At 44.2% G+C, this 144,179-nt stretch overlaps 4 protein-coding genes across 8 annotated transcripts in view; 2 read left to right on the top strand and 2 right to left on the bottom strand.

Moving 5' to 3' along the window:
• LOC139385527 (plectin-like) overlaps nucleotides 1-21,592 on the top strand; it is a 225,260-nt gene extending 203,668 nt beyond the window's left edge. The window contains exons 42-73 of the mRNA XM_071130654.1: nucleotides 1-13; nucleotides 275-382; nucleotides 502-720; nucleotides 1,295-1,498; nucleotides 2,020-2,245; nucleotides 2,639-2,865; nucleotides 3,087-3,209; nucleotides 3,311-3,412; nucleotides 3,946-4,047; nucleotides 4,241-4,405; nucleotides 4,662-4,817; nucleotides 4,964-5,161; nucleotides 5,505-5,633; nucleotides 10,814-10,984; nucleotides 11,284-11,439; nucleotides 11,639-11,845; nucleotides 12,062-12,181; nucleotides 12,338-12,507; nucleotides 12,809-12,968; nucleotides 13,124-13,318; nucleotides 13,612-13,737; nucleotides 14,420-14,563; nucleotides 15,050-15,238; nucleotides 15,624-15,738; nucleotides 16,316-16,485; nucleotides 16,629-16,791; nucleotides 17,068-17,222; nucleotides 17,359-17,433; nucleotides 17,599-17,716; nucleotides 18,007-18,161; nucleotides 18,549-18,669; nucleotides 20,889-21,592. The exon at nucleotides 1-13 is cut by the window's left edge and continues 107 nt beyond it. Of these exons, the coding sequence (XP_070986755.1) occupies nucleotides 1-13; nucleotides 275-382; nucleotides 502-720; nucleotides 1,295-1,498; nucleotides 2,020-2,245; nucleotides 2,639-2,865; nucleotides 3,087-3,209; nucleotides 3,311-3,412; nucleotides 3,946-4,047; nucleotides 4,241-4,405; nucleotides 4,662-4,817; nucleotides 4,964-5,161; nucleotides 5,505-5,633; nucleotides 10,814-10,984; nucleotides 11,284-11,439; nucleotides 11,639-11,845; nucleotides 12,062-12,181; nucleotides 12,338-12,507; nucleotides 12,809-12,968; nucleotides 13,124-13,318; nucleotides 13,612-13,737; nucleotides 14,420-14,563; nucleotides 15,050-15,238; nucleotides 15,624-15,738; nucleotides 16,316-16,485; nucleotides 16,629-16,791; nucleotides 17,068-17,222; nucleotides 17,359-17,433; nucleotides 17,599-17,716; nucleotides 18,007-18,161; nucleotides 18,549-18,669; nucleotides 20,889-20,914 (4,708 nt within the window). The 3' untranslated portion in view covers nucleotides 20,915-21,592. The remainder of the gene's footprint in view (nucleotides 14-274; nucleotides 383-501; nucleotides 721-1,294; nucleotides 1,499-2,019; nucleotides 2,246-2,638; nucleotides 2,866-3,086; nucleotides 3,210-3,310; nucleotides 3,413-3,945; nucleotides 4,048-4,240; nucleotides 4,406-4,661; nucleotides 4,818-4,963; nucleotides 5,162-5,504; nucleotides 5,634-10,813; nucleotides 10,985-11,283; nucleotides 11,440-11,638; nucleotides 11,846-12,061; nucleotides 12,182-12,337; nucleotides 12,508-12,808; nucleotides 12,969-13,123; nucleotides 13,319-13,611; nucleotides 13,738-14,419; nucleotides 14,564-15,049; nucleotides 15,239-15,623; nucleotides 15,739-16,315; nucleotides 16,486-16,628; nucleotides 16,792-17,067; nucleotides 17,223-17,358; nucleotides 17,434-17,598; nucleotides 17,717-18,006; nucleotides 18,162-18,548; nucleotides 18,670-20,888) is intronic.
• Nucleotides 6,006-9,141, bottom strand: LOC139394606 (nuclear factor 7, brain-like). Its single transcript, XM_071142707.1, has 6 exons — nucleotides 8,622-9,141; nucleotides 7,538-7,633; nucleotides 7,217-7,447; nucleotides 7,089-7,111; nucleotides 6,886-7,013; nucleotides 6,006-6,778 (listed from the first exon to the last, which is right to left on the bottom strand). The coding sequence occupies exons 1-6, from the start codon at nucleotides 9,012-9,014 to the stop codon at nucleotides 6,255-6,257; spliced, it is 1,395 nt and encodes a 464-aa protein (XP_070998808.1). The 5' UTR covers nucleotides 9,015-9,141; the 3' UTR covers nucleotides 6,006-6,254.
• Nucleotides 21,593-29,262: 7,670 nt separating the features above from the next.
• Nucleotides 29,263-36,441, top strand: LOC139394615 (riboflavin transporter 2). Of its 4 annotated transcripts, none has more exons than XM_071142741.1 (5): nucleotides 32,048-32,200; nucleotides 33,420-34,504; nucleotides 34,815-34,938; nucleotides 35,150-35,216; nucleotides 35,318-35,473. In XM_071142741.1, exons 2-4 carry the CDS (start codon nucleotides 33,465-33,467, stop codon nucleotides 35,177-35,179), a joined length of 1,194 nt encoding a protein of 397 aa, XP_070998842.1. In that variant the 5' UTR covers nucleotides 32,048-32,200; nucleotides 33,420-33,464; the 3' UTR covers nucleotides 35,180-35,216; nucleotides 35,318-35,473. The 4 variants fall into 4 exon arrangements, with proteins under 4 accessions (XP_070998835.1, XP_070998819.1, XP_070998842.1 ...); XM_071142726.1 differs by lacking the exon at nucleotides 35,150-35,216 and adding an exon at nucleotides 32,446-32,499 and having other exon boundaries at nucleotides 32,067-32,200; nucleotides 35,318-36,441; XM_071142734.1 differs by lacking the exons at nucleotides 32,048-32,200; nucleotides 35,150-35,216 and adding an exon at nucleotides 29,263-29,433 and having other exon boundaries at nucleotides 35,318-36,441.
• A 10,558-nt stretch (nucleotides 36,442-46,999) lies between these two features.
• Nucleotides 47,000-123,489, bottom strand: LOC139394588 (nuclear factor of activated T-cells, cytoplasmic 1-like). Of its 2 annotated transcripts, none has more exons than XM_071142701.1 (10): nucleotides 122,861-123,489; nucleotides 118,087-119,203; nucleotides 114,438-114,594; nucleotides 103,942-104,144; nucleotides 99,302-99,474; nucleotides 97,627-97,767; nucleotides 88,229-88,284; nucleotides 85,703-85,835; nucleotides 70,577-71,236; nucleotides 47,000-48,635 (listed from the first exon to the last, which is right to left on the bottom strand). In XM_071142701.1, exons 1-10 carry the CDS (start codon nucleotides 122,991-122,993, stop codon nucleotides 48,580-48,582), a joined length of 2,829 nt encoding a protein of 942 aa, XP_070998802.1. In that variant the 5' UTR covers nucleotides 122,994-123,489; the 3' UTR covers nucleotides 47,000-48,579. The 2 variants fall into 2 exon arrangements, with proteins under 2 accessions (XP_070998802.1, XP_070998797.1); XM_071142696.1 differs by lacking the exon at nucleotides 122,861-123,489 and adding an exon at nucleotides 120,844-121,117.
• Nucleotides 123,490-144,179: the final 20,690 nt, after the last annotated feature.

Below are 144,179 nucleotides of genomic sequence, written 5' to 3'. Positions count from 1 at the left end.
CTATGAACAGAAGGTGAAGAGACCCATTGGAACTACATTTTAAAAGCTACTTTGTCCCTTAGGGCCACCCTATACAAGCCTGTTCAGCCACCTCTACGTATGCCATGTTTTGTTTCACAACCAGCTATGTAGATTTGTGTAGAGGTCTGATGATGTGTGAAGTTAGAAAATATTTATTGGTTTGCAAAGGCTTGTGTGTTTGCACAGTATTTTACATTACCTTCATTTTAGATTGTAAAATGTGCCCTGCTTTTGTGTTGTTGTGTGCATGAAGATCCTTGCGGTGGAGATTCTGCAACACAAGTTCAACATTGAGAAGATGGTGAAGATCGCTGAAATCTTGCAGACATACGGCGATGAAGGGGAAATAAGGGATCTGCAGGTACATACTGTACCATCTTACCCGTGATATCATCTGAATAGAAAACGTTCAAACAAATGAGACAAATGAGACAAGCTACTAGCATACAGGTTAAAGCTGTTGTCATCCGATCTCCCCAGACCCCGTTGGATGCCTTACAGGAACAATGCAACACCACATCAGCCACCAACTCCCATGTGGTCCTGCAGCTGGAGCATGCCCAATCCCTCTTGGTTCAGTTCACTGAGGGCTTTGCTGAGGTGTCACCATGGCTACAGGAAACCCAAGCGCTCATTGGCCAGCTCTCCCTGAGCACCATTAGCTACAAGGCATTCCGAGAACAACAGGACCTCTTACAGGTACTGTACCAGAGACCTGCCTTTGAGTGGAGTGACAATTCTTTTTTTGTCATCTTTTTTTCTCCCCGTTCAACAATGGTGCCCTTTTAGACTTCATAGCTCCCCCTCCGTTTTCTGCTCGAATGTGCTGTTCTACTGTTCTTCCCTTGTAGATTGTTTGGCTCCGTTCATTAGTGTACTTTAATCTACTTCCTGAAAGGATAACATTGAACATTCCCACAGGTACATAAAGACATCTCTATTCTCCTAGGTAGTTAATGGAAAGTGAGACAAGGTGACCCGTTTTACCTTTCCTCTTCAACAGTTCTCAGGGATAGAATTGAGACTCCTCGTTTTTCAAACATTTAAGTGCACTCTACAATGCCTTTACCATGCCCAAAAAGTTATCTGGGTCATATTCATTAGGTACCAAACGGAAGAAAACGTGGAGGAATTACCTGAATTTGTCCAATAAGAAACTGTCCTTTTAGTTTTCAGTTTTAAAACTTTTTACTACTGTGTGCCCTAATGAATACAACCCAGATCTATGTGTCTCTGGATCTATTTATATGACGCCTAACTGTTTCTCACCTAGGGCCTAAGGGAGTCCATAGCAGAGCATAGACCTCTGATAGCACGGCTGTGCTCGCTGGGGAAGCGTCTGTCAGAGCTTAGTCCCGCCCAGGGGGAGGAGTTCTGTCATAGCGCCACAGAGGCTGAGGAGCAGCACAGGGCCATCAGGGACAGGGTCAGAGAGGCTGCCAATCTGCTGGAAGAGTCCCTGCCAAGATACACACAGGTGACAGTTATACACGCACTGCTGCATGAACACATGCGCACGCAAGCATGCACAAAGACTGTCTTTCGGACTCTCTGTGGTCACTAAAGATCCCATGACACTTATCTTAAGAGTAGGGGTGTTAACCCTGGTGTCCTGGCTAAATTCACAATCTGGCCCTCATACCATCATGGCCACCTAATCATCCCCAGCTTACAATTGGCTCATTCATCCCCCCTCCTCTCCCCTGTAACTATTTCCCAGGTTGTTGCTGTAAGTGAGAATGTGTTCTCAGTCAAGTTACCTGGTAAAATAAAAAAGACACACGTGCAACACAAACACACACACACACCCGAAGCACACGCACCCACACACACACTCATGCAGAGACACACATGAAGACACACACATGGTACATTTATATTTAAATACAGAACACACAGCAGTGTTGCCAGAACACATACTGTGAGAATAGACTATACACATGTAAACGTTTGACCATCACACACACACAGTAACACAATGGTGTCTTGTCTCTGTAGTTGAATGAGAGGATGACGCTGATTAGAGAGAGTCTGGATCGTCTGCTTGGCCATATGCAGTCCCCAGTCTCTCTGCAGGGCCAGACCCCTCGCATCCAGGAGCAGCTACAGGACAACAAGCACACCCTGGCTGAGCTCTCCAAGCTGGAGCTGGGGCTGGGGAGTGTCCGGACCCAGGCTGACGAGCTCCTAGCCAACACGCTGGCAGCTGGGGACGCCTCCATCGGTACAGGTACACCCATGTCAGTTTTTTTGCGTTAAACGGTTGGGAGTGTAAAGGGTGTGTAACTTTCTTTTGTGTGAGTTGTTTCCATCAATAGGGAGCTTTTCTTGTTTAGCAGCAGACATCTGGAGAGGGGGAATACATAGCAGGTGTTTTGCTTGCTTGCCTGTGTGTCATGAATTTATCTTGAAACACCTTTGACAGAGATGCTGCATAGGTTACCTACAATGGGTTCCATTTTTTTTGGAGTGTGTAGAGAACGTCATTTGAGAGAAAAGGCAGAGATGTCACTGTGACTTGCAATGTTTGTTATATGTGGTTGACATGTGTATGCCATGTGTGCTAAACGACTAAAACACAATGTATTATATTGACTGTGTTCTGTTTTCTCCCTAGCGATCCAGGAGCAGGTGTCCAGCCTGACCCAGCTGTGGGAGGAGGCTCAGACGCAGGCTCAGGAGAGAGATGGCTGGCTGCTCAATCTGCTGGACCTGGCTCTCAAGTTCTGGAGCGATGTTAGTGACGTGGCGGCCGGCCTGAACGATGCCCAACAGGCTGTCCTGGACCTGAACGCCAGTAGGACAGACTCAGAGACCATCCGCCAGAGCCTGGAGACCATGCAGGTAACTGCGGCCGGTGGAGCTGTTGGTTTGATCTTAAGATTTCCAGTGAATGTGTTTTTTTTCATCTTCTGTCATGTGTTTGTTTCGTCCTCTGCCAGGTACTAAGACGATCCAAGATGATGTATTTCAACTAATGTACTTTATGCTGCCTGCTTCTATTTATCTCCCTTCTTACCAATTGCATTGTGGGGCCTCTCACCCCTGACGATATCGCCTTACAGACACTCAGGAAGGACATTGACAGTCTACAGGGGGAGCTGGACACGCTTGGCATTCTGGGAATGGACCTGATGTCAGCATGTGGGGATACAGACAAACCTGATGTCACCAAGAGCCTAGATGAGGTGAGGAGTGAGAGGCCGTAACATTCATTTTAACATTCATTTTCCGCCAGACAATCATTTTCCAATGTGTTTTCGAAACAACTTCGTCACTGACTCCATAGCTCTACTGCACATGGAACAACCTGAGTAAACTCTGGAGTGAGTGTCACAAAACGCTGGAGGAATCTTTACAGATGGCTCTACACTACCAGGACACCATACAGGTGCGTGTGTACGGTGTGTGTGCGTGCATGTGTAGTGCGTGCGTGCATTCGTGGATGCGTTTGTGCGCGTCTGTGTGTGGGAGCCGGTCACTAACATATCCGTATTGTCACATAGCTTTGCTTGGCTGCCGCTTCTCCTCTTAACTCCCCCCAGTGCGGTGGAAATCAGCCAACAAAGACCTCCACTAGTCTTTTATGTCCATTGCAATGGCAGAAACCAGACTCTAGCTCCCTGTAATGTTGGTGATGAGTGACTGACAGACTGTGCACTTCCCTGCCAGTGGGAAACAAATGGTGTTGATGGTATTAACTGTGAGAGACACCCGTCTATACCCGAAGTCTGGGAAGCCAGCCTCAGTGTCACCACTTATACAAGTCTGCAGGATCGCATGTTTCATTGTTAAATATGGAAGTTATTTCACCACTTCAAAATACATAGCAACTATTCATAGTCTCCTGTGACACAAACTTGTGCACATATGAATGAATGATGTTTTTAATCATATAAAAACAATCTGTTCCTTATTCCACAGGGGCTTTTCGAGTGGCTCAAGTCAGCAGAGCTGAGATCCACAGAGGAGTTCTTGGTAGGAACTGACCTGGAGTCAGTCAAAGAGCAACTGTGTGATCTCAAGGTCAGTCTACTCTACGCAATCAGAACATACTGAAGAGCTTCCACTCTTTTCTAAACTCAAACCAATCGTTTATCATGGGAGCGAGAAGCAAGACATTCCATAATTGTCACTTTAAGCCTTTGAGTCTTTGACAGGTCTTTCCACGTTGCCAGCTCTGTAAAGTATATGAAACCAGGTGCCCCTTTCTCCTCAGGAGTTTAAACGGGAGCTGTACCAGAAGAAGATCGAGGTAGAGAGCCTGAACCACCGCTTCGTGTGCAGGCTGTCTCCAGGCTCTGAGCGTCCCGGATCCGTCTCTCCCCTGTGTGACTTCAGACAGCGCTGGGACAGCCTGGAGGCAGAGACCGTCAGCAGACAGGTCAGACTCCACTCAATCACTCATCAATATGTGGGATCCAATTGGCTGGGACTGGTTTCCCAGACACAGATTAACCCGAGTCCTGGATTAAGAAGCACTTTCCATGGAGAAATTCCATTGAGGATGTTTTTTTTGGTCTCGGATAAGGCTTAGCCTGTGTTCAGGAAACCGACGCCTGTTCAGTGTTTTTTTAAGGGTTATGTTATTGAAGAGGTCGGACAATGCGTTAATGTGTTTTTACTACTTGTGGTTGCAGCATCAGTTGGAGTGTGCTCTGCTGGGTCTGGGTCAGTTCCAGAACACTCTGGACGAGCTGCACACCTGGCTCTCCCACACAGCCGACCTCCTCCAGGGCAGCCGCCCAATCAGCATCGACCTGCAGGCATGCGAGATAGAGCTGGCCAAACACAAGGTTCGTGACTTAAATGAATCAACACAGTTTATTGGGATCAATGCCATTTTAATGCTTCTGACACCTATGGGTGTGTGTGTGTTTGAGGAAGGATGATACTAATTGGATATATTGGATATGCATGTACTATGTTCTCCCCACTCTAGGTGCTGCGTAATGACGTCATGTCCCACGTGCGTACGGTGGAGTCTTTGAACCAGGCGGGGCGGGGCCTGTTGGAGGTGGGGACTGGGGACAGCCCTCATGGTCTGCACCTGCGGCTGGAGCAGCTGAATGAACGCTGGGAGTTTGTCCGCTGTGAGACAGAGCGCAGACAGCTACAGCTGGAGAACAACCTCAGTCAGGTGGGGAGAGATTGGGAATGGGGGAATAGACCAAGAGGCAAGTTAAAGTTTATTTTTTCATGGTCCCTCCATCTCTCTTTCTCATTCACTATCTCAAAGAGATGCCAAACTTATTAGAAGTCTTAGGTCTAGCTACTTAGTAGGTTTTTGCCCAACATTGCGATATCGTTAGTCCACAGTACTGAATGATCATCTGCTCTGTGGTGCCCTCTAGGGGCCAGTGTCTGAATCTGACTTAGTCAAATAAGAAATATTGCAGTCGTAACCGATTAGCAATTGATTGTTAAATGATTATAAATGTGGTTTTCAGAAATGTATTTATCTTTATTTTTTTCTACCCTAGGTCCAAGATGTTACCATGGAGATCCAGGACCTTCTTCAGTGGTTGGAGAACACAGACCTGAGACTGTCCTCCAGTAAGACAGTGTGGGGGATGCCTGACTCTGCCAGCGAGAGGCTCAACGCACATCTGGTAAGGCCAACCCAACACCTCACACCAACTGTACCCCACCGCAGTAACCTATCTAGTAACTGCCCGCTGAAACTGTCCCGTGCCTTGATGAAAAAATGATATCCAAGTTCAGAGATTCATAATAATATAGGGTGAGAACACTTTCCCCATCCAACTGTATCTCATTAAAACCCAATGTGTATTGTAATTGTATGATTTTTACAAGGTTTTGCCTCAGCTCAGAGGAACCTAATCTTTGAGTATGCACATTTACAGTGTGGCATCGAGCAACAGTGATATCTATATACCTGGATAACCCCATCTAGTAGATCTCTTTAATTCAAACTTTTTCTTTGAATCTGTAAATTCAAGGGTGAATTGAAAGGTGCAATGGAAAATTACATATATTATTTATTTGTGTTACTGACATGACATTTTTTTTATATACTGTATCAACTGCTTGAAACACTTGTTCATTACTTCTGAGATGGCAGTGTGTCTTATATCAAAGGCGAGTTTTACTGTTAATTACATGGAGTTTGAGTCATCAACTATCTTCACAACCCTCCAGCTAGTCAGTACATGAAGTCATTACATCATTTCCTATGTTAGTACATTTTGTCCTCACTTGACCCTGGCAATTTAGCTACTTTTTGCCTTTCCTAAAAGGCGTAGTGGGCAAATCCCACTTCCACTGTTAAAGTATGGGAACATCTTTTCAGTGAATTTGTCTTTGAAGGTGCACAGGGTCGTGTTCTTGGTGAGGTCAAAGAATTTCACCTCCCCTCTGTTACAGTCCAGTTGTACTCGGATCACTCGTGGGCTCCCATCTACCTTGATCTGGACGTACGATTTTATACCTGCTTTGTATTTCCCACAGATGTATTTGATGATCCACAACCCACTCCGAGGCTCCATTTTGACCTGAGTCTTGCGTGGAATGGACTCTTTGGCTACTCCTAAGATCCAGTTATCATTATCTCCGACGTCCACGTCCCAGTAATGGGTGCCTTTACTGTACCCTTCAGAACCCAACACTCCTACGTTAAGAAACCTTTCGGGATTGTCTGGGAGACTCTGCCTCTCGTCACAGTATGTCATTGTGGTGAGGTCATCAGAGAGGGTGAACTTAGTGGACATCGTGTTCGGATCCATGATCACAGGAGCTATAGGGATGTGTGCAGAGATGTTGTATATTAATATTGAACTATATTGGTGGGGGAGACAGTAGAGAAACAATTTTTTTTTGGGGGGGGGGGGGGGATGCACTCACTGTAGTCAACAAACTCAAGCATCTTCTCCCAAACTTTGAACTTGAGAGATCCTACATGTTTGGCCATGTCAATCAGTGCTCCTGATACTACCTCAGTATCTGCAGTATCTGGGAATGTGCAGTCGGCTCTATGGTAAAAAAGGGATGGCGTCAGTGAAATGGAAAAAAATATAGATATTTAGATATATTTTTTATTGATTTACCTGTTAAGTATGGCCTTGTAGTTCTATAAAAAAAAGAATGAGGACAAACGTCACTTTTGTTATTAGGTAACTGTGAGAGAAATAGTTTCACAGCAATGGGATTTGAAACATTTTGACAGACCCCTTACCTTGAGGAATGTGATATTGTCCACTTCCATTTCCTTATCGATAGCTACAATTGTCTCTGAAAGGATTGTGATCTCTCTGGCCAATGTCTCGGCTCTTTCTCGCATCACTTCAGATTTCTTCTGTTCTTCCTCTCGCAGGGTAGCTATCCTGGCCGTCTCTTCCTCTTCTAGGAACTGCTGGAGTTTCTTAAACTCCCTCCTTATCTGCTCCTCTGCACGTTGGGCCTGGCCCTACAGTAGAAAACATTCGGCTGACTTTTCAACACTGCTCAAGTGCTCACTCCAATTCGCATGTTGCTTAAATTGTATTGCGATAGCTACCTTGATGTGCTCCTCCCAGCTTTGATGGCCCATTTTGGCTGCATTTCTGTTTGCTAGTTTGTTCTTCAAAGTGGAAACCACAGCCTGAATTTCACTCTAGATTGGAAGTGATAATTGGAACACATCTTTTTTTTAGTTACACAACTCTGTCACACTGTAAAAAAACAAGAACGTGTTGATTGAGCTTCAGAACATCTCGGCAACCAGCTGCAGTACCGGTTTTAGTTTGCTCAACATTTAGGCATATTAGCTCAACCAACAAATGTAACAAGAAATCGTATTGCAGCTGGTTGGTTGCCTGTGTTGAATGATCTGAAGCCCTCTAACCTCCTGCTGGGCTCTCCCCTGATATATTAAAAAAATATATATATATTTTTAAAGGGTTTTGTACTTTATTCAGACAGATGCAGAATAAGGGATAGTGGGATAAATAGTTGGAAAGGTGGTGTTAAGGACTGAACCCCTCGGGGAACAGTATATGTACATAGAACCAGGAGGTTACCCCCTGGGCCAGTAACTGAAAGGTCGCTGGTTCGAATACCCAAGCCGTACTACTATTTCATCGCACCTATCTGGTGTATAATTTAAACGGAACAAATATATGAACACAACATGCAACAATTTCAACAATTTTACTGAGTTACAGTTCATATAAGGAAATCGGTTAATGGAAGTCAATTAATTAGGCCCTAATCTATGGATTTCCTCCAGCCGGGGAGGGCATAGGCCCATCCACTTGGGAGCCAGGCACCTACTCTGAGACGCTTTTTCAATACGGGTCCAGGACAAGACCCGATTGGGAAATCGTTTTGCAAAAGAGAGTAGATTGTGGTTTCCTCTCTGGTGATGTGCTCTCTTCGTCAACTTCCAAGATGAAAGTGTGTTTGTGCAATGTCTTTTGTCATTGCCTTCCACAGGCAAACATGAATTTGTAATTTTACCAAACAAGCCTTTTCAAATTGAACTCAAAGTCCACTGAACTCACAAAATAACGCTGATTAAGACCTTTATTCCGTCACTGAGGGAGATACATTGACAGGTAAATGAAAGCAAAGTAAACAGAAAGTTTACAAAATGGTCTCACCTTCAAATCCGGCACAGCCTCCTCAATGGGATAACAGGTATGACCTTTATGTTTTTTTGATGTGTAGCAGACAACACAGATGGGCTGTTTATCATCGAAACAGAAGATTTTAATTTTCTCTCCATGCAGCCGGCAGGTATCAGATCTGATCTTTTCACCCCCCTTCTGTAAGGAATCACAGAGACTCTTTAAGGCGAGGCTTAAACCCTGCTCCTCAGATGAACACTCTGCCCTGCATGCAGGACACAGCGGATTCTCCATATCCTTCCAGTATTTCTGCAGACACTCCTCACAGAAGCTGTGGCTGCATTTCAGGACCACAGGGTTCCTGAAGATGTCACAGCACACGGGACAAGAGAGGTGCTCCTCCAAGAGAGACAAACTGGCAGCCATTCTTTTTCACACACAGGGATCGTCTGTGCTATTCCTTCCTCGTCGATGTGAGCTGTGGCTGGATCAAAGGGCATGTTAATATGATTGAAATGGACTCCTCCCACGAGTTACCAAGAAACATAACTGAAACCAAACTCACTCTGCCTCCGTGCAGAAACTCAGTCTTGGAAAATAACGTCAACTCTTTATGATTATAGCAATATGGCAAACAATTAGCAAAGGCAAAATATTGTACAAACTATTAGACATAAAACAAAAACAAAAAAACAACATTTGGTGAGGACTTTTGCCTATGTGAGCACACCTCTTTACCACTAGATGTCAGTAAGTTCCAGACATGGTGAAGACATGGAAATGATGAAGGTATTCCTTAAAACGGTGTAAACATAAAGCCATGGTCACCGTTGAGACTGTTGTAGTACAGTATGTAACATTTTACCTTTAAAATCTGGTGGAGAAAAGTCACCGTGAATCCCAGTCAGAGTAAACCTGTCCCAAGGTATGCTTTCATCTTATTAGCAAGCAACTCTAAGAGCTTCAACTAAATGTTATTGTCTGCCATCTCTATCTCTCTCTCTCTCTCTCTCTCTCTCTCTCTCTCTCTCTCTCTCTCTCTCTCTCTCTCTCTCTCTCTCTCTCTCTCTCTCTCTTTAAGATGGAGCGGCAGGCAGGCAATGCGATGGACACAGGCTTAGTGATGAATTACTTATCTCACACTGTCCGATGTTCTTCCTCCCAGGCAGCCAGGAAGCTAGGAGCCTTATTAGGGCTGAGGATGGCTGTCAATCCCCCTAGGTTCTAATGAGCTTAGGCAGTTTGACATAGTGTTCTCTCTTACTATTCTCCCTGGGACTAGTCTCAGTGACAGATGCCTTCTGGAGTGCATCAAGACCACTCCACCAGTCTCACACCACTCTCAGGGTGTTACGGAGCTGACAGTACAGAGTGTCAGTGTGGTTTGCACTTCCCCAAGGGTCCTTGGGACAGGAGAGGGTGCTAGAGCCCAGTGCCTGTACCAAAATATGATCTTCCTCTTGAGCTGACAGCACAGTGTCAGTGTGCTGGGCCTAGTGTTGTAGTCAAGTCGCTAAACTGGACTTTAGTACTACAACACTGGCACTCCCCAGAGGGTCCTGAGAGAGGACCGGGTGCTAATGCTCAGTGCCTGTCCCAAAATACCCTCATCCTCTTTGTTCAATGTCACAATGCCACTGTGCTGTAGAGCTCCTCCCTGCTGCACAGACTCTGGGGAGACGGAAGGTCTTGATGGCGATGGCTCCGAGAGCATATTCAATATTGTTATCAATAGAGTAGAACGGTGTCACATTTATTGCAGCCTCATATCAACCGATTTGCAAAAAGATGACAATTAGTCAATAGGCTATTTCTCTCCTGTGTTACACAGTTATGGTGGACGGTAAACTAGTGAGTAGATGACCGTTTGACTGCATACATAAAGAATCATATTTTGTACATTTAAAAAAAAATATATATATATATATATATATATATATCAGTTTGAAAGGAAAGTTGGAGACGTACTGTATATGAGTGGACCTAGTGGATGCTGAGCAGAGTTCAATCCCCCATTGCAAGGGGATGTGGTCCAAAGTCCGCTGCGTCAACCACAAGGCCTACGCCAAACTCTAACATGTGTTAGAGTCTCTTTTAGTGTCTCTTTGCAACGCCCCTCTCAGGGGTTGGGTTAAATGCGGAAGACACATTACAGTTGAAGGCCTTCAGTTGTACCACTGACTAGGTATCCCCCTTTCCCTTTCCCTCTCTGTACCCCCCCCCAGGAACTGTGTAATGAGATGGACTCCAAACTCCATGCCTACACAGATGTGAGGAACGCCATCCGCAGGATGTTGGAGAGCAGCAACGTGACACGGGGCTCCAGCACAGAACACAGCCTCTGTATCCTGGAGCAGAAGTGGACTACCGTCTACGGGAAAGTACAGGACCGCAAGGTGAGAGTGAGACTTCTCTTGCTCCCGGATCTACGTGCTTTAGCCAACTCCTCTGGCCATTGTTAACATCACATACAGGCATCACATACAGGCAGCAATGTTTTAGCTACAGAAAATGAAAAGGAGCCTTTCTTACTGGATAAGTTCAGGTAGTCCCTCCCTTTTTCAGTCAGTTTACTTCCAACCCAGATCTGGGACCAGGCTAAGTGACACCGACTAGGGGCCTAAGAACAGGATGATTAACTACAGTATGTTTGTGAACGACCTGAGTAAAAGTGTGGTATCTGTTCTGTTCGTAGGCTAAGCTAACCGAAGGGTTGAGCCTGGCGAAGGAGTTCCACTGTAATGTCCAGGAGCTGCTGACCAGGATGGCCAAGTGTGAGGAGGCCATAGGAGTCCTGCCTGTCCCCAGCTTTGTCCTGGACACAGTCTGTGGCCAGCTTCAAGACCACCGGGTGGGTTTGTGTGTGTGTGTCTGTGCCTGCACGTGAGTTTGTATTTGTGCATATTAGCATGCATTTGTGTGTCTATGTGTGTGAGAGTAAAGTGTATGTTTGTGCATATGGGTGTGCATGTGCGAATTATGTCTGCGTGTATGTCTGCGTGTATATGATAAATCATAGTGTACCCCCACCCCCACCACCACCCCCTCAGACTCTGGTGAGTGAGGTGAACTGCTACGGTGAGAAGAAGACAGTGGTGGAGAGTGCAGGCTCCAGGCTGACCGAGTTGAGCAGGAAGGAGGACTGTGACGTGGTTCACAACCTGATCATGACCGTACACGACCGCTACAGGAAACTTCACCAGCGAGCCACAGAGAGGGGCCGAACACTAGAGGACGTCAAGAAGAATGCAAAACAGGTAGAGATACAGAACCATCAGATATTCTCTGAAATATAGTTTTTTTTTGTCATTATTAACTATTCTGTATTTTCCACCCCACATAGTCATTTTTTTCCAACATCCTCTATCTAGTAACTCATAATAACCCTCCAAACAGCTAATGCCTCAGTTTCAATAGTCCAATTTAGATGGGCTCTCATGATAACAAGCGGGTGTAAACCTCTAATATTTCAGTTCAGTGAATCTTGGCGCCTCCTAGTGGACTGGATGACTGAGGTGGAGCAGACGCTGGACACACATAAAGAGATTGCTGTGGACCACGAGGAAATTAAACTGCAGCTCACCGAACAGAAGGTAGGCCTAAAGAAATTATAGAAATAATTATAGCTCTTGTGAATATTTTTCTAGCTTGGAATGTATAATTTATATCCATAGTTTTTACTTTTTAAATTACATATTTCACTGAACTATCCCTTTCATTCCTGTATTTTTCTGTATGTGTGCTCCTAGGACTTCCAGAAGCTTCTGCGCTCGAAGCGACCCATGTACGAGGCCACTCTAAAGAGTGGGCGGGGCCTTCATGAGAGGTCTCAGAGCGCCCAGGACAGACAGCACCTGGAGAACCTGCTCTCTGAGCTCCGGGACTCATGGGATACCATCAGTGGCAAATCCATGGAAAGGTGAGGGACACAATGCACTGATGAGGGAAATAGCATTTCCACACATCTAAAATGATTTCAAACACTGGTCCCAATTCGCTCCCTACCTCTAACCCTAGGCCTTTGATATCTGTAGACCTGAAGTGATAGGATAGGTTCAATCCAAATAGTTTTTTGCTTCCACATTACAGATTTGCAAACATTGAAGGGATCTGCAAACATCAAAGCCAAGGGTAGGGATAGAGAGTGGATTGTGATCGGAATCAGTTTGGGCAACATGACAACTTTGACAGAGTATATAATCCAATTACATTTTCCTCAGGCAACACAAACTGGAGGAAGCACTGCTGTTTTCAGGCAGATTCACAGACGCCCTTCAAGCCTTGAATGACTGGTTATACAGAGCAGAGCCACAGCTGGCTGAAGACGTACCTGTCGGTGGGGAAAAAGACATGGTCAACAATCTGATCGACAAGCACAAGGTCATTTTTTATAGATTCTGTGTATGTGATCCGATAAGATATTGAGGCTTTCCTATGGACACCATAAAAATGCCTTTCTTTGAGGCTTCACCTGTAAACTGTGTGACAGCAGACAGCGGACAGCTGACACTCTCTTGGACTCTCTTGTTTCTCAGGTGTTCCAGAAGGAGTTGGGGAAGCGAGCCGGGTGCATTAGGACCCTGAAGCGCTCGGTGAGGGACCTGACCAGGAGCAGCACTGCTGATGCCCATTGGTTGCAGGAACAGATGGACGAATTGGAGGCACGCTGGGAGGACGTGTGTAAACTGTCCGTATCCAAGCAGGCCAGGCTGGAGGCAGCCCTTCAACAGGTAACTCACCATACTGTCTTATTCACATTTTATGATAACACTGACTTATCTTGTTATGTAATTGTCTCGTGTGGACAGGGTATATCAAAGTTCACATCTCGGATGAGCCCCCAAAAATCGTCCGAGACAATTTCCCACCTCTTGGACAATAAAGCTTATCCTTCCTAAACACTTTACTTAAAGCTTTGCAGGTATAATGATTTATGACTTGTTATAAACGTGCTTGAGGCTTTATGTCTTTCTCTGAAGGATGGTTTGTCTCAATTGTCCTTTCATATGTGTGTCTCTGTCAGGCTGAGAAGTTTGACAGGTTGGTCCACTCCTTCCTGGAGCATCTGGCGGAGGCAGAGAGGGTGCTGAGGTACGGGGTCATCCCTGAGGAGGAGGAAGCTCTGCTGGCCTTCCGCAAACAGCATGAGGTAGGTAGACATGTAGGCCTAATATGACTGTAGCCTCCATTATTAAGGTGTATACATAGCATAATAACAATTAACATCAGGGCTTGTAGAGATTGCAAGATACAAGTTATAAAAGCCTGATACTTTATCTAGCTTTTTATATGAATAATTATAGTAATAATAAAAATAATAATAGGTCATGGAAATGTCAAAGCATTTTTCAAGAACCCAAAGTTGCTTTAAAATTGTAGACATGAAAAACTAGAAACTGAAATCAAAACAAAACAATGCCAAACTAAAGAAAGGGACAAAAACATGGAATAAAGAGTAGGGTCTGGGCTCAAGGAAGGGAAAAGGTGTGATGTGTCGGTGCATGACTGAGCGAGCAGGTGTTGTGTGTGTGTGTGTGTGTGAGTATGTGGAAAATAGCGGGTGCTTGAGAAGAGTGTGTGAGGATAGTGGGGTTAAGGGTAAGCCATGCTGAAGCAGTAGGGCTAGACTGAAAGATGGTGATGGACTAAGATGGCTGGAGGAAGGTGGTTTCAGTTTTGTGTTTACCTTTACAGTTTTACTGACTTTCAAGATACCAAGCTTTCAAGCTTTCAAGATACCAAGCATTTTGTATTTACTCATAGTATATTTTGATGGCATTACCCAGTAGACAGGGGGTGTAATGAGCTCTGTGTTTATGCCCTGTGTCTAGGAGTCAATCACTTCCCTGCGCTCCCAGGAGATGGAGCTAGAGAGCATCCGGTGTCTGAATGAGGAAATCCTGTCCTCCTGTCACCCAGATTCCATCATCACACTCAAGTCCTGGATCAGTGTCACCAAGACCCGCTACGAAGAGGTGCGTCCATTCTTACCTACTTGGGACTTTACGTAGGACAAAAATATAATAACTATGACTTGAGCGTTGTAGCCTTATTTCTCGGAGGTATTTAAATTAGCCTTTGCGGAGTCGCCAGAAAACACTAACATCCGGTTTTCAGGGATACAGTATTTTACAGCCAAACATTCTGCTTCCCCTAAAGACTGAAGTGGGAACTCTGCTCAGGCATCTTTCTACGCCTGCTACACTAGGTTATATTTACATTTACCCCCCCCCCCCCCCCCCCCCCCCCCCAAAAAAAACATGAATGTTTGATCCATTTTGAAGAAAAATTATGTTTTTGTTGCTGCTTTGGCAGCCTGTCAGTCAATCTGCAGTCAGTCTGCAGTTAGTCATTTTCTGTTAGGTGGTCTCGCTGATTCCCTGTAGACAACACAGAATCCAGGTGAGACTTTTTGCTGGTGTTCCCCCCCCCCCCCCTCTCTCTCTCTCTCTCTGATTCAGGTGCAGACTTGGGCCCAGCAGCAGGGCCAGAGGATCCAGGCCAGCCTGTCTGCTCTGGAGGCTGAGCGGGAGAAGCTACAGCGCCTACTGGACTGGATCTCATCTGCCGAGGAGGCCCTCAACCTCAGAGACCAGGAGCCACCGGCTGAGAGCATAGAACACAACCAGGAACTCATCGCCCAACACATGGTATTGTGCATAAACACACAGTCTCAAACCATATTAACACACAGTCTTAACAAACCATGCAGAGCACAGAACTAACAAACACAGCTAAACAGTTCCAATTCACACAGTATACAATTACCAAATAAATGTACATTTGACATTTTTGTCATTTAGCAGACACTCTTATCCAGGGCGACATACAGTTAGTTTGTGCATTCATCTTAAGAGCTAGGTGGGACAACCACATATATTTACCACAATAAAGTAGCTATCAGCGAAGTCAGAGCTATTAAGGGGGGAAAAAGTCAAGTGCGAGTATTAGTTCACAAAATACTACTTAATTTTTTTTACAGACTAAATTTTTTTTTTGTTAAGACTGTTAATAACTCACCATTCCTACCTCCAGGTATTCATGGAGGAGCTGAACCGAAAACTACCAGAGGTTGAACATGCCACAAAATCCTGCAAAGAGAAGCTGATCCCCAAACAGCAGGCTTCACCGTGCCGCAAGGCACTGACAAGTAAGTGAAAGGTTAGGGTTAGCAACCACTTGGCTTCGGGACTTTGTATTTTATTGAATAACTGTTTTACTTACAGCTCTAATCTGAGCCATATTAAAATGTTGACGTGCACGTTTTTCTGAGGGATTATGTGAAATATGGACTAATTTTACATTAAAGGCCCAATGCAGTCAAACACGTAATTGTCCTGTGTTTTATATATATTTCCACGCTATGAAGTTGGAATAACACTGTGAAATTGTGAAAATTATGATAATGCCCTTCTCGTGTAAGAGTTTTGGCCTGCCTATTGACAGCACCAGGCAGTAAATTACTGAAAAGACTAAAGAGAGTTCCAAACCTCTCGGTCAATAACTGCTTGTTTTCAGTCCCCCTCCCCCCAATCAGACCACTCCCAGACAGTCCTTGATAAATTGTTGCTTGAGAAATTGTTCTTTGCTATTTTTGTATATTTTTTTTACCCAGAAATGATTTTATATTGAGATAAAAATATATATATGTATGTTAATGTAAAATGTTCCTTGAAGTTTGTATCTACTAAGCTAATTGAGGTATCCATCTTCTGTGTTTGCTCCAGAGAGGAGGAGCACTCTGAAACTCCAGCCTACAGTAATCCCTCTCCCCCTGGAGAACCTGGACCCTCAGACCCCTCAGCTGTGTCAGCTGGTCAGCCACTGGCAGAAACTCTGGCTCCTGGCTCTGGCCAGACAGGGCCGCCTAGAGCAGCACGAGCAGGGACTCCAAGAGGTGACTGGCACAACATACTGCCACCGATGTGTTAGCTCTAGTTCGTTAGTTTCCCTTTCAATAGCTTCAAAACCGGACATAAATTACTCGTTGTACAGTGTTAATGTCATTTGTCGCTAATATTATTGATTCTCAACAAACAGATGGAGGAATTTGCGAATTTCGACTTCAACGTCTGGCGAAAGCGCTATATGCAGTGGATCAGCCACCTCAAGTCTCGGATCCTAGATGTGTTCCGAAACATCGACAGGGACCAGGACGGACGAATCAGCAAGAAGGAGTTAATCGACAACGTCCTGGCATCCAGTAAGCCCTGCCCCCATCCCCACTCCCAGCCTCTCAGCATCTGTCCCTCAAGCCCTACGTTCATTTACTCAACGCCCATTCATTATTGATTTGATTCATGTATAAAACTGCCAATTGGCACTACTGTCCTGGAGAGAACGATGGCCTTACTAAATCAGCATAAAACTTTGATCAGTCTGTTATTAAAATGTTATTGAAATTTCAACTTCTATCACTGATTGAAAGTCTAAAACTTAAACAAATCCACATGAACAAATCCACATATGACCTTTTTAGAATTCCCCACCAACTCCCTGGAGATGAATGCAGTGGCCAATATCTTTGACATGAATGGGGACGGCTTCATTGACTACTATGAGTTTGTGAGTGCCCTCCATCCCAGCCGGGATCCCTACAGGAGGACGCTAGATGCAGATCAGATCAACGAGGAGGTGAAATGTCTCTCAGAGTTGTTTTCATGCCCATGATCTTCAATGGTGTAACAGAATACAGTTCAACGTATCACACCTAACCACAGTTGGGTTTGATGAAAGTTGTCTGACTGACTGACTCCCGTATCTCCCTCAGGTGGGTCGACAGGTGTCTCAGTGCAACTGTCCCAAGAGGTTCCAGGTGGAGCAGATCAGTGCCAACCGCTACAGGGTGAGGGACCTTTAACCTTTGACCTATTGATTGTATGTAGGTCATTGGAACAAGGAACATGTGTTTAACTGAACCCAGTGAAAATGTTGGTTATAGGGTTGTTAATGCCTTGATGAATGCCAGACTATTCAAACCAGTTATGTTTTTTGTTGGTCTCTGCTGTAGTTTGGGGATTCCCAACAGTTGCGGATGGTGCGTATCCTGCGCAGTACCCTGATGGTACGGGTGGGAGGAGGCTGGACAGCACTTGATGAATTCCTGGTCAAAAACGACCCTTGTAGAGGTTAGTGGAGACTTAAAGTGCAGTAGGACCATATAATTCTCAAAAATAAGGTTTTAACTTATCTTGGATGTTGGCATTTCATCCAAACCGTTTTGAAGTTTGTTAGCTGGTTATTTAGCAACGTCCAGAAAGCATGGGGACAGAGGCCGTGGGGACCTAAGAAAAACTCTGTAGAGCTCTTTCCCCATGCTTTTAATACAATCAATTTCCACTAGCATTGCATCCACTACATCCTCCAAAAATGAAGCCAGATTCATAATGACCATTGACATCTGTTACTTATGTCACAGTGAAAGGTCGGACGAACCTAAAGATAAAGGAGAAGTACTTGTTCGACAACTCTCGGAGAGGAGGCTCATCTAAAACCCTGACGGTCAGCAGGTCCAACTCCAGCCTGAGTCTCTACAGCAGTGCCTCGGCTCCTAGCAGCCCCCTAACACGCAAGGTAAGATCTCCTCCATCGTAGTGTACTACCAGACCCAGAAACAGTCACATCACTAACTGTGTATAAGCCTACAAACCAACAAGGTAAGCTCGCCGCTGTAACTTTGTACTAGCCCTAAACCAACACACTCTGTTGGGGCATCAGGTAGCCTAGTGGTTAGAGCGTTGGGCCAGTAACTGAAAGGTTGCTAGCTTGAATCCCTGAGCTGACGAGGTAAGAATCTTAACTGACTTGCCTAGTTAAATAAAGGTCAAATAAATAGATAAAAACAACACACTCTCCTTTGTAGTAGTATGGTAGTTCTCAAAGCAATAAGGTAAGCTCACCTATTCATGTCATTGAGATGGCTAGTATCATGGTTAACTCATCTCTAAGCCCATGTTCCAGGCCTTACTGCGGAGGAGTCTCTCAGGTGACCGCTGCATCCGGCCCAGGAGCTCCATAGCTGCTCTGGGGTCAGATCTACAGTTCTCCACTGCGGGGGATGACGATTCTCTTTCACCATCAGGTGTGTACAGTAAATAAACCCTCTGTGAATGGAAATGGACTTGCAATTATAGTGAAGTTCAAATGAGTTCAACATGATAGCTCCTCAACTGACATGATGGGGATTCAAATCTGGATCCCTACAAATCAGCTGGGCTAGACAGCTAGACAATCTGGACCCTCTCTTTCTAAAATGATCTGCCAAAATTGTTGCAACCCCTATTACTACCCTATTCAACCTCTCTTTTATACCTTCTGAGATCCCCAAAGATTGGAAAGCTGCCGCGGTTATCCAGCTCTTCAAAGGGGGAGACACTCTAAACTGTTGTAGACCTATATCCATCCTGCCCTGCCTTTCTAAAATCTTCGAAAGCCATACCTTCTCCACCGTACCTTCTCCACTATGCAATCTGGTCTCCGAGCTGGTCATGGGTGCATCTTAGCCACCCAGCTAGACAATCTGGACCCTCTCTTTCTAAAATGATCTGCCAAAATTGTTGCAACCCCTATTACTACCCTATTCAACCTCTCTTTTATACCTTCTGAGATCCCCAAAGATTGGAAAGCTGCCGCGGTTATCCAGCTCTTCAAAGGGGGAGACACTCTAAACTGTTATAGACCTATATCCATCCTGCCCTGCCTTTCTAAAATCTTCGAAAGCCATACCTTCTCCACCGTACCTTCTCCACTATGCAATCTGGTCTCCGAGCTGGTCATGGGTGCATCTTAGCCACGCTCAAGGTTCTAAACAATATCATAACCGCCATCGATAAAAGTCAGTACTGTGCAGCCGTCTTCATCGACCTGGCCAAGGCTTTCGATTCTGCCAATCACCGCATTCTTATCGGCAGACTCAATAGCCTTGGCTTCTCAAATGACTGCCTCGCCTGTTTCACCAACTACTTCTCAGATGGAGTTCAGTATGTCAAATTGGAGGGCCTGTTGTCCGGACCTCTGGCAGTCTCTATGGTGGTGCCACAGGGTTCAATTCTTGAGCCGACTCTTTTCTCTGAATATATATCAATGATGTTGTTCTTGCTGCTGGTGATTCTCTGAATACTTCTGGCCCTTCTTTGGACACTGTGTTAACAACCCTCCAGATGAGCATCATGCCATACAACTCTCCTTCCGTGGCCTCCAACTGCTTTTAAATGACAGTAAAACTAAGTGCATGGTCATCAACCTGGACGGTTCTGACCTAGAATATGTGGACATCTACAAATACCTAGGTGTCTGGTTAGACTGTAAACGTTCCTTCCAGACTCACATTAAGCATCTCCAATCCAAAATTAAATCTCAAATCGGCTTCCCATTTCGCAACAAAGCCTCCTTCACTCAAGCCGCCAAACATACCCTCATAAAACTGACTATCCTACCTATCCTTGACTTCGGCGATGTAATTTACAAAATAGCCCCCAACACTCTACTCAGCAAACTGGCTGTAGTCTATCACAGTGCCATCCGTTTTATCACCAAAGCCCCATATACTAACCACCACTACGACCTGTATGCTCTCGTTGGCTGGCCCTCACTACATATCCGTCACCAAACCCACTGGCTCCAGGTCATCTTTAAGTCTTTGCTAGGTAAAGCCCCACCTTATCTCAGCTCACTGGTCACTGATCACCATAGCAACACCCACCCATGCGCTCCAGCAGGTATATTGCACTGGTCATCCCCAAAGCCAACACTTCCTTTGGCCGCCTTTCCTTCCGGTTCTCTACTGCCAATGACTGGAACAAATTGCAAAAATCTCTGACGGTGGAGTCTTTTATCTCCCTCTCTAACTTTAAGCATCAGCTGTCAGAGCAGCTTACCGATCACTGTACCTGTACACAGCCAATCTGTAAATAGCACACCCCCTCATCCCCATATTATTACTTACCCTCTTGCTCTTTTGCACCCCAGTATCTCTACTTGCACATCATCATCTGCACATCTATCACTCCAGTATTAATGATACATTGTAATTATTTTTGCCTCTAGGGCCTATTTATTGCCTACCTCCCTACTCTTCTACATTTGCACACACTGTACATAGATTTTTCTATTTTTATTTTCTTATGAGTTATTGATTTTTGAGTTTGTTTATGTGTAACTCTGTGTTGTTGTTGATGTCGCACTGCTTTGCTTTATCTTGGCCAGGTCACAGTTGTAAATGAGAACTTGTTCTCAACTGACCTACCTGGTTAAATAAAGGTGAAATAAAGAAATACAAATTATGACTTTTGTATTTTTCAGAGGAAGCTGAAAGACTGCCCACATGATGAGGAAGGTATGTCCACAACGCGCATCATGTGAACGCTACAGTGAAGAGCTCCACTACCGCCTTGGGGTCCAGAGAGAGAGAGAGAGCGAGAGACCAACAAGACAAGGCCTCAGTCACAAACTCCACAATCTTCAGAAAGTGATACAAAAGGGCCAGATGCACTATTGGACACTGTGTTTGCAGGCTCTCTGGAGAGCCTCTGATTGGTCAGCTAGGGATCTGGACATGACCTCTGACCTAAACCTGGACATAACCCACTACTCTCCTCTCTGAGTCGTTATATTGATATAGTCATCATTTCGATCATCTGAACATCTTCGATACTGGCTTTCCGAATATGACAGTATCCAAGGATAAAGATATTGGAACAGTCTGCATGGATACGAATCGCATGACGGCTATTGACAAAGCTTACAATCTACAACATTTGTTTTACCCCTGCACCCTTATAATGATGTCAGGGCAAGCTGCGATCAAGCAACGGTGTGGCCTGAAGCTAAGTCTCAAAACTCTGCAAGAACAAACGTGTGTATTAGCAGCAACTGGATCATCGTTTTCTAAGCTATATGAAGTCAGGGTTTCATCAGCGACCGTCATAATTAGTTCCCTTATGTTACTATGTGTACTGCATTTCTCCTTTGAAGTAAGTGGGTCTGTAAAATGCGCTCAAATGCAAGTACGTACAAGTACAAGACACAGACCGTCCAAAGGATGATGCCAAAGCCTACAGAGCCAATGGTTCCATCATCTTTCACCGTTGTAATTCTTTTCCCATGACATAATAGGAAACACTAGCCTGGTCCCAGATCTGCTTGTACTGTTTCGCCAACAGCGTCCATAGGAGTTTGCAAGCCAGCACAAACAGATCTGGGACCAGGCTAAGGAAACACTGCTGGCGGGGCCACATTGCTGTTTCATGTTACAACTTCAACCTGAACAGACGCTACACTGTCAGTGTAAAGGTTTCTTTTTTAACGTCCTGTAAGTATTGTTTTAAATGCTACATTTTAAGGTCAAAACGTGTATGAAGATGGGCATGGGTCATTGTTTTGTTGAGATTATTTTCTCAGGTTTGGTTTTGCCTTTTGATGTTTAAGGGTTGAATGTTTACGTGGAACATTACTGTGAGATTGTAGATGTACTTTTTATGTCACCGCTGAGAAGCCACTGGAGGTTTTATATGGCGGGACATTTGAAGGGCAAGTTGTGTTCTTCACACATTACCTTCTCCCCATGGAATGCACTTTTTCTTTGGTTTGGTTCTGTATGTGTGTGTCACTTTTTTTGTGATTTAATTGACTTAGTTTCAGTGTTTAGGACTAGAGAAATAGACGGGAGTTTATTTGATTTCTGATGAACAACTGTAGGGTTTCACAGGGTGTGGCCCTCCCAAAATACAAAAGTGTAGTTCTCAATGAGTTCTTGGTTTTCTTTCCTCCATTCGGTCTTAATTCTGACTATTTTAGGCAAAGCAACACATTAATTTATGTCTCTTTCCTCCTTTTGAGCCTAGGCATAAAAGCAAAATGTCCCACCTATAGCAAACGTTCCCCACGTGTGTCTCAAACAATTACACATCTGCATACAACAACTGTCAGACAGAGGATTGATGCCGCTCACCATGACGGTGCTACAATTCATATCAATATTATAAACCCAAAGAAAACTGTATATCATGTGACCCGCTTGTGAAAGTCTACACCCTCAGCTCTACCTCAGACAGATGAGGTGTGAGGCTTGAGGCTGACGATGTTCTAAAATGGACAACGTACAAATATTTTGTCTATAGGTGGCATCTGGACTTGTCCCTGCTTAATCTTGTATTGTGCTTGCCTTCTCTATGGTTTACTGTATATCTGGTAAATTGTACCACTGTAAGCAAGTGTGTGTGTGTTACCACTGTTAGCAAGTGTGTGTGTGGGCATGTGTTAAGTATGGGTTTGAGACTGGTCCAAGAAAGGTACAATCTTACATGACAAAAGCAGTGGATTGTGTACACTAAGGTTTGGGCTTATGCAGTTATGATTAAGAAAAACAAAAAACAAAATGTCGAACTCCTTTGTTTCCGATTCATTCCATTGTCATTTTACGCTTCAATGTGAGAATGTTGGGCAATACAGAATCTCAATGTACTGTAAAACACAATATCCAGATTTCTCTACTGCTATGCACCCCTATCTTTCTGTACTGTACATGTCAATTTCTATACCCAGCGCTTGTTCTGGTATCTAATTTAGGAACACTGTAGAAGAATGAAACTAATAATGTTTAAAGTCCATTGTAAAATAAACCATTTGTAATGAAATTAAGATAATGTTTCATATTTTATTGCACACTTACTTTTTAGCGTTGATTTCCTATAATGTATTTCTGACCATGAGACATCATCACTGCTACATTTAAACACATGGGGTTCAAAACCTCATTTTGAATTGAAATGTGCCCATGTTCTCATATTTAAATGTTACAGAGAATTGACATTGACATAAGTGTATGCATAGTGTACTCTATGTTAGTACTCTGTGAAATAATTTAGAGACAGGAAAACATCCTGATGGCACCGGCTAGCATGAACCGGGTACTGAAGGATGCTGGGTCACGATGCACACATAAAATCGAGGAAGAAGCTATCCTTAGTCTCAAATGATCATGTCTTTTGTTCCTGTACCTAATACGAGTGTAGAAAGAGCAACATCTAACATAATACCCAGGTGGTCGTCTTACTCTGTAACCTTTGTTTTTGGCTTTCTCCAAACTCAGACCCTTCATGTCCAACGTCCTATTAATGCATGTCAGGCAAAACGCACGAATATGTATTGTGCAAAATGGAGCCACAAGACCCGGCAGAAAGAGAGAAGGGGAAGAAAACGATCAATTGTGTTTCCACACACACACAGCCAGCACCAACTCAGGTCATGAGAGTGACCTGCTTGACCAGCTTGGCCTGAAGTGAAACCACCATGGTGCCCTGTGGCTGGACTTGTGTTCTGTGGCTGGACTTGTGTCCAGCTCGCGAGTGCCCACCAGGCCTGGGTTCAAATAGTAGTTGTTTTCTCTCAAACACTTTAATCTAGGGCTCTATTCAATCTGTAAAGCTGAAGCGTTCCAGTGAACATGTTCTCTCCAAGATGGCATAGCAGTTCAGACGTCTTTTGTCCTCGTCTTGTCGTGTCCCGTATATATATATATATTTACAACTTTTTTCACATACATTTTTTAAATTTTCCATCAACTCATCTTCAAAACACTCTCACCAATTTATATTTATAAAAAAAGTATTATTTACCTCAAATCTGTAATCCTCCAAGAAGCTAGCCAGAAACTAGCCAGAAGCTAATCCAGAAGCTAGTTCAGAAGCTAGTTAGCTTCTTTACTGGCAAATCGTTAGTATTCAGCTAACCACGGTTTGTGGTCATCAGCTATCCTTTAGCTCGAAAATCTTTCGCCAGTTTTGTACGGCGCAGCGCAGCGCGGCTCGGAACGGAACATACCGGACCAATTTTTCTCTCCATGTCCCTGGATTTCAACCGCTAACTCAGGACATTCATACCTGGATCTCACAGCTAGCTAGCTGCTATCCGTGTTACTATCGGCTTTCGTCGATTCCGGAGCAAACATCAATTATTCCGGAGCTAGCCAGCTCCGTCAATCACTCCTGAGTTCCATCAATCACTCCTGGGCTGCAGTCACCTATCCGGACCCGTTTTACTGCCTACGCGGAGCCCCACCGGGACTTCACAACTGGACTGCCGACGTTATCTACCCGAAGGAGTTATCCGGCTGGCTCCTCCGTCGCGACGTTACCTGAACGCCCATCTGCGGCCTGCTAACCGTTAGCTGTCTTATCGGCTACTATCTGAATAGACAATCGGACAATTTATTTATTTATTTTTATTATTATTATTATTATGTTTTCTTCTTGGGCCTCTATAACTATATCTATTGTTTTTATTTTTGTTGTTTGGATTAATCCCCTCTACCACACGGAACCCCACTAATCTACTGACCGAACGCAAGAGGTGGCTAATAACAGACCTCCATCCTATGCTAGCTTGCTACCGATGGCCTGGCTAGCTGTCTAAATCGCCGTGACCCCCAACCAACCTCTCCACTCACCGGACCCTTTTGATCACTCGACTAAGCATGCCTCTCCTTAATGTCAATATGCCTTGTCCATTGCTGTTCTGGTTAGTGTTTATTGGCTTATTTCACTGTAGAGCCTCTAGTCCTGTTCACTATACCTTATCCAACCTATTAGTTCCACCACCCACACATGCAATGACATCTCCTGGTTTCAATGATGTTTCTAGAGACAATATCTCTCTCTTCATCACTCAATACCTAGGTTTACCTAGTATTCACATCCTACCATACCTTTGTCTGTACATTATACCTTGATGCTATTTTATAGCCCCCAGAAACCTCCTTTTACTCTCTGTTCCAGACGTTCTAGACGACCAATTCTTATTGCTTTTAGCCGCACCCTTATTCTACTCCTCCTATGTTCCTCTGGCGATGTAGAGGTGAATCCAGGCCCTGCAGTGCTTAGCTCCACTCCTATTCCCCAGGCGCTCTCTTTTGACGACTTCTGTAACCGTAATAGCCTTGGTTTCATGCATGTTAACATTAGAAGCCTCCTCCATAAGTTTGTTCTATTCACTGCTTTAGCACACTCTGCCAACCCAGATGTTCTAGCTGTGTCTGAATCCTGGCTTAGGAAGACCACCAAAAATTCAGAAATTTTAATTCCAAACTACAACATTTTCAGACAAGATAGAACTGCCAAAGGGAGCGGTGTTGCGATCTACTGCAAAGATAGCCTGCAGAGTTCTGTCCTACTATCCAGGTCTGTACCCAAACAATTTGAACTTCTACTTTTAAAAATCCACCTCTCTAAAAACAAGTCTCTCACCGTTGCCGCCTGCTATAGACCACCCTCTGCCCCCAGCTGTGCTCTGGACACCATATGTGAACTGATTGCCCCCCATCTATCTTCAGAGCTCGTGCTGCTAGGCGACCTAAACTGGAACATGCTTAACACCCCAGCCATCCTACAATCTAAACTTGATGCCCTCAATCTCACACAAATTATCAATGAACCTACCAGGTACCTCCCCAAAGCCTTAAACACGGGCACCCTCATAGATATCATCCTAACCAACTTGCCCTCTAAATACACCTCTGCTGTCTTCAACCAAGATCTCAGCGATCACTGCCTCATTGCCTGCATCCATAATGGGTCAGCGGTCAAACGACCTCCACTCATCACTGTAAAACGCTCCCTGAAACACTTCAGCGAGCAGGCCTTTCTAATCGACCTGGCCGGGGTATCCTGGAAGGATATTGATCTCATCCTGTCAGTAGAGGATGCCTGGATTTTTTTTTAAATGCCTTCCTAACCATCTTAAATAAACATGCCCCATTCAAGAAATTTAGAACCAGGAACAGATATAGCCCTTGGTTCTCCCCAGACCTGACTGCCCTTAACCAACACAAAAACATCCTATGGCGTTCTGCATTAGCATCGAACAGCCCCCGTGATATGCAGCTGTTCAGGGAAGCTAGAAACCATTATACACAGGCAGTTAGAAAAGCCAAGGCTAGCTTTTTCAAGCAGAAGTTTGCTTCCTGCAACACTAACTCAAAAAGGTTCTGGGACACTGTAAAGTCCATGGAGAATAAGAACACCTCCTCCCAGCTGCCCACTGCACTGAAGATAGGAAACACTGTCACCACTGATAAATCCACCATAATTGAGAATTTCAATAAGCATTTTTCTACGGCTGGCCATGCTTTCCACCTGGCTACTCCTACCCCGGTCAACAGCACTGCACCCCCCACAGCAACTCGCCCAAGCCTTCCCCATTTCTCCTTCTCCCATATCCGTTCAGCTGATGTTCTGAAAGAGCTGCAAAATCTGGACCCCTACAAATCAGCCGGGCTAGACAATCTGGACCCTTTCTTTCTAAAATTATCTGCCGAAATTGTTGCCACCCCTATTACTAGCCTGTTCAACCTCTCTTTCGTGTCGTCTGAGATTCCCAAAGATTGGAAAGCAGCTGCGGTCATCCCCCTCTTCAAAGGGGGGGACATTGTACGCTCTCGTTGGCTGGCCCTCGCTTCATACTCGTCGGCAAACCCACTGGCTCCATGTCATCTACAAGACCCTGCTAGGTAAAGTCCCCCCTTATCTCAGCTCGCTGGTCACCATAGCATCTCCCACCTGTAGCACACACTCCAGCAGGTATCTCTCTAGTCACCCCCAAAACCAATGATTTCTTTGGCCGCCTCGCCTTCCAGTTCTCTGCTGCCAATGACTGGAACGAACTACAAAAATCTCTGAAACTGGAAACACTTATCTCCCTCACTAGCTTTAAGCACCAACTGTCAGAGCAGCTCACAGATTACTGCACCTGTACATAGCCCACCTATAATTTAGCCCAAACAACTACCTCTTTCCCTACTGTATTTTTATTTATTTATTTATTTTGCTCCTTTGCACCCCATTATTTTTATTTCTACTTTGCACATTCTTCCATTGCAAATCTACCATTCCAGTGTTTTACTTGCTATATTGTATTTACTTTGCCACCATGGCCTTTTTTTTGCCTTTACCTCCCTTCTCACCTCATTTGCTCACATCGTATATAGACTTGTTTATACTGTATTATTGACTGTATGTTTGTTTTACTCCATGTGTAACTCTGTGTCGTTGTATCTGTCGAACTGCTTTGCTTTATCTTGGCCAGGTCGCAATTGTAAATGAGAACTTGTTCTCAACTTGCCATCTGGTTAAATAAAGGTGAAATAAATAAATAAATAAAAAAACGTTGAGAGCGATGAGAGCAAATTCCTCCAGGCCAATCATGGGCTCCTTCGTCTGCACAGTCGAGTGTGAGTTTTTTTGTCCTACTTGGCAGACTCAACACTCTCACTGTGCTGGTAATGAAGTAAAGAACAGTCTGAACAATGCCTTGCAGCTTGGATCCCTTCCCAAAGACAGGAAAGAGCTAACTTAATGAGAGACCAGTGAACTGTGTTACTGAGGATGGTTCACGATTCACAGCCAAACACTGCCTGACATCCACATCCCATGGCTATAGGGCACATGAATCTGACAAAACCAGCCTGGATTGAAAATTGTAAATCTGAGCAAATAGTAACAAAGGCATTTTGTAACTCTAGAACTTTATCAGACAAGAAGTATAAGCCCTGCGGGTTGCGGGAGGTTAAGGCAAGTCAGTTAATAACAAATTCTTATTTTCAATGATGGCCTAGGTTAACTGCCTGTTCAGGGGCAGAACGACAGATTTGTACCTTATCAGCTCAGGGATTTGAACTTGCAACCTTCTGGTTACTAGTCCAACACTCTAACCACTAGGCTACCCTGCCACCCAGGTATGTAGGATGAATGGGGAGGGCTCAGAGAACAAACGTGGTTGTTAGTTTATTTGTCACTTTTTTTGTTTTGGGGAATTCACAGCACATGCTAAAAACTAATAAAATAAAATAGTAAAATAATAAACAGTATGTTTTCATAACATCAGCAGAGAACAAGTAAAAGTATACGCCCTGCAATAAAAACTAGTGAAATATAAATGTGACAAAGAATGTTGACAACAAATGTGCAGAGGTAACGGATGTGTGCAGGATTCTTTTTACATTTTTTCTACAATGTTGATTTTGGGGTCAGTAACTCCCAACACCAAAAATGTGATAAGTTTGGTAGTGTGGGTGTTAACCCTCTTTCAAAGATTGTTACAAATGTTTTCTCCTTGGTGGCAGGTTCAGATGATAGATACTCAGTAAAATGCATCTGCATGCTCGAGCATGCTCAAGATTTAATGAAGAAGCCTCAAATCAGGGTGAAAATCATTTTAGGAAATGTTCAGGAGAATAATTATCTGGCCTTAATTGAGTAGAGGAGGGGGGTTGAGATAGAAGGTGGAGGGGTGCTCGTTCTCTGCACTCAAATCAACTCCCATCTAATCAAGCTCCAGGCCAACCAGGCCCATTAATTTGACAGCATAACAAAAGCTACCCTGCAGCCCCCCTCCTTCTGAAGTCAAACATCACAAGCCGCTGTCTGAAGCCGTTGTATGGTTGGCTAAGCTGTGCTACACACCCAGCCTTCCAACCATTAGGGAGGGCATAACCCTGCTACTCCACCCTACCTCACTTCCACAGCCACCCAACTCCTCTACCCCTCTCCAGCCTCTGTAGCCCAGGACATTGGCTCCCAAAGTGCAGCGAAGCCCTCCAGTGTCACGTGACATTCTGATACAGTAGTTATACACACACAGCACCATCCCACTGTTATTTTAACAGACAGACACATCAGCAACCTGCACAAGGTCGCTCCAGACCATAGTGTATCAGCACGGCTACCTCACACACACACACACACATACTCTGTCAGAGAACCATCACATCGCGCTGTGGGACTCAAACACCGGCAGCCAACATCCATCAACTGCATCCAACTCTGTCTGACTGAGAAGAAGCTTACAGAGTCAGGTAGGCGCTTCCTGTTAGGTGTTTCGGTCAGGTTTGGAAATGTGTAGGTCAAGAACTACTATATCATGTTTTGAAAATAGTTGCGTTAGGTGTTGACTCCCATCATGCTACATTGCCATCTGAGGTTGAGGGATCACTGGTATAGGTGTATAATGGGGGCGGTATATTTCCTGGTTGCTTATTGAGCTATAAAATCCTCACTTTTACTGTACTGTCTTTCTCTAGATTTGATTTGACCCATGACAATTACTTTTCAGGTGTGCATTACTATCATTTATCAAGTTCCCACGGTAATTGGGATGGACTAACAGAAGCATATTTGACTGTGTTTGGAGGAGAAATGACGTAACATTTCGGATTGAGAGCTGCAACAAGTTAATCAGGTCTCTTCAAAGATAATTGAGGACCTTTCTATGTTTTTTATTTTACCACGCTGCACTGTATGTATTTGCAGGTGTCCCAAACTAACCCCATTTTACCTAAGACGACCTACCTCATAGGATTTAAATGCCAATTCACATGAATTAAGTTGTATACCCCCTATTCTAGCAATTAGTGGTACAGTGCAGTACATCCAATATGAAGTTTGGTGTTCTTTGGTTTTCCTTCTTCTAGCGAGTAGCCTGTGTGAAACCAACTTGACTGCACTTATTTCCATGTCTTATTTTTACAGTCAACAACATACGGAAACTTTACCAAGGGTTGCACAAGGAAGGAAAAGACGAATGGTCTCTTTGTCACCGTGATTATGGCTGGGGATTGGCTACAGCTATACAATACCAAACGAATTGAAATGGGTGAAATACAGTATGGATGATGTTATCGCTTTTCCTTGGAATTACATGGGGTAGTTGAAATACAATTGCCATTGCATTGCATGGTCATGTAAAATGTAGATGAATGTACTTTCTCATCCCGTCTTCATATCACTTTGTCCTTCTCTTGTATAACTGTCTGGGCTACTTCCAATGTGAGGTGAAGGAAGAAAAACGAAATCAGATGTTTTTAGCACCATCTACTGGTCTACTGGCGATGTGCCGTATGTTCAATAGCGTTTTAGTAGCACCATATGTTGATTTCTACTGAAGATTTATTGTGAATGGTTAAACAAAAAATGACTTAGTTTAATTACTTGTTTCACAGAGCAAGAGTTTGCTACACTGATGTGTGATTTTTATAAACGTTTGTATTTTGCCAAAAGTGCACTTCACGGCCATTTCTTCAGAAACACATGTTCACTGTAGGCTGCACCCATCTGGTTTTTGGCACACAAAAAAAACACAAAAAAACAAGTTGTAAGAGATTGAGGAAATAGCTGCTGTTTCTGTTCGGGGACAATGGAAGAACAATTAGGTAATAATCCTTTTTTTCCTCATTAGACTGGTTCATATGCTCCAGCTAGATAATGCAGTGTTGGATCCAATTTCCACAGCCCGACATTCATCTGAATCAGGAGACAATCGTTAAACCAGAGCAAACGAAAGCAAATGTTAGCTGACTGAATCCCACTGTGAGAAAAGGTTTGTGGCATGATGTACTCCAAACAAAGACTTGCCGACAACGTTCCAGGTAAACAGATGCCAGCTCAATTGGAAATCACCTTTAAATGTCAATCTCGCTGTAATACGGTTTCAGATTGAACCCCAGACAAAATCATGTTGTGTCAAATGAACAATTTGAAAAAGATCAACAGCACAATATGATTGTGACAACATTATATAGGCACCATACTAGAGGGAGGAACATAGAGATAAACACAATGGATCAATCTCTATGGGGCGGACACGTTTAATGACTCTCCAAGGACTCGAGGCTGTTGGAGAGAACATGGGACAGGAAGAAGATTGAGCAAACGAGTCAATCCTGCCTTTTCGTGTGTTTTGGGTGTGTTGTATTACAGTAAGGTCATCGACATTACAGATACACAAAGTGGTCAAAGTAGCATTTCCTTTGAATAGGTTACTCAGGGGACAAAGTAACAACCTGTTTCATCATCACCCCTTTAGGTCACTGCAACATTCTCCTAAAACCAATCTGGAGTAGTCAGAGCTGCCCTCCAACAATCAATTATAAATACACAGCTTCTTATGACTAGTGTGTAGTAGTGTACCAGGCAGCTGCCTCTCTCGCTCTCTCGCCCTCTCTCTCTCTCTCTCTCTCGCTCTCTCGCCCTCTCTCTCTCTCTCGCTCTCTCTCTCTCTCTCTCTCTCTCTCTCTCTCTCTCGCCCTCTCTCTCTCTCTCGCTCTCTCGCCCTCTCTCTCTCTCTCTCTCTCTCTCTCTCTTTCTCTCTCTCTTTCTCTCACACTACAGCCAACATTTTCTGTTCAGTGGGGGCAGAGCCAAGGTCATATTTTCTAGGGGTGGAGGCGAGGGGGAGGGTACAGTAATTGACTCCCCCTCCCCGCTGCTACTGCAGCTTGCTCTAGTGCTCTTGGGGCCGCAGGGAGGCAGAGCGACAGGGCACATGGATAAATCATTTTCGAAAGAGGCTCCTTTCAAACCCGGGGGATTAGAGTGTCATAGAGATGAGGAGCCTGCGCACTGCCTGTTTTGTCAGTTGAATGGGAGACACAGAAGTCACGTGAGTGTGTGTGTGTGCGTGTATGTGAGAGTGTGTGTAAGAGAGATAAAGACGGGGGGAGGGAATATGAACTGAATGGGCACACATGCTGGCTGATGTAATAAAAATAATGCTCTGATCACAACGGAGTGAGAAGTTACCCAAGAGAGAAGGAGATATAATAGGCAGTCCCACTCCATCACAAGGTAAGATCATGATTGGAAAGTAATTCCACAAGCCTCTGTAAGTCCATCTGCTCCACACTGAAGCTGAGCCAGTTTGTTAATTAGGCAACATGGGTTGTGGAAATAGTCTAACCAGTGGTATTATTGCTTTGACTATTTCCTCATCACTCACTTCCCATATTGCCTAATTATCAAAATGTCTCAGCTACAGGGTGGAACAGATGGACTTAAAAGAGGCTTGTGGAATGATGATCTCTTCCGTGTAGGATGGATTCAAGCTGAAGAAGAACCAGGACGAGAGGAACTAGGGTTGAGTTCCCGTGAGCATACAGTAGTTCTGTAAAACTCTAAGTTTATGTGTGTGTGTGTGTATCGGTATGTATGTAAATAAAAACAGTGTTTCTCTCCATACACTGAGTGAGGTGACTCATCAACTATTCAGTTACAGACATTGAATTACAGGGAACTATGAATCCACAGTAGTCACAGTAACACCCTCTTACCATGGTGTACTTCCACAGAAAAGGATGAGGTGTAGGTTCAGCCTGTCTGTATGGGCTGTTCTGAGACCAGTGGGTTTGTGTGTGAAAGGTCAGGTACTCTGTGCCAGACTCAACATTCAGGGGGGACGGGGGAGGGAAGGCTGCTGAGTCTGAGTCTTATGGTCACATACTGTATAGCAGACAGGCTGGCTTTTGTAACCAATGACAACGTGTGTGACCCCACCAACATTTACATGTAGGTTAACCTTAACCAAGGAAACGATGGAAATGTGTTCATATAATGTTGTCATTGCGCTGATGTTGCAGAGCTGAGAATAGGGATTTTAGCAGCACATTGATTTAGTTCTGTGTTCTGGTACAAGGAATAGTGTGCTGGTAATTATGCCTTTCAACACCCCAACAAATATCACTTCATGTTGTTCACTAGTTTGCTCCAAATGGGGGAGGGTTGGAGGGTAATAAAGGAAATAAAGATCAAGTATGTATACATGTATATATTTATATGTGTATGTTTGTGTATGTATATATATATATATATTTGCACCCAAAAAAATATGGGATTGGAAGTGATGCAGACAATTACATTGATGAAAGCTACAATCTATCTGCAATATTAAAGCTGATCTACAACCTAAAAATTAAAAAAAACGAAATAAAATAATATATCAGTACATGATCAGTATTATGGCAATGTATGTTGTTGCTTTTTAATAATGTGCATTGTTCGTGTGTTTCAGGTCCTTTATGCAAGTTGTTTACTGGCTGTGCCCCTGCCCTTCACCATGACTCTCCTAACCCACGTGCTGGCATGCCTTTTTGGCATGGGCTCCTGGGTGGCCATCAACGGGATGTGGGTGGAGCTGCCCCTCATCGTGCCAGAAATCCCAGAGGGTTGGTACCTGCCCTCTTACCTCACTGTGCTCATCCAGATGGCCAATGCGGGGCCCCTTTTCGTCACCCTCATGCACCGCTTCCGCCCGGGCAAGCTGGACGAGCGACCCGTCATCTACTCCATAGTGGGCCTGGGCGTGGTCGCCACCTTCCTCCTGGCCTTCTTCTGGAAGCACACGGTGCCCTTAGCGGGCGCTACGCATAGTGTCCCCCTTCTAGTGCTCTGTTTCCTAATCTCTGTGGTGGACTGCACCTCCTCGGTCACCTTCCTGCCCTTCATGATGCGCCTCGGTCCCCAGTACCTCACTACGTACTTTGTAGGGGAGGGCGTTAGTGGCTTGGTGCCTGCCGTAGTGGCTCTGGTGCAGGGGGTGGGTGTGGTTCACTGTCGGAATGCTACAGTGGCTAGCCTAGCCAATGGGACCTTAGGGGTTAACGCCACTGTAGGGGCCAGTGGAGAGCTCCAGGCTGAATACCAGCCCGCTAACTTCTCGGCCCAGGTCTTCTTCCTCTTCCTCAGTGCCATGATGGTGGTGTGTCTGGCCGCCTTCCTCCTGCTCAACCACCACCCGGCCGTGGCCAGGGAGAGGAAGTGTGAGCTATACTTCAACGGAGGCCTGGCAGAGGAGAAGAGCGACCAAGCCCTGTCCCTGTCTCACAGACCTCAAGAGGAGAAGGCCATGATCAGTTCTCCGGATAGCCAGCGGAGAGCCCGGCGGAGCTCCTTCGGGACTGGCTTCTACAGTGGGCCGGAGCTGGCGTTCATCTTTGTGGTTCTGGCTTGGGTCAATGCCCTGACCAATGCAGTGCTGCCCTCAGTGCAGTCTTACTCCTGTCTGCCCTACGGGAACCAGGCCTACCATCTGGCGGCCACCATGGCAGCCGTGACCAACCCCGTGGCCTGCTTCATTGCCATGTTCCTGCCCTTAAGGTAAGCCCGACATTGGATTAGCATAACTGACTGATGAATAATTTGCTGAACACAGAATCTCAGATCTATGCAGTCACCAGTGAAGGCTGTTGAAGGTAGACATGGGGAGGATTCATTGTAATGGCTGGAATAGAATGACTGTCAGTCACTGAATCAAGTTGATTTCTATAAGAAAATACAGAATAAACAGCATTAAATAACATTGCACTGTCTCATCCTGAAACATGCAATACTTCAGCGGATAATTTACACAATCCAAACGCCTTGAATTTTCCAACTGACCGTGTAGCTCTTCCTTGTTCTTTTTTAGGTCGTTGGTGCTGATTGGGCTTCTGACAATAGTTGGGACAGGGTTTGGTACTTACATCATGGCCATGGCTGCACTGAGCCCCTGTCCTCTACTGGTTCACAGCGTCTCAGGCACCGCACTCATAGTAAGGCTCTTTCTGTTATTACATCATGGAATAGAGAAAATACATGTGTTACGTTGTAAGATTGCTGATATGATCTGAACACAACATTTGATTTCATTGGGCCATTGAAAATGACGTGTTTCTGAGTGAAAATGGGATGTTTGAGGTCAAACAAAGGCTTCCTAAAGGACAGTAAACATTCAAACTCATGTCCATGTTGTTCAATATGCAGTTACAACGGCCAGGTCGCAGTTGTAAATGAGAACTTGTTCTCAACTGGCCTATCTGGTTAAATAAAGGTGAATTTTTTTTATTTTTAAATGATGATCCTATAATGTACTGTGAATATTAACACAATTCTAATATTTTGTTTGTAATGTCTATCTACTCTCTGTTGTAGGTCATAGCCTGGATGTTGTTTGTCCTGACCCTCTCCTATGTGAAGGTGATCATTGGGGTGATCCTTCGGGATGAGGGTCACAGCGCCCTCGTCTGGTGTGGAGCGGTAGTGCAGCTTGGCTCCATGCTGGGTGCCCTGTCCATGTTTCCCTTGGTCAGTGTCTATGGACTCTTCAAATCAGGGGACCCTTGTAACACCAAGTGCACAAAGTAGGGATCAAGACGCGGCTTACTGTTGAAACTCAATGTAGAAAACAAAAATGGTTGACACTGGAAATATATCTTTCATCATGTGAGTTTGCCTCTTTAAACTGATTTTGAGGTATCTCGTCTGTTGTGTAAGCAATGAAATATCTCCCTATGGTTGCGGAAGGATCTCTTTGAAGCACATCCTCAGATTAGGAACTAAATGGTACCAAATCGTTTGTGTTTATTTACTGTTGAATTAAGTTTCAAAACGTTTTTCCTCAGATGTAGGGCCTTAATTTGATCACCCTGCAATGCAGGAACTTAAAAGGTTTAAAACGTTTAAAAGGCTTCTGAAGTTTGCAATTTCCACTTTGACATTTCAGACTTAATTTTCCCTTATGAAAAAAATATCATCCCCTACAAAAATGCCCATTAATTATAATCCAAATAATAATTCAAATTGCCTGTTGTTGCAGGATTATTTTCCTGCTGTAGCAAACTGGCTCAAATTAAGATGCAAAATCTATGCAGTGTGCCCTAATGAATACGACTCAGTTTGCCTATATTGAGGTAAACACCGTGGGAGGCCAGTGTATTGATGTCTCAGACTATACTTTTATTGTTACAAAGACCACAAAGATGATCAAATTGTATTGCTAAGCTTTTTACAAATCTTTAAAGAAGATGAATGCCTTTTTTTGCTTGAAGGGTAATTAAGTATAGTGATATAATAGTGATGATTGGAATATGTTACTGGGACAAAACAGTGTCTTAATTTTTGAGTTTCTAGTACTGCAAATGTCAACCAAAAGATAATTTATGTTTATTCTTTACCAACGTTTGTGTTACATTATTTGTATACAACCTTACTGCAGTTATAATGTAATGTACTGTAATTATGTATGGCTCATGTCAATTAAAATGTATACTTATGTACATGTTTTGTATTTCTGTACTAATTGCTGACCTCATTATCAACTTTCTGTGGTTTATTTATCACCAGCATGGATATAAAGCATTACTGTAATCCTAATCATACTTACAGTTGAAGTCGGAAAGTTTACATACACCTTAGCCAAAAACATTTAAACTCAGTTTTCACAAATCCTGACATCTAATCCTAGTAAAAATTCCCTGTCTTAGGTCAGTTAGGATCTTTATTAGTTAGGAACTTTATTTTAAGAATGTGAAATGACAGAATAATAGTAGAGAGAATGATTTATTTCATCTTTTATTTCTTTCATCACATTCCCAGTGGGTCAGAAGTTTACAATAACTCAATTAGTATTTGGTAGCATTGCCTTTAAATTGTTTAACTTGGGTCAAACGTTTTGGGTAGCCTTCCACAAGCTTCCCACAATAAGTTGGGAGAATTTTGGCCCATTCCTCCTGACAGAGCTGGTGTAACGGACACAGGTTTGTAGGCCTTCTTGCTCGCACACGCTTTTTCAGTTCTGCCCACAAATTTTCTATAGGATTGAGGTCAGGACTTTGTGATGGCCAATCCAATACCTGGACTTTGTTGTCCTTAAGCCATTTTGCCACAACTTTGGAAGGATGCTTGGGGTCATTGTCCACTTGGAAGACCCATTTGCGACCAAGCTTTGACGTCTTGACTGATGTCTTGAGATGTTGCTTTAATATTTCCACATCATTTTCCTACCTCATGATGCCATCTATTTTGTGAAGTGCACCAGTCCCTCCTGCAGCAAAGCACCCCCACAACATGATGCTGTCACCCCCTTGCTTCACGGTTGGGATGGTGTTCTTCGACTTGCAAGCCTCCCCCTTTTTCCTCCAAGCATAACGATGGTCATTATGGCCAAACAGTTCTATTTTTGTTTCATCAGACCAGAGGACATTTCTCCAAAAAGTACAATCGTTGTCCCCATGTGCAGTTGCAAACCGTAGTCTGGCTTTTTGATGGCGGTTTTGGAGCAGTGACTTCTTCCTTGCTGAGTGGCCTTTCAGGTTATGTTGATATAGGACTCGTTTAACTCTGGATATAGATACTTTTGTACCTGTTTCCTCCAGCATCTTCACAAGGTCCTTTGCTGTTGTTCTGGTATTGATTTGCACTTTTCCAATCAAATTACGTTAATCTCTAGGAGACAGAACACGTCTCCCTCCTGAGCGGTATGACAGTTGCGTGGTCCCATGGTGTTTATACTTGAGTACTATTATTTGTACAGATGAACATGGTACCTTCAGGCGTTTGGAAATTGCTCCCAAGGATGAAACAGACTTGTGGAGGTCCACAATTTTTTTTCTGAGGTCTTGGCTGATTTCTTTTGATTTTCCCATGATGTCAAGCAAAGAGGGACTGAGTTTGAAGGTAGGCCTTGAAATACATCCACAGGTACACCTCCAATTGACTCAAATGATGTCAATTAGCCTATCAGAAGCTTCTAAAGCCAAGATATCCTTTTCTGGAATTTTCCAAGCTGTTTAAAGGCACAGTCAACTTAGTGTATATAAACTTCTGACCAACTGGAATTGTGATACAGTGAATTATAAGTGAAATAATTTGTTTGTAAACAATTGTTGGAAAAATGACTTGTGTCATGCACAAAGTAGATGTCCTGTGGTTGAAAAACGAGTGGTTGAAAAGTGGTTGAAAAACGAGTTTTAATGACTCCAACCTAAGTGTATATGTAAACGTCCGACTTCAACTGTAGATACTTTGACCAGTAGATGTCAGGCTAAGGTAATGGTAACACAAACTGAGAGTGAGATGCGAGACCTGAACAGAGCAGGGGTCCACATCCTGGAATACAGCTCAGACCTATGGATATCACATACGTCTTCAATCTGCCAGCAAGATCTAATGGGAAAATATTTAGCTATGAATACAACTTTAAAAAAAATAAGTTGTCCCAACCGACTTGCCAAAACTATCGTTTGTTAACAAGAAATTTGTGGAGTTTTAATGACTCCAACCTAAGTGTATGAAAACTTCTGACTTCAACTGTACCATGAAAATAGCCCTTTCATAATAAGCCATATTCAAGATAATTGTATTAATAGCACTATATCACATTGATAATGATGAAGGATAATTGTCTATAAATTGTGATCCTAATTTCCTGAAATATATATATATTTCCGGAGACCATACTTCTGTTATTTTTTACATTACTCATTTTCGATTTGCCCTTCCTTCTGCTTTTTGAATGCATCTTGAAATTGCTCAACGTACCGTAGGAGTTGTGCATGTCTCTTGGGTATTGCCCCATGCCGCTAGAGTCACGTCTCGATCATTTTCCAAATCCCACCCACTCACAGTAACTTAGTGAGAGTGAGAGCGGGTGCAGGTGTGTGCTTTTTTTTCTCTACAGGCCCTAAAGATAGAGAGCACTGAGGAACCAAGTCATTGCCTGATTCAGACCCCAGCGGCCCCCAAGGATCCCCAATGGACATCTGGGTTCATCATCTCCTGTTGTCTCCTACCATACATATGCTCTTATGTCTCTTTGTGGCTTTAGTGGTTTAAGTGTGCAGGGGCCCATCAATAGCAGAGGTTAGATAACTTTAGGTGCTAAGTAATATATGAAGTGATTCATTTTATTTATCCACTATTTGTCGAGAGAGAGCTCTGGCAAATTAGGATGCTTTTTCTGTGAACGCTATTGCTTCTGTAAATGCCATTGCTTCTAGGAATGCTATTCCTTCTGTGAATGTGCAAACTGTAATGCAGGTGGACTGCCTGACCTACGTGAAGGTGGGTGCTTTGGTGAAACAGTCATTGGAGTAGCAGTGGCCATCTCTCTCGTCATTGGAGTAGCAGTGGCCATCTCTCTTGTCATTGGAGTAGCAGTGGCCATCTCTCTCGTCACTGGAGTAGCAGTGGCCATCTCTCTCGTCACTGGAGTAGCAGTGGCCATCTCTCTCGTCATTGGAGTAGCAGTGGCCATCTCTCTCGTCATTGGAGTAGCAGTGGCCATCTCTCTCGTCATTGGAGTAGCAGTGACCATCTCTCTCGTCATTGGAGTAGCAGTGGCCATCTCTCTCGTCATTGGAGTAGCAGTGGCCATCTCTCTCTCGCTCTCTCTCGCTCTCTCTCTCGCTCTCTCTCTCTCTCCTATTGTCTCGAACCAATTCTCTCATACAGTCGCCCGCTCTTGACCCAAATCTCACACTGTCCGTTTCCCTCTATTGGCTCCCTTTGATTATTGCGTACAGCATACATTGTGATCCTAATTTCAATTGAAAACATATGAGGGGAAATCCTAGCTCCCACTGCTCTTTAATGGGCCGACGTGGGATAGGAGAATGCTGAGAATGATTGAATTTTGTGTTAAGGCCAGGGACAATCAGGTCTCGCCTGGTGTTATGCAATCGACCATACTCCCCTCCTTACGCCACGTCTGGTAAAAGCCTGAGAGGGAGGACTGGAAAGCCCGATGTCTGGACGAGACCAAAAAGGGATTTCTCTAAATGATTCAAGACAATATTAAAGGAATGCTGAGCGATCAGAGGAGCCAAATGAGATTTGATTCACCTCCAGACTCTGGAGGCGACTGACTTTTAATATTGCTAAATTCTTCTTCTTTTTTTTAACACTGTGATTCTTGACATACTATATTTCCTGACGGAGGGAAACATATGGTTCTTATGGGAATCCTGCTATGCACAATTATTTATATGATTATGTCATGTCTGTTTTCGTTCTACTCTTTCCACCTACCTTGGCTGCATTTGAAAGTCTTATGCGCAAAGGTCGGCTTACTCCCAGGCATTAAAATTACCACTTTGTCCAAACTCATCAAAAACACTTTGAGTGCAACTTCATAGTATCATTTTGGGCCTTTTGTGGAAGGCTAGAGACGTTGTTTTCCATTTAGCCCATTACACAGTTGTCTTGACCTTGGCTACTCTTTTTGTGCAACAATGTACAAGGTCATCAAAAGTTAAAAGCAACACTTGAGGTAGGCACCTAGCAAAAAAAAGCAAGGCTTTTATGATAAAACATTCATATGGGCTATATTAAATAACAATCTTTGGAGATGACAGGGTTGCCTCGCGGTTAAGTGCAGTATGGGTTTACAAAGTAGATGGCTACATCTAATGTCATCTTTCTCCCACCCCTTATCAACCAATTGTAGCTGATAGACACTCTAACCTACGTACGTCAGGAGTGTACTATCAGAGTGTACTAAACTTAGCAACAAAAAACAAAAGTCCTCTCCCTGTCATCTGCGTTTATTTTCAGCAAACTTAACATGTGTAAATATTTGTATGAACATAACAAGATTCAACAACTGAGACATAAGCTGAACAAGTTCCACAGACATGTGACTAACAGAAATTGAATAATGTGTCCCTGAACAAAGCAGGGTCAAAATCAAAAGCACCAGACTTACCAGTTCTTGCTGTGAGATGTTACCCCACTCTTCCACCAAGGACCTGCAAGTTCCCGGACATTTCTGGGGGGAATGGCCCTAACCCTCACCCTCCGATCCAACAGGTCCCAGATGTGCTCAATGGGATTGAGATCCGGGCTCTTTGCTGACCATGGCAGAACACTGATATTCTTGTCTTGCAGGAAATCACGCACAGAGCAGCATGGCTGGTGGCATTGTCATGTCAGGACGAGCCTGCAGGAAGGGTACCACATGAGGGAGGAGGATGTCATCCCTGTAACGCACAGCGTTGAGATTGCCTGCAATGACAACAAGCTCAGTCCGATGATGTTGTGACACACCGCAGCAGATGGCGGACCCTCCACCTCCAAATCGATCCCGCTCCAGAGTACAGGCCTCAGTGTAACGTTCATTCCTTCGACGATAAACGCAAATCCGACCATCACCCCTGGTGAGAGAAAGATGCAACTTGTCAGTGAAGAGCACTTTTTGCCAGTCCTGTCTAGTCTAGCGACGGTGGGTTTGTAGGCGACGTTGTTTCTGATGATGACTGGTGAGGACCTGCCTTACTACAACAGGCCTACAAGCCTGTCCAGCCACTCTCAGCCTATTGCGGACAGTCTGATGGAGGGATTGTGCGTTCCTGGTGTAACTCAGGCAGTTGTTTTTTCATTATTTATTATCATTTTTACCCCCTTTTTTCTCCCCAATTTCGTAGTATCCAATTGGTAGTAGTGACAGTCTTGTCTCATCGCTGCAACCACGCAACCACACACACACACACACCATTCACACGCGTGCACAAACAGACACACACACACAACCACACACACACACACCATTCACACGCGTGCACAAACAGACACACACCCATACACACACACACACACACACACACACACACACACACACACACATCATTCACACGCGTGCACAAACAGACACACACACACACACACAACCACAGACACACACCATTCACATGCGTGCACAAACAGACAGACACACACACACACACACACACACACATACACCCACCCCCCCCACACACACACTCACACGCAACCACACACACACACACCATTCACACGCGTGCACAAACAGACACACACACACAACCACACACACACACCATTCACACACACACACACACACATACACACACACACACACACACACGCACACACACACACACACACACCATTCACATGCATGCACAAACAGACACACACACACACACAACCACACACACACGTGCACAAACAGACACACACACACACACACACACAACCACACACACACACCATTCACACGCGTGCACAAACAGACACACACACACACACACACTCACACGCAACCACACACACACACACCATTCACACGCATGCACAAACAGACACACACACACAACCACACACACACACACCATTCACACGCGTGCACAAAATAGACACACACCCACACACACACATACAACCACACACACACACCATTCACACGCGTGCACAAACAGACAGACACACACACACACACACACACACACACACATACACCCACCCCCCCACACACACACTCACACGCAACCACACACACACACACACCATTCACACGCGTGCACAAACAGACACACACACACAACCACACACACACACCATTCACATGCGTGCACAAACAGACACACACCCACACACACACATACAACCACACACACACACCATTCACACGCGTGCACAAACAGACAGACACACACACACACACACACACACACATACACCCACCCCCCCCCCACACACACACACACACACAACCACACACACACACACCATTCACACGCATGCACAAACAGACACACACACAACCACACACACCATTCACGCGCGTGCACAAACAGACACACACACACACACGCGCGCACACACACACACACACACACACACACACATACACACACACACACACACACACACACACACACAGACACACAGTCCCATCACAGAGAGTGCAGGGGCTTCTGTTAACATAATACTCAGCTGTTTAGAGAAATTCGGACTGTTTTCTGTGCTACAATACACACAGTAGGGACTATGAAACAGAATGTCTGAGCTGCGGACAGAGGAGGAATTACCTCGGTGTTTACTGGCTCTCTAAAACGCGGAGGCACTTCCTTGTGAGTCCTCTGCGAGTCGTCTGCTGAAGGCCAAGAAGCAGGGCATTCAAAACCGATTTGAGATGGATCACAAAATGTCTCATGTGAGGGGAATTACTGGATCCCAAATGGTATCAGGTGAGGAAAACCCTGTTGGACCACAGAATGGGAGGACAAGTGAACAGTTATTGATGGCAAAGGTTAGTAGTGATGGAAGACACTATTTTCTTAAGTTACCTAATTGTTTTGCTCTTTGTGATACATTTTTGTGAAGGTAAGACTAGGGGCTCTATTCAATCTGTATCGCGAAAGTTCAGCGCTACAGGGTGATTGACATTTAAAGGCAAGTTCCCGCGTTTGCCGAGACTCCATAAACAATGCATACGTGGGCTCAATCAGAAATGACCTTTACATTTCTATCGTTTCAGCGATACATATTGAATAGAGCCGAGCCGTTCACTACGCATTTTATTTCCATGTCTAACAGGCGTCTTGAGCTAATCTGGCTATGTTGATTCTCTATATGCTGAATAAGGCTGCGGCCGAAATGTGTCCGTGAAGAGCAATTTGGATTAATTAAAGATTGTTTTCTGGTGTGCTGTCCATCTCATTTACTGTATTCTGACAGTGACCCAGACTAAAACCTCCTATTGAGAAATCCTATAGTCTCCTCTCTGTCAGGAAGCCAATCCACCAGGGGTGTGCCAGCAGGTCACCCTGAGGTCATGCCGGGCATCCATTAGAGTGCTTATTTAGTGGATTACTCCTTTAAGAGGAGTGATCGGCCTGCTAAGGCAAAGAATCATTACCCTTCTTCCCCGCCCCCACCCTGCTAACAATCAATATAGAGGGATCATTAAAATGAATAGCTGGACATTCCCCTTTCCTCCGGATCCTCAATGTGAGATCAGTGTCAGGGGGAAACGAAGATTGAGCTTAGAGAAGGCGTCTAAAAGCCTCCAGTGATTGACATGAAGTCCTCTCAATCCGAGAGCCCATAGCTGAGAGAGAGAGAGAGAGAGAGAGAGAGAGAGAGAAAGAGAGAGAGAGAGAGAGAGAGAGAGAGAGAGAGAGAGAGAGAGAGAGAGAGAGAGAGAGAGAGAGAGAGAGAGACAGAGAGGGAGAGAGGGAGAGAGAGAGTCTTAAGCACCCACCTGAACTCTGACTAGCCCCATTAAGAGCAGCCCACGTGTCTGCTGCTACTGTAAGGTCAACACAACTACATAGTGTATACAGAACTGCACGGTAGACAAGCTAATGTGCAAATGGCAGGGTCGATGGCGGTACAGTGTGTGTGAGTGTTTCAGCGTTTTTATCCACATGAATTTAGAGCATCACAAATGAATCAGGAGGGGATATCAGAATGACATTTATTGTATCGATTGACACACTGAAACCTTATGATAATATCAATAAATGAACTCTTTTTGAGTGATTTTCGATTCAAGTCTCCTCAAGCACAACAGTATGTCCGCGTCAGAATTGTATAAACCCTTGCATGACATTTCAGGCATCGCAAAAGAGAGAAATAGTGAGTCAAGTTGAATGATTGCAGATGAAGAAAAGACATACACACGTTTTTTTTTTCCAGTCCATCTGGCTCTGTCTGTTTAAGTGTCTCTTAAAGTCTCTTTTAAAAATGGATTCGTCTTTGCGACCGTACTGATGTGACCATGTCAGTTGGTCATTTGTTGGGCCTGTCACGTGTCCAGAGGGCCCATGTGGAGAGAGAGTGCACCTGTGGATACCCCCTCCACCCAGACACACACACACACACACACACACACACACACACACACACACACACACACACACACACACACACACACACACACACACACACACACACACACACACACACACACACACAGGCAGTCCCTATCTACCCTCAGCCCCTCCTTCCCCACTCCTATAAGGGGCAATATAATCATTCATCCTCTTCATGGGCAGTAGATGCTGATCAGAGACCAGCATTAATATCGCCACTATCCTGCTAAATTTGCATAGCGACATACCCTTATGTCTCTAACTGTGATCATGCAACAAATATCCATGCAGTTGTCCCCTTTAACCAAAATAGAAAAACATCAAAAACATCTCTATTGCTTAGAATGACAGAATATCAAAGTCCAACTGTATGCATGGTCAAGCAATCATCTCTTAAAGCATCTCTTAAAGTCGCCCTCATGGTTCTCTCAACATGCCCTTCATAACAGAGGTAAGTTATATCCCGGATTTACGATCTGCAGATGGCTGGGCTGGAGGAAAGGAGAGGAGAAGAGAGGGCAAGAGCCGAACCACCGTTCCTAGCTATGCATTCACTTTATGAAAGCCGAAATCAAGGGCTAGGTGAGGAATACAATAAGAGAGGAAGCAGAGCTGTAAAGAACCTGTAAATCTACCCTCTGGAACTTCTAGGCAGTGCCCTGTGAAGGGTGCACGAGCGCCCCAGGAACCAAATGGCACGAGCTAGAATCATGACGATTTTATTTTTTCACTGACAAAGGAAGCACACGGAATCAAGCCACGTAAAGGTGCGGTGAAATCTGTTGATTATCTCACGCTGTCTAAGGCCACTTCATCAATAAATGCCTCACAACGTGAACACGATAGGACCATTGCTATTAGTTTGTCAGTTCGATTCTTCTTCTAAATCAACTATATGGGTCCTCTAATAAAATGATAGCGATTGCAATGATTTCTCAACTGTGTCAAAGGGGAGCTGGCTCCGGCAGAGGAAGATCTAGGTGAGAGCGGGCGCCAGGAAAAAGAGGCGTGACTGCGTCTGGAAATAGAGGGGCTATTTTGGGACTGCCGTGGGTGTACAGGGGAGCACCGCCCAGACCTGCCCGCCTGACTTCTGTCACTATGACAATGGGCCATTCCAAACTTCGCTGCTGGATGGAAAAAGTCTGGAGGACTGGCAGGTGGTACACAGGAGCGTGGTACAGCTCCCTTGGTGAGAAACACCATGCCACTCCCATAACCACCCACTCCACACACGCAATACCGTACCGGAGGCTATACACGTCCTTGCAAAGACACACACCTGAAGGAAGTGCATGTTTGATCGAGTACCGCAGCTCGCCAGGCTCGTTAGGTCAGTCTGAATTAGGGTAAAGGCTTGAATCTCGGGTCGAAGGCTTGAGTTGCATAAGAAGAAGAATGATGTCGAACAACGCCTGCCATTCGCAGTTCATTTATGTAACTACCTTTTTGCATCTCCAACCCCCACCCCACCCCACCCCAAAAAACGGCCTATGTAAAAATGCAAAAATATTGTCCATAGATTTGAATTGTATTTCACCATTTTGTTAATACATAGGCCATACATCTATACTACTGTATTGTGCCTTGTGAGAGACCTTGAAAAGAGAGAGAGAGAGAGATAAATCACCAGAGTTTAAATGTCTGCATAAAGCCATGGTAAGATAATTGAATATAGCCCATACACGTCAAGGTCCTGCTGTGTCCATGTCAAGCTTTATTAGGCATATGGGGACAGGTTGGAACCATCCAAGGTTTACATTGGTCAAAAACAGTATAACACAAAGCTGTTGAGTTATAGAGAAAGTCTGAAACTAAAGCTTAGCCATATGGAGCATGGGCGGATAAGGGAGAGAACGAGTTCAATGTGCTTAGAAAGATGCAATTGGTAAGTTATTGATTCTGTGTCGCTGTATGGGAAATATTGTTTCAACGTTGAGGGTGAATTAGATATGTAAAAATTTTATGTCATTCCAGACAGTCGGAGGGATAAAACACCATATATGATTTCTGGTAATGATTTGTGCCAAAAGGGAAAGGATTTTTTTTATAGCACACACATACATTCAGGGACAATGCCATCTGGTAAAGACTGCAATATAAAACAGCTAGAGTATCACTGCATGTGTGTGTGTGTGTGTGTGTGTGTGTGTGTGTGTGTAAAATACTCAACCTAAAAATCGAACTAAAATCCCAATAACAGCAATGCACATGTCAGTATGGTCAACATTATGTCATTTATTAATTCATTAGTTTTTTTTATAGAACACATTGAGTGTACATAAAACACCATTTCAATTTCCATAAATATTTCATTTTAAAGAGGAAATATGTTTCACCTTTGTGCCTGGATAGAAAACGAGTAAGAGTTACAATCATGTTGTAGCAGAGAGACAATGGAGAATAAGGCACGACACGTCAATCTGTTACATAGAGCCATGCTATCCTACAGTCCACATTTATTCATGAAGCTAGTTAACGGTGTCGTGAAGCGAAATCATATATATCATTAGGATTCTCTGCATGCTGAAGAAAGACATTGTACTCGACGACGTAGAAAAAGATTGCAGACCTGTCAACCTTTATAAGAAGAGACCCCGTGGCTCAGTAAGGGATGTCTGTCCTATCACACTAAGTATAGGAATCTAGATCCTATAACATTTGGTCATGATGGAAGAGAAACCCGTTACTGCTACTATGGCAAAGTGCATTACATACTGATTGAAGCCTACTGAGCCACTGTCTCTAATAGCAAAGAAAAAGCTTGAACAATCATTTCCAAGGCAAAAATCCTTTGATATGAAGAAATCAATTATTCCCAAGCTGAAGCCTCCGTCCTTCTCTAGCTTTATTATACAGGCAAGGGACATATTTTGTCTTAGATAGTCCTTATCATCATATGGTATGTACATGCAAACCCCAGTCGTTCTCCTGCAAAGTGTACAGTAGGCTCTTTCCTGATTGTCTAAGCATTTGTGCATATTTTAGAAAGAAGGGAAGAGGGAGGCCAGAGCAGAAAGGAAAGAAGAGGCACGAGGTGTCAAGACAGATGCTAGCAACGAGGTGATACACATTGGATCATCAGAAAGAGGAAGGCACTGAAAAACAAAAATGACGAGCTAAGGCATAAGTACATTTCAAATACATGTTTATACAAAGAATATCATACACAACATTCAGTATAAATGGACAAGGACATAATAAAAAAAAACCTGATACACAAATCTAACCTATACACACGTCCCTACATATTTTTCAGCCATTTTTTGTTTCCCTGTAAACGAATGATTGACGTGATCGAAGTGACACTCTGCATTCTAGTTAGTGAGTGATGTTGTAAGGCACCGCTTGGGTTGCTGTGGTTTGCCAGGACGCTCTGACCAACATATGATACACCCATTGGCTTGTCCGCATATTAACACATAAACACACATAAAGAAGAGGCAATCAGTAAAGAAACGAGTATTCAGTCTTACTGAGCTGTTTGGTCCATGGAAGAGCAAGAGTTGTCATTTAAGGCAAGTGTAGTAATTGTCACAGTCCCTCCCATTATATCTAAGGCCGTCTCACTTTATATTATAACATTCGTTCATATGGAGCTTTGCAGTTTCCTGTTAATGACCACCAGTCGGCCAATCGTTCTGCAGCGTCATGAGGGGCAAGCGAATCAGGCATCTGGGAAATGTAGCAATGAGGAAGTGGTAATGTGAAAGCTCTCTGTTAAGGGGTTCCTCATGTGGATATAGGAGCTTTGGTTTGGGGTCCTTTTGCCTCTGTCCCGTTTTGTATCTGCAGAGTTTATGTACTGAGATGCACTGAGATGCTGGACAGGTCGTTTCGGATGATCTCATTGACTGTGGAGATAAAAGGAGAGATATTGTTACTCGAAAACCCCCCAAAACATACCTCTCATTATATCATCATCGTCACAATAGTCATCTTCATCATCTTCATCAACATCATCATCATCACCATTTTCTGTGGCTGTACCACATGATATTTGGTGGTTAAAAGTTTGTCACTGTGATTTCTGCGGGTTCATGTAAGAGTAATATCTCCACTTTCTCAACAGCAGCACAACTGCAAGGTGAAAAATATATAACTCATTCTAAATCTCTTTTGACACAGCAATAAATATACTTTTCTTAAGAGTTTTCAGTGAATCACCACTCTGGGATTTAGATACAATTACACACTCACACACACCCTTATTCTCTTTTTTGTCTTTCCCGTTCTAGATCCTGTGCCCGCGTGTTTCCCACAGTTGGGCAGACAGAGAGCAGTCCCCTCTCTTTATCTGCTGTGTGTTTTGGCACATTGGGGGGAAGTGACTGACCAGGGCCCTAGGACTGGTAGCAAACAAGAGGCTCCTCAGGGCACCCCAATGTAAAGCAGATACAGAGAGAGAGAGAGTGTGAGAGAGAGAGAGAGAGAGAGAGAGAGAGAGAGAGAGAGAGAGAGAGAGAGAGAGAGAGAGAGAGAGAGAGGAGGGCCACTCAGTCTGGAACTCAGTGAGGTCACTATCCACATCACTGGAGGCGGGAAAGGAAGTCAACCACCTCCTCATATCCACTCTGCACTCACAGACCTGGGCAGACTGGGCCTACTTTATCAGCTCCTAGCCCACTGGATAAACAGGCATACAGTGGAGACAGCCTACCCACACAGATAACGCAACCCCCCAAACACACAGACACAGACATCCCCACCCTACACACAGGGAGAGAGGAGGGGGCGGGGGCTTATCTAATGAGGGCACCCTTTCATTTATGGTGGCACTGGAAGTGTGTACATGATTAAATACTGTATTTTCCTGGTGTTTCTATGAATATGAATGTTTATGGATATGAGTTGTGATAAACGAGTTCAGTGTGTGAATTATGATTGACTTAAACAGCTCGGTACAGGTAAAAAAATCAAGAATAATTCTGAATAGAATGCTCGGACGTATGCACGCATGCGCACATGCACAGAGTTGGGGCTCACCTCCCTTTCATGAGGAACTCCTACTGGAAAAAGTCAACCTAAGCCAACACCGCAGGCTGTTTTTACCGGTGATTCCGCTCCGGGCTAAACAGGCTTTTACACGTTGAGGTTATTTTTAGTTACGCCTCCGTGGGACAGAAAAGAAGAAAAAAAACGGCAAACAAGCATGTTACAATTAAATGATCAAACTTTAATGCCAGTCTTCAATTTCATCGTCGTGTGAGAAACAATAAAATAGCTTGGGGCAGAGAAGTGTTGTCGAGGGAGGGAAAATCCAACACCTCAGCAGAGTATGCCACAAATGTACCTTTTCTCTGAGAGAAAAGCAGTTGCTTCCTCTCTTCTTGTCAGTCAGGGTAAAAACACTGCCATCTCAACACCCACGCATTAACCACAGTGTTGTTTTTCTATTCTTTATCAACTAATATTTTCCATTTTCGAAGCGCAGGATTTTCCATGGTGATAAAAAAAAAAAATCTCATTTGTACAGGGACTACCTTTGACTGATGGCCTCCTATCGGAGCCCTGTTGACGTTCAGCAAGCGACCGAAACAGGATGTGGCTAACTGTTACACCACACAACTATCACAAACAGTTATTTATAACTAGCTAATGCCGTCAGTTATCTGTGTCTCAAGGAGAAAATAATCATTCTTAGGTAGGCCTCAAAACAATTGACTGACCAGGGACAAATGAGTTTGTATTCGTGTTTGGTGTTTTACTGTGCTTAGAGATCCCCATAAGATGTTATGTAAAACTTCATTGCATTATTCATTTATGAAGTCTGTCTCAAATGATGTGCACGTGTTACTAGGTAGGGACTGTCCTAAGTTGTAGGCTAGTATCAAGGTTAAGGCTTCAAGTCCTGGATCATGTTCATGGAAATGGTTTCAAACAAAAAAATCGACGTTTCTCATTGGACGAGTAAAGGTAGTCCCTCCCTATTTCAGGCAGTTTTCTTCCATTTGGTACCTGATGGACATGACAAAGTACTGTACCCTAGCCCACCCTGCCTAGTCCTTAAGGAGAAACACATTCTTCTGAGGTGAAGAAAGAAGGGAAAAGGGGTCAGAGGTCGGCCTAGGTCCTCTCACTGCATTCGTCTTCCGTGACGCAACACTAACCCAGATGAGAGTGCTTCACTCACTTCACTCCCCCCATCCACCTCACTCTCTCCCATGTGAAGGAGACAAGCACAAAAACCCAGTAAAATGTTGCTATAAATCAAGGCAGCCTTATGGTTTAGTGCAAGTCTGCAATGTCTCCTCATAGACTGAGTAAGATCCTACCAAATATGCCCAACTGACAAAACAAGACCAACGATCATACTTCATGCACATGATAATATGAATCTTCGTTAGATAGGCAGTCAGTATCAAATGTAGTTATATTATATAAAGTCCTATTCATTTAGGTTACGATAATATTAATGCAATATTATTGCAACCACTACAGACGTTAATGTGTGACTCTCCTTGGATCAAAACTCTACTATTGTCATGTAAATCCAACCTGTTTGACCAGCTTCTCAACAGCATTGGAAACTTTTTAGGTTCCTGTTTCTGATGCATGGAAAGCTATAAGTGGGAGAAGTCCTTTGTTGAATCAACAGAAACAGTGGAAAATTCAACTGAACATATTCCACTCATGCAAAACAACACAATCCGCGCCAGAGAAATAATAGCATCATACTTTATTAGCTCAAGTGCCTCTAATCACATCCAACCCACAGCCATAGCTGTCAGCCTGTTTGACAGCTCATTTTGGAAGGTGTGAGAGTGCCAGAGGGTGAATCTCAATTGGGATCCTTGGTTTCTCACCTCCTCTCTCCTCGCCTCCTTAAGAGGGGAGGATCATTTTATTTTCTCCTACAATCTGTGCGGTTACAGGCACACAATAATATGATGATTGTGCATGGTCAGGGGAATATAATAGTTTGTTTAAAACGTTTACACATTTTGCAAGAACAACGATTTCCCTAATAACCCTGTTGACATGGACACATCTGAATTTCGGCTACCCGATGGGACACAGTGTAGAGAATCAGCAATCAAAATGAACCTTTATACCGCAGAGAAGCCTTTTTGATTCAAATGTTGATCAAATACACGGGTTGGAACGCCAATGAAGCTGTTTCCATGTCCCGATCATTTCGAAAGATTACTCAGAAGACCAGGTGTTTTATAATCGCCGTATGCTTACTTCGATGTTGACCGTACGCCGCTTATAAGCAAAGTGTTTACACGACTATTACCATAATCGCCCTACTGCCATAATCGATTTTAGAATCAAATTATTACTGTGCATGTAAATGTACTCAGTGTTTGGAGAAGGAGAGGAGGTAGTATGGAAATATAGTGTGTCAATGAAGCAGCCATTGCTCCTACCCACCTCTATAATTATCCTGCTGCAGTACTTCCTATGTGTTTGTGCGGTGGGGAGTACACGTCGAACCATGTTTCTACGGACGGACGGACAACAGATGGATGTATCTCTGGGACTGGCTTGGGTTGGGCTCTCTAATCTCTCTGCTACAATACATCAGGGAAGAAGCAGCTTTCCCTTCGGGGTGTGGCCCTACTGAACAAGTGTATAGAGAGAGCTCTCCAAGGTACTCTCTCTGTCGGCATAAACAGTCATTAAAAAGACTTCCCTCATCTCAGGGAGGAGCTACCAGGCACCTCTGAAAGGGCCCAAAGTGCACAGCAGAGGGACTGCAATGCCATGTAATTAAATTTCAAGCTTTGAATAAACCATGTTTGTCAGTTGTTCATGAAATTAGAACACAGAACCAAGTGAACCGTGAGGTTTGGATTACAGGCTGCTGTTAGGTTAAGCTACTGTAACGTGCCTGAAATGGACGCCAAGGCAGTAGGCACCCAAAAGGTTAAGGAGCTTGTCAACGTTCAATTCTGATAAAGACTGATCCGAGACCAACAGCAAAGTCCATCAGAGCAGCAGTGGAGCAATTTGGCCCTGTTTTGATTGAGTTATTCAGGCAGAAGCATTAAGACTTCATTTGGGCGAGGAGAACGCGCCACCCGAGCTCCCCCAGCCGAACCTGACCCGCGCGGGGGATTGAGTTAGCCGAGGTTAGCGGATAGCGTTGGCGTCGGGGTTCGATAACATCCAGGCTTCCTCTGAGAACAGAGGATAGCCATGTGGTTAGAGGAGACAGAGAGGAGAGCCTCCCGGGCCGCAAAAACACTCGGTGGTCCCTGCAAGCGTAACCCGATTCCCCCTTTACCCAATCAACGACTGGCAAGGACCTGGCAGCAGCGCTGACTTCACTTCACCTTCTTCCTGTTCAACTTTCTAAGCATACCCTTTGAACTCTGAGTTGTAAGCTCTGTAAGAGAGGCATCCTGCTTGGGAGTTTCTATTCTCTCTGGCTGCTCATGAAGAAAGGCATAGCTCACTTCCTGAAACACTTTCACAGGGTGGATAGTCTAAATCAACTCCAGTTGTGTTAGGGTTAGAGGCCTTGGTGCCGTACGTAGGGGTACTCTTCATATGCTTACACTTCCCCGGGCCCTCTCGTGACCCATCGTGCCTTGTGAGAAAGACAAGCACAGCTTCCACCTATTGTATTCTGGCTCCCTACTGCATATGAAGAAGCTGCTCTGAATCATAATGGTCATTCATATAAACATGCTGAATATAAACATGGACACACACTCACATGCAGGCCCACAAGACAGCGTCCGTGAATGCACGCACACAGGCAAGCAGAGATGCAGACAGACGCAAACAGGCACGCACAGAGGAGCACGCAGGCAGACACACACATTCAAACAATGCCATGAAAATTCATATAATTTAGGAGCTATAACGTAATGCAACAAAACTATGCATTACCCATCTCTATTTCAAAATACTGTAATAGGCAGAAGAGGGGCGCACAGCCATTAGGATATCCACCAAAATAAATGCTAAACCTCGTTTGAACTGAACGTGTATGTGAAATTGATTTGGTGAGGAAGCTGAACTGGAGTTTGAAGCTGCAAAAGAGCGACAATTGAATTTCCTGCTACATATTACTTTTGTTTCCCCACAAATATCAAATCTGCTCTCGGGTTTCAGCAGAAACGCTTCATTGACAATTTGCAGCCTCCCACGCATGTCTGCAACAGCTAGAGGGAGAGGCTGGATGCACGTCACTCACTCCTCTTCTCATAAGGATCTGTCAGAACCAGTGTTGTGAAGGGGGGGGGAGTGAAAGGGTCAGAGCATGCAGACAGGCACACACATACGCACGCACGCACGGGGTACACACACACAGAGCCTATGCATGCACGCAGACACACACAGACAGACAGACACGTGCACTCCTATAGATAAACGCAGTTGGACACAGAGAAATGACACTAAGCTAATTCGTCTCAGACTAGCAGGTAGACAACAGAGACTGATACCCTGGGAAGCCCTGTGGGTGTAATGATGTGATTATATGTGCAGATGTGGATATATCATCCCCACAACTCTGTGCATGTGTGAAGCCTGCCTTTCCCCATGTGGAAGCACTCAGCCTCACAACTGACCGGAGGAGACGAAAGAAAAAGTTAAAGTGTGTGGAAGAGAGAGCCGAGAGAGGCGCGGGGGGGTAGCTGGAGTCGACTCTGAGGGTCTCTGCTCGAGTTTTACAACCCTTCCGGCAGCAGCTGGGCAGCTGCGCAGACGTCGCTGTGTGCCCTGGGCCTCGGCCAATCCGCTTCCTTCACTGCCAAGGTGCAGACCAATGGTAAGGGGGGAGGAGAGGAGAGAACGGGGGGGGGGGGGGTGTAATGGTTAACAGAGGCTGAGGCCACGCTGGCGGATAGAGGGAGAGCGGGAGTCCTTGGATCTCCAAGAATACTTTCCTCTGATGGCTGCTACTGCTTGCTGGACCTCTGAGTATTGCTCCACGGAGAACAGCTTTGAAAAATGGCAAAGCCATTTGTTTCTTAATACCATGTGGAGCGGTGGAGAGCAGGGAGTGGGGAGATAACGTGAGATAAAGTGAAGTGCTGCTCTCATCTCATCTCTACCTGTGTCTTCCTACGTGAGTCTCTGATGTGCTCCTCGTCTCAGACAGCTTGCTTCCTTGGTCTCCGAAGTCAGATGAAGCCCGCTCGTTGCCAGGCTAAACGAGTGGACCCCTAGAGAGCTAGCGAGCACCTTCTCTGTGCTTAGCCTAGACGGAAAACACCAGGCAGTAGCCAGAGGGCTGCAACTGCCGCATCACAGACCGAAACAGGCTGAAAAAACAATAGCCAGCAACCCCAAAATTGGACAGCCAATCTAAACACAACAGATTTTTCACTGAAAACAACCCGACACTGATTTGCTTGTTTTGGCAAGGCACTTTCTCTTTGATCTTCTATGGTGTGTCGCTACTGCTGCCTCCCCTCCCTATCTTACTTCTCTGTGAGATGCCGCCACCACCCGTTCCTCTCCTCCTCTCACTTCCTCTAAGGCCCTGGGGGCGGTGGGTGTGTTCGGTGGGGCCCGTCTCCGGGGACAAGGCTGGGGAGGTGTTTACATGGTTAGGGCCGCTCTCCTGTGAGCTCATCATTGATGGACTGAAATAAGTCACTTGATTATCTTCGCTGTGTCCTCTCCCAGTTTCGCTGCTACTAACAGTACAAAGTAAAGATTTCCTGATATATTTGGTAATAAAATTAAACAGGGGTTCGTCCCGTTCTGCATGCTATAGCAATGCGATATGTGTTTCTTTATGTTTAAAGCCACAACGACTAAAAGTATCCGAGTGAGAAAGTGAGTGAAACACATGTCTGCATGGTGGAGATATGAAAGGAGACAGATTTAAAAACGTTCAGCATGCCTCATTTGACTAAAATGTTCATGCTAAAATAACGATGGCCGTCGGATATGGCCAGTCTGATTGATAGTGAATTGGAAAGGCATGAGGCAACAGAGGCTAATGCACATGGATAGAGATCTCACTTCTTGAATATGGCGGAAAAGCATGGCCATATTGAAGCGATCATACTGTGCTAGATTACAACCATCTGAGTGAGGATTTGGCCGTACACCTGCATATAATGGGATTTATGACATCAGCATTTGCATTCTGCCTCTTTAAATCACCTGTTCCCTGTCAGTTGTAATGTGGGATTTCAGAATCCACGTTTTATCTAGAAAACCATATTCCCTGCATCCAAAAAGGCTTACCTTAAGTGCACGTTTTATTAGCCCCGATCTATCATAGACATAAGGCTTAGAGAGGTACCTCATCGTTTGAGTGTGCGTGTGTGTGTGTGGAGAGTCTGGCGCTTGGCCTTGGACTGGACCATTGCTCGTTCCATCCCGGTGAAGAGGTATGAGCTACTGTTCTTCGCCATCTCTTTCATGCATTATGAAAGGGAGCCCTTGAACTTGACAACATTCTCCTGGAGCACCCGTCCCAATGCCAGCAGGGATATTGTCTCAATCTGCCTTGGATATACTGTGAAGACCTTGCCATGAGGAACTTCCAGGAGTCACGGCACATCACAGCGCAGCACTAAAACTCAGGATGGACACTAAATCCACAAAAGGCTCAAGCAGTGCAGAGAAACGTCTCTGGTCTCCAACACTCCCGCTGAGATCTCGCAGCTGACCTACAGGGCCAGACTTATATTTACTGTAAGTCTCAGATCTGATTTACTCTCATTCCACTGACCTGGAATCTGCTCTGAGTCTGCACAGTTTGAAATCTTCTCCCACCTGCTCTGATTGGTAGACTGAGAGGTAAAAGGGTCAACTCGTGGACTTCCTTACTTGGGCTAGGGTTAAAGTGAAGGGTTGGCTTGGCAAGTCCTCTCCTCATGCCAACCTCTTTTAATTTACCTGTGCAGACAGACAACCTTTCTACATCTGGAGGTCCTGATCCATCCAGCCATCCTAGATAACATAACATCTATATGGATCCCAGGATATCTGTTCCAACTTCTTCCTACACACATCACAGCAACCATGCGCCCACATGCAAACTAACACACACAGACAGACACACACACACACACACGAACGCACGCACGCACGCACACACACACACATAAACAAAAACCTATCTGAGCCGTCACTGGTAAATCCTAGCTAAATCCTCACCTGATTATGGCCATACAATTTCATCACCTGTAGATTTAATGCTTGACATCGCTCGGGGAGTTCGGCCACATGAACGTCTTAGCAGAGAGGGAGTCCTGCTCTTTTTTCCTAAATACAGTCAATCTTGCTGACTCAATTAAAACATATGTGACATCTCCGCTCTCTTGGAGCATTTAACAACTGACCTTATCTGACGCGAGAAGCGTGCGAGCAGGTTTGACATGAGCGATTTATAATACCTAACAGAGAGAATCTCAATTTACCCATCTAAAGAAAGATAAACTAACCTTTTAAAGAGTGCAGCTTTGCCATCTCATATCACCTCCAAGTTTTAAACTGGACTCCCCAGACTAGCTCTTAGACACTGAATGCTCACCGCTTCTGAAGGATCCTTAAAAGCAAACTCATTCAACCTCAGCGTGGTCATTCTCTGCCCTACAGGTGCTCAGTGGGAAAATGAGTAAAAGAGAGAGAAATACACTCCTCCACTCTGAGCCGTGTTTTTATTTCTTAGACTTCTAAGTTAATAAGCAAGTATGTTCTGTCTACGTGTGAAGTACAGGGGCACCGGGAGAAACTGCCAGGGAATCTAACCGGAGATTGCGTGCTTCTTGCTTCACTTTCACATTTTCCCCTCTCACTCTCAGTATGTCTGTTCGCCTCTTCTTCCCAACTAAGTTTTCTCTGGTCGACAAGCTTCTTGTGAGTCTGCCCTGTGTGTGTTTCTGACTGAATATCCCTGGATCTAAATAGGTGTTGAGGGTGCCTGCACCCCCCCCCCCCCACCCCTTCTCATTGCAGCTTCTGCCCTATTGCTTTCTATCTCTCTCAAAATATATATATATAAATATACTTGTATGCCATTTAGTAGACGCTTTTATCCAAAGCAACTGGGTGAAAACTGGTTGAATCAATGTTGTTTACACGTCATTTCAACCCAAGAAATCAATGTGACGACGCTAAATCAACATGGAAAACTGATTGGATTTGTAAAAAGTCAACAAGTAAGGCTATTTAGTCCTTTTTTCACCCATCTTTTAACCTAAATCCAATGACATGGTGACATTTATTGTTGATTTTACGTTGGATTCTATGTTAGTTCACAACTCAACCAAATGTAAATAAAAACTAGATGTTGAACTGAGGTCTGTGCCCAGTGTGTTACAGTCATGCGTGCGTACAGTACATTACTCTCTCTCTCTCTCTGTCTCGCTGTCTCTCTCTCTCTCTGTCCCTATCTCTCTCTGTCTCTCCCTCTCTCTACCTGTCTCTCTCTCTCTCTGTCCCTCTCTCTCTCTCTCTCTCTCTCTCTGTCTCGCTGTCTCTCTCTCTCTCTGTCCCTATCTCTCTCTGTCTCTCTCTCTCTCTACCTGTCTCTCTCTCTCTCTGTCTCTCTCTCTCTCTCTCTCTCTCTCTCTCTCTCTCTCTACCTGTCTCTCTCTCTGTCTCGCTCTCTCTGTCTCTCTCTCTGTCTCTTTCTATGTCTACGATTCTCATTCCACAAGGAGAATATATGCTCCAAAGTAGAAAATATCTCCCGTGATCCTGATGCTAAAACTTGACATGATTACAGAAAGAAATACAGAAGAAATCGATAAATAACTGCACGATTATAAATGTGTATACGAGAAAACTTTCCTCTCTGTTGAAACATCTGTGCAGAGGATGATTTGTGTAACGGCCGGCACCATTGAAACCGGGGGTGATGTGCTGTTAGTATATAGGCCAGTGTCAGAAGCTCCTGGGGGACTATTCGTTCTTCCCCACTCTCTCTCTCTCCTCTCTGTCCCCATCTCTATCTCCACATCTCTCTCTCCCCATCTCTCTCTCTCTCTCCCCATCTCTCCCTCTCTCTCCACATCTCTTTCCCCATCTCTCTCTCTCTCTCTCTCTCTCCACATCGCTCTCTCCCCATATCTCTCTCTCTCTCTCTCTCCACATCTCTCTCTCTCTCTCCACATCTCTCTCTCTCTCTCCACATCTCTCTCTCTCTCTCCACATATCTCTCTCTCTCTCTCTCTCCACATATCTCTCTCTCTCTCCACATATCTCTCTCTCTCTCTCTCTCTCTCTCTCTCTCTCTCTCTCTCTCTCTCTCTCTCTCTCTCTCTCTCTCTCAATTCAATTAAATTCAATTTATGGGCATGACATAACAATGTACATATTGCCAAAGCTTATTTTCGATATTTACAATATAAAAAAAATATATACAAAATGAGAATCAAAATTGTCAACGGGACAACAGTAACAACAATAACCAAGTGTCAAAATAACCATACATTCAACAATAAGCATGCAGTAGAGGACATGTGCAGGTTGATTGGTCTGTCAGACACTGTCCCTCAACTTATGGCAGGCAGCAATGTAGTTCGCTGCCAACCCACAGCTCTCTGCGTCCTCCCCCAACAGGACGGGTAGCCTATCCTCATCAGAGAGGTCTTTGAAACCTTGAATAAGGGCTTCAAATTTGGGAAAATGACACTCTCTAATTGTTTTATATTTTTGACATTTTGTCAGGAAATGCAACTCCGTCTCAGGTTCTGCTGTTGTGCAGTGGTTGCACAGCCTTTCCTCTACAGGGAGCCAGGTTTTCCTGTGTCTACCCTTCTCAATGGCAAGGCTGTGCTCACTGAGCCTGTACTTTGTCAAGGTTTTTCTTTTGCTTTGTGCTTGTGTTTGTGTTTCCCAATAAGCAATAAAGTTTTGTTTTGACTGTGTTGTAATTTGGTTTATCCTGATTGATTGGGTGTTCTGGTCCTGAGGTTTCCGTGTGTTAGTAGAACAGGTTTGTGAACTCAGCCCCAGGACCAGCTGGAGGAGGGGACTCTTTTCTTCGCTCAGCTCTTGGTATTGCAGGGCTTGGTAATGATATGAACTTAATTGCTATTTTTTTTGTTTTTATTATTAGTGGATTTTGGCCTAATTCTGCCGTGCATGCATTGTTTGTAGTTTTCCTCTGGACATGTAGGAGAATCTTACAGATCTCTGCATGCAGGGTTTCAATTGGGTGTTTGTCCCATTTGATGAAATCTTGTTTTGCAAGTGGACCCCACACCTCGCTGCCATAAAGTGCAATTGGTTCAATGAAATATTCAATTAGATTTAGCCAAATTTGAATAGGTATTTCAATTTGAATTGGTTTTTTAATGGCATAGAATGCCCTGCGTGCTTTCTCTCTCAGCTCAATCACTGCCTCATTAAGGTGTCCAGTTGAGCTTATTTTTAAACCTAAGTAATTGTAGTGTGTACAGTACTCTATATATGTTGTACCAATTGAGAACTTTGGTCTAATTCCCTGAGATCTGGATCTTCTCTGGAAAATCATTATTTTAGTCTTGGGCCCAGGTCTGGCAGTACTGCTCTAGCAGGTCTCTCTCTCTCCCCATCTACATCTCTCTCTCTCTCTCTCCCCCTCTACATCTCTCTCTCTCTCTCGCTCTCTCTCTCTCCCCATCTACATATCTCTCTCCCTCTCTCTCTCTCTCTCTCTCTATACATCTCTCTATCTCTCTCCCCACATCTCTCTCTCTCTCTCCATCTACATCACTCTCTCGCTCTCTCCATCTACATCTCTCTCTCTCCACATCTCTCTCTCTCCCCATCTCTCTCTCTCTCTCTCTCTCCATATCTCTCTCTCCCCCATCTACATGTCTCTCTCTCTCCCCACGTCTCTCTCTCTCCCCATCTACATATCTCTCTCTCTCTCTCTCCCCATATACATCTCTCTCTCTCTCCATCTACATCCTACTCTCTCTCTCTCTCCCCATCTAGATCTCTCTCTCTCTCTCTCTCCCCATATACATCTCTCTCTCTCTCTCTACATCTCTCTCTCTCTCCCCATCTACATATCTCTCTCTCTCTCTCCCCCATATACATCTCTCTCTCTCCCCATCTACATCTCTCTCTCTCTATCTCTCTACATCTCTCTCTCTCCCCATCTACATCTCTCTGTCTCTCTCTCTCTCCCCATATACAGTGGGGCAGAAAAAGTATTTAGTCAGCCACCAATTGTGCAAGTTCTGCCACTTAAAAAGATGAGAGAGGCCTGTAATTTTCATCATAGGACATAGGACAAAAAAAATCCAGAAAATCACGTTGTAGGATTTTTAATGAATTTATTTGCAAATTACAGGCCTCTCTCATCTTTTTAAGTGGGAGAACTTGCCCAATTGGTGGCTGACTAAATCATTTTTTGCCCCACTCTACATCTCTCTCTCTCTCTCCCCATCTACATCTCTCTCTCTCTACATCTCTCTCTCTCTCTCTCTCTCCCTCTCTCTCCCCATCTACATCTCTCTCTCTCTCTCTCCCCATATACATCTCTCTCTCTCTCCCCATCTACATCTCTCTCTCTCTTCCCATCTACATCTCTCTCTCTCTTTTTCTCTCTCCCCATATACATCTCTCTCTCTCCCCATCTACATCTCTCTCTCTCTTTTTATCTCTCTACATCTCTCTCTCTCTCCCATCTACATCTCTCTCTTTCTCCCCATCTACATCTCTCTCTCTTTTTCTCTCTCCCCATCTACATCTCTCTCTCTCCCCATCTACATCTCTCTCTCTCCCCATCTACATCTCTCTCTCTCTTTTTATCTCTCTACATCTCTCTCTCTCTCCCATCTACATCTCTCTCTCTCTCCCCATCTACATCTCTCTCTCTCTTTTTATCTCTCTACATCTCTCTCTCTCTCCCCATCTACATCTCTCTCTCTCTTTCTCCCCATCTACATCTCTCTATCTCTCTCTCCCCATCTACATCTCTCTCTCTCTTTTTATCTCTCTACATCTCTCTCTCTCTCCCATCTACATCTCTCTCTCTCTCCCCATCTACATCTCTCTCTCTTTCTCCCCATCTACATTTCTCTCTCTATCTCTCCCCATCTACATCTCTCTCTCTCCCCACGTCTCTCTCTCTCTCTCTACATCTCTCTCTCTCTCCCCACGTCTCTCTCTCTCTCCCCATTTACATCTCCCACCTCTCTCTCTCTCCCCATCTCTCTCGCTCTCTCTCTCTCTCTCCCCATCTACATCTCTCTCTCTCCCCACGTCTCCTCTCTCTCCCCATTTACATCTCTCTCTCTCTCCCCATCTCTCTCTCTCTCTCTCTCCCCATATACATCTCTCTCTCCCCATCTACATCTCTCTCTCTACATCTCACTCTCTCTCTCTCCCCACGTCTCTCTCTCTCCCCATCTACATCTCTCTCTCCCTATCTACATCTCTCTGTCTCTACATCTCTCTCTCTCTCCCCACGTCTCTCTCTCTCCCCATCTACATCTCTCTCTCCCTATCTACATCTCTCTGTCTCTACATCTCTCTCTCTCTCCCCACGTCTCTCTCTCTCTCCCCATTTACATCTCTCTCTCTCTCTCTCTCTCGCTCCATCTACATCTCTCTCTCTCTCTCCCCATCTCTCTCTCTCTCTATATATATATATATATATATATATATCTCCCCCCATATACATCTCTCTCTCTCTCCCATCTACATCTCTCTCTCTCTACATCTCTCTCTCTCTCTCTCTCTACATCTCTCTCTCTCCCCACGTCTCTCTCTCCCCACGTCTCCCTCTCTCTCCCCATCTCTCTCTCTGTCTCTCCCAATCTACATCTATCTCTCTCTACATCTCTCTCTCTCTCCCCATCTACATCTCTCTCTCTCCCCATCTACATATCTCTCTCTCTCTCTCTCTCTCTACAACTCTCTCCTCACATCTCTCTCTCTCTCTCTCTCTCCATCTACATCTCTCTCTCTCCCCATATACATCTCTCTCTCTCCCCATCTCTCTCTCTCTATCTACATCTCTCTCTCTCCACACGTCTCTCTCTCTCTCTACATCTCTCTCTCTCCCCACGTCTCTCTCTCTCTCCCCATTTACATCTCCCCCCCTCTCTCTCCCCATCTCTCTCTCTCTCTCTCTCTCTCTCTCTCCCCATCTACATCTCTCTCTCTCTCTACATCTCTCTCTCTCCCCACGTCTCCTCTCTCTCCCCATGTACATCTCTCTCTCTCTCCCCATCTCTCTCTCTCTCTCTCTCTCCCCATATACATCTCTCTCTCTCCCCATCTACATCTCTCTCTCTCTCTCTACATCTCTCTCTCTCTCTCTCCCCACGTCTCTCTCTCTCTCCCCATCTACATCTCTCTCTCTCTCTACATCTCTCTCTCTAACCCCACGTCTCTCTCTCTCTCCCCATTTACATCTCTCTCTCTCTCTCTCTCCCCATCTACATCTCTCTCTCTCTCTCTCTCTCTCTCTCTCCCCATCTACATCTCTCTCTCTCCCCATCTACATCTCTCTCTCTCTCTCTACATCTCTCTCTCTCTCTTTCCCCATCTACATATCTCTCTCTCATCTACCTCTCTATCTCCATCTCTCTCTCTCTCCATCTCTCTCTCTCTCCCCCCTTCCTCTGCCCCCTCTTTTCACTCCCTCCCCTCAGCCGAACACAGTGGAGATGGGGAGCTTGCCAAGAGCAGCAAACCCCACGTCATTCTCTATCCTGCCTGGCTGGAACAGCCCTCTTCTGTTGACATCCGTCACTACAGGATACTATTTCACTGAGCTAATACATTTCAGATGGCGCCTATTATAAACGAGTCTGAAATGAGAGATCTGCTTCTGTTTACCGGTGCCACAGGTATTTACCTTCCCCAACAAACTAAAAACTAAAAACCCACTAGTATGAAGTGTGAGAGTGAGGACTTAGAGTCTGGCAGTGGCAGACCCGCATTGTAAAGGGGGACTTAACACAGAAATCTTTGTTTGTCTGTCTGTGTGTGTTTATCTACGCGTGGGCATAGATTGTGTGTTGTGTGTGTGCCAGCAGATAATCCCAGCAGTGAGAAAAGACTTACCATGTACCATTCAGAAGCCAATATGTTAGTGGTCTGGAGCAGAGGAAGCTACAATCATATCTAGTATAATGGCTTTGCCAGGCTACAGATAACCTCAACGGCTTACAGGCCAAAAGGGAGTCAAATGGGAGTCAATCAAATCCGGAGGAGAATAATATAGATCATCCTGTCAGTGTTGTAAACCACATGCACATCAATCATCTTTAGATGCTGTGGAGAGAATGCATGGGACTATGGGGCGCTGGGGTACCACCACCACCCCCACCACCTCACCCAGATGCATGGCCCAATCCCAGGCCAAGCCACAGGCCTCTCTTTGGGGCTTGACCCGCTTCGATTCGCGTGGCCCGGTGGCTTCTGGATGTGTACTCTCGGAGCCTCGGAATGCAAGCCGCAGAAACCAGCCATCTAAACGGCTGCGTCAGGAGAATCTGCATAAACACACATCACATGCCCATCCAGGCAAGTACAAATGATAGAGTAATGAAAAGTCCTACCGACGCACACACACCCGCGCGCACCCGCACCGGCACACGCACACACACCTTACTTTCATTAGATCAATTAGGAGAAAGCACAGCAAGCCACGGTGTTAGTTGGCCACTCTTCAAAGAACTGGAGTTTGTGATGCCATAGATTGGCTTCTACCTGAATCAGTTCACGTACTGTACCTAACCATGTGCGCACAGCATGGAATAATTAGACAACAATCAGACACTCTCACAGTAGCAAATCGTCTAGAAGCATTCCTGACATCTGAGCATTCTTTCATAAACACAAAACCCATTAAAAAGGAAATCTGGTCTCGCATCTAATTACATCAGGCCACTGACATGGAGAGACCCAATTTGTTTAGATATAGAGCTGCAGTTACGTGGTCGATGGATTCTTTCACAGTGACTGTGGATATTATGACGGAGCGGCTGAAAGCACAGCAGACTACTGCGGTTAAGCTACTGGGCCTGTAGGGACACATTTGAAAACACCCAGAGCCCAATGGAACTGAATAGGTTGACATTTCAAGAGAATACATAGAACTTTTGTCTTTGGGGTTGCTCTTGAGACAAAAGGGGTCCCTTAAATATAAACATTGCCCAGAAATGACCTAATTGGACAGAACGGGTCACATATTCCCACACCCATGAGCAAAAGCATACATTGTTAGCTTAAACCTAAGGATTGGATGGTCTTCGTAGATAAGAGATGGAGGAATGTTTTTTCACGAATACAACAAAAATCATCTAACTTCCATATGCGTGTTTCAAGATAGAGTCTTCATACAGCTCATCCAAACCAATCACCTTCCTCGTGAGTTTACGACAAGGATACTGCAATCCAAAGCTCGATGGGGACAGCCTATCGTACTTCCGCCATTATATGTAACCACTTAAATGGGACTATTTCCCCTTTCCTCATGATCTTGGATCGGAGAGCCTATAACACGGTGCCATGTCATAATAGGGGGGGAAACGTGTAGAAGGCAGCTGGTCCCGAACAGCAACCAGAGAGCTTCTCAAGCCTGGCCAAGAGGACCGAGATAAAAGCACACTGAGAGGAAACAGAACACAGTGCTGTAGGTAGTCCAAGGTGCTTCACACACACACACACACACACACACACACGCACACGGTGCAAAGGTAACCTATTCCTCAAAGCGCGACGGGATCTCGCTATGACCATGAGATCATGGTCTATTCTGATTCCGGGGTTTCACCGAGTCTAGCATGCATTTATTATATTACAGAACTTCAAATAGTTACATTAAAAGTGTAAGGAGTGAAGAGATCTCTCTGAAGACTTTCCTTTAATCCTATTTCTAAGTCATTGCGTATCATTTCCTACTATATGCGTAAGTAATGTGACAAGCAAAAGAAAGGATATTCATCGTGACTAATAGTACATTGGGCCAGTCGATGATAACAATAGTAAAATGAGAAAAATATTTGTTTAAAAGGCAGGGTACAAGACATGGTTTTGAATCCACTAGGAGAAACCTGCAGATGACACAATGTCCTAGTGGTCTTCATTGTCTCTCTAACCATCTTCTAAGCGCTCAATGGCTCTCAGAGACCTATCCATACGGCCTTGTACTCTTTTTCTCCTCCCATTATAAAACTTCCCAAAAGCCTACACCCTCCTTTATCCACCGTCAGTTCAAGGTCCTGCCAGGAAAACAAGATTCCTAACATGAAAAACACAGAAATAATAGCAATATTAAAAAGTCCACATCCTCTCTGAAGCCATAAATAATAAACAAGCCACCCCCCTTCTATTATACCTGTCAATAACACGAAGCATACGCCATGGGGATAGGAGGTCGTGACACTGCACTTAACCAACAGAGAGTATTGCTCTTCAGCCTCTATTAGCCCAGGCTCCGCCCCCTCCCAGCAGAGCTGGGGGTCAAAGGGCGAGTGTGGTGAAAGCACAAGGCTCTAACCGCTAACGGCTGACCGTCCGATGGTCTACCTTGACTCCTCGCACACACAAGCAGGCTCGCAATCACAGACACACACGTGCAGGCAGGACGCACGCGTGCAAGGACGCACGCGTGCAAGCACGCACACGCACAGACACAGACACGCACACGCACACACACACACGGGAGCAACTCAATAACAGCAGCTCAGAGATTCTATCCCATTAGACACCCCCCACCCCAACTGCAGCTTCTTTAATGAACCCCCTCACCCCCAACTCCGCGCCAGTCTCGCGACACACACTCCGATGTTATAGACTCAGCATGTTTTCAGAGCGGTGCGGACACACTCTCAATCATCATTAGGGGTTTTGCAGAGTCCTGGGGTCTGGGCACCTTGCCAGGATGTGTAAAAGTTTCCATGAGCAAAGCTTGAGTTGCCGTTGGAGGGGAACGGTGGCGGACGGGGATCCTCAGAAATGTTAGAATTCTGTATTGTTGTTGGGGAATGGATAAAGGGAGAGAGAGAGGGAGAGAGAGAGAGAGAGAGAGAGAGAGAGAGAGAGAGAGGGAGAGAGAGAGAGAGGGAGAGAGGGAGAGAGGGAGAGAGGGAGAGAGGGAGAGAGAGAGAGAGGGAGAGAGAGAGAGAGAGAGAGAGAGAGAGAGAGAGAGAGAGAGAGAGAGGGAGGAAGACGACGTCTGTCTAGAAACCTGTTGCCACTGACGTCTGCCCTCATGCAACATCGGGTCTGTTCTCAGTTTCGATTTAAAAAAAAGGGTATTTCATTTCAATTGTAGAAAACTTGAGTTGAGGAGGAAACGACGAGTGGAAAGATGACCCTGAAATATAAGGCAATCAGAATACACATGTCAAGTGTCAGAATTCAGCAGTGTACATTTGGTTGTGTTTTTCTCATGTGGGTGAATAAGGCCCCTCTGTATTCGGCTGTAACCAGATGGCAAGAGTCTGGCTGGCTGATTAGCGTTAGCACTGTGCTAGTTCAGCTGTGCTTCATGATATCACCCATCACACCAGAAGCTAATGAGAGAAGACACACAGCGGCAACCTCGCTGGATCCGTCAGATGTCCGAGCCCGGTATACTACGACTGCATTACACACACGCACGTGCGCGCACACAGACAAACACAAACACAGGCACAAAGAAGCCTTCATGAGCACCCTGGTTCGAGGACTGGGGGTGCGTAAATGTGGCTCAAAGCCTTCCGCTGTGTAAACAGAAGCCGAGTCTCGGATCAGAGCGGATATGTGTGTGTGTGTGACGGGAGGGGGTAACGATGTCACCGCAAATGCAGCTCGGCTAGGACCTGTGACAAAACGGGGCGTCATCATAGCCCCCTTGTTTTCTGGGTTAATTAGCCAGGCTAAAAAGGGACGCGTAAATAGACTGCCATCGATTTTTTTCATTGATGTCGTTTGCATGACATTGTAAACCCGCCCCGGATTAGAGAGAGCGAGGGGTGTGAGTCAACGTGAAAGGTATTTTTTTTTTACTTGAGAAACTTCTGTTTAAATGTAAACCTCACATTAAATATGTATATATTGGGTTTGGCATATGACAGTGGGCCTAAAACAATGCAATACCTCTAGGGCTAGCTTTTGAAAATTCACTTTAACATGCATTCCCCAGAATGAATTTTGCGTCCATCCCCCCTAAGCATCAATCTATGGACATTGGTCGAGGTTAATTCGCTCACTCAACTCTCCAGGCTATCGTGAGCCAGACCCCTGCTGCAGCGAACCAATGGCAGCCGTAGGCCAGCAGTCCTAAATACATCCCCAGCACAAGCCAACTGATCATTCATCAACTTAAATACAATTGCAGCTCCTGGACATTACCCAAAAAGCCTTGGGGCACCCTTTTACAGACAGACGGTGCATAATGTCCTTCAGTTAGCTAGCCTCGGGGCTCCAATGCTCCATCACAGAAGTAGTGGATAAAGTGGTGCTAGCTGGGAGGGGGTTAGGGGGTTGAAGGGCAGTTAGAGGGGCTTATGTTCAACTTGTCATCCCCTCCCCCTCTAGATCTCCTACATATCTACCCCACACTGACAACAGAGCTCCTTGTTGTACAGTAGCTTAGCCTGTTGATAGGTTGAGTGATTTCTCGGGGGCTGGGTTAGTTCGTGCGAGCCGAAGGCCAGTGAGAGACATTTCCTCTGGCCGAGGCCTGGGCGTGGGAGGTGCTCCACTCTGGGGAAGCTCAAGTGTCGTCCCGCTGCAGAGCTCAAATCACCGGCTCCAAACAGGTCAGGGTGGGACACTATGCTACGCGGCTAACGCTAAATCACCACCGCCCGCCCAACCGCCTGGTGAGGTCATCCCCTGCCGTCGCCCCTCTAATGGAGCAACTCGCTAACATACGATAATTAACGGACGGTAATGACTATGGAAAGGGAGCACGCCTCTCGCTGACTTCTCTAATTTATTTTTTATCCCAGGCTCATTTGAGGGGTCTGGAATGGTCCGGAATGGGGCCGGTGGACCTGACCGGTACAGCTTGCAGAGGCCTTTGGAGTATGCTGTTACCACCGCACACTTACCGGTACTCCAGGAGCACAGTTAGCCAACCACAGATGCTCATTCAAGACATTAGATGAGGCGAGATTGCAGCGCGCCAAGGTTTTACCAGGGACGCCTTGGTAGGCCTCTGCCAATCAATACGCATTCCTGTGAGTCTCTAATGCATCTGTAATCACAGGCCCAATAACACTTGGCCACTGGGTCCACAGATATAGGCACCGCTAAAGTGACAGTGGATGGGGTGGTGGAGCATGAAGACATGGTTACTACTTAAGGGTTATAACTTTAGCAGAGGGCAAATGTTGAATATTTCCATACGGTACAAGTTATGGCGTAAAATGACCCCCTAACAACCTTTTACCTAGCGCAAAATAAAGCTTGAGTTTCACTCTTATTCGATTAATTCTCATACTCTGGCTCCTTTGCCTGCCATAACTGCTGAGAAGTTTGAAAAGGAATTAGACATGTACATGACAATGCTAATCGTAATTTTGCTCCAGTGTCCACTTGTTTCAACGTACTGTAAGGGGAAATATGTCAGGAGCTGGTGCGGAGTCGGAAGATAAATGCTAGTTTGAAGTGACAAAGACTTGTAGAATGGCCTATTTGAGTGTTGTGCTTGTTTTATGGAGGCAGACGTCCTCAGTTCTCGCTATTGTCTGTTTACGAGGTGAGGACTAACAGATTTGCTGACAACCACATTTCAACACTGCTACTAAACCCATTGATCCCCATCACCCCTGTGCTCTGGAACACACACACACACACACAGCTATTTGTTATATTTGACCTTTATTTAACTAGGCAAGTCAGTTAAGAACAAATTCTTATTTTCAATGACGGCCTAGGAACATTGGATTAACTGCCTTGTTCGGGGGAAGAACGACAGATTTTTACCTTGTCAGTTCAGGGATTCAATCTTGTTTACAGTAGGAGTGAAACAAAAGGTGCACAGGAAGAGTGATGTTCCTGAGTTGGGGACTCGCCTTGTGGGGACTGTTTGGATGCAGGGTGACTTTCTCTCTTCTGGCATACCGCCACGGATGCCGCGCACCGCACAATCAGAGCGTAACAACAATGTGATGAGCAACCCCGACAGGGCCATAACAGGCTGGGAGTGACCAGAGGGAGGAACGATTATGAGGAGGGGGGCACATGGAGAGTTAGTCTACATACAAACGCTGCGTTCCTCCATTCCCCTGGCATCCAGTGGAGCTCTGGTGACCCCCCAGCCTCCCCAACCTCCCTCGATGACGTCATCTCCAACACTACACCCTCCGCAGGGAAAACATGGGAAAACAAAGTGCCTCCTGACATCCCTCGCAGCGAGGGGGGAAAAAGCGTTGCAGCTCAGGAAACCCCTACCCATTGTTTTGCTTCCTTCATTAGTCTTTGTGTCAACAGTCGGGGCCGGCACGCGCGCGCCACTGTTTTTGTTCTCTTGCTCCCTGCCTGACCTCGCTGCTTCTGATGTTTTGACAGGTTGTTTCAAAATCCCATCAAGGCCCAATTGACTGTTCATATAACGGCGCTACTAACTCGGACAACATACACGGTAGTTGCGAAAACAAAATGAATCTGGAATGTCTAAAATTAACAAATCTGACGTCAACCCATGGTTGACAGCGCTGCAATTCGCCAGGAAAGAGGGAGATGCGGGGGAAAGGGTGTGGGTGGGTGTGGGTGTGTAGATAAGCAAAGGTGTAAAGTTAATGTAATGTGCACTGTAAATGGAACGTTCTAGAGAGAAACGAGAATCGTGTTTTTTTATGACCCTGTGTTTTCGTGAGGAAAAACAACACCAATGTGATAATGACGATGATGATGTGATGTCACTAGCCGATAGAGAGCATTGATTGACAGGTTTAGGTAGATACACCTTGTTCTTGTGACTCACCATCGTCCAGGTACATCTGGTCCAGATCCTGGGGTTCCCGCTTGACGGTGACGGCTAGGGGGGGGGGGCTGGCATCTACCGGCAGCAGGCTGGGAGGACTTATCCTGGCCTGGGTCTGGCTCTGTCCCTGGGTGGGGCTGTAAGGTGGTGCCTGGGCGAACGGGCTCTCTGCTGCCCCCCCTGGAGTGGAGGGGAGGGACCCAGGGGAGGTGGAGGGGCTGCTGTTGGGGTAGAGCGGGTGGTAGCCATGGGGACCGGGGCTACCAAGGTGATGCGGGCTGCTGCCCTGGGAGTGGAGCATGCCCAGCGGAGCTTGGTCAGGTGAGGAAGGGCAGACCAGTGGCGCTGGGCACTGCCCTGGCGTCTCCTGGATGGCGGGCGCCAAGAGACCGTTGTGGGCATGTGTAGGGCTGGTGGAGAGGCACTTGGGGTAAGCCACGGGGGACAGGTCGTGCAGTGTTGGGCTGGAACAGGGGGAGGAGGCGGGCATGCTGCCAATGCTGCCATGGCAAGGCGGGCAGGGAGGATAAACCCCGACCAGGCAGGTGTCAGCGTCCCCCACAGGTATGATAGGAGTGAGCCTGGGTTGGCCATGGTAAGACTTGGAATGAGCCCCCAGAGGCTCATATTCATCATTCGGTTCTGTCTTTATTGTCGGGACTGGAAAAAGAGAGAGAGGGAGAGAGAGAGATAGAGAGAGAGAGAGAGAAGAGAGAGAGAGAGAGAAGAGAGATTAGAAACGTGAGGTAGGTCCACGTGGCTGAATGAGCAACTGAGTGTATGAGTGAAGGAGTTGGGGTAGTGAGATGGATTGTGGGTAGGATACCCTCCAAAATCAAACAAACAACCGGCGATTAAAAGAGACTCTGTGTCATTGGCTGTGCCTCTCAAACGCCAGCTCAGAACCACCCCAAAAAAAGAAAAGAAAAAAATGGAAAAAAATAGATGAGTCATCAGAGCAGAAAGCCACAGCTGGCTCTAATCATGAAACGGTGCTATTTTCTTTGGACTCTCCTTCAGCTCTGATATCCTATGAAAGAGTCCTTTAAAGCGGCTGGGCTGCTGCTGCAGGAGCCCGGGACCCCTAGGCCTGCATGCTTCGAAAGCAATTGTTGCTCTCGGGACAAAAAGAGAGAGCGAGAGAGCGAGAGAGAGAGAGAGAGAGAGCGAGAGAGCGAGAGAGAGAGAGAGAGAGAGAGAGAGAGAGAGAGAGAGAGAGAAAGAAAGAAAGAAAGAAAGAGAAAGAAAGAGAGATAAAAAGGATGATTTGATTGGGGTGGTCCGTGCTCCTTAAGAGAGTATGGGATGGTATGCCTGCGGTTTCAGGAGCTCTGACTTCAGCTAATGCAGGAGGAGAGTGCTATGACCCCACTTGCTCATGCCGCCGTCTTCCAACTCACTCAGGGTGCATTTGGGAGATGTTTCCACCATTTCCTGATTAGTTTGGACTGACAGTCATCGCATACTAGGTTTCCTGGCTGTGTGATCAAGATCAGTTTTCATCTTTCGGAGGCTAACCATGACGTGTGCACTATTTATTGAATATTTTAACATATCCTCGAGTTGCACACACGCACACGCACACACACACACACACACACACAAAAAGACCCAAACCCTAAGGAAAAGATGAAACGGCCCAGTTGATCTAAGAAAACCCTTAATAAACCCCCACATGCTCCGATTCTGCCACGAGTACTGTGACACAACTAGGCTTGAATTAAGACACCCAGATGAATAACAAAAAGCTTTTGAGTCACAATACATGCACTGTCTGTTGCTATTTCTGCACACAGTTAAATGTGTTAATGGGTGTGGTTAGTGTTTGATGCCAATCATAAGTGTTTTGGCAAAATCTGAATCACTCTAAATGTCTTCTGACACTCTATTCAATCTACTAAATGTCTTCTGACACTCTATTCAATCTACTAAATGTCTTCTGACACTATTCAGCTTACTAAATGTCTTCTGACACTATTCAGAACACAACATGTCTTCTGACACTCTATTCAGTCTACAAAATGTCTTCTGACACTCTATTCAGCCAGAAAATGTCTTCTGACACTCTATTCAGCCTACTAAATGTCTTCTGAAACTCTATTCAGCCTACTAAATGTCTTCTGACACTCTATTCAGTCCACAAAATGTCTTATGACACTATTCACCCTACTAAATGTCTTATGACACTCTATTCAGCCTACTAAATGTCTTCTGACACTCTATTCAGCCTACTAAATGTCTTCTGACACTCTTTTCAGCCTACAAAATGTCTTCTGACACTCTATTCAGCCTACTAAATGTCTTCGGACACTCTATTCAGCCTACTAAATGTCTTCTGACACTCTATTCAGCCTACTAAATGTCTTCTGACACTCTATTCAGCCTACAAAATGTCTTCTGACACTATTCAGTCTACAAAATGTCTTCTGACACTCTATTCAGCCTACAAAATGTCTTCTGACACTCTATTCAGCCTACAAAATGTCTTCTGACACTCTATTCAGCCTACAAAATGTCTTCTGACACTCTATTCAGCCTACTAAATGTCTTCTAACACTATTTAGCCTACAAAATGTCTTCTGACACTATTCAGTCTACACATTGTCTTCTGACACTCTATTCAGCCTACACATTGTCTTCTGACACTCTATTCAGCCTACAAATTGGCCATCATAAATGTATTTCTTATGATAGTTACTTTTTACTAACAAAGTAAGAATAAATAAATCCTGATGAAGGTGTAATAATACTAATAACCTTCTGTCTGAATAAATGAGTGTTTTGATCAGATGAAAAACTATTCCTATCGTCGTGTTATGATGTTATTATTGTTGGGACAGGACGTAACTGAGAGATTAACTTTCACACCCCCAGTCTCCTTTGGGGAGAGATGAGCTGGTGTGATTACACAGTGGGAAGCCTACTCTATTTAGCCAGAAAATGTCTTCTGACACTCTATTCAGCCTACTAAATGTCTTCTGACACTCTATTCAGCCTACTAAATGTCTTCTGACACTCTATTCAGCCTACTAAATGTCTTCTGACACTCTATTCACCCTACTAAATGTCTTCTGACACTCTATTCAGTCTAAAAAATGTATTCTGACACTCTATTCAGCCTACTAAATGTCTTCTGACACTCTATTCAGCCTACTAAATATCTTCTGACACTCTATTCAGCCTACAAAATGTCTTCGGACACTCTATTCAGTCTTTTAAATGTCTTCTGACACTCTATTCAGCCTACTAAATGTCTTCTGACACTCTATTCAGCCTACTAAATGTCTTCTGACACTCTATTCAGCCTACTAAATGTCTTCTGACACTCTATTCAGTCTACTAAATGTCTTCTGACACTCTATTCAGCCTACTAAATGTATTCTGACACTATTCAGTCTACTAAATGTCTTCTGACACTCTATTCAGCCTAATAAATGTCTTCTGACACTCTATTCAGCCTACTAAATGTCTTCTGACACTTTTCAGAATACAAAATGTCTTCTGATACTCTATTCGGCCTACTAAATGTCTTCTGACACTATTCAGCCTACTAAATGTCTTCGGACACTCTATTCAGTCTTTTAAATGTCTTCTGACACTATTCATTCTACAAAATGTCTTCTGACACTCTATTCAGTCTACAAAATGTCTTCTGACACTATTCTGCCTACAAAATGTCTCCTGACACTCTATTCAGCCTACTAAATGTCTTCTGACACTATTCAGCCTACTAAATGTCTTCGGACACTCTATTCAGTCTTTTAAATGTCTTCTGACACTATTCATTCTACAAAATGTCTTCTGACACTCTATTCAGTCTACAAAATGTCTTCTGACACTATTCTGCCTACAAAATGTCTTCTGACACTCTATTCAGCCTACAAAATGTCTTCTGACACTCTACTCAGTCTACAAAATGTCTTCTGACACTATTCTGCCTACAAAATGTCTTCTGACACTCTATTCAGCCTACAAAATGTCATCTGACACTCTATTCAGTCTACAAAATGTCTTCTGACACTATTCTGCCTACAAAATGTCTTCTGACACTCTATTCAGCCTACTAAATGTCTTCTGACACTCTATTCAGTCTAAAAAATGTATTCTGACACTCTATTCAGCCTACTAAATGTCTTCTGACACTCTATTCAGCCTACTAAATATCTTCTGACACTCTTTTCAGCCTACAAAATGTCTTCGGACACTCTATTCAGTCTTTTAAATGTCTTCTGACACTCTATTCAGTCTACTAAATGTCTTCTGACACTCTATTCAGCCTACTAAATGTCTTCTGACACTCTATTCAGTCTACTAAATGTCTTCTGACACTCTATTCAGCCTACTAAATGTCTTCTGACACTCTATTCAGCCTACTAAACGTCTTCTGACACTCTATTCAGCCTACGAAATGTCTTCGGACACTCTAATCAGTCTTTTAAATGTCTTCTGACACTCTATTTAGTCTACTAAATGTCTTCTGACACTCTATTCAGCCTACTAAATGTCTTCTGACACTCTATTCAGCCTAATAAATGTCTTCTGAAACTCTATTCAGCCTACTAAATGTTTTCTGACACTCTATTCAGTCCACAAAATGTCTTATGACACTCTATTCACCCTACTAAATGTCTTATGACACTCTATTCAGCCTACTAAATGTCTTCTGACACTCTATTCAGCCTACTAAATGTCTTCTGACACTCTTTTCAGCCTACAAAATGTCTTCTGACACTCTATTCAGCCTACTAAATGTCTTCGGACACTCTATTCAGCCTACTAAATGTCTTCTAACACTATTCAGCCTACAAAATGTCTTCTGACACTCTATTCAGCCTACAAAATGCATTCTGACACTCTATTCAGCCTACAAATTGGCCATCATAAATGTATTTCTTATGATAGTTACTTTTTACTAACAAAGTAAGAATAAATAAATCCTGATGAAGGTGTAATAATACTAATAACCTTTGTCTGAATAAATGAGTGTTTTGATCAGATGAAAAACTATTCCTATCGTCGTGTTATGATGTTATTATTGTTGGGACAGGACGTAACTGAGAGATTAACTTTCACACCCCCAGTCTCCTTTGGGGAGAGATGAGCTGGTGTGATTACCCAGTGGGAAGCCTACTCTATTTAGCCAGAAAATGTCTTCTGACACTCTATTCAGCCTACTAAATGTCTTCTGACACACTATTCAGCCTACTAAATGTCTTCTGACACTATTCAGTCTACTAAATGTCTTCTGACACTCTATTCAGCCTACTAAATGTCTTCTGACACTCTATTCAGTCTACTAAATGTCTTCTGACACTCTATTCAGCCTAATAAATGTCTTCTGACACTCTATTCAGCCTACAAAATGTCTTCTGACACTCTTTTCAGCCTACTAAATGTCATCTGACACTTTTCAGAATACAAAATGTCTTCTGACACTCTATTCGGCCTACTAAATGTCTTCTGACACTATTCAGCCTACTAAATGTCTTCTGACACTCTATTCAGCCTACAAAATGTCTTCTGACATTCTATTCAGCCTACTAAATGTCTTCTGACACTCTATTCAGCCTACAAAATGTCTTCTGACACTATTCTGCCTACAAAATGTCTTCTGACACTCTATTCAGCCTACAAAATGTCATCTGACACTCTATTCAGTCTACAAAATGTCTTCTGACACTATTCTGCCTACAAAATGTCTTCTGACACTCTATTCAGCCTACTAAATGTCTTCTGACACTCTATTCAGTCTAAAAAATGTATTCTGACACTCTATTCAGCCTACTAAATGTCTTCTGACACTCTATTCAGCCTACTAAATATCTTCTGACACTCTATTCAGCCTACAAAATGTCTTCGGACACTCTATTCAGTCTTTTAAATGTCTTCTGACACTATTCAGTCTACTAAATGTCTTCTGACACTCTATTCAGCCTACTAAATGTCTTCTGACACTCTATTCAGTCTACTAAATGTCTTCTGACACTCTATTCAGCCTACTAAATGTCTTCTGACACTCTATTCAGCCTACTAAACGTCTTCTGACACTCTATTCAGCCTACGAAATGTCTTCGGACACTCTAATCAGTCTTTTAAATGTCTTCTGACACTCTATTTAGTCTACTAAATGTCTTCTGACACTCTATTCAGCCTACTAAATGTCTTCTGACACTCTATTCAGCCTAATAAATGTCTTCTGAAACTCTATTCAGCCTACTAAATGTTTTCTGACACTCTATTCAGTCCACAAAATGTCTTCGGACACTCTATTCAGCCTACTAAATGTCTTCTAACACTATTCAGCCTACAAAATGTCTTCTGACACTCTATTCAGCCTACAAAATGCATTCTGACACTCTATTCAGCCTACAAATTGGCCATCATAAATGTATTTCTTATGATAGTTACTTTTTACTAACAAAGTAAGAATAAATAAATCCTGATGAAGGTGTAATAATACTAATAACCTTTGTCTGAATAAATGAGTGTTTTGATCAGATGAAAAACTATTCCTATCGTCGTGTTATGATGTTATTATTGTTGGGACAGGACGTAACTGAGAGATTAACTTTCACACCCCCAGTCTCCTTTGGGGAGAGATGAGCTGGTGTGATTACCCAGTGGGAAGCCTACTCTATTTAGCCAGAAAATGTCTTCTGACACTCTATTCAGCCTACTAAATGTCTTCTGACACACTATTCAGCCTACTAAATGTCTTCTGACACTTTTCAGTCTACTAAATGTCTTCTGACACTCTATTCAGCCTACTAAATGTCTTCTGACACTCTATTCAGTCTACTAAATGTCTTCTGACACTCTATTCAGCCTAATAAATGTCTTCTGACACTCTATTCAGCCTACAAAATGTCTTCTGACACTCTTTTCAGCCTACTAAATGTCATCTGACACTTTTCAGAATACAAAATGTCTTCTGACACTCTATTCGGCCTACTAAATGTCTTCTGACACTATTCAGCCTACTAAATGTCTTCGGACACTCTATTCAGTCTTTTAAATGTCTTCTGACACTATTCATTCTACAAAATGTCTTCTGACACTCTATTCAGCCTACAAAATGTCTTCTGACACTCTATTCAGCCTACAAAATGTCTTCTGACATTCTATTCAGCCTACTAAATGTCTTCTGACACTCTATTCAGCCTACAAAATGTCTTCTGACACTCTTTTCAGCCTACTAAATGTCATCTGACACTTTTCAGAATACAAAATGTCTTCTGACACTCTATTCGGCCTACTAAATGTCTTCTGACACTATTCAGCCTACTAAATGTCTTCGGACACTATTCAGTCTTTTAAATGTCTTCTGACACTATTCATTCTACAAAATGTCTTCTGACACTCTATTCAGCCTACAAAATGTCTTCTGACACTCTATTCAGCCTACAAAATGTCTTCTGACACTCTATTCAGCCTACAAAATGTCTTCTGACACTCTATTCAGTCTTTTAAATGTCTTCTGACACTATTCAGAATACAAAATGTCTTCTGACACTATTCAGTCTACTAAATGTCTTCTGACACTCTATTCAGCCTACTAAATGTCTTCTGACACTCTATTCAGTCTACTAAATGTCTTCTGACACTCTATTCAGCCTAATAAATGTCTTCTGACACTCTATTCAGCCTACAAAATGTCTTCTGACACTCTTTTCAGCCTACTAAATGTCATCTGACACTTTTCAGAATACAAAATGTCTTCTGACACTCTATTCGGCCTACTAAATGTCTTCTGACACTATTCAGCCTACTAAATGTCTTCGGACACTCTATTCAGTCTTTTAAATGTCTTCTGACACTATTCATTCTACAAAATGTCTTCTGACACTCTATTCAGCCTACAAAATGTCTTCTGACACTCTATTCAGCATACAAAATGTCTTCTGACACTCTATTCAGCCTACTAAATGTCTTCTGACACTCTATTCAGCCTACTAAATGTCTTCTGACACTCTATTCAGCCTACAAAATGTCTTCTGACACTCTTTTCAGCCTACTAAATGTCATCTGACACTTTTCAGAATACAAAATGTCTTCTGACACTCTATTCGGCCTACTAAATGTCTTCTGACACTATTCAGCCTACTAAATGTCTTCGGACACTCTATTCAGTCTTTTAAATGTCTTCTGACACTATTCATTCTACAAAATGTCTTCTGACACTCTATTCAGCCTACAAAATGTCTTCTGACACTCTATTCAGCCTACAAAATGTCTTCTGACACTCTATTCAGCCTACAAAATGTCTTCTGACACTCTATTCAGTCTTTTAAATGTCTTCTGACACTATTCAGAATACAAAATGTCTTCTGACACTCTATTCAGTCTACAAAATGTATTCTGACACTCTATTTCGCCTACTAAATGTATTCTGACACTCTATTCAGCCTAATAAATGTCTTCTGACACTCTATTCAGCCTACTAAATGTCTTCTGACACTCTATTTAGCCTACTACATGTCTTCTGACACTCTTTTCATCCTACAAAATGTCTTCTGACACTCTATTCAGCCTACAAAATGTCTTCTGACACTATTCAGTCTACAAAATGTCTTCTGACACTCTATTCAGCCTACAAAATGTCTTCTGACACTCTATTCAGCCTACAAAATGTCTTCTGACACTCTATTCAGCCTACAAAATGTCTTCTGACACTCTATTCAGCCTACAAATTGGCCATCATAAATGTATTTCTTATGATAGTTACTTTTTACTAACAAAGTAAGAATAAATAAATCCTGATGAAGGTGTAATAATACTAATAACCTTTGTCTGAATAAATGAGTGTTTTGATCAGATGAAAAACTATTCCTATCGTCGTGTTATGATGTTATTATTGTTGGGACAGGACGTAACTGAAAGATTAACTTTCACACCCCCAGTCTCCTTTGGGGAGAGATGAGCTGGTGTGATTACCCAGTGGGAAGCCTACTCTATTCAGCCAGAAAATGTCTTCTGACACTCTATTCAGCCTACTAAATGTCTTCTGAAACTCTATTCAGCCTAATAAATGTCTTCTGACACTCTATTCGGCCTACTAAATGTCTTCGGACACTCTATTCAGCCTACTAAATGTCTTCTGACACTCTTTTCAGCCTACAAAATGTCTTCTGACACTCTATTCAGCCTACTAAATGTCTTCTGACACTCTATTCAGCCTACAAAATGTCTTCTGACACTCTATTCAGTCCACAAAATGTCTTATGACACTATATTCAGCCTACTAAATGTCTTTGACACTCTATTCGGCCTACTAAATGTCTTCTGACACTATTCGGCCTACTAAATGTCTTCTGACACTATTCAGCCTACAAAATGTATTCTGACACTCTATTCAGTCTACACATTGTCTTCTGACACTCTATTCAGCCTACAAATTGGCCATCATAAATGTATTTCTTATGATAGTTACTTTTTACTAACAAAGTAAGAATAAATAAATCCTGATGAAGGTGTAATAATACTAATAACCTTCTGTCTGAATAAATGAGTGTTTTGATCAGATGAAAAACTATTCCTATCGTTGTGTTATGATGTTATTATTGTTGGGACAGGACGTAACTGAGAGATTAACTTTCACGCCCCCAGTCTCCTTTGGGGAGAGATGAGCTGGTGTGATTACCCAGTGGAATCCTATTTACGTCAGTCTTGTCAGAGCCACAGGGCCGGCCCATCTGTCTTAGAGGCTCCCTAGGTAAGGTCTGTGTGTAACGGCGTTCGTCTGTTGAGAGAGGGTCGGACCAAAATGCGGCGTGTAGATTATGATCCATGTTTATTTAAACAGAAACAACACGAATCTAAATACAAACACTACCAAAACAATAAACGTAATGAAAACCGAAACAGCCTATACTTGTGTAAACTAACACAGAACAAGGACATCAGGACACTAAGGACAATCACCCACAAAAAAAACACAGTGAAACCCAGGCTACCTAAATATGGTTCCCAATCAGAGACAATGACTAACACCTGCCTCTGATTGAGAACCATATCAGGCCAGACATAGAAATAGACAAACAAGACATCCAACATAGAATGCCCACCCAGCTCACGTCCTGACCAACACTAAAACAAGGAAAACACACACGAACGATGGTCAGAACGTGACACTGTGTCCTTAGGAAAGTCTCAGGATGACACCACCATACACTTCCTAGGGAATATCATACTGGGCCTTGTAACAGGCTCTCCATAGCCCAGACCTGGGTTCATGCTAGGTCTAGTATTTGTTTTCTGTTTTCTATACTTTAGCTGCATTTGATGAAGCTTGCCTATTGCAATGGAACCAATGGAATAGTCCCAAAAGTGTAAACCCTACATACATAGTAATACATAGAATATTTAGCAATCTGATTTATTCTGTAAATCAAGGACAGCTTCATAGTCTCACTGTCTCCCACTTTCCCTGAGACTCACATGCTCTGTCACACATTCCCCTTCTCCTATCTGCAGAATGAGAGACAGAGAAATCCTTTGAGGAATCCCTCTCTTCTCTCCTCCATCCAGCTCTATTTGTCTCCCCTACTCTAATCGATCATTCCTCAATCTGTCTCCTGACCGATCTCTCTGTCCACTCCTTCCAGCTATCTGTGTGTGTTTCCCTCCAAACACACACGCTGCCCCTTCCCAGTTCCATGGTAGCAGATTCACCCTGTGAGTCCCATCCCCAGCTGGCTTCTATTTCCTCCCAACCTGTGGGTTATGGCCGACAGACAGTTTACGCTCTGCACATGTTTTTCTCCCCATCTCTGGCTGTCTGTGTCTGTCTGCTCGCATTAAAGTGATCTGGCCTCATCGGAGTATTTATTAGGAACTGGTTTCCTCCCAGGGATGGGGGTGAGGGTTCGAGGACGGGTTTGTGGGGTGTTGAGCACAGAGGGCCTAGCCCCGGCAGGTTGTCGTGTGAAGGGAAGAGACAGCCGGGCAACAGGGCTTTCTGGGATGCACTCTGATTCTCATTACGATTGGCTGCTCTGCTCTTAGAGTGGAAGTATGGAGTGGATGCTCTACTGTCTCCATAAAAGAGCTGGTTAGATTGCACTGTGGAAAGACCGTGCCCAATGCATTATAACTAGGGTCCTGAGTTTTCCCTGACCATGTGACCTGACTAGGAAAAACTCCAGGCCCTAGTTTTAGCAGACGACCACCAGGGCCCAGGGTTTTTCCCGGTCAGGTGATATGGTTAGGAAAAAGTATGCTAGCTGTATCTCTGATATTCAGAGTGGCGCAGGTGGTGCTTCATGGTGGTAGTCATCAACTCACTGGTGTTTAATTCACTATGTCCCACTGTGGTTGCAATCTGGCTGACGGCTGGTGTCCTAGTCTACGCATGCCATGTAAATGTGTGTGGCAGTGTGTCTGCGAGTGTTTATGTGTGTGTGTGTGTGTGTGTGTGTGTCTGTGTCTGTCACTGTCCTAACTTGGAAACAAGGAAACGTCTCAGTCTCCAGTTTGGTTAACATGACACATCTTTGGGGAGAAGTTCACGGTGTGCGGTTCGTGAAGTTCTCGTGTACGTGTCTCTCTTGTTTCTTCTGAACATCCCCCTCTCTCTCTCCTCCCTCCCACGTCTCAGACCACAAACCTACGGCCAGGAATCAGTAGCAGCCCCCGCTGGTGTTAACAATAGGAACCCGATCTACAGCAGGAACCTCCAAAAACGGCTTGTGAAATGAAAGGCATTCCGAGAACTGACTTTGGTCGGGCTTTCGTCAGCGCCGGCACTGTCGGCGTTTGTTGTTTTATGTAGTTCCGTGAAACGGTTTCTTATTTAAGGAGAAGAAAAGGACGGCGTGTCACGTCTTCACTCGCGCAAGAATGATTTGGACAAGAGCTCAGAAAAAGAAAAGCAACACTCACACACTAGGATGTAGACAAGGACACTTGTGCTGTATGTTAATCGCAACATCGGCTATGTGGTGATTTATACAAACCAGAACTGCTGCCAACAGCACATTTTAGAGTCTACAAAATCAGAATAACTTCAGAGTGACATATTGCTTAGACTCTTGGATTTTTCTCCTCTCAAATTGTAACTCATGACAATGAACTTTCCGGACAAACTTATTCAGCTTTAGTCATCAAATCCATTGGGCTAACGTGACATTGTGAAGGAAAGTGAGAAGCACAAAGACAATAAAAACAACGTTCATGAGACAATCCGCATTCTGTTGCTTGGCATCGATATGCAACGGCATTATTACCATGCTAATTGCCCATTTGAAAAACTCCCTGTATGAAATTCGGAAGGATATGCCCGTTAACATCTGGAAGATGCAACGGTTCAAATCTGCTACTCCTTTCTTGCTTGTGTAGGACAAAACAGGCCTATGACAGCCTTGCCATTCAACCTGTCAAACCTGGCAAAGACTCAATCGTTTACAATCCTCCAAACTGCATCTGATAATAATATCCGCACTCGCTCTGAGGCGTGACTAAAACGAAGGGGAGATAAGAATCAGATGATGTTTACACGACAGAAACAATGCCTCTCCCGTGAGATATGACTGTCCTATTTATAAGATGGAGACGAAACGATTCAATTACATATTACCTCTTGTTTCCTTACTTGGGCGTTTAGCTACACCGTACATGTTTGAGGTGCCACAGTGGAAGCGTTGGGCTGTCAACAGGTTCAATAGGCCTTTTCACACTCTTGTCTGATTATGTTTTCACATGAATGAGTAGAGAAGCATCACGTGACTCCAGTGGAAAATACAAGTTGTTTTCAATAGCGATTGGTGGACAGCAGTTTGTTTGTTTCATCCTTCACACTTTTTTTTCAAACAAGCAGGGCTATTTTAAGTGGCGGTTTTCCCTTTTTATAGACGAGCACACGCCCGAGCGTGAACGAGATGTTCTTTTTAGAAAGCATAATTGACGACCACGACTGTGTTTAAAGTGGGCAGGAAGCCCCGCTCAGATGGGCGAAGGAGGAAGAGATGAGAACAGCCTCTATGTAACACACACACACACACCACCCCCCTTACCTGGCCACAGTGCTGAGTTGGCTCTCTATCTACGTGTTCAAACACTCTCAAACAGTGAAACCCTCAAAAGCAAACAACCAGGTTTCCCTCTTCTTTGCCATGTTATAATTATCCTCAATGTGACTTAAGAGATCTGTTTGCTTTGATGACAAACTGCATCTGATCTCGGACAGATATAATTAGGGCTTCTCTTTTACCTCGGCACAGTTGAAACAGCTCTGCTTGCATTTACAGAAGACGCCACTTCACCCGGACACGTGCCCATGGACAGGCAGACACGGGTTCAAGCTAGATGAGTGGTAAAACTCAGAGACGTTCAGGGGCTACGGACGGAAATGAGCTCGGTAGCGAAATGCGCCACTATTGCGACTCAGTATTATCTGAGCTATTTATTGTCGCTTGTTGACTATCGTGTTGAATAAATGATATTCAAGCGCTAAAGCCCGAGGAGGTGTGGTATATAGCCAATATACCACGGCTAAGTCTATAATAGCCTTATTGCTATCATAAACTTGTTGCCAATGTAATTAAAACAGCAAAGAAAAAATGGTAAACCACAGCATTCAGACAATCGGCATTCAGGGCTCAACCCACCCAGTTTATAATACATGGATAAATATCAAAATAAGAAATAAGAAGGTCTGGTGAACCACAGCAAGCGGCTTTGACTGTGACTGGAGTGGAGGATTATGTTCCGTCATAAACACTGCCCCTGCTTGTGTGGTCCTCACTGTAATCTAGTTCATTTGGCACCGTAACAGAGAGCACACCCCATTCATCTGTTAATTGGATCATGTTGACTCTCCGTGAAAATGACTTGAAGATGCAAAACGGTCAAAGCGTGATAAGGCTTCTCCTTGTACAGCTTATCTCCTTGTCTGTCTCCCTGGTCCGTATGGGGCTGCCAAATATGGCCAGAGTTTGTCTGTCCTCAACTCCCACCACCGCTCGCTCTGCTAGGGTCAGTCACCCCAAAATGGCCTGTCTCTCCCTCTCTCCTCCCCCCTCCTCACCTCTCCCTTTCTCAGCCTCTTTCTCGCTCACTCTCCCGTTCACCCTCTTGCTCCCGTCAACCGTCTCCAAATAGGGCCCTTTGTTCGTTGTCAAGGTGGTGATGCGGTCTCTCTCTTTCTCAGAGTCCCGTCCAAAGGCCTGAATCATTGCTTCTTATCTCCTCCAAGCTACAATAGCAGCGGGTGATCATTGAAGTGTTTAGAGAGTCTTAAAATCACATTTAAAGCTGAAGGCTGCCTTTCAACACTACTGGACCTGATTCTTAACTTAACATGGGATATAAAGAGAGAGAGACATTTGAAATGTCTTTATTTTTTTGGAACTTATTCTTTATTGTTCATTTCACTTTGTTTATTATCTAGTTCACTTTGCTTCGGCAATGTTAATATGTGTTTTCCATGCCAATAAAGCCCTTCAATTGAATTGAGATAGAGAGAGAGATGCAGCAAGCTGGGAATAATTAACTATGTTGCTTCTAGCTGCATCAATGGATTCCAATCAATATCAATGTGTCTACGCATGAAACTTGGATTTGGCCCAATTTACTCTGAGCCCAGAATGAGAGGTATTTAGTTGGTGATGTAAGACTGTGAAATGACTCCGAATCCCAATAACCTCCTCACATTCCAATGTGTCAAGCCAACTATACATGTGGAGACCAGGGGGCCCGTGAGTGTGTAGTGCAGAACGTGAGCTGTGTGCGATGGATGTACCCATGAGTTGTGTGTGAGGTCGACGTTTCAGGGAATGACTTCTCAAACTTAACGTCAACATTGCCCAGAGGCTCTGTCAGTCAACCCTTAACACATCATCACTGGAGAAGGCAAGCTCGCAACCAAATCAACACAACTCACATCTTCTGCTTCACTTCTGCCCTCGCTCGACGAAGCCTGTGATGCGACCTGTGTCAGGCACTACCGAAGCCACAACAGATTGCGTTTGTTTTCGTGGAGCCAAAATGATTTAGGAGGAAACACTGGAAGGTATAATGCATGAGCATGTCTGACCCCTTTAGAAGTTATCAAGCAAAACTAGTAGGGATAATATAAACCCCCAAACCACATGTAAGCAAGGAGGTGAACCTGAAGGTTTGCGGGGTTACCGTTTGGAGAAAGGTAGGTGAAGCGCTGGTATTGGCTCCTCTTTCTCTTGCCATTGCAGACGTAGAAGTTGACCTGCACTGGGCTGGATATTCTCTGGTTCCTGTAGGGGGGGATCTCAGCCACCAGCGCCGTCTACAACACACAGAAACAGCACAGGATGGATACACGAACGAACCCTCCAGACGCACTGTAGATCATTGCTCACTATATTTGTGTTGTGCGTGGCAGATTTTCAAAAAACACATGCGTTATCTAAACATTCTGAAATCAGACTAATATGGCAGGGTGAAGATTTTAGTTTGAACGTCACTAGCTTAGGCTTGCAACCCCCTCGCAGTGGTCTTCTAAGACACAAACATAACTCCAAGTGTGCGTAAGTGTCAGCTCATTAATTTAGCAGGTATGCTTGTTTCGCTTTCAGGGAACCCTGGAGGAGTGTTCCGAACATGCTTTCTGAGCTGGGTCTTCAGCCCAATCTGGATGGGCTCAGCATGACCCCCAGGGTGTGTACCACGCCCCTGTTTGTGTCTATCTGAAGCCCCGAGGGCCTGGGGTTTGAAGCCTACCTCTGGACTACTACAAGGGGAGAGATGTGGGTCTCTGGCCTTGTTTTCACAGACCCTGATCAGCGCATCGCTCCAGGCCCAGGGCGAGACCGCCGTAATCCTGGACGGACGTGAACTTTGGAGGCTGCAGAGCAGGGGTTGAGGTGCATGACAAAGGCGCCATTGGGACATGACTGAGTGTCTGCCTGCCTAGAGCCTGTCTGTTTCTTTCTCTCTCTCGCTCTCTCTCTCTCTCTCTCTCTCTCTGGGGGCCAGCTCTGACCATATGGTGGAGGAGCAGAACAGGAAGCCATTCCCAGCATATTTTGTGGGGTCTGTCCACATGTCTGTGTGTCTGTTCATAGGCCGGGTCTGCACCAGACTGACGGGGTCAAAGACAGCACAGACACAGGTGCCGATGACCCCCCTCCATCCCCCTCTCCTCCCATCCTCCCACGCAGTGAGCAGCGCGATCCAAACAGGAATAATGAAAACATATGGGTGACCTAACCGTGGCGGGTGGCAGCGGGGGAGAAAAGGCCAGTAACACTGCGGCTTGTTTTGTCGGGAAACACCAAATAAGCACACTGTACGATTTGTCTTTCACCTACCTAACCTAACCCAACCCCTCACTGTAATGTTCCAACATGTGGGACGAGCCTTAACATCACCCAGCCCTTAAGGCCCATTAAGAGAGGCCGAATTCAACACTCCAGATGCAACAAAGCCATTAACCTGAACGTAAAAAACACATGACAACAAAAACACCATTGCAATGCCGCCATATTGAAACACATGTTTCGCGGGCGATGGTTTATTCTCGACCCCTGCAATTGTCAATTACAGCAGTTTGTTTACGGGGGGACAGAGGGGTGGTGAGAGCCAGCTGATGAAAGAGAAGGGAAAGGGAGGGGGGCACGGATGATTTGAAACACATTGCCGTCACACACCCTAATGTGCACCCGAAGACACAGACACACACAGGCAAACACACACTCGCGCAGACCTTACGAGTCTCTCCTCACCATAAGGATTTCTTCATTAACTCCGGAAGCACATGTAGCTTTTCTATGACACGTACAACATTTACCGTCCCCTCTGACGAATCCCCTTTGCCTTGTTTTTATGAAGAGAATGTAGGCCTAAATGTGTGACTGGGCATCAGTAGAATGGTGCACTGGTTTATTTTCTCATTACTTCTCTCGTGAAAACAGCAGGTAAAAAGGGAAGGGGATAATCCACTCTTGGCCAGGCGTCAGGCAGAAGGCCGAGCTCTGACAAAGTGTTTAAGCGCTCATCCTCCCTGAACCAGAAGTTGAACAGTGAACTAAATGTCTGGCTAAGCTGGCTGAAGTGTTTGGTAGGGCAACTGGGCTTGCATCAGTATTCATTAGGCAACAAACTGAAGAAAATGTACTGAAACTGGGAGGGACTACCTAAACTTGTCCAATGAGAAACATGCTTTTTTGTTTGCCATTACAAAGTGGTTTGCTATGGTGTGCCCGAATGAATGTGACCTAGTAGAGAGAAGGTGGTGGTGTGTGTGTGCCCGCATACACATGTGTGTGTTGGCGTGCACGTGTAAATGTGTGTGTTTATTGAGGGATGCTTGTTGATGAAGAAGCAAGATGCTCTAGGTGCAATCACTCTGTTTACTGTGTCTGCCGATGAGGACAGAGAGAAAATGTGTGAAAATTCCATTCAGGATTGCATGGACTAATCAACACGACTAATCTCTCTCCTTGGTAATGTCTTAGCAAAGATTACATCAGCAAAGTGAGTAAGGGGAAGCAAGGGAGGTGAGAGAAGGAAATACAGGGGGAGAGAGGGGGGAGAAAAAGAGAGAGAGAGAGAGGTAATATAATGGAATAGAAAGATGCATAGAATGTATGCGTGAGCCAATTTACACTTTCAATCTTAACAACAGGACTACAACTAATACAGTACTGTGTTTTACTGAAAACACTGAGGACTACTTACAGACTTGAAGGAGTCCTTGTCAACTTTGGCTTCTGTCTCCCATAGGTGGTGTCCATCTATAAAAAAAGGACAACAGAAAATATGAAACACTACATAATCAGACAATATAATTGCAAAAACGAAACTTACGAACGGGGAGCATAGAAATAGCGCACATAGAACAGATCTACTGCTCCATAGACTTGCTTTCGATGAGAATGACAGACCTATAACTCCAATTTCTATGTGAACTTGGTCGGATCGGCCAAAAAGTTACATATTGCAGCTTTAACTCTGCTTCACAAACGCCTTTTGTTCGTTTCATCTTGAGAGTGTGTTGTGGTGTCAAGGCCTCCCTGTCATGCAATGAAAGCCCAGGGATCTGCAGCAGCTGCCGGGAGTCTGTAGCTGTAGCAGTTCTCTCACATTCTTTGGATCTCTCTGGGATTTCATGCCACACCTTCGCGAACAGACACTCTATGCTCTGTTTATTCAATCAGGCCCAAACCACAGCACATTTTCTTACAGCCTATGACTCGTTAGTGGCTGTCAGAAATAGAAGTGACAATATCCAGCCTTTGTGTGTCTGTGTCACTGCCAGTGTCTGTATGTGTATGGCACTGCCATGCTGGCTGGCAATATAGTTTAGTCTATGACACTACCATGCAGTGTTGGCTGGCAATACAATTGTGCCAGTGTGTGTCTGTGGCACCGCCCTGATGTCTATGGCACTGGCTGACTATTAAATTCTTTGTGGTCCTAATTTAACAAGGACTGTGAGACGTGTGAAGTAACAAAGACTAAATACGTTATGGCCATTTGGGCAGCTGAACTAGTATAACCGAAGAGCCAAGTAATAAGTTGAGGTCTCCACACCAAATTGTTCTCCCAAAGTCTTATTTTTCACAATGCAAAAAAAGGGAAGAAAAGATCCAAGTCATGCTTGGCCTGCTATCACTCGTGAAGAAGGGTGGATCTGGGGGTTGGGAGAAAGCTTAGGAGGATGGAAGTCACCATGGATCTGTTTCCAAAAAGCAATATTAAAAAAAGAGGAAAAGAGAAGGAACAGACATTGAAAAAAGATCACAGACCGATGTCTTTATTTGGAGTTCAGGCAGAAGTGAGAGAAGTTAAGAAAGATGAAGTGAGTAAACAGACAACGGTGATATTTCGGTAGGGTGACTAGTATACCTATATGACTGCGATGTGCAGGTGATCGTGATGTACCACGGAACTAATACGCTCGTCAGGCTGCGAGACGGGAAAGAGAGAGACAAAGAGAGTGAGAGATGATAGGGAGTGCTCATGCCTCATATTACATCTGGGGAACCAAGAGGGAATCTCGCCCGCCCCCGCACTGGGACTCCCTCCAAGACGGGAAACCTTAGACGTCAACCCTCCACAAGTAAACATGTTTTTCAGGCTTCTCTCTCGCGCTCTTTCTCTTTTTATCCATTTCTCTCTCGCTCTCATTTTCTTTCCCCCTCTCTCTTCTTCTCCCCCTCTTTAACATTCTCTGTTGATTCACCTCATTTTCACCCTCTGTCTGTTTGTCTTCTACAGAAGCAGAAATGAAACAGACACTCCTACTCTTTTAGAAATAGTTCAGCAAGATTAAACAAAAATAACAAAAGCAGTCATTTCCCCTCTTCTCTCTCTTTCACCTTTGCTGAATCGGGAGACAGCCACGTATGTGGCACGCAAACCTTTTCAAGTCAGAGTGCCGCCAGACTAAACCACAAAACGTTACGTTCTCTCTCTCTCTCTCTCTCTCCCTCTCTCTCCCTCTCCCTCTCTGTGCAACATCTGCAAAACGCTTCCGTTCCGTCAACGGCACCGCCCCTCCCTACTTCGCAGAGCCCCCACCCACACACAACCCCTCCCTCCATCTCCGTCTCTACCTCGGCCTCCTCCTAAACTCTCCCTCTATCAGACTGGTCACAACACAGAGCAGTGGTAGTAGGAGGCATAGCAACTCCCTATACGGGTCAATGACAATTGCACTCAACACATTTACACCAAAAGATTTACACACACACACACACACACACACACACACACACACACACACACACACACACACACACACACACACACACACACACACACACACACACACACACACACACACACACACACACACACACACACACACACACACACACACACACACACACACCTTTGTCTCAAGTAAAGTCCTTTGGGGAAAGATCAGCCAGCTGCCTTTTACTGTGTCAAAACTGGTGGGAAGAGTCCCGAAGACTCACATTGTACAGGAACACACAACAATGGACCTACTGATGAATGAAGCATCATCAGGACACAGATGACAGAGAGTTTGAACAGCCTAACAACAACACAGTCCCTATGTTTATTCTATGTTTATTCTATGATTCATATAATACAGTACATGCTCCCACATGACTACAATAACAATAACCTCCCATTTGTTTTCTTTCTCTATAGTAATTGCTTGGAGATTTGGTTAATGACAGGAGACACAATGTGGAACGCCACACAGAATGGTGGGTCCACTCTGGTGTTTATTGAACCAGAACCATTCTTATCTGGCCTCTCTTACACGTGTCCCTGCACTGACCTGTGGTTGGTTTACACCCAAACACAGAGAGACAGAGAGAGAGAGAGAGCAAGAGAGAGAGATAACTCTCCTCCTACTAAAACATAGGGAAGGGGGCATACCAACAACAGAACAACAACTTCCACTGGCCAAAGAATGTTCACTTTGGTGGTTTTGGGAATGGAAAATTTTATTCGCCCCGACTTAATTGCAGAGGCACTCGTGAAACAAGCCAGCCTTATTTTTCGACTTTCGGCGAATTTAATTTCGGAGGTGTATTTTTTTCTCTCTCTATCCCTCTTTCCTGTTTATATAATACAGTAGGTTATCAAATTTTTATAAAATCCTGCTGCAAAAAACGTCAGTAAATTTAGAGCCAAAATAGCAGGCAAAACCACATGCCAAACAGGGTCCATCACACACAAGACCAGGGGTTGTCTTCTGTTTCTCTAGGACACCTGCTACCTGCCAGCCCTAACACTGGTAAAATCTGTCAACAGGGTGGTAGGGTGGAAAAGTTAGGGGATCCAGGAAGAAGTGGGATCGAGGCTAGAGGTGCTGGGCTGGGGGGGGGGGGGGGGGTAGACCTGACATCTCTTTCCCTGCTGTGGAGCTATATCTGTGCTGTATGCTCCAGACGTCAGAGGCACAGCTCCAATCACACCAGATGTAAAAGCTATCCTGCTCACAAGGGAATTCCCTCCCTCCCCTCTGAGTCAGAGTGTAGGCTTTCCCCAGCACTCCCTTCCTCCTCTCCTCCTTGCCCCACTCCCTCCGTGCATGGAAATCAGGGAAAGCAAGAACGTACGCTCGACGAGGAGCACCAGGTATGCCTTCCTGCTCCCGTGCCAAAACGAGAGGGTTGAGCAAAGTAAAAATGCACACACACACATGCACGCACACAAACACACACGCAAACACAAACACACACATAAACACACCCCCTCCCACACACACACACCACCACCGTAATAAAAAATAACAGAGACATCATAGCTAATCCAACTGAGCAGCAACACAAAAATGGAAAGTCTCTGAGATGTGGAAAGGAAAAAGATGCACTACTAAAGCCTCTAAAACAGTACTTACTGGTACAGGAGTGTGAGACTCTCAAACACAGAAAAACAATGCTCCGTCAACACATCAACTGTGATCACTCTCAACCCACATCATACTTTACCCCTGAGTCAGAGGGAAGAGGGCATGGGGCATGCAAAGGGTAACTTATTAATCACGTGATAACTTCAACAGTTCTCTCAACAAAACTTGGGTGAAATATCACAGACACTGTACTGTGTGGCTGAACAGAACAGTGGACACGTTGGACACAACCTTATAACACATATCGGTCTCAGAGCTTGGAGTGCGAAGATAATAGCCATCTCCAAAACCTTGTTGGAACTCAATCACTAAGCAGAGAGTCAACAGTGAGAATCGACAGTGAGAGTCAACAATGTGAAACACACCCAAGGAACGGATACAGGACATCCACTAGTGGACAATATCCGCCTCTTCTGCCCCTGGCTTTCCTGAACAGCACTTTGTCTCACCCTGCCTGTGCCCCCTCCCCTCTTCTCCTCCTCCCTCCCTCCTCCCCCTCTGTTCTTGTCTGTTCCGCTTCGCCTCTCTTCAGGGAATCCTTCGCAGATGAGTCACTGAAAACACTTCCTACTGAACACACAAACAGGCCCGTAGGCTAGCTACCAGACACTAGCTACCCTACCCCTCAGCGGCAGCACACACAGAGACATGTACTCACACACATGCACACACACATACATGCACACTCTGTTTGCATCAGTCATCCTGCAGGTCCTTGATGCAGAACAATGGGGACGGCCTTAGCATTTGAAAAGTAGAAGTCATTATTTTTCTGGGCACATTAAACCCTCCCGTAGTGCCACCATCCATGAGCTCTGCTCTTTTGTTACAGAGAAGGGGATTGAGAAACAAGCAAAACAACACACGAGAGAGAGAGGGAGAGAGGGAGAGAGGGAGAGGAACAGAAAGACAGTCCATGAGCCTCTTACATGGATACCGGTCGACTACAAATCTTAACCACTGTTATTGTGACAACAAATCAATCCCTTTTTGAAAACGGACAATTCATTATATATCGCCAAATCAAACTATATCTCAGTACAGATAATGTAGTTTTAGTTCGAACAATAGATGAGGTAAAAAGGTCAATGGCATGCAGGATTTTGTGACGCCGTCATTGGCACACATTCACACTCGTACTACACCGGCTCCGACGCTCGTTGGATGTGGCAGGGCTTGCAAACTATTAAAGACCACAAAGGAAAGCACAGCTGAGAGCTGCCCAGTGACACGAGCCTACCAGATGAGCTAAATCACTTCTATGCTTGCCTCGAGGCAAGTAACACTGAAACATGCACAAGATCATCAGCTGTTCCGGACGACAGTGTATGAGATCACGCTCTCCGCAGCCATTGTGAATAAAACCTTTAAATAGGTCAACATTCACAAGGCTGCTGGGCCAGACGGATTACTAGGACGTGTACTCCGAGCATGCGCTGACCAACTGGCAAGTGTCTTCACTGACATTTTCAACCTCTCCCAAAACTGCCTATATGACTACCGATCTGAAGCACTCACATCTGTAGCCATGTAATGCTTTGAAAGGCTGGTCATGGCTCACATCAACACCATTATCCCAGAAACCATAGACCCACTACAATTTGCATACCAACCCAACAGATCCACAGATGATGCAATCTCTATTGCACTCCACACTGCCCTTTCTCACCTGGACAAAAGTAACACCTATGTGAGAATGCTATTCATTGACTACAGCTCAGCGTTCAACACCATAGTGCCCTCAAAGCTCCTCACCAAGCTAAGGACCCTGGGACTAAACACCTCCCTCTGAAACTGGATCTTGGACTTCCTGACGGGCCGCCCCCAGGTGGTAAGGGTAGAAAACAACACATCTGCCATGTTGATCCTCAACACCTCCTGTACTCCTTGTTCACTTATGACTGAACGGCCAGGCACGACTCCAACACCATCATTAAGTTTGCTGATGACACAACAGTGGTAGGCCTGGTCACCGACAACGACGAGACAGCCTATAGGGAGGAGGTCAGAGACCTGACCGTGTGGTGCAAGGACAACAACCTCTCCCTCAACGTGATCAAGACCAAGGAGATTGTGGACTACAGGAAAAGGAGGACCGAGCACATCCCCATTCTCATCGATGGGGCTGCAGTGGAGCAGGTTGAGAGCTTCAAGTTTCTTGGCGTCCACATCACCAACAAACTAACATGGTCCACACCAAGACAGTCGTGAAGAGGGCACGACAAAACCTATTCCCCCTCAGGAGAAAAGATTTGGCATGGTTCCTCAGATCCTCAAAAGGTTTAACAAGCTGCACAATCAAGGTCATCATGACCGGTTGCATCACTGCCTGGTGTGGCAACTGCTCAGCCTCCGACCGCAAGACACTACAGAGGGTAGTGCGTAGGGCCCAGTACATCACCGGGGTCAAGCTTCCTGCCATCCAGGACCTCTATACCAGGCGTTGTCAGAGGAAGGCCCTAAAAATTGTCAGACTCCAGCCACCCTAGTCATAGACTATACAAGCATTTTACTCCGATTTAAACCTCAACATATAGTGAAATACACCAATAAACTTAGATTTGATTTACACATATGACACACATTGAAAGACAAACTCATTTTTCTGGGGGGAAATATGGAGATTGGGGATCTTCCTCCCACAGCATCTTTCCCCCATGCGTTTCCAAGGAAATTCCATTGTTTTGGTCGAGTTTCATTGTCCTCTTCACCCCATCTATTGAACATCCTACAATAAAGACTGTAGAGCACCAGGTAGAACTCCACAGCCAAAGAAAATGTCTAAATATCAAATATGGGCGTTGAAGTATAGTAGGAAGGAGGTGCCCTCTCTGTGCAGCAATGGAATACCACGACATAGTTTGGCATAGAAAGCTCAAGTTAGGTCAAGTTAAGTCCTGTCTGTTGCTCTTTTGTAGCTCTTTAAGAATAGATTGTTGGAATTTTCCGGGGAGGTGTTTATTGGAGCACGTCTTGGAAAGTGAGCAGCTCTCCAAACCTTTAGTCGCTGCAGCAGTAATGGATGTCACCGCTGGAACACAAGCAGTGACGGCTACAGCGTGTGTGTGTGTGTGTGTGTGTGTGTGTGTGCGTGCGCTTTTACTTTTACAATGTAATATAAAACCATATTCATGGTTTACAACTTTAATATAATTCGATTTTATTGGATAGCTTTTTCCTTTTCCACTTTTTTTGTCTTCCGACCGAAATCAACAATAAGACTTTTCTCAAACTGCAATATTATGTGAACAAAATGCCAAGATGTCATTCTATATGAAACATTTAAATAGAGCATAAGAACATTTCTACAGATGTATCAACTCCTGTGAAGTGGCTATTATACAAAGGTTTCTGTGTGTGTGTGTGTGTGTGTGTGTGTGTGTGTGTGTGTGTGTGTGTGTGTGTGTGTGTGTGTGTGTGTGTGCGTGTGTGTGTGTGTGTGTGTGTGTGTGTGTGTGTGCGTGTGCGTGTGTCTGAGTGTGTGAGCCTGAGTGTGTGTGTGTGTGTGTGTGTGTGTGTGTGTGTGTGTGTGTGTGTGTGTGTGTGTGTGTGCGTGTAGTACTGTGATAATGAGCTTTGAGCTGGGAGACCCTTGGAAGTACTGGGTCCTTTATTGCTTACAAAAGAGCAGACAAAGCAGACAGACACTGAGACAGGGTCAGGGAGAAGGAGGGGGCATGAAAATAAATCCCTCACTTTGTGCACCCTCTCAGAAGTCTCGCTCCCTGGACGCCACTGAGAAGGAAAACAAGCCACTGAAATGTCGATAGCAGGCAGCCGTGTGGGGATCCCTGGAGCACAGGACTCCACACCACCCTGGCTAATCGCTTTAACGGGCCGACGAGGAGAGAGAAAGATAGTGAGGACAGGGCTGGGAAAGAGCGAGAGGGAATGAGAGAGCGGAAGGAGAAGGGGGGGGGGGGGTGGATGATGAAAGGTGAAGGGAGGAAAAGGGGCGAGAAGGTGCTAGACGAGACAGGGCTTCCCTCTCTTCAGGGATCCCCCTTCATGTGGAGTTAGTCAGACATGGGGAGACTCCCAGCACATGAACAAGTCAATCTCTCCCTCTTCTCACCCCGGTGGGCTCTAAGGGGCTGAGGGGTGAGCCAGCCGGCAGGGTGAGAGAGACCCAATGACACAACTGTGGCGGGGTAAGGGGTTGATAAAGGGGTTTCGGGGGTGAGAGGCTACTTTTGGCAGCAGGAGGTGTTCCATGACAGGGAGACTCCAAGGCCAATAGTACCAGGCGTGGGGAAATCCTCTCCAAAAAACAGGAGCAAATTGCCATCTTCACCCAGGAGAAAACAGACAGCCTCTCAAGAGATAATGACGTGTCAGGGCTGATGCTTCAAGTATTGTACCAGTCTACTGAGTTGACCTGGAGTTGGAATGTACCTATAAGTCGTCTTTCTGAATAACACCTCCTCGATAGCTTGCCGAGCAACTCCAAATCATTCCTACGAGGATAAATGAAGACACTTTCTCTTCTCACAGCACAAACATTTTGAAACACAAGCAGTAAATGTCAGTTAACAAATGCCCCAAAAACACCACAGACAGTATATCTATATAAACCAATAATGAAGAAAGGTCAGATTTTCCTCTTTCCTTGGAAAACGTCTACAGCTATCCACTATCTCCTCATGATCATCATCATCATCACCATCATCACGTGTGTTTACACAGACCAGACTTGGCCAGTACAGTTGCCTTTGATTCACTGGACCCAATCAAGGAAATGACTGTTTGTAAACTTGATCACCAGTGTCTTCACATAGTCGTCTCTCCTCTCACTCCCACACAGAGAGGAAACGAATGGGAAAAATATTAAATGTAAAAGTAATAACAAATCACACTGCAGGAGGGGGGAGACAGTGTGTGTGTGTGTGTGTGTGTGTGTGTGTGTGTGTGTGTGTGCATGTGTGCATGTGACAGCATGAGAGAGAGATAAGAAGTGTGATAGAGAGAGATAGAGAGAGATAGAGAGAGAGAGAGAGAGAGAGAGAGAGAGAGAGAGAGAGAGAGAGAGAAAAATAATAGGGAAGAAATGTACAGGTACAGATGCCATGCCTTAATTTGATCATCCTTCTGTTGCAGGAAATGCAAACTTCTTGTATATTCAAGGTTTAAAAAGGCTTCTAAAGTTGGTCATTTCCACTTTGAAATTTCAGACTTGATTTTCCCTTACAAAAAAATGTATCACCCCCTACAAAAATGTCCAATAATTATAATCATGTTGCTGCAGGATTATTTTCCTGTTGTAGCAAACTGTCTCAAATTAAGATCCTACATCTGTACGAAGGTAACTTGAAAGATGTGAGCGAGAGAGAGAGAGAGAGAGAGAGAGAGAGAGAGAGAGAGAGAGAGAGAGAGAGAGAGAGAGAGAGAGAGAGAAGCAAAGAAAGAAAGAGACGTTGCACATGCCCCGCTTGTGATTCATTCCTTAACTTGTGGCGAGCGTCACTAAACAGGCAATGGAAACTTCTACAAATGTAAATACGGTTCGGTTAAAAATATAGTTCCTTAATGCACACCACATGTGGCTCCCTGGCAGACCCTGCTCTATTTTGACGGGAGGAGACCGAGGGAACGCAATGAAGGGAGAGAGAGAGAGAGAGAGAGAGAGGCAGACAGAGGGATAACTTAAACGTGAGATATTAAGGAAGAGTGTGAGAGAAAGAGATAAAGATATATAGAGAACGATAGAGAGAGATAGTGTGTGTAGCGGCTCCTAATTTACCTTGGGCCTTCTCCACGAACACCACCTTGGAGTCTGGCAGAAAGTTGTGTCCGTTAAGGAGGATCTTCTTTCCCCCCGTGGCGGGGTAGCTGTCCAGGCTCTGCTTCTCTACCAGGGGCAGCTCCTGTGCCGAACGCTGGGCTGGAGGAGGGACAGACAGAGAGACAGACAGGCAGGCAGGCAGACAGACAGACACGAGGAGAGCGTGTTAATTCACATCCAACTTGGCACAATAGCTGGACAAAAAAATAATAAAACAGTGAGCGGATATACACTTTATACTGCATACACAACAGCACTCTATACTGCTCAAGCTTTCCTCACCCACTCCCCATCCGCCCCCGGACCTCCAGATCCCCTACCTCCCTAACTCTGCCATGTCACAGCAGGAGTTGCTTAGCAACCGCCTTATCAGTTTTCAAATGGCTTTTTAACACCACTGGCTATTTTCTGATTTTCAGACAACATATGTTTTTGTTTTTTTTAAACGTGAAATATATAAAAATGGATCAAAACAATATTTATCTGGTGACCCAATCAGCTTTTTTAATTTCTAGATTCATTATTTTTTATATTCACCCAGGGAGGAACAAGCCAAATAACGAGTCATACTTTAGTCCTACTTTATCCACCACCTGTCTCTGCTTTTATCAATGCACCTCGGGGGTTCTTGGTTATCAAGACCATGTTCACAGCCAGACGCACAATGCTCCGTCATTACATCACTATGCAATTGACTTGACTCATTCAGTCATCTGTAATAATGATCCATCAGTCCATTGTAAAAAAAAATAAAAAATTGCAGTAATCAATCAAAACATGTGTCATCATCAACCTTGGACTAGAAACTACAAGACTAGCACATTCCTACCACCCATCACACATAGTCTATCACACACACACACACACACACACACACACACACACACACACACACACATATATACACACACACATATTCACACACATATACACACACATATACACACACACAAACACACCCAAACACACACGCACACACACTCAACTGATTGACATAGTTAGCGGTTTCTATACACACTTCCAACCCCGCGAGATCTAGAGCTGGCAAATGACCCTTCATACACCTCTGATAATAGGGTCACCTCACCACAATAAGTTAGGCATAGAGTCATAAAATGCACTGAGGGATATATGACATGCAGTGGGGCAAAAAAGTATTTAGTCAGCCACCAATTGTGCAAGTTCTCCCACTTAAAAAGATGAGAGAGGCCTGTAATTTCATCATAGGTACGCTTCAACTATGACAGACAAAATGAGATTTTTTTTTCAGAAAATCACATTGTAGGATTTGTAATTAATTTACTTGCAAATTATGGTGGAAAATAAGTATTTGATCACCTACAAACAAGCAAGATTTCTGGCTCTCACAGACCTGTAACTTCTTCTTTAAGAGGCCTAACCTCACAGTTATCAATGAAAGCACAACGCATTCAACAACTTGGCAAATTACTTTCATCATATAAAGATTTGAATTGGGTCCAAAAGGCCACATCATACTAATTTCCATGCTAAGAGAGTGTTATTGGTTTGTGTGTGTGCACCTGTGGATATGTGTGGTCATAAGGAAAAGTCATTGTGTGTGTGTGTGTGTGTGTGTGTGTGTGTGTGCACGCACACATGCGTGTATACTCACAGCACTCGATGGGGTTGGAGGAGGCCTGTAGGGAGATGGTCCTGCCATTGGGCTGGTTGATGTGCACACGGAACACCATCCTCACACGCGTGTTTTTGCGCCCGATGTCGGTCTCGCCCTTGCGCAGCTCAATGTCAGAGTTCCGCAGCTTCAGAATCCCTGCACAGTCAATGCTGTCACACAGGGGAGAGGGTACATTTTAGCATCAGCATACTGGTACTAATCAATATACTGTCTGGATGAGCACTATGCTACTGCTTGTCTCCAGAATCCAGAGTTTATTAGCCCACCATGATCATCAGACTACATTGAGACATAGATTACAGATGGAATATACTACTGTATCATCATACTGTATCATCATACTGTCATCATACTGTGTCATCATATAAACATAAAAAAGTACAGTATATTATTATTACGTCATCATCATGAGGCCATAGAGACATCTATAATGCAGATGTACTAGTTAGTTCACTGTCATGAACAGGTCCTGGAACGAGGGGTTGCTTTAAATGCGGAAGACGGTTGACACATTTCAGTTGAAGGCATTCAGTTGTACAATTGACTAGGTATCCCCCTTTCCCCTATTTGATCAAAGAGACCAGGGCCAGATCCACAAAGCCTCTCCCAAGGTTTATGCTTACCTCTCCCAAGGTAAGCATAAAATATGATTAATTATGATTTAAAAGGCAAAACGGATCCTAGATCAGCACTCCGACTCAGAGACGTCTCGTCTAAAGTTCCGGATCACAGATATCGGAAGTCCAGCAGAACACTACTGAGTCACTCCCCATTTCTTCTAAGAACAACATTAATTTGTTTATGTGACTTTTAATATTCCTGGCTCCCCAGAATACAGCTCTCTGGAGCAATCTTCAGGGTCGTGTTCATTAGGGCAAGTAACTGAAAACGCTTTAAAACTATTTGCAACTGTTTCACTCAGTTTATCGTCTATTAGTGCCTAATGAACACCGCCCAGGCCTTTGGTCTCTCCACCGTCACTTTCCAGAGGAGAAGCCCATTGGTTGCCGCCTGCATTCTCACAGCCACTTTATAACCCTCTGTCTACTCCCCCCCCCCCCCCCCACATTTCAAACATTTACGGTTTCAACCTCACTAACCAATGCCACATTTAGCTGCAGACTTGTTTTTTTAATTTGCTGTCTTTATTTATTTTATTTCATTTAATATATATATTTTTTTGCGGGAGGATTTTCCTTCTTAGGGGGAAAAAGGCATCACTTTTCAGACAGGCCTTTCAAGAAATTTAACTAAAACCAAAAGGTTGCTGGTAAAAAGTCAAGAAATACATATGGGATATGGCTTGGCGTTTCAATAATTTGACATTGTAGCTTTTTGGGTGGAATTCCTGGAACATGTTAAATGTCAAGTTTTATTCAAATCTATTTTTCCCCTTCACTTTGGTCTATCTGAATGAGATTTGTATTTTTTATGTTTTTTAAAGAACACTTACAACAAGTTTCTTTAGTGGCTCAAGCATGATGTAAGTGTTCAGTCACGCAGTTATTGTTTTAAAACAAACACATTAGAGGTAGTACGCCATGCTCTGTTTTTACTGTCAAACGACTGTTGGAATGAACATTAGTGTCTCTTTTCATGAACTATGGTGTGGAGCAGCCAATCACGGCTTGTACCAGTGATATGTTGAAGTCAGCTCAAAGTCAAGATCTGTACGGACGGCATGGCGACTGTTGGTCATAAAAAACACTGCCAGATGTATCCTACACTTGTGGTGGAACAGTGTCACTGCAAAACATTAAGACTGCAATGGTGGAAAGGGAAAGGGGGATACCTAGTCAGTTGTACAGGACAGGTGGCGGGAAACGGTTACCGAACAAAAACTGGATATGCAGGTTGATGGTTCACTTGACATTTGTTTGTCAAATCAAAATGAACTGACAAATGTTGAGTGGAATTGTTTTTTTCTCACCCAACAACAACTCTACTTGTTCAGTGAATGTTACATGATTCAAAATCATAGTATAGAAGTAGCCCAGAATGTTCTAGATTCTCAGAGACAACATACTGTGTAATAAAGCTACTGGCTACTATCCATTTCAATGGGTGGATACTAAACCACAGATAAAACTTTATCAGTGACAATAGGGAAGAAAGAGATAGATTGATATGTGCCTGGCGTCTGACATCCGTTGTCTACAGTACCGGCTATGTAACGTCCCACACAGTGAGCGAGCGAGAGAGAGCTGACGTGAGAGCAAAGGGCTGGCCGGAGTGTTATCAGGCTGACTGTTAACAGCTCAATGGAAAGACTCCGTCAGCGACCGACCCTCCTCAGACAGACCCTGGCCTTCCAGCCAGTCGATAGAGAGAGAAAACATGGGCTGTGTTCATTAGACACCAAACAGATGAAAACAGACTGAAACATGGAAGGACTACCTGGACTAAGAAATGCTCATTTACTTTTCTGTCGCGAAAACACTTTAAAACGTTTTCAATAGCGTGACCTAATGGACACTACCCTGGCCTACAATGTTCTACCCTAACCCCGAGGCTCAGTTCTACAATATCCTTTCACTGCTCTCTCGCTCTAGCTTATACGGTGACGACAAAAGGGGAAACCTGACGTCATCTGAATAGTTTTCTCGAATATCAGATTTATCCATTGTGCCCTGTAAAGTGTAATGGCTGAAGTTCCTCAAAGTATCCCCTGTCTAGATTTGATACATTATAAAGGGGCAGTATAGCATTGTTGGAAATGGAAGGTTCAACTCTGTTAAACCAAATAAGTTCATTTTCCAGTCAAAGAGATCTGATATCTCATGGTGCTTGCCAAATATCTTCGTAACCTCCCACAATATCGAAACAAATATTAAAATAAGCTTTAACTTAATATAAGCCCATTCAATCTACACCAGTTCCTCTAAAAAAGCTACAGTTCAGTAGGTGGTGATGGAGCTTGAGTTGAGATTTAGCTGCCTTCTCCATCAGAGAAAGTCCTGGGCCTCGGGACAGCAGATCAATTGTGACCTGAACAGAGCCCCAGGGCAGGAGCTGCTGCCTGGGTACCCTGCGGAGCGCAACCTTCTGACCTTCTGGAGATCCGGAGTTGGAGAGTGATTTACAGCTGCACACAAGGATATAGTGATTTCAAGAATTGGGTATTTTTAAGTACACGGCAGATTGGGTGCAATGGGGAGAAAACCAACAGAAATGAGGCCTATTGGATTTCCTGGGCATTATTCCTTTTAGACTTCTACATTATGTACTGCACTGTATTAGGCATGCTTTGGGTGTCTTTCTTGGTGACTGCAATGGTACCATTTTTAACACTAGAAGCGCAGAGGCAGTCCTTTTGACTGCATATGACTTTAAAATAGAAAACTCTCTGCCATTGTTAGTCATGCCCCCCTCCTATATAATAAGTTGGTTAGAATTCCGATATCACAAACAGAACTTGTGTTATAAGCAGTTTTTTGCAGGGAAGACGTTTTGTTTCCAATATAATATGAGAAAGAGCAGATTCTGAGGTTTCCAAAACACTTTTGTTAAACAACTCTCAAAATTGAAGAGATGGGCTTCCCGGGTGGCGCAGTGGTCTAGGGCACTGCATCGCAGTGCTAGCTGTGCCACCAGAGACTCTGGGTTCGCACCCAGGCTCTGTCGCAGCCGGCCGTGACCAGGAGGTCTGCGGGGCGACGCACAATTTGCCTAGCGTCGTCCGGGTTAGGGAGGGTTTGGCCAGTAGAAATATCCTTGTATCATCGAGCACTAGCGACTCCTGTGGCGGGCCGGGCACAGCATACGCTAACCAGGTCGCCAGCACAGTGTTTCCTCTGGCTATCAGGTTGGATGCACGCTGGGTTAAGAAGCAGTGCGGCTTGGTTGGGTTGTGTTTTGGAGGATGCATGGCTTTCGACCTTCCGAGCCCGTATGGGAGTTGTAGCGAGACACGATAGTAACTACTAACAATTGGATACCACGAAATTGGGGAGAAAAAATTGGGGGTAAAATTCCCCAAATAAAATAAAAAATTATAAATCTTGCCAAGAATAACTGCTGTTTCATGCGCTCCACATGTGAGCAAGCAGCAGCAGATAGCTTACTGCAGGGTTCCCCAACAGAAAGCCCACAGGGGATTTTATTTGCCCCCACCCAAGTTTTGTGAGCAAAACAAAACAAAGTAAAAAAAATATATATATAATAAAATACCAGAAAATCAGCTCCAAGTGATTTTAATTTTGGAAATCCGTTCCCAAAGTGTTCCCACACACAATAGAAAGACACATGATCGTATAGAAATGTAAGCAAAGTTTGAAATTATTCAGTTTTTGTCAAATATTATATCTGTTTGGGCTTCTTGCGGTCAATTTGCAGTCTACATATTATTTGTAATTATGTTCCTGTCCCCTGATCATCCGCTCAAGGTCAAATCTGCCTGCGGCTGAATCTAGTTGATTAAGCCTGGCCTACAGTAACATAAACAAATGAAAATGATATTGTGTTTTAATGTTACCCAAGACCTTCATAAACACAACCAAATTAGAATGAAATATGAAATGCATTTATGACACTGTTAGAATGTTGAGAGAGAGAGAGAGAGAGAGAGAGAGAGAGAGAGATAGAGAGAGGGGAGAGTGGAAAAGACAAGGACTCACATGGCTCGCATGTTGTTCTCAGGCAGCAGAGGGATCTCCAGCACCTTCGTGTTGGACTGCAGGGCCTCGTGGCTGGCGGTAGAGACAGTCTTGCCCGTGATGCGGTGGACCTGGTAGAAGGCGTGCGGTCGCAGGAGGCGGTCGTCTGCGGTCCCGATGAACAGCTGCAGGGTAAGGGGCTCGCTCTCCATGTAACCGTAGAGCTGGCGGGAGAACAAAGAAGTCCAGGTGAGACCCAACGCCGGGTTTTAAAGCACCTCATAAACAACCCGTCATTTGGGGAAACAGAGATTGAACACCACATCAGGTACCGATAGTTAAGAAGCCCTTTAATGATTGCTTTTAGTGAAGTTTGTTTGGGGGGAGGTTTCAGAAAATAGGCCCTTTGGTCGGATTTGGTTTTCGGTCGGGTTGGAGACCCGTTTCCAGATTCTTGGAGTCTTCTGTTTTTCAAATTTGGGAGCGGTTTGTTAATGTACATCCCTTTAGGGGAAGGTTAAAGAGGGTTTTGATATTTTGGAGGTAGTCTGTCTGGGGTAGAGATCTTCTGGGCAGCCAGACACAAGTGCTGATGGAGAGGTTGGCTTCCCATCACTTCACTGTTCATTAAAACCTCACAGCCGCCATAAAAAAAGTGCCCAAGGAGAGGCTAGCAGTCGACAGTGACTCAATGGAAAGTGACCGTTTTGGAGACCAAATAGAAAACCAAGATGATAATTTAAAAGTCAGCCTAAGAGCATGATGCACAATGTTTATGAGGATTTTATCCCCTCGGCAATGGACTGAAGTTAGTAAACATAAATTTGCATGTCAGAAAAGGAGTTGAATTCATAAGGGGTAATCATAAACAGTATTTTGGCAATCTATGTTGAATATTTCTGCTGATGCACAATACGTATTAAGTATTTTAAATGCAATCCTTTATAGAATTGCTTTTTAATGTGATCAGCAAAATCTCAAGAACAATAAATCCTAGATGATTAGTAGCTCCACATGTATTCAATAAATGTCTTGTACACACAATATCAAAATACCAATGTCTATGAGAAAATATAAATTCTGGTCGAAAGTGACACACACTCAATTGAAACAAAATGTCATGACTCTTTATCGATTTGTACATATTTCTTAGTCTCGGGGCTCTCAACGAATCATCTGAGCGTGAATCGTCGACCAGCCATGACCAGCCATCATTAACGTAGAGAGCACTCAATCGATTCACTTTATATGTGTGTGTTGTATTGACCTGCTTGCTCCCTTATCAATAAGTGATTAAAGATTTAGTTTAAGTACAACTCTGACTTGTGTGACAAGTTTGTCTCTCCTCATTTGATAGTAAAGAAATGAACCACCACATTCTACATTGTTGATTACATTCTTCTGCGTTTGGTCCTAATAAATTATAAACTCAGTTGCCTTGTGGTTATAGAGCACCCTGAGGTTGGAATATGGAAGTCTGGCCGAGTCATACCAAAGACTGTAAAAATCGGACCCAATGCGTCTCCACTTGGCACACAGGAGATTGACTAAGGATAAGACCCTGCGATAGACTAGCGTCCTGTCCAGGGGGTGTACTTGTACATTAAGCTGCCTCACACTACAGAAGCAGGGGATAGGCTCTGGCTATGAGCTCAGGCTACTTACTATTTGGTTGCAAAATACAGAAGAAAATCTGTATCCACATTTGCACGGATAGCTTGACTTTCACACAAAGAAAACACCAGGTCACAGTGAAGCAAGGATAGCTTAATTGCAAGTTGCTCACTCCCTTTAAAAACATTCACATACTTGTGCCTAGCATGCTGACAGCATACAATCCCTTGGCCTCTGGGCATTTATGAACCTGCATTATGATTTTCATTAAAGCCTATGAAGCTCAGGAGCGGAACCAGAGAAGGTGTCACACAGAGATGAAAGAGGCCCCGGTATCGGAACCACCACTTCAAACAGTTATACACTTCCCCTCTTCCTCTCACGGACCACCTTAAGCTGCTACAGATTCCCCAATAAAAGCAAGTACAGCAAAAAACAGGGATGTAAATCGAGCTAAGACGGCTACTACTTAGTACTACTCAGTAAACTCAGTAGACTATCGTTGCTGAGTGTGATCTCCAATAGCCCCAACAGCCAAACAATAGCTAGGTGAGAAGGCGATGCCTGTCAGTTCATTGAACATTTAGTCAACCTTAGAAAAACTAGAGTCATCTAAAACAACCAGGGCAACCATCTAGAACAACAAAAAACACCTAGAACAACCATAAAACAACCAGGACAAGCATCTGGAACAGTGCTCTGCAACCCTGTTCCTGGAGATACCATCCTGTTGGTTATTCGCTCCAACCCTATTCTAGTGCACCTGGTTCTAATGATTAGCTGGTTGATGAGCTAAATCGAGTTAGTTTACAACTGGGGTTGGAGCGAAAACCTACAGGATGGTATCTCTCCAGGAACAGGGTTGGAGAGCCCATCTACAACAACACTGTCTGCAGAAAGAAGCATGGGGGATGGCTGAAACCCATTCGGAGAGGGGGAAAATACTTCAACCTCGGGAGAAAATGGCAACTGTGCACATTCCTCAATGTGGTGAATGTTACCAAATATTTGGGAGAAGAATCCTGACCCAGGCCCATTTGCTAACCCAATGGACCACTTCCGGTACAACCAAATCTTTAGACCTCCCAGCTCCCAGGCAATGTTTGTTCAAGTGTGTGTGTGTGTGTATGTGTGTGTGTGTGTATGTGTGTGTGTGTGTGTGTGTGTGTGTGTGTGTGTGTGTGTGTGTGCGTGTGCGTGCATATGTGCATTTAATGTAGACTTGGAAAAATCTCCAAACCTAGAGACCCTCCAAAAATTGTGGATCCGTTCTGAACAGTCGACAGGCAAACCTCGCACTGGGTAATGGATGGACAGACCTCCATGGCTTCACACAGCTAGGTCCTTGACCACATCAGAGACCGTCACAAGAAATCACTTACACTCGACAGGTCCTAACCAAACAACGTCCATCTGAAAAAAATCCCACAAATTGCTCAATTATCTCCCCAGTACAAGAGTATCGTTTCAAAATCCCCGTCTTAAAGTTCAGTCTTATGGAAGTTCAGCGCGGCTGTGTCCGAGTGAAAACAGCGAGTCAAATGGAATAAGCGACCCGGTGTTTATTTAACGAATTGAGTCATAGAACAAAACACAGACCACATGTAACTTTATGACATCATCTGATTAATGGATTTATAATTGCCTTTGCAGGGGGGTCAGGGATTGGGAAGTAAGTGAAGGTAGAGAAATACGTCATTGGAATCTTGTAATCTCCAGTATTTTGTCTGCCTTGTTGGCCATGTTGACACTCAGTAACAACCCACTCTGCCAAACACAAAGGGGAATTACCAACCGAAGACACAATCAGCACGCATCTATGGAGGCAGTGAAGAAAGACTGAGTTAATTTTGCTCAAACTGATGATAAACTTGCCAGGTGACTGTGAAAACAAGTGAGGTGAGGGGGATCTACAAACAAAAGGCATAATTGGCTGGTGCGACATATCGAGTTATGCTCACGCCTGCCCATGCAGTAGCTCTCTGTTGGTGATTCTCAACACAGTACAGTACAGTACTAGACATATGCTATCCAAGGGTCTAAATAATGGACAAAACAGCAGCAATCATTACAAAATGATCTGGTTTTCTACTTCTCGACTTGATATCATCCCCTGATTCAGACATCAAGGGAACTAGTTAAGCAGGCTATAGCCTCCTTTTCTCCTTCACTTTCCCCTTTTTTCGTCTTCACAGCTCCACACAGTGTCTCCAGCATCTGTCCTGACCTGTGTGCTAGCCACACATGCTAGTCATCAGTGAGTTACACTGGGGTCAGGAGCTTCTTGAAGTCTATGTGTCTCCAGAGAGCACTTCATCCATGCGGTGACCTCACCAGCAGACGCCTCTCTCGGCTCGCCTTTTTATATTTGACTTACAGTGTCACCAGTGGTAATTACGCTTAGCCACCACATGCTACCAGTTACTTACACATAGACAAGTCGACCGAGAAGGAAGGAAAAGGTTGTACCATCATGCTACGACGGAACCGATGGAACCGGGCACGAGGTACCAGTTTGAAAACGCAAAACGGTCTGTTAAAAATGGCATAATTTCTTTATGATTTAAGAAAAGGCAGGCTGCCACTCTGCGAAGCCTGTGTCCTCCGTCCCTTTTGTACTTTGCACCTCGGTAGACTATGTTATTGAATTTCTTGGTGACCTCCAACCATTACCTTAGACTCAGCCTTCACGTGTCTGTGTATGGATAAACCACAAGAGGTGAAGTGTGTATGTGTGTTGGGGGGTAGTCTTTCTCCCTTCACTTTATCCCTTCACTCGGCAATGCTGCGGTAGCGCACGATGGCGGTGGGGTCCTACGGTGGGGTAGGGAAGTGATTAATGAGTTCAAGCAACCCTCAGTGATGCTTCCCGACAGCGAAAGGAACGCGCTAGGGTCCCCCCTGGGCGTTCTCCCTCAATTCATTTACCATATGTGCTCCCTCAACCCTCCTCTCCCCTATCCCCTATCTACCTCTTTCCCTCTCTGCTCCTGTGACCTTCCCTAGTCCACACACACCAACCACAAGCTGAGCGCAAAATGTACTTCTTCATTTTAAATCCTCACAAGGGCAATAAGAAAAGACAAAGTTGAGGAACCGTGGTGAAGTTTAAGCGTGGTTCAACGAGACAGGCTTTGCACACCTGTGAATCCTACCTGTGAATCCTCCAGCCATCTATGAGTCTAGACACACAGCCTAATCTTGACCAGATGAGTTTAGCTGAGCTGTGAATGTAGTCAAGCTGGGCTACGTATATTTATCTTTGAGATCATCTCAAACCGAATTTGAATCGAAGTGTCACACTACACCAGCTTCTGCCACTGCATGTGCCATATTACATTACACCTCTAACCACCATCTACTGGCAAGTTAGACAGCATCTCCTCTTCCAACACGTGCCATGCAGGATGGACCGAATCTCAAATAAAACCGTTTGTAGATGTCAGCTGAAGCATTAATTGTGTAATTGTACGCAGCTGGGATGTCTGGGTTTTGACGATGTGTAACTGCGAGGGTGTTGAGCTCAGAAACCAGAGCTCACCCCGTCCTTTTCCACCATTCATTTCACATGAACCATTACAGATCCATCACCACGGCTGCTAAAATTCAGCCCTGAGATGGTGGTGCTCCGAAGAGGTTTTTCCTATGGGCTTTCAAACCACGTTCGCTATGTTCTCTTTAATGAGAATCATGTGTCCCTGTCAGTGATAGCTTAACAAACTTTATGTTTTTTATTCTCTTTTTTTTGTAGCTGGTGCTTTATCACCTTGGTTTACGTACTGTTTATATAAAAACTCGACTTCACACTTGTCAGTGCTATGCTCAAGCTCCAGAGGCAGGCCCGGTTGAAATATGACTGAGAAAAGATTTGCACGTGTTTGTTTAAGAAAGTGACTTGCTGGTGAATAGCAGCACAGTCTGGGCTGTGGGGAGAGTGTGAATATGGGCCTGCACTGGAACGCTCTCATTCCCATCCAACTCTTTCTAGCTCCCAGAGATTTCATCACCGCCTGGAGAAATGTCATGACTCGTAGTCCACGTGACGCATGCAGCGGCAGGGAGAGAAGACAGGAAGCGGGGGAGAAGGGAGAGGAGGGAGCAGCTCAGGTTTTCCCCATTATCACGCTCCCTCTCTCAAGTGCTGACAGTCACACGGCAAGACTTCACCGTACCCAATTCAAACACTCATCCCAAGCTCTCTTTCCCTCCATACCGTCTTTATCATCATCTTTCTCCAGTGCCTCACAGTCATACAGTATTCGTATATCAACATGTGACGTTTTAATGTATCGGGTTTCCCAAAGTTCCAAATGGCACTTCTTTATACAAGCGACAAAGCGGCTATATTCCTCAACGTTTTTATTGAAGTGTATGCCCACAACGTTATGTAATCAAGGGCAACGTTTCAAGTCCTGGCCTAGACCAGCAAAGTCCAAGTTCCAAATAAAAGAACAACTTGTTACCAAAATGTGTAGGCATAACGTTTTAGCCAAGGTACAGGGTATTACATTTGGGCAGAGTGATGTGTAAATGATTTCAGTCTAACCCTGATATAAAGGCTGGTAACCAGTGTTTTGCCTCATAAATCTGGCGGCTTCTGGTCCTCACCTCAAACCAGTGAAAATGCAGGCATTTAGTCCAATTCTTTCCAGTTGCTGTTCAATAGTAATTAGTGGTTGCCCAGTATACCAAGGCTGTGAGTAAGGGAAGCCCCTCGGAGGCAGAAACACAGTTTCATGGGAACCCTAACTGCTCCTCGGGACAGCCACGACTGCCCCTTGTAGAGCAGTACACGGTCGTGTTCAGTAGGGACAAAATGAAAATACAAAAATGCTCTCGAAATGAAATGAAACAGGGAAGTACGATCAGAACTTTTACAATAAGAAATGCTAATGTTCATTTCTGTTTGCGAAACGTTTCACTACGGTGTTCGTCGATGAACACAACCCAGGAGTCTGCATGGAAGAACCAAAGGCGTCTTTCATGTTTTCAACAAGAAGTGGCACCGGATTTAAAACACAATAAATTACCGCCTTTAAAGCGAACGTACATTTACTGTAGCTGTTGCTGAAGACGTTACACAGCCAGCATAGATGTCAAGGGGAAACGTCACATGTTCGACCAGCAGCACATCTATACGCTAAGGCCCTTCATGTCATCCTAAAAGAAAAAGACAAAGGTTGCTGTACTGTCCTGTAACACACAGTTCTACCAGATGGTTACGCCAAGCACGCATTCATGCGGATGAGAGACACATTCTGTCTACCATGCCTTCGTTTTCCAAACAGAGAGTTAACGAGAGCCTGTCGTAGTAAGGCAGGCCCTGCAGGCCCAGTTATTATAATTACAGTATATACTCTATTCATATGTCGTACACTGTGGGATGGGTCTAATACTCTACAGGTGTTGTCTAACACTGCGAGCCCTGTGAGTGTTCCTATGTGTTTCCTATGGTTTCCTGTCTCAATGTAAACCTGAATGAAATTTCCCGAGAGGTTCACATCCCAGGTTGCTACCCCTCAATGCAAATATAATTCCATGTAATTCCACTTTGGCAATCATTCAATTCCATCATAATATTGGTTTCTTTGGAAAAACTCATCCATCATGAAGTGGTGGCCTTCGGGGTGTAAAGGGAGGTAGAGGATTTTTCCTGAGCATGCCTTTGTAAACTGTGTTGTAGACGTTGGACATAACTGTGGTGAGAGGAGGGGGAGCCTGGTGAATCATCAGGGGGAGACCGGGGAGGGTAGTTGGGGTAGAGCAGAGGACCCTCCATCCCGTTAATGGGCGCTGTGGTCTGCAGCCAGTAAGTAAAGTGGAAAAGTGGCCGCAGGGGTCAGGACGTGGTACATCATCATGAGAAGGGGCTGAGAGGGGCTGAGAGGCCTGCACTGTAGGTCTGCAAACAAATGATGGAATGTTGGATCGAGGAGCCAGAAAGGAAACTGGTGGGGGTGAGGGGTTACGGACAGCAGAGTGCAGACAGTGTACCGCATAATCTGGAGGTTTCCATCAGTGTGGGGCTGTGGCAACAGGCTGCAGCTCGGAGCCTCCCCAGATTTACGTCTTCATCTTGCAAGAGGGGCCGGTGGAGAGCGGTATGGTGGAGGAGACGGAGCTAGGAGCTGAGCATGATGTCACCGTTAGAAAGGGAAGCTTCCTAAACAAAGGGGAGCCTGTGTGTTTGGCAGCCGGGATAAGAAAAACACCTCTGTTCATTATGTAGGAGCTACAGGAGGACTTCCGTGCTAGAAAATTGAGTGGTCATGAAGACAGAAACAGTGGCAGTGTAAAGATAGCAAACATTGTTTTGAGTAACATTGTTTTTCAGTCAGGTGTTTGTCAGTCAGTGTTCTTGGGGTCATAGCGCGTGTTACAACGCTTCATTGACTGATAGGTTAGAGACACAGTGTCTCATCGTGTTTTTCACCATGTTATTTTTTAAACTGTTGTGCACAGCGATGGAATATGTCACAATCACTCAAAGGTGTTGTGCCTGTCCAGCACTGGTGTCCAGTGCTGGTGTTTGTGCAGGTTTAGCCAGAATTGGGAATGTCGGTGTGGGAGAGAGGTTTGAGGAATGAGCGGCTCATGAGGAGCAACATCGGCAGTGAAGCGGAGGCCCCCTGGGCCAGGATGGTGGTGGGGGAGGAGGCATCGGACGGGCTCTGGGACTAGTCTCACCTCACCCTACCCCTCCTCCTCTCCCTCCACCGAACCTCAGGGCCACCCGGGCCCTAATCAGCAGGAAGCAGAGTCTCTCTGGGGGTAACACAGCCGAGACCCAGCTGCCTGCCTGCGTGGTGACTCCCTGTGCCCTCCCTCTCTCCCTCTTTCCTCTGCGCCGCTCCCTCCCTCTGCCCTCCCTACACCCTTCCACCGCCTCACTCTCTCTGTCTGCCCTCATAACATCTCTCTCTCTCCCTCCATCTCCCTCTCTCTGTCTGCCCTCATAACATCTCTCTCTCCCTCCATCTCCCTCTCTCCCTGTCCTCGCACATCACTAAACACTCACCCATTTTCCATGATTGCACCACCCACCGATCGCCTGCCACTCATTGCTCATAACAGCAGGGCACCCCAGGGACTACAACATGCCCTATCACCCCTATCCAGCCTCCCTGGGGACTGCACAGGATGAGTGAAGAAAGAGAGAGAGAGCGAGAGAGAGAGAGAGAGAGAGAGAGAGAGAGAGAGAGAGAGAAAGCGAGAGAGAGAGAGAGAGAGAGAAAGAAAGAGAGAGAGAGAGAGAGAGAGAGAGAGAGAGAGAGAGAGAGAGAGAGAGAAAGAAAGAAGAGGAGGAGAAAGAGATATTTGCCTCCACATCCTACACATAGGGGAGAGATATGATGAAATCCTGTCTTCATTTTGCAAACGCTGTGTGTGTTTGCGTGTGTATCAAGTATTTACCTGACCTTCAGCATTAATCGTTCTCTGCCAACAAACTTCCAGTCAGAAGCTTGATTCTTATTTTCCCAGAGATTCTAATTCACTCCAAATATAATATTCGAGGTGTTGAATCATTGTTCCATAAAAGTAAAAAATGTGAACAATGTGAGTGGGTGAGAATATGCGCGTCACTAGAGCAGCTGTCATTCTGTTTATCGGAACCATCGCAATATTACCACCATAGACTGGCACACAGTTGCTAATACCTTATTCAGTACTCTATACGGAATAAAAATTGACACAAGTGATATTGGCTCTTTCAATTCATCTTTCCTCGATTCCTCACATCCTCTCTCCTTCCCTGCTTCACAAAAAGGCATTGGAGTAGAACATCTGAGGGGAGGGATCTTGGACCTTCTCCAATACAGCTGAGAAGGAGGCGAGGAAATAGGCTCTGAGGAATCAAAAACGTGCCTCGAAAAGAAAAAGAAAGGGCCTCGATGCTTGAGGCTCTCAATAGAGATTCATCAGGGTTTATGCAGGCTTGTAGGGTGTTGGAGTTTCTTCTCAATTCACTTCACTCAAGTATCTGTGAAGTAAGACAGTAACTGTCCTCGTCATTACCATCACCTACCTGGGAAAATTGTCCCACACGTACACACACAGGATGCTAATTCCCTAATCCTGATTCCCTCCTTAGACCCCCTTAAAGACTGACATACAGCCTGAGTCACAAACTAAATCAAGTTCAGTTTCACCTGCTATAACACTGAACGTTGGTCAAAGTCTCTCAGTGCAACATGGGATGGCAGGGGAGTAAAATGTCAACGGTACACAAAGGGTTTTAATGAATGGGTGTAATTACTTTCATTTTGAGCGAGAAACTGAAGCTTGAGTGGCTATGTCTATAACACCTTGTTGGGCGCGACAGCTGTTGTCAGAAGTGAAACTCAGCAGGTTACGTTGTGCTGAAAAGATCTATTTGAAGAACAAAAAAACGGGCTGCAGTGCTAACAATACATGCTGAGTGTTTTGGAGAGAAGCAGGAACCATCAAGTCGGAGAGAAGAGAAGAGGGTTTGCTCAGCCCTTCTGAGAGGCAATGTGCTATGCTATACTTGTATTTGCTTTGCATTTATATATAAGCTATGTGCTGTTATATTTATACACAGTGAATATATAATGACACACACACAACCCCCCCCCCCCATACACACACTACTGTCTTAGTAGCCTAACAGGGTCCCCACCTTGAGTAAACCAACATGTCCAAACAGTGTGACGGCCTTAGAGAGAAAGGAGCTCTGTGTTGGGCCGCTGTGGTGAGAGTGACGTGAGCTCTAGAAGCCTTGCCAAGCACAATACTGAGAGGTGATGGTCCTGCTCCATGCTAATTGTGTCAATATGTGCAACTGCTAGCCACAGTGACCTCTTACTGCAGTACTCCTGGCTTCAAGGGACATTCATAATAGAGAACACACACATACACACACACGTTATTGAGATAGGTACCTGTACGACCGGATGACCTCCAGACGGAGCTTTGACTGCCCCGCGGCTGCCCTCTGTCTCGTAGTGGGCACGGTGGTGGGACTTGGGCTGCATCTCGATCTGCAGACTGTACGGGCCAGAGCAAGACGGCAGCTGCCAATCCAGGGCAGGCAGGGAGCTATGATGAAGAGAGACCGTGCTTGGTACTTTGTGGAACATATAGATATAATATAATATATAATCATAAAAATAAGAATCTACAGAATAGCTTGGTCCCAGCTGCATAACTTTTCTATAGCTATCATGCAATACATGGACGTAAATGCTTGGCACGACAATGAACAAAACCAGAAAGGAGTTGGATACAATAGAAACGGACAGGACCACCAGGCGACCTACAAACACGCACCCACGCACGCACAAAGACGGATCCGTTTCACTTTAATCCAGATCTCTGTTTCCCTTGTTTAATAACGTCCTGATCCTTTCCATTTCATCATTGGCTCTGATCTAATCAATTGAAGTCATAGCCTGACGTATGTAGTTCCTAAACCCTGGGCAATAATGGCTCTTTTGATGAAAACTAAATTAAACTAAATGAAAGAAGCATGTGGTCTGGATAGTCTGCTGTGTTTAAAAAAAATCTTGCTGTAACAGGTGTCGACAAGTGGACTCTTAGAAAAAAGGGTTCCAAAAGGGTTCTTCAGCTATCCCCATAGGAGAACCCTTTGTGGTTCTAGGTAAAACCGTTTTTGGTTCCAGGTAGAACCATTTTGGGTTCCATGTAGAACCCTCTCTGGAAAGAGTTCTACCTGGAACCAATAAAGGGCTCCACTATGGGGACAACCAAAGACCCCTTTTAGGTTTTAGATAACAATTTTTTTCCTAAGTGTGTGGAGGGGGCATAGCCATTTCAGCAGCACAATTATACAACATGCCCATAGGCTTAACGTAGTGCATTGGTGGAATCAATAATACAAGTAGAGCTACAGTGGAAGTCGGAAGTTTACATACACAAAAAAATTCCTTGTCTTAGGTCAGTTAGGATCACCACTTTATTTTAAGAATGTGAAATGCCAGAATAATAGCAGAGAGAATTCTTTATTTCAGCTTTTATTTTGTTCATCACATTTCCAGTGTGTCAGAAGTTTACATACACTCAATTAGTATTTGATAGCGTTGCCTTTAAATTGTTTAACTTGGGTTTCGGGTAGCCTTCCACAAGCTTCCTCCTGACAGAGCTGGTGTAACTGAGTCAGGTTTCTAAGCCTCCTTACTCGCACACACTTTTCAGTTCTGCCCACAAATTTTCTATAGGATTGAGGTCAGGGCTTTGTGATGGCCACTCCAATACCTGGACTTTGTTGTCCTTAAGCCATTTTGACACAACTTTAGAAGTATGCTTGGGGACAAGTGCATTTGGAAGACCCATTTGCGAGCAAGCTTTAACTTCTTGACTGATGTCTTGAGATGTTAATATATCCACATAATTTTCCTTCCTCATGAGGCCATCTTTTTTTGTGAAGTGCACTAGTCACTCCTGCAGCAAAGCAACCCCACAACATGATACTGCCACCCCCGTGCTTCACGGTTGGGATGGTGTTCTTCGGCTTGCAAGCCTCCACCTTTTTCCTCCAAACATAACTTTGGTCATTATGGCCAAACAGTTCTAGTTTTGTTTCATCAGACCAGAGGGCATTTCTCCAAAAAGTACGATCTTCGTCCCCATGTGCAGTTGCAAACTGTAGTCTGGCTTTTTTATGGCGGTTTTGGAGCAGTGGCTTCTTCCTTGCTGAGCGGCCTTTCAGGTTATGTCGATATAGGACTCGTTTTACTGTGGATATAGATACTTTTGTACCTGGTTCCTCCAGCATCTTCACAAAGTTATTTGCTGTTGTTCTGGGATTGATTTGCACTTTTCGCACCAAAGTACATTAATCTCTAGGAGACAGAACGAGTATCCTTCCTGAGCGTTATGACGGCTGCGTGGTCCCATGGTGTTTATACTTGCGTACTATTGTTTTTACAAATTAACGTGGTACCTTCACGCATTTGGCAGTTGCGCCCAAGGATGAACCAGTCTTGTGGAGGTCTACAATTTTTTTATCTGAGGTCTTGGCTGATTTCTTCAGATTTTCCCATGATGTCAAGCAATGAGGCACTGAGTTTGAAGGTAGGCCTTGAAATACATCCACAGGTACACCTCCAATTGACTCAAATGATTAAAATTTGCCTATCAGAAGCCTCTAAAGTCATGACATCATTTTCTGGAATTTTCCAAGCTGTTTAAAGGCACAGTCAACTTAGTGTATGTAAACTTCTGACCCACTGGAATTGTAAAACAGTGAATTATAAGTGAAATAATCTATCTGTGAAGAATTGTTGGAAATATGACAAAGTAGATGTCCTAACCGACTTGCCAAAAGTATTGTTTGTTATTAACAAGAAATTTGTGGAGTGGTTGAAAAAACTAGTTTTAAATACTCCAACCTAAGTGTATGTAAACTTCAGAGTTCAACTGTATCATCAAAAATCATTTAATCCCACATAGTTGTTTATTTAAAAATAAAGGTCTAACCAAGTAACCAGACAACTGTCTGACACACCCGAAAGACCATTGGTATCTCAGAAAGTGTCACACCTGGCCACTCATAATATCATTGTTCAGATGTCGCGAGGGAATTAGCCTATCTTCCCATGTGAAGACTGCAGAGATATTGAACCAAAACAAACATTTGCGAGACAATATTTCACTGCGCCGGATGCCTGTGAAGCATAAAACCCCTGACAAAGGCTGGCCATGAAAAGCAATCTCTGGCATCCTCTTGGAACTTTCAGTGTGTTTGTTGACCCAAAACTAACTGATTTCCCCCCTCTCAGGCTTTATCTGGGCTGGCTGAACATTACATCATGTTTAGTGGCCAAAGAGGAGGGGAGGCACATGTCTAGCACGGGGAAGCCGGTTGTGTGATTACCCCACCAACTGTTTCCTTGAGCAGGCTTGTCACCATCACTTCCTGTCTCTGCATTATCTTAATCAAACATTTGATTTCCAACAGGAAAGTGTGCCAGGGCAGGAAAGAGAAAAGGAAAGGGTCGCCGTGAACTGAAAAGGTTGCCTTGCTAAGAAGGGAGTCTGTGTGTTTATGTCTATCTGTGTGTATTGTTTGTGTGGGGGTTTCCATGGTAACATGGCACATGTGCTACACTACTCCTCCCTGCAAAATATGATTTATGAAATGTTTTGTATCTTCAAAGGGAAGCCCTCTTGGAAGCGCTACAGCGACTACTGCCTTTCGCCGCGGTCTTTGAAGACAACAACTATTTGGCACTTGCAATATATAAACAAGTGTAATTTTGGAAAAAGACAAGACCTGGGATGGCAAAATAGCCGTGCAAGTGGAGGAACTGTTTTCCGTGTGGGAAAATAAAGGAGTAGACCTTGGGTTGGATGTAAGTCCATAAATCTTTTGAAATAAGTCAACACCTCCATGAGCTTCATCGTCTTTTTCAAGGCCTAATAACACTTAACTATGCTGCCTTATGTTCTAAGTGACTTCCGTGCCAACGTCAACATTTGTTTGTTTTAAACTGCTGATAATAAATGATTATACAGTACAATTAATTGACCCAAGACTTCCCAGTCCAGCAGTATTTAATTTCCACCTACCTGAGGTAGGGCTTTGGCTTGGACCAGGAGTAGGGTTGCTGGGGCACGTCTAGGAAGCCCCCACAGTAGTTCTCCTTCTTGAAAGGCAGGCGGGAGATGTAGTCCTCCTGGAGGAGCTCGCTCCCAGGGCCCATCTCCTCTCCTCCCGGCTCCGTCTTCAGGCTCATCGTGGGGCTGTGGTCTAGGTTGGTTTTGCGGGCCTTGACGGGGATTCCCTCGCCCATGTCGACCACTCCGTCGGTGGTGAGGGCGTTGATGGCCGCCACGATGGCAGAGTTGGTGTACTGGTTGGTGTTGACCAGCCAGCTGTCGTCTGTGACGCTGACCCTGGGCGAGCCGCGCGGGGAAGGTGTGGACGACTGGTTGGGCGAGTAGGTTGGCTGTCTGTAGGTGGTGCTGTTGAAGCTGTATTTCCTCTTCCCCACACCAACGCCGCCACCTCCTCCACTGCAAGCCGGAGAGTTGGGCCTGGAGCTTCCACAGGGCCCTTGCCCCGCCCAGCCCTCCTCGGCTTGGGCCCCGATCTGGGGGGAGGTGGAAGGTGAGTGGCGGGGGGAGGTCGATGGGGGGCCGAGAGGAGCGTGTGGGCAGGAGAGGAGAGAGGACGAGCCTTTCGGAGAGACGCAAGGAGACTGCCATGGCGAGTTCTGGGGTGAGTTGTCATAGTTGTAAAAGCCAGACTCGTAGGACGACGCATCCGAGTTGCAGCTACGTGATGACACGCTGCTGGCCGGGCTGAGGCAACTGGGGTCGCGGTAGCCATCGGCATTTGGCAGCGTCAGGGTCACAATGGAGTTGACCCCCCGCTTGTGGTGGACGATGTGGTCCATGGTGCTGCTCTCCTCCACCTCCTCCTCAGGGTACTGGTGGTAGGCTGTGATCTCGATGCGAGGACTCTCCAGGGCCGGGGCCCCGTTAGGCCTCAGGCCGTGGGACATGTAGTAGCCCTGGGCTGGGTTGTGGTTGTTGTGATCGTGGAGACCGTAGCCTGTCTGGTGGCAGGAGGACACAGAGATAATGGGGCTGGACTGCATCGTGTGGTACTGGGTGGCCAGACAGGGGTTTCCCATGCCCAGTGGCAGGGACAGGCTGACATTTGGAGTGTAGCTATATGCATCTGGAAAATACAAACACACGAGGGCATTGTAAATATTGGCCACCATATAAACATTTTTTTTTTTACAAGTTGATGCTTTGTAAAATGCACTTTTTCTCACTTCTAAATCCAAGACATCAACAGTATTTCTCATGGAGTTTTGGTAACAATTTACATTAGGTCACCTATGTATTCATAAAGCCTTTATAAAAGCTATATTACAGGTCCTAAAACATAGCAGGCTAGCAGATACCCATAGACTTCCAGTCATTGTGCTAATGCCAGTTAGCATTAGCTCTCAAAACTACCTCTAACTTATTTCATACTGGACACAGAGACACACAAATGGTATCCATGAGTTCATCTGACTTTGGGGGAGTACATAATGGGCTGCATTGCCAAAAATCCCAAATGATCCTTTAAACCCTATGTCTATTGAGCTGATCAACGTCCAATGAAATGTGTGAGATATCAGCAGATTGTTAACAGTCCATCTGGAGCTGTGCAGAGATCCACAGTGTGCTCTCTAGACTACAGGACCTCCTCCACCAAAGCAGTGACGGATACCTTATTTGATTGATCGCTTCACTCACTGAGTGAATTAGGGCTCGCCCATGTTGAACACTAACAGCACTCTGCTTTGCTCTGAGCTTGTGATTAAGTCGGAGGGTTTACAGCTGCTGAGGCATCGCACACATACAGAATACACGCTCAGGCACAAATGGTTGGACACACATTCACACAGACATGCATACTGCACACGTAAACACAAATGCATACAGTACATACACACATTATCTGCCATACACACACACACACACACAAACACAGAAACAGGGCAACAGCAGCAGCACTTAGTGAGCAAACCTCCCCTTCTGTTACGATTTTACATAAGAAAGATCTTTAAGCCCTAACATTTACTTGAAAAAGGGTACACAATTGTTACAATATAATGCTTTATGTCTGATAAGGGCCATTTTACTATCTCAGATGAAAACCAACCACATGTTGTGCAGTGTACTCAAGTAGGGCAATCCCCTTACAGCTTGTGTGCTATATTCATTAACCGCAGCTCTATGCAAACAGCACATCACATGAAATGATGAACCTGTCATGCACCACAGAATACGTGGGTAGACTGTCTAAAATTAGTTCATGACAGACTATTTCCAGAAACAGTGGCAGGTCAAATTCTAATTGTATCTAGCAGGTCATAAAGTTATTTTTGTTTTTGTTTTGCTCAATGAAGCAATTAACAGTAGTACGAAACGTTACATGCGCACAAACTAACATTAGAGCACATTATGGCGGAGAAAGCAAAGGAAGGGCAATAACAAAGCTTGCAATTAAAAGGGAAGCAAACAACTACATTATTCGATTTTCTCATATCTGAAATCATAATAAATGACAAGCCTAAATGCCACTATGTAAATGATTCTGCTAAGCAAAATACAAAACGTGTATTGTCCTATCCTTATTGTTAATTACACACCAAAAACACGAACAAAGCACGTAAATAAGATGAAAATAATCACACCAGGCTCAACTGCATAATGTAAAAACATACAAACAGAGCAAAATAAATCCCCCAAACAGTTTGAGCAACCACAAGTTCAGGAAGACACACCAACCCCCCCATCCAGAGATCCGTCACCACCCACCTCTGTCAGGCCTGTGGCCACACTCTCCCCCTTGGCTGTACTCAAACAAAAAGTTGAAGTCAAACTCTGGTTCTTCACGAAGGGAGCTCATCTTTGCCTCAGCTTAAGGGTGATGAGAACAGCCTCCAACACATCAGCTCTAACGATTGTCTGTCTCTGTCTCTTTTGTCTTCTCCTTTCCTCTTTAGAGATGCTGTTCTGTTCTGGTGCTCGTTCCTGACAGACACTTCAGTAGTGCTGAGGATGCAAATCTCTTTCTCACTCCACCTAATGTGACTTAGAGGAGGGGTGATACACACCAACTGACTACAGGCTGACAGCAATTTGATTTTCCCTCTTCCGTGTGTGTGTGTGTGTGTGTGTGTGTGTGTGTGCGCATGTGCGTGTGTGTGGCGCACACTATGCTTCAGCACACTCTCTGTTTCTAACACATGAGCTCCATCCACCCACACACGTCGGGACTTTCACTCAATTGTGTTATCTCTGCAGAGCTTGAGCTTTGCATTTCTGGGTTGCATCTGCTGAATGCTGAACTAACAGTGACAGATAGCAAATTGGGGGTGAGAGCCCTATGGAATAACGATATTTCAAATCCAAGAAAAACAATCTGACTCTGTTTCGGTGACTCGCTTTCAGGAATCGTTTATGACAGTGAGTAATCACATCTGCAAATTCATGGTGATATTAATATGGATAGTGCATACACGTTTGCAGTTTAAAGTGACGAACATGGGATGCGTTTCTCTCTCGCACCATATTCCAAAATGTTTTAACTCTGATTTTGTTATTACCATCCATAAATCCTTTTTTCCCCCAGAACATGGAACCAAGTCAATCTGCATGTCTCACACAGATGGTGTGGCTCTGCTTGGCCCAGACAGAGTGAACCTCAGGAAGAGCTAGGTGGTCACAGAAGGTAATCTGTAGGCTCAGAAAATCAGGGGCTTTAGTGGATTGCAGTCAGTTTTCACGGGCACCTTTTTTTTGAGTGGCTAAGTCACCGCAGAGACAGGGGTTGCGTGCGTGTGGGCATGATGGTACAGGCTACTATACTGGGTCACAGAGAAAGAGGTCTGACTGTGTGTCTGCAACACTGCAGTTGTCAGCAGACTGGTGAAGAAGAGTGGTTCTGCGAATACCCCAGCCAAGCAAGCTACACACAGAAACACACACACACAAAGCGTGCTCGCGAACACAGACAGACAGACAGACAGACAGACAGACACACACACACACACACACACAGACGCACATGTGTCTGCTATTCATTATGAGTCTGACGAGGGACTGAAATGAATAATAACACAGCCCCCACCAGTCCACGTCTCAAAACCTCAAAGGCAAATTAAATCCCCAAACCACAAAAAAGTCCATGGCATCAGCACTGGAATACTTCTGTAACCTAGGTTACTTTATGAATTAAGTGGCAAGGCAAATAGAGCACGGTCAGTGAGTTGGATGGTCCAGGTATGTGTGCACGCATGATGTAGACTCCTCAAGGTTGAAAAGCACAACCATGAAAACATACATAAATAGTTGCAATCAACATGGTCAAATAAATGCATCAACATGTGGGCTGTGAATGACTGATTATTGACAGTAAGGGCATTGTGAAACCTGGAGGAGAAAAAAAAATACAAATGACTGTATCCTACTAAGTACAGCGTACCTTGCACTCAAATGCCGCCTACACGTTGCTATAAAAGTGTCACTCGCTCACTTCGGGCCCTGGTTATCATATGGATGCCGCTCACCGTGTCAGGTATTGCGCGGCTAGGAGACTTCTGTATTGAAAACACCGACACCTATTGGTAGCTGAAGAATCCTTCCCAAACCGTTGCAACTATTGTGGTGTATAACTTGATAATAATAGGCATGATTTCATTTATAGCGACGGACGATTTGAGAATCGTTAAAGTCAACATGACACAAGCAAGCACTGCAGTCAGATAATAACTTTTGAACATTGCCACGTCAAATGAACGGACAATATAGGCTACACAGTAAAGCCGGTTACCTTCTTCTGCAGACTTCATCTCGGTAGCGAGAGAGGTGAGAAAGTGCAATCCTCTTTCCTTTCCCAAAGCCGCTGGGAGGACTGGACCAAAGTTGAATTTGGAGCTGAGTCTCAAACAGCTGGTATCCTGCATTCAACTAGCGATTGGTCTACTTTTGTGGTTGTGACGGTTGGCAATAATATCACAGGCAGTAAGTACCATATGAGAAGCGCGGAAAAAAACGAACTATTTTAGACTGTAGAAGTGTGCATTAGTCAAAACAAAAAGAAACGCATCATTTGTCAATAAAGAAAGTAAACTCGAATGCTGATTTTGAGATTCATTCAAACACTTTCATCCATGTGACAGCACTCCAATAGAAACTGAAATGGAAAAGAGAGCAAAGTATTGCGATGGGCTTATCTTCACAGCACTTTCTCACACACTCGGGGTTGGTCTGATGGTTAGATGAGTGTTGCTGTCGTTCCGTTGTGCTTTAGCCTAATTAAGATGTCCAGAGACTCCCGGTGGCTGTGACACAGGGCTTGTCAGAAGGGGTTGGCTCCATCCCTTTTAAAGCAGGAAAACACCTCCTGTTCAGCGCGCCGCCCCTCTAGGAATAACGTCACCGCTGCCTACTAGCTCCTTTCTGGAAGACTGACGATGCTTGATCGAGTCCGCAAAGGGATTCCATTTGTTGTAGACGTGGGAGGTGTTTTGGACTATTTATTTTGGGGCTTTCATTGCTCACCTTTCAGGTCAGTTTGGGCAGTTTTGAATGCGGATAACCTAGTTCAGGAGTATTCTACCCGAGGTCCGAGGCCCCTTGGAGGTTTGCTGATGCATTGCAAGGGGTCCGCAAAAATGTATATAAAAACTAAAGAAAGTGGAACAAATATTTTTGATATATTTCAATGTTGTATTGAATATCGTTAGCAAGAACAGAATAACGACGTTTTTATTACATACCCACAGTAGAAAATAGGATAATATCCTCTAACTTTTTATTTCTCAACTACTAATATTGAGGAAATAGCCTTGGTCGCTGGCTGCTGGTAAGCTTTCTTGACTTGAACATACATTTTTGCCATCACACTAACCTTCTTTTAACCAGGTAAACAGCTGCTCTGAGAGAAAATGTGTTTGGAGTGACCTTTCTAGCTAATTGGCTATGTTAGTTTACACGTCCTCTTCCAATTATAATGTGGGGAGGTCAAATTAATGAAAAACAGTTTTAAAAATCAACTAAACCTATTTATTTTAAAATATTGTGGTGGCCGGGTGCATGCAAGCTGACATTCCTGTGGCTGGCTGCCGGTTTAAGCGGGCAGTGTGTCAAGAAGCAGTGTGGCTTGGCCGGGTTGTGTTTCGGAGGATGCACGGCTCTCGACTGAGTCCGTACGGGAGTTGCAGCGATGGGACAAGACTGTACCTACCAATTGGATATCACGAAAAAGGGGTAAAAAGTTTTTAAAAAAAACACAATAATACACAAAAATTCAAACGAATGATGGGGACCCCGGGGTCCCTGGGCAAGAAAAGGTTGAAGACCCCTGGCCTAGTTCATAAATAACTTGAACATCCATAGCCACAGTTACTAGTGTATGACCTCATTAGAATTGTATTACAACACAAAAGCCAGGTGAGTGCAAATAGTATTGACCTGGGTAAAAAAGTCCAAATATACTCACTCCACAAATACCAAAATTAGACTAGCCTAACCTACCATATACATTACAGAGGTCTTGAAATTGTACTGAATTTAAATGCAAATTGTAAAGTGTTGGTCCCATGTTAGATGTTTTTCCATAAGCACAAAAAGCTTATTTCTCAAAAATGTTGTGCACTCATTTATTTACATCCCTGTTAGTGAGCATTTCTCCTTTGCCAAGATAATCCATTCACCTGACAGGTGTGGCATATCAAGCTGATTAAACCACATGAGCATTATGCAGGTGCACCTTGTGCTGGGGACCATAAAAAGCCACCCTAAAATGAGCAGTTTTGTAACACAACACAACGCCACAGATGTCTCAAGTTTTGAGGGAGCTTGCAATTGGCATGCTGAGTGCAGGAATGTCCACCAGAGCTGTTGCCAGAGAATTGAATGTCCATTTCTCTACCATATGCCACCTCCAACATCGTTTTAGAGAATTTGGCAGTACATCCAACTGACCTCACAACTTGTCTTCTTGCTCAGTTGTGCACCGGGGCCTCCCACTCCTCTTTCTATTCTGGTTAGAGAGAGTTTGCGCTGTTCCTGTGAAGGGAGTAGTGCACAGCGTTGTACAAGATCTTCAGTGTCTTGGCAATTTCTTGCATGGAATAGCCTTAATTTCTCAGAGCAAGAGTAGACTGACAAGTTTCAGAAGAAAGTTCTTTGTTTCTAGCCATTTTGAGCCTGTAGTCGAACCTACAAATGCTGATACTCCAGATACTTAACTAGTCTAAAGAATGCCAGGTGTACTGCTTCTTTAATTAGCACAACAGTTTTCAGCTGTACTAACATAATTGAAAAAGGGTTTTGTAATGATCAATTAGCCTTTTAAGATGATAAAGTTGGATTAGCTAACACAACGTGCCATTGGAACTGTTACGGTTTTCTTCGGGTGAAGGAGAGTCGGAACAAAATGCAGCGTGGTATTCTTGATACATGTTTAATGATGATGAAAAAAACGAACAATACACAAACAACAAACGTAACGTGAAACCCTATACAGCCTCTCTGGTACAAACACAGAGACAGGAACAGTCACCCACGAAACACTCAAAGAATATGGCTGCCTAAATATGGTTCCCAATCAGAGACAACGATAAACACCTGCCTCTGATTGAGAACCACTCCAGACAGCCATAGACTTTGCTAGAGAACCCCACTAAACCACAATCCTAATACCTACGAAAAACCCCAAGACAAAACACACCACATAAATAAACCCATGTCACACCCTGGCCTGACCAAAATAATAAAGAAAACACAAAATATAAAGACCAGGGCGTGACAGGAACACAGGAGTGATGGTTGCTGATAATCGGCCTCTGTACGCCTATGTAGATATTCCATAAAAAATCTGCAATTTCCAGCTACAATATTAATTTACAAAATGAACAATGTCTACACTGTATTTCTGATCAATTTGATGTTATTTACTGGACAAAAAATGTGCTTTTCTTTCAAAAACAAGGACATTTCTAAGTGACCCCAAACTTTTGAAAGGTAGTGTATATAAAGCTTTCCCCACAAGCCTCTAACCAGCAATATACAGTGCCTTGCGAAAGTATTCGGCCCCCTTGAACTTTGCGACCTTTTGCCACATTTCAGGCTTCAAACATAAAGATATAAAACTGGATTTTTATGTGAAGAATCAACAACAAGTGGGACACAATCATGAAGTGGAACGACATTTATTGGATATTTCAAACTTTTTTAACAAATCAAAAACTGAAAAATTGGGCGTGCAAAATTATTCAGCCCCCTTAAGTCAATACTTTGTAGATTACAGATTCTCGATTGGATTCAGGTCTGGACTTTGACTTGGCCATTGTAACACCTGGATATGTTTATTTTTGAACCATTCCATTGTAGATTTAGCTTTGTTTTGGATCATTGTCTTGTTGGAAGACAAATCTCCGTCCCAGTCTCAGGTCTTTTGCAGACTCCATCAGGTTTTCTTCCAGAATGGTCCTGTATTTGGCTCCATCCATCTTCCCATCAATTTTAACCATCTTCCCTGTCCCTGCTGAAGAAAAGCAGGCCCAAACCATGATGCTGCCACCACCATGTTTGACAGTGGGGATGGTGTGTTCAGCTGTGTTGCTTTTACGCCAAACATAACGTTTTGCATTGTTGCCAAAAAGTTAAATTTTGGTTTCATCTGACCAGAGCACCTTCTTCCACATGTTTGGTGTGTCTCCCAGGTGGCTTGTGGCAAACTTTAAACAACACTTTTTATGGATATCTTTAAGAAATGGCTTTCTTCTTGCCACTCTTCCATAAAGGCCAGATTTGTACAATATACGACTGATTGTTGTCCTATGGACAGAGTCTCCCACCTCAGCTGTAGATCTCTGCAGTTCATCCAGAGTGATCATGGGCCTCTTGGCTGCATCTCTGATCAGTCTTCTCCTTGTATGAGCTGAAAGTTTAGAGGGACGGCCAGGTCTTGGTAGATTTGCAGTGGTCTGATACTCCTTCCATTTCAATATTATCGCTTGCACAGTGCTCCTTGGGATGTTTAAAGCTTGGGAAATATTTTTGTATCCAAATCCGGCTTTAAACTTCTTCACAACAGTATCTCGGATCTGCCTGGTGTGTTCCTTGTTCTTCATGATGCTCTCTGCGCTTTTAACGGACCTCTGAGACTATCACAGTGCAGGTGCATTTATACGGAGACTTGATTACACACAGGTGGATTGTATTTATCCTCATTAGTCATTTAGGTCAACATTGGATCATTCAGAGATCCTCACTGAACTTCTGGAGAGAGTTTGCTGCACTGAAAGTAAAGGGGCTGAATAATTTTGCACGCCCAATTTTTCAGTTTTTGATTTGTTAAAAAAGTTTGAAACATCCAATAAATGTCGTTCCACTTCATGATTGTGTCCCACTTGTTGTTGATTCTTCACAAAAAAATACAGTTTTATATCTTTATGTTTGAAGCCTGAAATGTGGCAAAAGGTCGCAAAGTTCAAGGGGGCCGAATACTTTCGCAAGGCACTGTATTAAGAGTTAGAAGATTATTACTATTATACTATGAAGTTATTATTTAAGAATGTAAGAGCATTTAAGATAAATCACAATCAGAAAAAATGTTGAGCTAGCTAACTTTCAGAATGACATCAATCAACATCAGTGATTAGCTGATAGCCCACCCTCTTTTCAGGTGTCAATCATGTGTTTAGGAGGCACTCTAACTAGCTTGCTTACAATTTGTGATGACTGCGTTGTTGCAGAAATATAAAGGCCTATGCTAAAATATTGGAAAAAAAATAGCTACCGAGGCAGTTTGTATGTTATGAAATGTCTGCGCACAGCCCAGGGGCCAGGGCTGGGTTATCTTACCTTGCAAGGGCCATTGGAAGACTTATTCATGCCAAGCAACAAAAAACGAATCATGTAGTTTTTAACCAAGGCTTTGATTAGTAGAACATAGTGTCCTGCTGCAAGGCTAAAACAAAAGCCTGCACCCACACCAGGTGCTGTAGCATGATATTGCCCACCTGGTAGGGCCTTTATAATTTACATAATATATAGGCCCTATCAAAACATGTTCAGAAATATGTTTTCCTCATAAGAGGGCGAAATGTGCTTTCTACCAGACATTCCAGATTGCAACATAGAATTGTAGGAAAAACTGTGTGAAGAGACCAATCCCTGCTCTCTGCCATTTCAATCATAAAACCTATCCATAATAAACAGATGGGCAGGATGCCCTGTGCTCTTCTCTCTCTGGCTCCCCATATTAGCACTCCTACTGACGGAGATCAGAAATACTGCTCTCGGTGCTGCTACTCCCAGGACTGCATATTTAGGGACAGTTTGAATAATCTGTGGAGTAATTGATTTTGAACCAGAGCCTGTCCTAAAAAAACCTGGATTCCCCCTTAACCTGAAAAACTAGCTTAAGCACAGAGGATCATCACACATAACCACCAGCAGACGTCCATGGCCTTGTGGGGTGGGTGGTGTAGGGTCGGGGCACTGTGAGCACTCTGCTAGAGCGGGGAAAGTATATGCAGTGTTTTCCTTGCCTACAGTAGATTTCTGGTATCGACTGTGGCTTGGCTGTTTCTCTTCTCGGCACTTCTGGGTGAAAAGCCACATCACATACTTTAGACGATAAATTATGGTATTAACTATTGGTAGGAAAAAAGGAGCTGTAGACAATTGAGGAAAGGCTCAATGACGGGGGTCCGTTACCGCTTGTTTACAACTGCAGTCAGACCAGGAATCATTGCTCCCTGGCAAGTGGAATTGGAACTTCATTCTTGTGAATGTGTTATTGATTGTGATTGTAACATCGGTGTCTGACACCAGCTGAATCAGAGGAGAGAAAGGCCATGACACCTATTGATGTCCCAACTGTTTCAGTTTCTCAGCCTGGGTTCCATACAGTATTTATTCTATGCATTTCTTTCTCATCTCAAAGTGTCATTCAAATAATTAATTATCGTGTTTTTACATAAATTTAATGATCCACTTCCTGGGAAGACATAATATATAATGCTTCTACATCTGGCCCAATGGCAACACACACACACACACACACACACACACACACACACACACACACACACACACACACACACACACACACACACACACACACACACACACACACACACACACACACACACCCCCCCCCCCCCCACACACACACACACACACACATAGCACAGCACAGCAAAAATAAACCACATGGAATATCTTGTGCTGAGATTTACGAGCAGTCTGCTCCCTCACTTGTTTTTTTCATGCAAAATGATTATTGCTCTGTCTTGTAAACAAACATTCACTCCCTCAACATTTAGGCATTGAAGACTGCTGCTGTGGTTGGTTTTACTGGTACTCTTCCTATTGTCATTTCTGGATGCAAGCTTAACGGTTCAAGTGCACACTCACAAACATACACACATGCACATTATACACACAGTCACAGACATACACACATGCACTTGGAACACACGCACGCACGCACGCAAACACACACACACACACACACACACACACACACACACACACACACACACACACACACACAGAGAGGCTGTCATTTTTTGTGGCCAGATAATCTTGGCTGAAGACTTCTGAAGTGTGTTTTAGTGAGTCTGTCTGTTGGAGTGTGTTTGAGTGAGTCTGTCGGTTGGAGTGTGTTTGAGTGAGTCTGTCTGTTGGAGAGTTTTAGATGTTCAGATGTTTAGTGCTACGGACACTCTTCAGCCCCTCTCTAACCAAATCTAAAAGACGTGGTAAGTATTCATACCTGATGAAAGATGGAAATGTAATGGCATTTAATTGAGAGCAACAGAATAATAATAATATGTTATTGCTGTCTCACCATTTTACCATGTAAAATCATTCATGTGCCATAAGTTGAAGTGATACTGACCATTTTACTAGATGCTGGGTGCTACCTGCTACAGTAATGGTCACACTCACGTGTGCCGTGGAGACTGCAGACTGCAGAGTAACAAGACTGTCCTCAGAGGTGTATTAAATCCTCAAATTAAAGATAGTCTGGGGAGGTGGAGCTATGGATTTGTGTTTAACATCATTTTTGAATGACTACACCATCTCTGTACCCCATACATATAATTATCTGTAAAAGCAGTCGAGCAGTGAATTTCAAATACAGATTTACCACAAAGACCAGGGAGTTTTTCCAATGCCTCGCAAAGGGCACCTATTTGTAGATGGGTTAAAAAAAAAAATTGACATTGAATATCCTTTTGAGCATGAAGTTATTAATTACACTTTGGGTGACGTATCAATACACACAGACACTACAAAGATACAGGCATCCTTCCTAACTCAGTTGCTGGAGAGGAAGGAAACCGCTCAAGGATTTCACCATGAGGCCAATGACTTTAAAAGAATTACAGCGTTTAATCATTGTGATAGGAGAAAACTTAGGATGGGTCAACAATATTGTAGTTACTCCACAATACTAACCTAAATGACAGAGTGAAAAGAAGGAAGCCTGTACAGAATAGCACTATTCCAAAACATGCATCCTGTTTGCAATAAGGCACTAAAGTAAAACTGCAAAAATTGTGGCAAGGAAATGTACTTCATGTCCTGAATACAAAGCGTTATATTTGGGGCAAATCCAACACAACACATCACTGAGTACCACTCTTCATCTTTTCAAGCATGGTGGTGGCTGGGTATTTTGTCATCGGCAAGGATCTTTTTTAGGATAAACAGAAACTGAATAGAGCTAAGCACAGGCACAATCCTAAAGGAAAACCTGGTTCAGTCTGCTTTCCAACAGACACTGGGAGCCAAATTCACCTTTCAGCAGGACAATAACATAAAATACAAGGTCACATATACACTGGAGTTGCTTACCAAGACAACATTGAATGTTCCTGAGTGGCCTAGTTACAATTTTGACTTAAATCGTCTTGAAAATCTATGGGAGGACTTGAAAATGGCTGTCTAGCAATGATCAACAACCAACTTGATAGAACTAGATTTTTTTTTTAAACTAATAATGTGCAAATATTGTACAACCCAGGTGTGCAAAGCTCTTAGACACTTGCCCAAAAAGACTCACAGCTGTACTCACTGCCAAAGGTTATTCTAACATGTACTGACTAGGGGTGTGAATACTTATATAAATGAGATATTTCTGTATTTCAGTTTCCACACATGAAAGAAAAGTATATTTAAAAAAAAAACCTTGTCATTATTGGGTATTGTGTGAAGATGGATGAAGAAAAATCTATTTAAACCATTTTGAATTAAGGTTTTAACACAACAAAATGTGGAATAAGTCAAGGGAAGGCACTGTACGTGGCAGTTGTAGGAACTCAACATAACTCTACATACATTCTATCACCTCAAATGAGCAAAGACATATTTCAGTCCGTAACATCAACAAACGTATACTACAGTAGCTGTATACGTCAATATATACTTGAGTAGTGTGTAGGTCTATTGTGAAAAAATGTGTATTGCTGATAGTTTGTTGAATGCACAGGACGGTCAATTCTACAAGCATCACATGGTTCTGTCTCGTAACACTTGTTATTTAGGCTACCGTTGTAACAACGGGAAGCCCCATTATAGTCTCACTTCCTTATGTCCTCTTCGAGCGTATCTGGTGGCTCTGACAACAGTAGACATCTATTGCTGATACAGAAAACAAGGTGTGAATGATTGTGGTCAGTTCTGTCACTGTTAATGGTGACTGTAGCGCCTACTCATTGACGACCCAGGGCCTGTAGCTACAAACATCACACTCTTTTTCCTCTGTTGCTATTTATGGAGCTGCATAATTCACTGTCTTGCAGCTCACAATGAAGAACTTCTGGAAGCTATCTTAGGCATGTCTGGACATCACAGTATGTTTAGCAACAGACTTTTTCTTTTTTTAAAGATTCCTCATATGGGTATGAAGTGAAGTGCTGTGTTTGCCTGGCTTGAACACTCAGAGAACATGATGGTCATTGTCACACAGCCATTGACTAAAACTGTGCTGGTGTGTTGGCATGGCGATGGAACGACTTGATTCATAAGAATGGACATACTATTCACAAATTCTGTTTGTGAATTTTGTTGAATGTATTTAGGGTTTATGCTGCAATGAGATTATAGTTAGCGAGATGAACTATAATATAGCTAATGATATGCTAAAAGTAAGCTAGCTTGCTGCTAACATTAACAACATGTTAAAACTAGCTGCATTATCCATATTGTCAAAGTTTGACATTGTCAAAATTGATTTGCTTTATCATCAAAATGGTGATAGGTAAGTGACTAAAAGGGTCAACCCATAAAATCGGCTCAAGTAAATCTGTCGCTCTGGACAAGAGTTTCTTCTGAACTAATTAAACTTGTTTCTGACCACCTGAAGCCAGCATTAATGTACAGAATTTGCATTGTCAACGATACATCATGTTTCTGAACTTTAGTCTGCAACACATCTGTATCACCAGATGTGAAACTAGTTAGATTCTGGCGTATTGTGCCATCTTCATCCTCCGTGACTGAGACGGTCTGTTGTGTTGTAAAATATACTGTGGATAACCAAAGCAGCATGCATGTGTGTTTTATCCAAACCTGTAGCCAATAACATGCTATGTCAAGTCATATAGACCCATTTACCCAAAAAGAGATTTAACATAGAGAATAATTTGGCGAGCCGAACGAGGAAGACCATAATGTCAGTTTCAGACAAGATTATATTATATGAATACACATTTTCCCTCAAAACAATTTATATTAGTGTAGTTTTGTTGCCAATCCAGTAATGATATGGGATTATGAGCATGGATGGTTTCATTTTCCTTGGGCTATGACTGTCACATCAGGCTGTATTACTATGATTTAAGCCCAGGCATATATGCCAAAGACATTTTTATGACGGGGCTCTCCAGGCTTTCTGAAGTACATTTAAAATGCCTTTATGTAGTCTAGCGCAGTGAGAACCCTGGTACCTGCCGATGTAAAGGGTCACTTGCAAATTCAGGTTCAATCTTCGAATCCTGAAGCGGTGTGTGTAGGCCACTCATTGAAACAAGCTGCTCTCTCTCCTTTGACGTTGGGGTTGACTAGGTGTCACATGCAGCCAGGTTTCCATGGCTATTTTTGAGCCATAGTTTCCATTAAGTGTACAACAGGTGAGGAGATGTGAAAAACACTGCACTGTATGTAGCCTACATCACAGCATTGTCAGAATGATCGAGCAGCTCTGCCTCAATGCTGAATGCAAAGACATTGCATATCTCCATTTTTCTATTATTTTCAGCTTTTGTTTTATTGAACACACCACCGCGAAGAAAGCAATGTCATGAAGAGTGCCTCGGTACTCCTTTGTTTTTTGCTGACCAATAACCCCACAAAGAGCACCTTCAATTAGGTTCTTGACATTCTACTACTGTATCCTTGTTTTGCGCTTTCCATCCTTTTTTCTCCACTTGACATATTGTATTTTCTCCGTAGGTTGTTCTTGCTGGTCAACTATAGGACACCCTCTGCTGAGTTTGTTGCGTTTGCCTCCACTTCCAAAATACATGAGTGTCTGAATACTTTATGGTCCGTTCAGGTCATAAACTCATGCTCTACGCGGTATGTTATGTTGACGTTTTCATCTCTGCTTCCCTTGTTGAATGAATGAGTAGTGAGTACCATCCGGCACAGGCATAGTATGGCTTGTACAGTAGGCCACAGAGTACAAGGCTTTCTGAGTCTAAACAGGACCTTAGCCTGCACTCTATTGCACAGGGAACTCCCCTTCATCTAGTATGTAGTTAGATTGGATGAGCGATATGTTTCCGAATCTGAATTTCACACATAGTTTGGAGCACAGAACAATGACTATGAACCAAAATATGGTGTATACTCAGCTGGATGTTACTGTGTGTATTGTACTTTGTTTTAAGAGGAGATTGGGACCAATGTGTGCACGTGACTGTGATTCCAGGACCTGTCCTTTGCTGTCCCTAGTGACTTGCAGTAAAATAGTAAAAAATAGCCTTGTCATGGCTGGTTTTGTGGTAGTAAGTCATATTCTTGTTAAGCTTCCAAGAGTTTTTCACACTATATCGTGCCAACCCAAACCAATTTGTGCTGACTTGGATATTTTCTTTCCGCAACTTAATTCCACATTCCCTATTTCAGTATGGATCAGTACAGCTTGGCTCCTCTTGGCTCAGTAGTGTGAAAAGGGTATATCTGGTCAGGTTGTATTGTAGCAGAATTTGGCACTATGAAGTGGTCTCTAAAACACAGGGTAGATATTTGTGCGTGGAGGATGAGAATACAAGGCTGCCCTCTTCTTTTCTCCTCTTTTCCTGTTTCTAGTCAATGCTTTCCTTTCTCGCAGGCCCTGTGACGGAATCCCTCGTCTGTTTCCTGCTGTTTGAGAGGGTTGGTAGGAAACCGTGGCAGCTGTCCAGTTTTCTGAAGTCAAGGGAGGGCTGTGGGGTTAGCGGGTCAGGTGTGTGTGTGAGAGGGGTTTGATAATGGCCATTTTTTAGGGATGCATGTTATATCGGTGAACATATTGGAATCGGACGATATTAGCTAAAAATGCCAACATTGGTATCGGCACGATGTCTACTTTAACGGCGATGTGCAAAACCGATGTCAAAGCTACCATGCATACCTATATAACGTAGGTACATGACATAATGACGCCACGTAAATTTGTGCTACACGTGCAACACAGCATTCCTAACCTAGCCCACAATGTCTGCTGTGTGGATCGAGCAGTCAACAAGTCGAGCAGTCATTTGAAAGAGTAAGAAAATTTCAGCGAGACAACTCAATTGCGAAAAACTATTAACATACTATGGAATGCCGTTTGGGTCTTTGCGTGTCAAAAAAGATACACATCAAATAACTCTATTTGACGCGTTAAATAAGCTTTTAATTTGACACGTCAAATAACACAGTTCTATTATAGAATGTTGTGTGCTCTGAATTTGCACGTGCAAGCCAAGTGCCACCACTACTATCCACCGCACAGTAAAAGCTGTACAAAAATGTCTGCAAACAAGCAAACACTGGCCACGAACGATGTGTTTACAATAATAATAAAGCATTATTTGTTCGACTGCAGCTTCTGGGGTAGCTAGCAAGCTTTAGCTTGGTACCTAGCTAGCACCAATACAACCAGCCTGAAAACAATGACCAGTAGAAACTGCAATCATTTTCATTATTCTTAGCAATGATTTAGGAATCATTGAGTAAGTATTAGCTAGGTAGCTAGTTGGTAGCTAATAGGTAGTTGTTGACAGCTACTTAACCCTGTTGCCCAAAGCTAACGTTAGCGAGCAGCCAGCTAGCTTCATCTGGCTAGTGACGCATGACCGGACCGGGGTATGTGGTGTGAAGCTAGCAACAATAAGGATTAGGCACAATAGTGGAATTTGCGGTTTGCCTTCAAAATAAAAGTACCTCTTGCCATATTTAGACTAGATAATGTTAAACAAGGTTGGAATGTGAAGCAATGAAATGGGGTATCAGTCTACTCGATGACACCCACAGAACACAACTGTGAAGAGTTTGTGCAAATATTAGCGTTGTAGCTCTTATCGCGGGACTGTGACTGTGTGAAATCTCCTTCCCAGTTAGCCTATTGTGTGTATTGACATTCATATTGCACTGTACAGCTATACCTAAGGATTGGGGATCAATGAAATGGGGTATCAGTCTACTCAATACCCAATATATTTCTTCCTAATGTCCTCAGAGTTATCAGACTCCAAAACATCCATGCAGTATTGTTTTTCCTCGGGAATAGTGTTCAATACACATAGGCTGACAATAAATGTGGCTCAATTCACAGTTGTTTCAGTGTCCCGCAATAAGAGCTACGACAGTAACGTTCTCTGGGTGTCGCTGAGTAGACTGATACCCCATGTCATTGATCCACAATCCATAGGTAATGTTGTACAGAGAAATAAGTATTAGATGATGACACCTAGTTAGCTAGCTAACGATAGCTACTGAAACAGATGTCGTTTTGCAGTGTTTTTGGGGAAGAACATTGTTTGCATCCATGAGCTAGCTAGCTTTTTTTATGACCAGCATTGTAGGTGCGCAAGACAACTTTACCAGCATCATAGCATACATATTTCTGAATACTTGTGACATGAAATTTGAGTGATAGTGTAATCAATGTGTAATAACTACGTCAAAAATCTATGAACAAATTAAATAATTATGTGATGTGCAGTCATAATCAGGTCGTGATTGGTCAACAAGCTTATGTGACGTGTATCTTTTTTGACACGCAAAGATCCAAACGGCGTTCCATAGAAATCCTGGTTGAGAATGAAACGACTGAACAAATGAACAATGAAACAGCACAGCAAGTATGTGAAAGAAATGGGTTTTGATTATGTTTTACTGGTAATGGGGACATATGTAAATGCCAACAAAATAACTTTTTGGTCAGTGTGATGTGTGTGTAACCTTTATTTAACTATGCAAGTCAGTTAAGAACAAATTCTTATTTACAATGACGGCCTACCCCGACCAAACCCGGACAACGCTGGGCCAATTGTGCGCCACCCTATGGGACTCCTAATCACGGCAGGATGTCATACAGACTGGATTCGAACCAGGGGCTGTAGTGACACCTCTTGCACTGAGATGCAGTGCCTTAGACCAATGCGTCCATGTGTGTGTGTTAGCTATTTAACTGTACTAGATTGCTTCAAATTCCACAAAAAAAAATGTAATATCAGTATCGGTATCAGGGATATTTTTTTCACAAGGAAAATATTGGATATCGGTATCGGCCAAAAATGTCATATCGGTGCCTCACCAGCGTTTTTGTTTGTGTTTCACGCTTTGGTACGGAAAAAGAGGAATACACTCAATATACCTCCTTGATGTTGTCAGAAGAGAATAGGATAAGTAATTGTCTAATAGTAATGGGTGCTTCTCGTGTTAGCCAAACTTATTTGCCTGCTGCTCTTTTATTAAGAGGACAAAAGACCAAAATATGCTCCAGACTCTGTTAGAAATATAGAGTTGTGATTCACACTGTATTTATAGACGGCCCTTTGATTGATTCACGACCATCTGGTTTTGATATGACATGAGCCAGTATCACATGAGGGATACACTGTATGACCCTCAAAGGTTCAACAGCCTCACAGAGACAAAAGAGGCAGCAGGTAGCCTAGTAGTTACGAGCGTTGGGCCAGTAACTGGAAGGTTGCTGGTTTGAATCCCTCAGCTGACTAGCTGAAAAATCTGTTGATGTGCCTTAGAGCAAGGCAATTAACCCTCAATTGCTCAGTAAGTCACACTGGATAACAGTTTCTACTAAATGATGTAAATGCATCCTTTAACAGTTTTTCATTGCTGTCTAACATGCCTTCTGAGAAGTTTTTTAACACATACAGTACAACAGATGTGTGCACACACACCACAATGATTGGCCCATTAGCCTTACATAAAGTACTTGTACTGTTGGGCTGTCATTTCTTGCCATTAAACAACCAGAGGATTTCAATTTCACCTTAGATTGTAATTGCAAGTGACTTGATTTATCAGAGAACATATCCCTTGGAACTTAATTTATTTCACCTTAAGTCCACTTGTAGATAGTAAGCGACATAAGATGGAAGAGTACACACACACACACACACACACACACACACACACACACACACACACACACACACACACACACACACACACACACACACACACACACACACACACACACACACACACGCGCGCGCGCGCACAAAGTGTGAGTGTGAGAACATCTCTGCTTCAGGATGAATTTATCCCCAAGTCAATGTGATTCAGAGGGCATGCATTCCATTTAGTCAATCTCACAAGCACGTGTATAACAAGAACACATTCATACACACACATACGCACGTGCACGCACGCACGTACGGACGCACAGATACAGACACTGACACAATCATGAACACACACACACGAACACGCAGCTGTGGTGCAGTATAAAGAAAACTGTGCTCTTATTTCCACTCAGTCACATCTACATAGTATATTTACAGATGTAGTACCTTCATTTAAGTTTTCCACAGCATGAAAACAGTCATGCAGCAACAGGAGATGTTAATTATTATGTGAACTATAATTAATGGACATTTTTGTGTGGGTTGATACATTTTTCATAAGGGAAAATCAAGTCGGAAATTTCCAAGTGGAAATGACAAACTTCAGAATCTTTTTTTTTAAACCTCAAATAAACTACAAGTCTCTCTGCAACAGGGTGATCAAATTAAGATCCTACATCTGTGTATCAGCTTTGCAAATCAAAGGAGACATAATCATTGTCTGCTGCAAGATATCCCTCCATTGGGAATATAGGCCAAACGTTTGTGAAAACATTTGAAGTCATACCCACCCTGCAGCCAATAGCTACTTCATGATTTCTGGTAATTTTATCCTATGTGTGTTTTTCCATTTTTGAGAGAGGTGCTCCTAAGCCCCGACAATGATCCAAATCAAGTGGAATACCTCTGACGCTGCAGTTTGCTCCCTCTACACTGGAACCAAATAGTATAATAGTATAATGAGTGGCCTTTCTCCATGGAAAACATTGGAAAACCCTACTGCTACGACTGCAGATAACTTAGCATGTCTCCCTTGTCAGCTTGGTGTACAGTGGTGGTCCCAAAACATTCAACATGTGTGTTTGATAACGAATATGTCACATTATATATGAAGACATTTTTTTTTGAAGAACTAGCGTTCACTTAAAAACGCTACTCGCAATGTTATATTGTCATGTTAAATCTTTGTTTTGGCAGATCTATTGATTCATCTATTGACTCATGCTTCTGTTGGGTTTGCACGAGTTTTAGTCTAACCTTGCATATAGCCTTGAACACACAATCAGAGTAAGCAATGTTGTTTGATAACAAAAATCACCCAGACAAACAGACTGAATTGGGATGCCCTGGGAAGCCTTGTGGTGAGTCTAGGACTAGTTTCAGTAGAGAGAAAACGGGATATATATATTTCCTCTCCTCTCCTCTCCTCTCCTCTCCTCTCCTCTCCTCTCCTCTCCTCTCCTCTCCTCTACTTCTCCTCTACTTCTCCTCTCCTTGTTTTCTCCTCTTTATATGATTAGCCCAGGCAGACTGACCTTCAGCAGCTAAGCAGAGAGGAACTGAATCCTGCACAGAGCGGGTTTATTGACAGGAGATGTCTGTTTAAGCAATGGGAACTCAGTCCTCTACAAACAAAAGGCATCCTAATGTTTCTTCATGTAGCACGGCTGGATTTGAATTAATTACAGATAGCTGTAACTATCTGAACACAAAGCTGTAACTTTCATTTCAGGAACACGACAGTAATACTTAAAGTGAATGACAATGTCTGGGTAGATTCCACAGTGTAAAATTGTTGATACGGCTCCCTTTCTAGGGTAAAGCATTGTTAAGCATTTGCTGTCTGAAGGAGGTTGTAGACATTTGATGCAGAACGCTTTTCCCTTGGTTAAATTCAGGGGCACAACTTTCAATGGGGACGGGGGGGGACATGACCCCCCCCCCACATTCTGAAATTGCATTTTTGTCCCCCCCAGTTTTATCATTGCCTAGTGATACAAAAAGCGGCAAATGTGTGCTTTAGGACCATGCGGAAACTGGCTACTCTTTATTTGACTGATGTAGCTGGCAAGGTAAATTCATTCTCTGTGCTAAGTTAGTAGTGTAACTGACATGTAACGTTAGCTAATGTTTCATCCCCTCTCGACTGAAGTTTTGTCTGAAGTGAATGAACTAGCTAGCCAGCTAGATAGCTAGTAGCTACAGTACCACAGTCAGTTCAGCTCTAGCCTCTAGCTATTTGTCAGGTAGCAGTATCGAACAGCTGTTGTGCATTTGGAAATGTTTTGTAGCCTTTGTTTTGTCCCGTTTCAACAGAACTAAATTAAATTGGCTTGTTTTTGCCAGTTGATGTACCATTAGAGCTAACCAAAAGTTGGCTAACGTGAGATATTATTTTTGCCCCAATCACAATCAATATAGCAATGATATTGACCTGCTTTTCACACTGACACAGTATAAACAGCTCGACAGGCTACCTTGTTACAGTGCACAGTCAGTACACAGCACTATACTCATCATGTCTTAGCAGGATCAGATGGTGACAGGGGTCCCAGCAGGGTCAGACAACCAGGGAAGACCAGTCTACGGAGCTCAGGTGAATTTTGCAATGTATTATAACAATAAGTGAATGGATACAACGTTCCATCTTGAGTTGATGGGTATACTACAGTCTGGGATCTGGGAATAATGGTAATTTCAATTATCGAACCATTGAATCTATTATTGATTAATATAATGTATAAATGTACTCTAAGAAAATGATTTGTCATGCCTCATCTAAGCAGGATCAGATGGAGACAGGGGTCGCAACAGGGTCAGGCAACCAGAGAAGACCAGTATGATGGCACTGGGGTGAACCTTTGCTATTCTCTCTGTGCAGCAAACACTGGACAAGCCAGAAGCTTCAAAGATTGAAGCTATTTGAACTGTGTCTAGTGTTGGTAGAGGCTTTTCCTGATGACACAAAACATGTAAAACATGTACAAAATGTGAGGAAGACGTGGAAGACATTGCTGATGATGATGAATAGTTATGTTTGAATGCCCAGCCATGTTCATATAGTCTCAGACATAAATTGCTGCTGTTTAAGAGCATTCATAGAACATACTATATGCCAGTGAAACTGAATATCATCCCCTCAGAAATGTAATTACTTTGCTGGAGGTGTAAAACACAAAAGGGGACATATTTCATTGTGTTACACACTTGTGAAGGCTGGCTGAATTCTGGCAAAGAGTATGTTCTTTTATCTCAGCATGTCTTCAGATTCTCCCTTCTCTTGTTTCCTTGGAACTGTTGATACTGAAGACTGTTATGAGAAGAAACTGTGTAACCTAGCATTTACAGCAACTAAGAAATGCATTGCCATTAATGGGAAGGTTGGTTATCCTCCTACAATGTCACAATGCATGGCAGAAATGTCAAGTTATGACTCACTAGATTTATTACATGATTAAGGTTATACTTTTTCAAATTTACTCAGTTAAGAACAAATTCTTGTTTACAATGATCGCCTATCCTGGCCAAACCCTAACCCGGACGACGCTGGGCCTATGGGAGTCCCAATCACGGCCGGTTGTGAAACAGCCTGGAATTGAGCCAGGGTCTCTAGCACTGAGATGCAGTGCCTTAGACCACTGCGCCACTCAGGAGATGCACTGTATACTGTGCATCTTTCATAAGATCTGGATACCTTATATGGAATACTGTACAAAAGAAGTCAGTGTTAAAAACATGCTCACGTCAGGGGGGATACCTACTTAGGCAATCCCTAGCTGATGGGCTGCTCAGTCCTGGCTCTGGGGGTCTGCCAAACTGTTGTAGGTCACTTTAATCAATATTGGGTGAACCGTTTAGAAATTACAGCACTTTTTGTACATGGTCCCCATTTTAGGGGAGCAAAATTAAGTTCACTTGTATGTTTATTGAAGTGTTTGGGCCCACATTCATAGCCCACGATGACTACATCAAGCTTGTTACTCTATACATTTGTTGGATGCATTTGCTGTTTGTTTTGGTTGTGTTTCAGATTATTTTGTGCCCAATATAAATGAATGGTAAATAGTGTGCTTTGGAGTTACATGTATTGTAAATAAGAATATAATATGTTTCTAAACACTTCTACATTAATGTGGATGGTACCATGATTCATGTAGAAGTGTTTAGAAACATGTTCAGAAATATGTTCTATTCTTAATTAACATAAAAGTGTCCCCAAAATGACCCAAAAATGGCCATATTTGATTCTGGTATAAATGCTGGAAATGAGCTTTAGATACCCCAAAAAGTCTGAAGGAGGACCCCCAGACCCCCCCCCCCCCCCCCTTAAAATCAAAGTTGTGCCCCTTGTTAAATTCCTCATCCACGTATGCTGTACATTATTTAACACCTAAAGAGAACCATTAGTACGCTAACTGAAGGAGGGAGTATTTTCACAGGAGAGCTGGCGCTATAATGCTTTACTGTATACTCCATCCATTTGAGATGACACATCTCTCCCCAGTGCGTTCCAGTTTGGGTAAGAGGTTGTGAAAGTCTGCATGCCTTCATGGTTTGTTAGCCTGGCCTATCTGGCAGCAGGAGGCACTGTTACTCAGCAGCTCCCATGTGTCAAGACACCGCTGGCTGTATGTCTGAATGTGTGTGTGTCACGGCTGCTACCTACGTAACCCTGGGGCTTCTGGGAAACCGTCTGGGCCCTTAATCATTCTCTTGTAAAGAGAGATTGAGGACAGCAAAGCTGCCAGACAAATATGCAGACAGACTAACATACAAAAAGACTAACAGACGCCCGGAGGTGCGTGCAAATACACACACACACACACACACACACACACACACACACACACACACACACACACACACACACACACACAGGCAAATGCGAACACACACACACACACACAGGCAAATGCGAACACACACACACACACACAGGCAAATGCGAACACACACACACATTCAGACATACAGCCGACGCTGTAATGAGTTATCAGGTCAGACTTTTGCATTTGGGAAGATTAAAGAGCATAGTATAGTTGTTGGTTTGTTTATGCTGCTTTTATTTAAAAGCTTGTGAGGAATGGGGGTCAGTTGACGTCTCTGCTGGTCTTATGTCATAGTAGCACACACACTGACAGTAAATCATGTACAGTAGCAGGCCGTACGCACTCAAGATTTGTCTCACTTGTCTCATTCACTCGGTCACTCAATCAATCACTCTCTCGCATTCTCTCTTTCTCACTCTTTCTCTCTCTCTCTCTCTCTCATACACACACACACACACACACACACACACACACACACACACACACACACACACACACACACACACACACACACACACACACACACACACACACACACACACACACACACACACACACACACACACCTTTCATGCATACCTCCCGTCCAGCCCTCCCTCTACTAAGTCCTGATTAGCAAGGCTTTAGGTCTTGTCAGAGGGAATCCCTTCTAGCCAGTCTGAGAATAGGCATGCTCCACACTGGCCTCCACCGACTCACTACTCCCCCTCTAAAAGTCTCTACCGGCTCTGACCCAAAGTCTAGAGTGACTCAGTGTGGCTCGCTTTCCACACTTCCCAGAAATAAATACCAGGGTCTGGTTAGAGAGGTCCCCAGACGGCTGAGACTTCCCATTTCTGCCCTGGGTCCTCTGTTGGGACACATTCATGTTTTGAGTTTGCTTGTGCATGTTTACTTCCAAAAGCTCCTCAGACCCTGAGTGGAGCTGAAGGTGGAAAATGGCCTCTGAAATCCATTACATCTCATCATGCATGTGAACTGGCTGGCTGGCTGGAGTGGAGAGGTGGTCTCATATTAAGGCTGCTAGACTGGCATGGCGGCGCTGTCCCAATGTCTAGACGGTTATGAAACTCGCTCACCAAACACATTATTATAACCCAGTTATGCCTCCTTGATGTGGTTTTTGGAGGGAAACTGGCACCAAGTTCTGTTTTAGAGGGAGTTCCTCGTTGTCTCCCACCACTCGCTCCTTGCCCAGCCTGGTAAAGTGTGTCTTGTTGTGAGCTGAATGAAAAAAATATTGCATTTGCGTGGCTTCCTTGGATCACACCGGTAGAATAGGTTATTATTTTCTGTGATACTTTGGTGTAACAGACACATTATCATTGTCTGACACTGCACCTCCACCGCTGGCTTCAATCGGATCTGCTTCAGACAAGGTTGGATCTTTTTACTGTAAAGTATAACATTATGCTTGAATATTAGTCGAAAATCACACTGTCCTTTTGAACTGTGACACATATCTACACGTACTGTATGTTTGTGTGTGAACATGAGCATTTGTCCAGATGTGTGTTTTTGAGTGGGTAGAGCAGCAGGCTAAACAGGCAGGACAGTGTTAGTAGTGTGCCACATTCACCACGTCCCCCACCCTCACTGCATTCTAGGTATGCAGATTTGACTGGCAAAATAGTGGGATTCTCCACTAGGAAAACACTGCAGTATTGTTCTGTGTGCCCAAGCTGAGGTGTTCTCTTTTTCCCTACATTCATTGTGGTGGTGGACTGTG

This window comes from Oncorhynchus clarkii, chromosome 3, assembly GCF_045791955.1.
Source record: "Oncorhynchus clarkii lewisi isolate Uvic-CL-2024 chromosome 3, UVic_Ocla_1.0, whole genome shotgun sequence".
NCBI lineage: Eukaryota > Metazoa > Chordata > Actinopteri > Salmoniformes > Salmonidae > Oncorhynchus > Oncorhynchus clarkii.
Note: the sequence above shows the minus strand (reverse complement) of the source record. Positions and strands in the feature narration are given on the sequence as shown.

Bases quoted from the DNA above. Each gene is read 5' to 3' on its own strand.
- LOC139394606 (XM_071142707.1), bottom strand. From the start codon at position 9,014: ATGGCTGCCAGTTTGTCTCTCTTGGAGGAGCACCTCTCTTGTCCCGTG. The intron at 7,112-7,216 runs GTAAGGGGTCTG...TTTTTTTTATAG, and splicing joins ACAATATCACATTCCTCAAG to AACTACAAGGCCATACTTAA. The intron at 7,014-7,088 runs GTAAATCAATAA...TTTTTACCATAG, and splicing joins TACAAGGCCATACTTAACAG to AGCCGACTGCACATTCCCAG.
- LOC139394615 (XM_071142734.1), top strand. From the start codon at position 33,465: ATGACTCTCCTAACCCACGTGCTGGCATGCCTTTTTGGCATGGGCTCC. The intron at 34,505-34,814 runs GTAAGCCCGACA...GTTCTTTTTTAG, and splicing joins GCCATGTTCCTGCCCTTAAG to GTCGTTGGTGCTGATTGGGC. The intron at 34,939-35,317 runs GTAAGGCTCTTT...TCTCTGTTGTAG, and splicing joins TCTCAGGCACCGCACTCATA to GTCATAGCCTGGATGTTGTT.
- LOC139394588 (XM_071142701.1), bottom strand. From the start codon at position 122,993: ATGCAGGATACCAGCTGTTTGAGACTCAGCTCCAAATTCAACTTTGGT. The intron at 119,204-122,860 runs GTAACCGGCTTT...TGTATTTTCCAG, and splicing joins GATGAAGTCTGCAGAAGAAG to ATGCATATAGCTACACTCCA. The intron at 88,285-97,626 runs GTAAATTAGGAG...CTTTTTTTATAG, and splicing joins GTTCGTGGAGAAGGCCCAAG to ATGGACACCACCTATGGGAG.